Raw genomic sequence first — 144179 nt, 5'->3', positions numbered from 1 at the left:
AAAATGAATACATGAAATGTTCTAACGTTACATTCATCCCCTATTTAAATGAAACAGGCCGCTTGGAATTAGAGCCCGACCGATTGATTGGCCGGCCGATTAATCAGGCCGATTATAGCTTATCACCGATTAATCAACATCGGCCAATATGTAACTGATTTATTAACTTTTTTGCTGCGGAGATTCTGTCACTCGCTGCTCCTGTGTGTGCTGCCTGGAGAGTCAGAGGAACGGTAAAGTGTGTTGGCTTCACTTTCACTTCTGCTCAGACAATCACGTTATCACCCCCCCACACACATATATGCACACACACAACACCCCCCCCCCCCAATTCCTACACGGATGGATCGCTAATCCCCCGCTCCGAACCCCCCCACAACAACTTCGGACTCTCCTAATTCACTCTGCACATGCTAGGTTTAGTCCTTAGTCCACATGGGGAGTTGTAGTGCTGTGAGGCAGACACATCAAAATTTGTGAGAGAAAACATAATTATGTTGTAAGTAATAAATTCTGCTCTAATTATTTTGTGACTGCATAGCTTGCTTTGTAGTTGGACTCATTAAAAGTAGGTGCCACCTACATTTTAAAGAATGATTTACCAAACAATTTTGGCATAAAAACTACCACATTTACAACCCGTGGTTCCCCACAGGTCGCATACTAGTCTAACATAAGACTATTATACAACATTTGAAATTTGTGTAAATTATCTTTGTGAGATAAACAAAGATTTATGCAACTGTTAATCCACCTGTTCACAATTATCTAATATGAGATTATTATATCCTGTGTAGATCAATGTTCTTATTTCATATATTGGCCAATATATCAGTTATCGGCCGTTATCGGATATCGGCTGTCGCTGTATATTGGATGTCGGCTTTTTTTACCCCCCAATATCGGTATCAGTATCGGCCCCAAAAAATCCCATATCAGTCGGGCTCTACTTGGAATTATTTTATTATTCTAGCTGTAGAAGTGTCATAAAAGTTGCTGTGTGTATATACCTGTGTCCTTTTTTTCAGGACTACTTCTACTGTCAGGATCTGGCAAGATCGGGTTTTAATTTACTGTATGTTTTAGGTGATGTTACAGGGTGTAATAATATACAAAAACAAAAAAACAGAATTGAATTTTTGTAGGATTTTACTGAATAAGGCAACTTATCATTTATACATGTGCATTACGGATCAGATCTACAAAAGCACAAAACTTTTATTAACGGGCAGAATATTGTTTTAATTGCACTTAATTTTCTTTAGACATTGCAGTTTGTTCATATTTGTTTAGGTTACTCATATTTTAATTCAGGGTTCTCACTAGGATTTTTTCACAGCAAAGGGGCACCATGTATGCGGCATGCACCAGTACATGGCGTGAGTTTGTAGGGGGGTCCAGGGGCATCCTCCCCCCGGAAAATTTCGAAATTTATAACTCTCTGGGGCAAATTTTGAGGAATGAAGCCAAGTTTTTCTCTTTGTTACAACAATGATTAAAAGCAAAAACCGTTTTTTTTTTTCAATTTGTGAATGGTAATTATTGATGGGAATTACTCCATACGGGATAGTCGGAGTGGCACTCACACTACATGCACGCATAGGCTAAATTTTAGATATAATTTTCCACGGGTGATCGGTCCGTTTAAATAATAACAGATTTAACAGATTTAAAGTCCAGTCATTACACAGACTTCTGTGAAAGACCGCTGTCACAGATAGGAGAAAGAGTGTATGGGAGCCCGCAGGCGCGGCCCAGAAGTGTGCGGCGGAGGCACGATAAAGATGAAATCGATTTCGCGATTTCCCTTTTTTAAAAATCGTCCTAATTAAAAAATCCGATTTCAATTTAAAATCGATTAAGTGTGCAGCCCCAAACAAAGGAATATATTTTTTCAAATTCAAATCTCGTTATCATTACGCTGGACGATCACACACACAAAAAAAACACCGCTACGCTGGTTGAAAGACAGCGTAGCTGGTCAAATCACAGCGTTGGGGGCCCCGACGTTCAACAACGGTAGCGAGAACCCTGTAATTGTTAAAGGATAGTTTGTTAATGTAAATATTTTCATAATTTAATAATAATAATGATTGATTAGATTTATATAGCAGTTTTCTATGAATGCATACTCAAAGCGCGTACAATGGATCCATTATTCAGTCACACATTCACACTCTGGTGGTGGTAAACTACATTTGTAGCCAGAGCTGCCCTGGGGCAGGCTGACGGAAGCGTGGCTGCCAATCCCCGCCTACAGCCCCTCTGACCACCACCGAACATTCATATGCATTCATACACCACTGTGAGTAGCGGCACTGTAGGCAAGGAGGGTGAAGTGTCTTGCCCAAGGACACAACAGCACATGTCTGGGACAGAGCGGGATTTGAACTGCCAACCCTTCGGTTATTGGACAATTCGTGTATCATTCGTTCATTCGTTTTTCAATTTAAAACCAAAAAACAAAAAACAAAAAAAACGACTTGTTTTTTTGTTTTTCATTTTCAACACCAGAATGAAAAACAGATAATGGTTTGTTTTTCCATTTCCCGATTTTGTGCTCAAATGAAAAATGGAAAAAACGGATAACGATCGTTTCATCCGATTTTGCTGTTTTCAATAAAGTTGTCTGACCCAGAAGTAGTCGTTACAAGGGAAAAAATAAAAAAACGGAATCATGGCCGGACTGGAGGAATATTTGCTATAGTTAAGCAGCTGTTTGATATGTACAGAAGCGTATTGCATTCACAAAAAAATTAATTCGGCTCTGTTTTTGAATTTAATTTTTTTCAGAAGACAGTATCTCATTAATTTGGAAAAACAGAGCCAGTTTTTAAAAACTAATTTTATACTGTATTATGAAAAAATAAAAATTCGGCTCTGATTTTCTTAGTCAATGGGCCAGTAGTGGCTGATCCAGGCAGGAGCTCCATTTAAGGAACCCGTTCCGTTTAAGGATGTCGGAACCAGTTCCCTTTGAGGATCATGGAACTAGTTTTGTTTACAGAACTCAGAACCAAGCTGTGCTCCTCACTTCGCGCACATATCAAGCCCTCCAAGCGCACCAGTCTGCTCCGTCAAGCAGCTACCAGTAGCTTATATCGACAGTGACGTCAATCGATTGATGCTACCCTGTCAAAACATGCTACCTTACGTTTCGACACACCTATTTGAAAATGAAATAATGCTTCTACTGTAGAAAAACACCATTATTTACTTACTCGTATGAATATGGGTAGAGAAAGCTCATTTCGATAGGCTTGTAACTTCTATTAAATAAAGCTCCTACTATATAAACACCATTATTTACGTATTCATGTGAATATGGGTAAAGGTAGTTCATTTAGACACTTATAACTTCTATTAAATAAGGCTTCTACTACAGGTAACACACCTCACCTTCGTGATACTCGACACATTGAACATGGGACAACAGAAGAAACATTACATTCAAATCAAGTCAACTTTATTTGATATATACACAATATACACTATTTTGATCTTGTGAGGGAAATTTGGTCTCCATATTTATCCCATCCGTGATGGCTTCATGTAGGGCTGCACGATTAATCGATTTTAAATCGAAATCGGATTTTTTAATTAGGACGATTCTTAAAAAAGGGAAATCGTAAAATCGATTTCATCTCTCTCGTGCCTGCGGGCCGTGCGCTTGTGGGCTACCGTAGGCTCCTCCTCCTGTCAGTGACAGCGGTCTGTCACAGAACTCCGTGCAATGGCCGGACTTTAAATGTGTTCATGAGCCCGCAGTACTTATAGCAATGTAAGCCGTGGCTTCACGCACGGATCCCGCAACTGAAATAGAACTGCATGCGGATCACTCATCTTCCATTGTCCCGGATCCGTACCGTACTGTCTTCTTCCGATCCGGGTCCGGGTCTCGGGGTCATCAGCCTCAGCAGAGGAGCCCACACAGCCCTGTGCCCACACACATCCACCCGCTCCAGGATAGAATCCCTCCAGCGTGTCCTGGGTCAGTCTATTCCACGCACGGATCCCTCAGTTTAAACAGAACCGCATGTGGATCACTTATATTAACCTGGTCCACGCATGCACGACTGATGCCTGTCACTGACTTACATTGGTATCACTTCTGTGGGCCCAGATACCCAGGAAAAAATAAATAAATAAATAAAATTAAAAAAAAACAAACCAACAACACACATATATATATATTAAAAAAAAAATTTAAATAATTAATTTAGTCCTCTTACTTGCTAAGTTTTTCATTCACAAATGTAAGTTCTGTAACACAAAACCAAATATTATTTATTTTTTGAAAGATGTTGAACTTTATTTAAAGCTGTTAGATAAATCTGGAAACAAAAAGGCTATAAAAAACATAAGTATTTGCTCTGATTTGGACATTTTCTTATAGTGTATTCCCCCTGGCAAACTTATGTTATTTTCTTGTTGCATACATTGTTTGTATACTCTATTTCATTCAATAAAGATTTAATTAAGAAAAAATAAACTTCTGTGGGTTCATCACGTGATACCATCACAGATTTGAGGTCAGAGCAGTGCCTTGCATTGTGGGCTGCTCACGAAAACGACATGCTGACTTCTGTTGTCTTTTGTAGTTTTACCCAAAAATCTAAATCAAAATCGAAAATCGAGTTTTTAGAGGAAAAAATAGTGATTTTTTTTTTTTGCCAAAATCGTGCAGCCCTAGCTTCATGTTTCTTTCCACAGACCTCCCACCTGTAGGAGGGCACATGCTGCTTCCCATCCAGCCTTTCAGACCTCTGCAGGATGTGTCTGGATGCTTGTGATGTCTCCATTGTTGAGAAACCCTTCTGCAAACTGCAAAATGGCATTTTAGGCATTCAGTTACATATGACTAGCTAACATAAAGGGAAAAAAATGTTTACTACAAACAGTCTGAATTAAAATCTTTACCTTTAACTCCTAAATCCCACAGCTACTGGCATCTTGCTGCTTGTTGTGGTGAACAGTTTTTAAGTCCATTTATCTCCTTGGACTTCATGGCCCACCATCCTCAAGACATTCCTAAATACTGTTTAAAAAGCATAACAAGCATACGAAATACACAATATACTTGTCTGGATCAACAAATAGCAGTGTCCTCTGTGACATGGTGACAATCTATAAATGTTTACTGTATTCATGTTATTCCATCACACTATGACATATTTGTGTAGCAAACCCTTTTATGAAATTTGACTTCTGTTGTATCAGGTCAACTAACAAAAAATACATAAATAAATAAATAAATAAAATTTAAAATAATAAATAAATAAATAAATAAATCTATCAGAAATAGGTCTGAGGAAAATAGAAGATCCAGTGAGCACCTACATTTACAGGACAAATCCATCTTTTTAACACTGGAAATTTCATCTGAAGAATGGGTTTCATATCAAATTATTGTTAATTCTGGTTACTGGTGTTAGGTGATATGGCTAGATAAAAACAAACAAATAGATTGCTTTTCTAAGAGGCTGAAATCTTCTGGAAAACAAACTTCCAGCAACCACAGCACAGAGCTGATGAATGGATTCCTGTTAAAAAAATTAAGTGTGTAACACTAAACTGTACTCCAGGGAACATTAAACAAATGCATTGAGAACAATATAATTTTACATCCAGCATTTGCCTGCTGTTTTTCAGCAAGGATATGAATGTATGCATCAATTACCTGTATTGCAAAAACAAATGCACGCCCCCCCAAAAAAAAAAAAAAATCAGTAATAGGGAAAAAAACACATTGTGGTTTGGTAATACTTTGTTTGAATTGTCACTTGCGTCATCATCCATCCAGTGATCTGGCTTCTGTTGGGGACTGGATCATCTTTGTGTTCCCATAGAAGAGCTGTCCTTCTGCACTGAACATTCATAAAGTACATATAAACAAAAAGACATTTTACCAGTGACGTGCAGTGGGGTTCATGGCTGGGGAGGCACTGACTCTTTCAGAGCCAGATCTACAAATATATGGTGGCCTGAGAAACTGGAATAGAGAGAGTGAGCAAAAGGAATGGCCTGGGTATATGGGCTCTGCATCAAGTCAGCATAGGTAGACTGGCAGGAACTCAACAGGAAACCTTCAAAAAGAGCCATTTCAAACTAAAAATAAAAAAAGTTTGTGGTATTACCTTTATTTGTACATGAAATCCATCCATTCCCAGCTCAGAAATGTAATCCTCCATTTTTGATGAGGTGAATTAAAGTGTATAAAAAAGAACGAAGACGATTATAAGCGCATGAATCTGTGGACTCACAGGCACCATCTATCATGAGGCAGGGGTACTGTTTGCCTCCCCTAGTGACTTTTTCACTGCGGTTTTATGATTAATCTGCGAGCCTAAACACATTACAGAAATACATTCCATACGTTATGCAGATTATGGAAGGATAGAGCATATAATTAGAGTGTTTGAAAGCATTTTAACTGCGATATACAGAGGGACAGCGACACAGTATTTTCATCCGGTACCAGCAGAGTTCATGAGGGGAGGAGACAGTTCTCCTGGAGGCACAGCACAGCGCTGCCTCCTCCCTGTATTTGAACGGAGCATGCGGAAATTCTGCTATTCTAATTGACAAAAAAAATAATAATAATAATAACAATGTTGGATTCGAACGGAAAATGAGTTTATAGGACATACCAGCGGACAACTATCAACATTTATTATATTTTATAGCCAAGTTTTTTTCCTTTTCAAGATTGACAAGGGAGGCTCTGCCTCCCCTGCCTCCTCTGACTGCTCGTCACTGCATTTTACCAAAACATAGATATATTTGAATACACCTTTGCCTACTCACCTTTTAGTCTAAACCTGTCAGCATATCTCCTTCAGCTTAATTTTTGAGATTTATTTGACCTCTCTGGGTATTTCCTCCCAGACAGGTCATGTAGATTCTCCTTGCACCTCTGTTCCATACCTATAAGCCTTCACGAATGGAAAAACTGGAAAACACACAACAAAACACATTTTTTTGTAAAAGCCACATTCAGACACTTTTATACACGTACACCCACACAAGTTAGAGATTTGCATATGATAAATGACAAATAAGACAGACTGGGGAACTAGGTATGTAGGTATTTGTGCAGTAAGGCATTTCTTTGGTTTTCTAAACCTAGCCTACTTGTCCTCAGCGTGTATGGAATCATAACATAATTAACACAAGTGTGGGTAGTTAGGGGAATTGTTAACATAGATTTAGTCAGTTAAATAGTAGGCTACCATTGTTGTCGTTCGTTGAACTAACTTTAACAATAATCTAAACGCCATTATCACACCGAGGTGACCCACGTACTTAACGCTAATATCATACAATGAGAACTTCCTTTCGCTATTATCATCTCATCTCACTTCAATATTCTACGTCTATCCTTCGTGCACATGTAATTGCTTACAGGAATTGTTAACATAGATTTGGTCCACGACTGAATGCAGTAGAAGGTCCTTCCTGCCTGCTGCCATTAGACTTTTTAATATCGCTGTGCAATAAATTATTGTATGCTGTGCATTCTTAGGTGTTTGGGTTATTGTATTATTTACATTACTTGTATTGTACATATATATGTATATATATATATATATATATATATATATATATATATATATATATACACACACATACATATATATATGTATATGTAAATATATATATATATATATATATACATATATATATATATATATATATATATATATATATATATATATATATATATATATATATCTTTTATTCTGTTTACTTCTTTGTTCCATTGTTGGTTGTTTGTGGGATGTTCATCGGGATGGGTCAGTGTGTTTTTCTTGTACTGCTGCTGTAGTAACGAAATAATTTCCTGCAAAGGATCAATAAAGTATCTATCTCTATCTGTCTAGATTTAGTCAGGTAAATGGTAGGCTACCATTAATGGCGTCTGTTGAACTAATTTAAACAATAATCTAAACGCCATTAATACCTACCTGACCCATGGACTTAACGCTAATATCATACAATGAGAACTTCCTTATGCTATTATCATCTCACGTTAATATTCTACGCAGGGCTGCACGATTAATCGATTTTAAATCGAATCGGATTTTTTAATTAGGACGATTTTTAAAAAAGGGAAATCGTAAAATCGATTTCATCTCTCTCGTGCCTGCGGGCCGCGTGCTTGCGGGCTACCGTAGGCTCCTCCTCCTATCAGTCACAGCGGTCTGTCACAGAAGTCCGTGCAATGACCGGACTTTAAATGTGTTTATGAGCCCGCAGTACTTATAGCAATGTAAGCTGTGGCTTCACGCACGGATCCCGCAACTGAAATATGACTGCATGCGGATCACTCTTCTTACGTTGTCCCGGATCCGTACCGTACTGTCTTCTTCCGAACCGGGTCCGGGTCCGGGTCTCGGGGTCATCAGCCTCAGCTGAGGAGCCCAGACAGCCCTGTGCCCACACACATCCACCAGCTCCACAGATAGAATCCCTCCAGTGTGTCCTGGGTCAGTCTGTTCCATGTACGGATCCCCCAGTTTAAATAGAACCGCATGTGGATCACTCATATTAACGTGGTCCACGCACACACACTCGCACGCACGACTGATGCCTGTCACTGACTTACATTTGTATCTCTTCTGTGGGCCAGATACCCAGAGAAAAAAAAAAAAAAAAAAAAAAAAAAAAAAAATATATATATATATATATATATATATATATATATATATATATATATATAATAATAATTAATTTAGTCCTCTTACTTGCTAAGTTTTTCATTCACAAATGTAAGTTCTGTAACACAAAACCAAATATTTATTTTTTTAAAGATGTTGAACTTTATTTAAAGCTGTTAGATAAATCTGGAAACAAAAAGGCTATAAAAAACATAAGTATTTGCTCTGATTTGGACATTGTATTATAGTGTATTCCCCTGGCAAACTTATGTTATTTTCTTGTTGTATACATTGTATACTCTACTTCATTCAATAAAGATTTAATTAAGAAAAAAACTTCTGTGGGTTCATCACGTGATACCATCACAGATTTGAGGTAGGGAGCAGTGCCTTGCATTGTTGGCTGCTCACAAAAACGACATGCTGACTTCTGTTGTCTTTTGTAATTTTACCCAAAAATTGAAATAAAAATCGAAAATCGAGTTTTAGAGGAAAAAATTGGGATTTTTTTTTTTTGCCAAAATCGTGCAGCCCTAATTCTACGTCTATCTTTCGTGCACATGCACGTAATTGCTTCCATGCTTACTGCTCAAAAGGCACTATAAAAGAAATATACTTACAAAATATGACTCACTTCTGCCTCGGGGAGCACAAATCGATGGGCATTTAAACTGTGAAAAGCTTAGGGGTCAGTTGCGTTAGGGAGCTCAACTCGACAGGTAGACAGGACACCGGCCATGATTCTGTTTGTTTATTTTTTCCCTTGTAACGACTACTTCCGGGCCAGACAACTGAACTATATTGAAAATAGCAAAGTCGGATGAAACGGTCATTATCCGTTTTTTCCATTTTTCATTTGAGCACAAAATCGGGAAATGGAAAAATGAACCATTATCCGTTTTTCATTCTGGTGTTGAAAATGAAAAACAAAAAAACAAATCTTTTTTGTTTTTTCATTTTTGGTTTTAAATTGAAAAACGAATGAATGAATGATACACGGATTTTGGACAACCCGACCTGCTCTACCATCTGAGCCATGGCCAGATGGACTCATTGTTACTATGCCATTATTTTACTTGAGATCACAACTGTGCTGTATATGGACCCTGAACTAAAACAAGTTTGACACACATTTGACTCTTAATAACTTCAGTATAATTTTTGCACAAATTCATACTGTGGACCAGATTGAAACCTTTGGCGGGCCAGTTTTGGCCCACGGGCGGCATGTTTGACACCCCTGCTATAGTGCGTCTGTGGACAGGTCCGTCCATCTCCACATCCACAGGCTTGGTGTGGATCAGTGCCTTTCAATTAGGGGTGGGAATCTTTTACTATCTCATGATTCGATTCGATTTTGATTTTTGGGGCTATGATTCGATGCAAATTGATTTTCAATTCAAAACTATTTTTGATTCAAAACGATTTTTGATTCAAAACAATTTTATTCATAATGATTTCTGCTTCACTCTATAGGTGTGCAAAGGATCCTCATGATCTACTCCAGGCTGCTTTGCAAGACGGACTGACAAATGCAGACATTAAAATGTCTTTTTCCACGTACAAAACAGAGCCAGACTGCCGGCAGATTTGTTTTATTTTTAAAATCAAGTTTGGGACATTTTAAATCGATTCTCAATCATAGTAAATAAGAATCGCGATTTTTATATGATTCAATTTTTTGGCACCCACCTACTTTCAATGCTGTAATATCCCATATATCACTGAAAGGTGCAAAGTCTTTTCGTCCAGTGGGATTTGGAACTTCTCCGATTGCACGAACAGTGACAGACTTACAGTCATCAAAACCCAGACATTTTTGCTAATTTATAAATCCTGCCTGGATGCTCTAGACAAGACGTGAAAAGAGGACATGTCTGGGCAAAAGAGGATGTTTGGTCACCCTAGTCTATCAGTCATCAGATTTATATGTGGTAGAGCCTGATGGCAGTGGGGGTGAAGGATCTTCTGCGTCTTGCATCTTAATGAGGTGAGTCGCCCACTGCAGTTGGTTTTCTGGTTTGTCCGAATAGGATGAAGATGATCTGGATTTTCTAAGAAGCCCTTCACCTTATTCAGTGTATATCTCTTCACCACAGTCTAGCTCAGTGAGTCTAGCTTTTCTCCAGACACAGAACCAGGCCCTTTCATCAGTTTGTCCAGCTGTTTTACATCCTTTTGTTTAATACTGCCTCCTCAGCAGACAGTAGCATAGACCAATGTACTGACTGCAACCAACAGATAAAACATATGTAGCACCTACTTTAGGGCAGATGTCAATAAATTGGCTGATGACGGTGTTTAAGGTTTCTGAAATCTATCACTATTTATTTCGTTCTAGCAGTGTAGGAGGCAGTTTTTGTGACTCTAGTCACAAAAGGCTTCAGTCATATGACTGTACTCCCCTTTCTGTCCATCCCTGATACATGCCATAATAGTCATGTCATGAGAATATTTTTTGATGTGACAGGACTCAGAGTTCTGCTTGAAGTCCACTGTGTACAATGTGAAATGCAAGGGGGGCAAAACAGCCTGAGTGTTGGCCATTAGTCAGTCTGGCAAATTGTGGTCTTCCTGTAAGTAATCTCATTTGGAAAAGGATGGAGTGCCCTCTCTGGGTTGGAAAAGCATGGCTGCCCCAAGTGGAGGAGTTTAAGTATCTCAGGGTCTTGTTCATGAGTGAGGAAAGGATGGAACGTGAGATTGACAGTTAGATCGGGTAGCATCAGCAGTAATGTGGACAATGTACTGGTCTGTTGTGGTACAGAAGGAACTGAGCCAAAAGAAAAAGCTCTCCATTTACAGGTCGAGCTACATTCCTACCCTCATCAATGGTCATGAGCTTTGTGTAGTGATCGACAAAAGACAAGATCGCAGATACAAGCGTTGGAAATGGGTTTTCTCTGCAGGGTGGCTGGGTTCTCCCTTAAAGTAGGGTGAGATGTTCAGCCATACAGGAGAGGCTCAGAGTGGAGCCACTGCTTTGCCACATCGAGAGAAGCCAGCTGAGGTGGTTCAAGCATCTGGTCAGGATGCCTCCTGGAGACCTCCCTGGTGAGGTGTTCTGGGCATGTCCAACCTTTTGTTATGATTTGGCGCTATATAAATAAAATTTGATTGATTGAAAATAATTGACTATTAAAGTGCGTAGGACATCAATAGATTTCAGTGATCAAACCTTGTTTTCTTTTCAGCCAGGGGAAAAAAAGATAATGTTTTTACTGGCTGGAAGGTTGTACAGAATTCATAGGAATTACACCTCACACTGGAAAACCACATTACATCCCCCTTAGACTCTTGTGTGCAGTTAAGAGAATTAGTCTACAACTTTCTTTGAATCATTGTAGTGCATGATCTAGTTGATGAGTCACCAGTGGCATTTCTGTTTGTACTTTTACAGCTCTTAGTTTTGATGTGCTGCCCAGACATCACATCTCGTGTGAACACAATGAGTGAGTTGACACCTAAAATATGACGTGACAAGTTCTGTCTGAATGGGCTGTTACTCCTCCACTCTATCTCTCAGAGTGTGATGCTCTGTGTGAAGGGAAGTAATTTCCATTTCCTCTGGCTTTTAGTGTTTCTCCTAAGCTTTATGTAAGCCTTGCATGTTCTTCAGTTAAATGTGACCAACTTAGTAAGTTAGAGACTCACTGACACTGCTTTGTTTTGGTTTATTCTGAGAGTTAACAATTAGAAATTCTGCCAGCAAATGGTGCTCAGAATGGGCAATATTCAGCAGAAAATAACAGTCAGATGGCATTTAATGAGTTTGAATGATGTTGAATGACTTTAGAATTGACAACAACTTGTGAACCAAATCATAGTATAGTGGACAGTAATTGTTTGCCCCCGGGGGGGTGGGGGGCAAATGTCCTGCCCCCTCAAATTAAAGTTTCCAGAGGTAGGGAAAAGCTGCACAACAGCGGGAGGCTTAGAGGAACTAGTAAAGCGTCTGTAAGTTTCACTTTCACTCTGTGCTTGTACTCATAATGAGGTCCGGTTGTGATGCGTGAGTCTGGGTTTTTTTTTCAACCCGCGGGGCTTTGTGGAATTATTTGACCTGAACCAACCCGCTCCACAAATAAACTGACATTCTTTTGACCTACCCACCCCGACCTGACCCACGAGTAACCTGCTTCACATCACTAACGTACAGCACCGAATGCACCCCTATATTGTACCTGGATGGACCTGTCCGTACACACACTACAGCAGTGGAAAATGTAAGTTTGTAATTTGTCCCACAGTATGAATTTGGAAAGTGCAAAGATTATGCTAAAGTTATTAAGAGTCAAACGTGTCATAGTTGTTTTAGTTCGGGTTCCACATTCAGCCCAATTGTGATCTCAAGTAAAATAATAGCATAATAACCTATACATAATGACTCCAAATTTAAATCAAAATTTCATTGTAAAATGTCCATATCGGATCAGCAAAATTTTCATAGCAAAACTAATCCCAAAAAAATCGGATCGGATTGGAAGCAAAAAATCCAGATCAGGACATCACTATTAGTAATAGCGACAAACATCTAAAAGTAGGGATGAGTACCGAAACACAATACTAAGCCCCCAGGGCTAAATGAGTAAAGACTTTTTATTTATTATATTAATAGCTTCATAGATCAGAGCAGGTGAAATTAGAAATCTGTCAAAAATAAAGAAAATGTCTTGCAGTCTGTGTGACTGTGACTGTTTAGAGTTTGTCATCACTGTTCAATTTAACCAGCAGAACTTCTCACAAAACTGCATAAAGTCACAATATTAAAATGCTTTCAGTTAAACTTCAACTCCAAGTGCCCATGCATGAAGATCTCACTGTGCATTGAGCCTGGTTCTCAGTAAGTGTGACAGTGAAGTCCTGGTTTATGTATCAACAACTCATGGACATTTCTGACATTGTTCAGTTCATTTTTCTCTTCTACGTTACTCTTTGATCTGGTTAATCCTCTTTATCATGTTATGTATAATGTAAATATAGTTGGATTGCTGATGTTGTGATACTGCTAGTGAGTGCTAAGAAATGCTTTATTCTCTTCATGGTTCCAAACTTGCAAGGCACATGTGACATCCTGTTGTCATAACTGCACAGAGTTTCAATCCAGATTGCATCACACAATCACCATGACAGTCACCTGCACTGTAAGGGATATACACATTTTCTAAGACACAAAAACACATTCTATACACAATGAGTTCTAATCCAGTTTAACATTGTAGTACTGGAATCATGCCCACTACAGAAAGTGGGGCAGAGTTAAGTGTGGGGATTGCCCAACCAGATGGAGTCACTTTGTTGGATGATAGTGCAGTCTGTGTGTGCTAGAGAGAGAGATTCCCCATTTGTCAGACAGTGCCTGGGTTGCCTACTGACCTAACAGGATAGAGGGCGAGCCCATGTGAAGAACAGTCTGTCACAATAACTAATGGCATCTAAGCATCAGTGGAAACCAGGCTGAATAAACCAAATGATAGGGAAATGTGCTGCTGTGGGTAAATAGTATTCATACATGCAGGTGATGAGATGAGGATATTTTTAGAAAAGGGAGAGTAGTGCTGATCCTGCTGTTTGAGTAGCTGGTTTAAATGAGCTCCAGTACACTTCAGTGTAGGAACTGAGGGAGAATGATTAATAACTCATTGACTGTTAATATTAACAACTGTTTTGATAATGAATAATTTGTTTGAGTATCTTCTTGTAATTTAATTCAATCTATTCTGGGTCACTGGCAATCGATAAATTCAATTGGGTATGAATTGAACCAATAGTTTTGCTGCTAAAGTGTTGACGGGTGACGGTAAATCACTGCTGCTACCGCAGAAGTCATTCCCACTTTACTCCAGGTAAACACAGACAAGAGAGTGCAAAATATTTAAGGATGTGATGATATGAACATTTCACATCACGGTTATTGTGACCAAAATTATCATTATTATCGCGATATTGTTGAAATGTGCTAAAAATGTTCAAAAAGTACTTACACACTGAAATAATGTAACCAAGTTGTATTTTGAAAAAACAAGTAAAATAGCACGTATAATGTACTTTCTGTTGGCAGAAATATTAAAATATTAACATGTAAACATCAAACATACAAATGTGCATTAAAGATGGCACCTTAACGCCATAAGACATAAGTGCACTAGGGGTGGGAATTGATAGGATTTTATCAATATCAATGCCATTGTCGATTCTGCTTACCAATCCAATTCCTTATCAATCCTCCTGTCGATTCCTGAGTGGTTGTTTGAGTGGGAAAAAAAGTAGTTGGACAGGTCATAGTGGAGCTTGTTTGACCATTTTCCATCTCAAATCATTCATAATATCACGCATATACACCATTGTACACACATAAACAGAAAGTGAAACACAATCATTGTCCCGAGTATCTATATTGAGACGGTTTTTCTGTTGGGTGAGGATCTGAAGCAGTGGGAGCCGAGGAGGGGTTAACACGAGCGTGGACTGGGTCCGTGCATGTTCTGGGGGGGGTAAACAAATGTCCTGCCCCCTCAAATTAAAGCGTCAATAGGTTTCACTTGAACTTTATGGTCGGTGCATACTCATTATGAGGTATGTACGGTAGTGATGAGCAAGTTGGGTTTTTTCAATCCGCGGGGCCTTTGTGGAATTATTTGGCCAGACCCAACCCACCCCACAAATAAACTGACATTCTTTTGACCCATCTCAGCCCTACTCATGAGTAACCCACTGACGTACGGCACGGAATGCACCCCCGTATAATACCTGGACCTGTCCATAGACGCGCTACAGCAATGGAAAACATACGCCCCGTGGGCCAAAACCAGCCTGCCAAAGGTTTGAAATTGTCCCACAGTGTGAATTTGGAAAGTGCAAAAGTTATACTAAAGTTATTAAGAGTCAAAGGTGTCATACTTGTTTTAGTTCAGGTTCCACATTCAGCTCAATTGTGATCTCAAGTAAAATAATAGCATAATAACCTATAAATGATGACTCCAAATTTAAATCAAAATTTCATTGTAAAAAGTCTGTATCAGATTGGTATCAGCAAAACATCCTAAAAAAATATTGGATCGGAAGCAAAAAAAAATCCAGATTGGGACATCACTTGTATGAGCAAACAGACTCAAGAAAGAAGGGAATATATATATGCACTTAACATGTTTAACAAACACCTTCAACAGTTTCAACAAAACAACTTGAAACAACTGTTCTGTCTTGGTTTTTTTGTACTCAAATTTCCCATCCAGAGGACCGACGTGCTGTTTAGCATTTTCCATCATTATCAGGTGGTTCTAACTCTACTTGGACAAACTGCCCGAAATGCATTAGGAGAGACTTTCGGAGTTTTTCTGCACTGCAGATTCATTAATTGCGTTAAAATTTTTAATCAGATGAATCATCGTGATGGACTAAATCGCATTAACGTGTTCATTTTGACAGCCCTAATATTTGTATACATATGGAATTTAAAGTATTGATAATTAATGTCTTTCAACTGAGATTAATGAAGTATTCTGGTTCTGTTGGTCACACATTATTGTAAGGGATTGGTATGTATTGAGATCTGATGTTGCTTTTGTCTCTTCTGTGTCATATGCAGAGAATTTGTCCACATAGAATAATAATGTTATGCCCATAATAAAAACACACATCACACAATCCCAGTTTATTATTGCTTTACTACCCAGCCCTAGATTGCAGTCAAATCTCTCTGATTTGTTTTGAAACAGTTCTTTTTCATGTATGAATGAATGAAAGTAAAGCTTTCTTATGGTCATACTTATCATTTTGATGATCAGATCATGCAGCTAATCCTTATGTGCTTAGAAAACCTAACAAATTGTATCTATGTAATAGCAGAGCATCCCCATGTGTTGTGGTACTCGGGTCTCAGTTTGTAACATTCAGAGGTACACCGAGAAAATGTTGATGTTGTGAGGAGCATACAGTGATCCCAGATGAAACATTTTGTCTCAGTACACAGTGTACCAACACTCTCATGCAGGATTTGCAGTAAGCTTTTTGGATCATCATGAGAACACACAGAAGCATCCAAATAAATCTTCATAAAATTATTGCACAAATGCTGACTATTGCATTCAGACTTATCCAAGATTTTCGATTTGTCAGGAGCTAGAAAGCAGCTTTTACCACAGGAGCCTTTGCTTGCTTTTGCAGTCTTGGCACATTGTGTAGCTTTAGATAAGATTACAGAGCTACATGACTACAATGTGGCGGTGGATAATGAGAGTAAGGAGCTTCAGAGATACTGGTTCCAGAAGAGAACCAGTGAGCACATGTTTTACAGATTGTGTTTAAAGATACATGCTGTTAGCTTTGAGGCTGGCTATGTTCCAAAATCTTATCATCATAAAAATGTTCATATCAGTTGATATCAGTAATTATCAAACTAAGGTCCAGATTACTAGAGCAGTGCCAATTGGTGAAGGTGCGTTCTAAAAAAAGTACCTAAAGGAATGGCCACTTTTGTGGGTGACTGACTAAAGACTGGCAAAATTATGAACATAGAGGCAGCCAGTTCATATCAATAATGACCTGCGCTACCAAGACCAGCAGAAATTGGCTCAGAGCCACATTATGCAGACACACCTGATGAAGGTGTGGGGAAAACAGCCCAGCTTGTTACTGTAATATGTAAGTTTCACACATGTTTCTGTCTGTAAACAGAAACACAGAACAAGGAGAGGCAGCAGAGGGAGGGGTTTTCTGCAGTAGAACTCAATTTGTGGATGAATGTTACCTATTCTAAAATAGTGTTCTAAAATACTGGTTTTATAAATATAAATAAATTGTGATGTCTAACCTGTTCAAAAAGTTATATTTAGATCACTATTGCAAGATAAATATACTATAGGAAGAAAAAGGCATATACCGCAGAGAAAGTAAAAGATGGCACAGTGCATGGCACAAAGGAGATGAATGGAGAAGCGACATTTGTAACTGCCATAGCACTCAATTCTATTCTGTGACTTCCGTAATTCGTAACACCCTGTGATCAAACCCGAGTGGTAGATACATTTATTCTATATGGTGGGGTGGGCAGTTGTTTTTAATATCAGTAGTACAGAGGAAATATTGTGGGTTGTCTGCATCTGCTAGAGCAGGGGTTCCCAAACTTTTAAACTCATGACGCCCAAAGTAACGGTGCCAGAGACTAGTGACCCCGACTATCCCCCAAAATGACTGAAACATTAAAAAAAATGTGCACACGGGCCTGCACACTGAAGTGATGTTTACTGTGGCACTGTTAAGTAATGTGTCACCTGTAAATGGTACTGTGGCATATTTGCTGCATTGCATTGTTGGTACTGGACATTTTACTCAGTGTGTTCTATTTTATGTGCAGGGGTTCAAGGGGGGTTTTGTGTTAATGTTTATTTAGGTTAATGTGTCTGTTTTACAACATTTATTGGCCTTTTTATGTAAATTTAAATTTTTATTAATGTGACAACATTAGTTAAACCTGCAGGCCAAACAATGCCTTACTATTTGTTAATGTCATGTTGTAGTTCATGTGCTATTGTCCTAAACTTTGCACCTACAAAGTAAAGGTATTTCTGGTGGGCCTTATGACTAATAGAGCAAATTTCTTACCTCCAATCTACAATAGCTAATATGCCATTGTTAATATGTCATAATCGCCTCAGGGGTCACATCAGGAGGATTCTGAAAATTCAGGGTTCTCGCTAGCGTCATTGAACGTCAGGGCCCCCAGTCCTGTCCCTGGGGGGCCCCGATGCTGAGATTTGACCCACGACACTGTCTTTCAACCAGCGTAGCGGTGTTTTTTTGTGTGTATTCTGCCCCTGCTTGTGTGTATAGTGGCTAGCTCGGCAGATAGATAACAGTTTTCTCAAGAAAAGCTGGACACCGAAAACTTCTCTCCAAAGCTTCTACTCAAGACTTCCCCGTAAAACTGCAACATACATACAAAAGATGTTTCAGTTATGTTCTTTGTTACAGCATGTTAACATAGCATTATACATTCAAATGAATGAGAAAAGATCGCTAGCTCGATGCTAACATAAATGGGAAAATCCATAAGACATGCTAACGATTAGCATCTTCAGATTGACTTAAGATTTACAACGTCTTTTAATCTAACAACAAAAGTTTACATCAGAGACAGGTTTTACTATTCATTACCACAACAACTGAACATAAAATACTCACAGGCAAACGTTCTTTCTGGCCATACAAACAGAATGAGAGAAACGTGTCTGCTACTTCTTTCCCATGTCTGAACTGGCTACGGTAACACCGAAAGTACAAAACACACACCAGTGCAACTTATTCCGACCACCGGAGGGCCCCCTTTGCTTGCTTTTAACAACAGAACATCACAGTGTGTGTGTGATCGTCCAGCGTAATTATGAGATTTGAATTTGAAAAAATATATTCCTTTGTCTTGGCGCAAAGCACTGCAGACAGGAAATGAGAACAATATAATCAACAGCCCTTTGTGTGCCTTGGTATTGTCTGACGCCTGCCCAGCAACATCACTTGCCTTACGCTCATTGGCTGACAATGAGACTTCAGTCAGTTTATCGTATTTAAATGGACTGATCACCTATGGAAAATTATATCTAAAATTTAGCCTGTGCGTGCGTGTAGTGTGAGTGCCGCTCCGATTATCCCTAATTTCGTGCAAGTGAATATTTTTCTACGATCATGTCTGCGTCGACACGTGGGAGCAACGCCAACTGCAAGGGTAATATTGCATCGTTTTTTGGCTTCATTCCTCAAAATTTTCCCCTCAAAATGCAGAAAATAGTGTTTCAGAGAGTTATACATTTCATTACATTTTCTGGGGGAGGATGCCCCCGGACCCCCCTACAAAACTTGCGTCATGTACTGCGGCGCGCGCTGCATACATGGTGCCCCTACGCTGTGAAAAAGATCCTAGTGAGAACCCTGAAGTTCTTTTGCGACCCCCTGTTGGCAACTTGTGACTCCCCGTACTTTAGGAACCCCTGTGCTAGAGAACCAGAAAAAATACTTGATATTGTTTGACTGCCATTGAGCTGAAGATTTATTATTTATTTATATATAGAGATTTATTTTGGCTTCCTCTGTTTGAATATTGAGTCTTCTGGTGAATTGGTAAAAATATATTTGTGGACCAGGGACAATGCAGGTGAAAATGTGGACTTTATGGTTTTTCTGTTCATATCAGGCCTTCCTCTGTGATTCTAAAAAAATTAACACAAGCACAGAAAATTCTCTCCCATCTACCACCTGCTCTCTGCTCTCAGCAGCACCTCCTCTGTGCATAACTGTCATGGTCATACCAGGCGCTAATGTGTAAAGACATGCTTTTCTTCCCTGTTGAATAATGGTACAATCAGCAGTAAAGTTACAGTTGCAGACCTTAGTAAAGCATGTTGTGTGACTCATTTAAGTACTCTCTTGTCCAAAATTTGCACTTTGAAATTGGAAACCCCCCCAATTGTTTATGAAATTGGGTCAGGCACAAAACCACCCCTTTCCAGCTCCAATTTGCACAGCTCCCCTTGAGTAAATCCTGACAGCAGTGTCAAATCTTAGATTAAAGAGTGCAACAACTTAAATATTCTGATAATGAAACGACAAGATGAAAAAGACAAGATGCAAAAACACACCTGTATTCTTTGTGGTTGTTGTTTTTTTTTTCTATCTCATCAGGCGATAGGCCATGAGCTATTGTGAAGGCGCTGTGTCCATCGCCGTCTTCACCATCATCTTTGTCATTGTCTTCATTGTCATCATTTTGTCATTGCTGTTGTCTTTGTCAGCAATTTCTTCAAACATCTATTCTGACAAAACTATTGGTCAGATTCATTTCAAAATGTATATGTAGCGTCCTTGGGACATTGTCTACAAAGCTTGTTCACAGTTTTGAGATTTAATTTTTTTGTTTGTTTTTACAAATTTTTGAAATATAAAAAATTTGCCTTTACTTATAATGGGTCATACTTTGATGGTTTATAACATGGACATGGTTAGAGATATCAACATAGATATCACATGAGCACTGATAATAAGTCATATATGGACTTTAATTTAATTTGTTGAGTTCTCCTCCAGTGAAAGCACCACCTACTTCTATTGGGAGATTGATCTCCTGCATCAAGACCACAGGACTCTAACATAGTGGCAGCACCTAATAACCTTGCAAATTCAACTTGGTATTGATTATTGATGGAACATACTGGTGAGATACAGGGCCATTGGTCCTATTTTGTTTTCATTGTTTTCATTTAATGTTATGACTAATGCACCTGGGGTGATACACACTGCAGACAAAAAGAACCTTCTGCTTATTACTGCTTGTTATTACATTTTCATAAAGTTTTGTGATTGTGTGAGCGTGTTTGTGTCACAAAACATAACCACTAAGAAAACAAGGTTTTTTAATATTCAATTTTTTTCTTTACTTCATTTTCTTTTACTTTATCTCATTGATAATCTGAAAATGTGTGTGCCCAGTGGTAGCTGCAATAGGCTTCAGCATCACTGTGAGAGCAGAGCAATGTAGGTATTCTAGATGGGTCTGGTGGAGGTGTCTAAAATGCATTTTGTTGATGCCCACATCCACAGTTACTTCTCTAGTGTGCAGTTACTTCTGCTTGTTTCTCCGGAGACATTTTGACACATATGAAAGGTGTAGCCTCTCTCCAGTGTCAAATACTACAACAGTCATTTTCTTTGCCACTTACGCAAGTCATTTTTTTCAACACATATACAGGTGAGGAAGCCACACCACTGACTTGAATAAGGCCTAGGAAAAAAAATGTTGTGTTTCCGGTTTCAGCCCTGAAAAAATTAGGGTAGGTAGGTAGGGATTCTCTTTTTTTTTTTTTTTTTTTACACTTTGGCCCAAACTCTAGTGATCCAACTAATACAATGCAGTAGAACATAGTAAAACTGAAATGCATGGAGACACATCACTCAGTAAGACAAGTGGAGTCACATAGTGAAATGGGTGACAGAAAATATCTAAAACACGGCCTGCAGGTAATGAAATTTCTTTGTAGAACGGTACGTAAGCCAAATTTACACAAGTTACAGTGAAAGGAGCTATTATTTACGGATCAAAAGTCATTTTCACCTTGGACTAGTCCATGTTGTCACAAAGTGATTGTCTGCTTTTACATAACAATCATTGCAGCATTTAGAACAATGATGTAGTTTTTATCTTCATTTTCGATTGTTTCGACAATTTTTAATCAGTTTACAGTACCTAATGACATAGATTAAGACCATATCGTAAGCCACACTTGGCCACTATTCCCCACACGTACCTCCTCTAACAATGGAATGCGCCACAGTCACATGACCTTTGTGTGCTGGGGGGGGGTGATAAAGAGGTGATACTCTTTGAGCTATTTTGCCCGCCCAGTTGAGCTATAATTTGTCAATGGAACAGATTTTACGTTATGCACAGGTGTTGGGTCACACATGTTACTTTGTGAACCTACGATGTCCCGTCCTTCAAAGAATGTTAATCAAATTACCGCGCATGTCGCACGCCAGCAAACAACACTTTGAAACCCCTAGTGCAGTGGTTCTTAACCTTGTTGGAGGTACTGAACCCCACCAGTTTCATATGCGCATTCACCGAACCCTTCTTTATTAAAAAATAAAATATGATTTTTTTCCAAATTCAAGACACAGGTATATGTTTTACTGGTGCACAAAATGAACCGTGCATTAACATCACTGTGTTCAAAGAACAAAACCAATACAGTGCATGAACTCACAACAAATTACATACCTTTTCACAAAGACATGACCTTTTTTAATACTACCACACTGAAATGGTTTTAATTTTTGTATTCCAATAATGAACTTACTGTATTTATGCTATTTATCATTTTTAACATTTTAACACACACCCATCACCTAATTTCCATCAGGCTACAATAATAATGAATATTTACTGCAAATCAGTGTGACTTCTGCTGTTGCCTTTGAGAGACCAGTTCAGAAATGCGTGGCTTCACCTTGGTAAGTGCCACTCTCTTGCCATTTTCACAGCAAAGTCTGTTCCTTTTCTTCGTTTTTATGTCCAGCATCCTTATTACGGCACTAGCTCGGCTTTAGCGTAATACGATTTCTCCATCCGCGACGGTGCGTCGGTCGTCACATGATTGTAACTGACCAGTGCGGTGACCGAAAAATGTAAACAAACGCTACACATGGCTGCCTCTGTGGTTAACAGGAAGGAGCAAAAGTCATAACAACAATGTGGAAAATACTCAAATAATTCATCGTCAGACGAGTGGAAGAGATTATAAACACTTCCGGATGTGTTGTAGTGCTATAAGAAACAACAATACATCACGTATATTGGATGTCAATCAGAGAAAGAGTCTCCGAAGCCGTTTGTTTACATACACGGACCTAGCCCGACACACACACCCGACTAATGAGTCGAGTGTGTGTCTTGACCTCCGCCGAACCCCTGAGACTGACTCACCGAACCCAGGTTAAGAACCACTGCCCTAGTGTGAAACCCCCAAAGCCTGGCGCGACTTGGATCTGTTCCAATCCTATTAATTAAACCCAGATGTCATCGTTGAACCTTAGGCTTGGTGGATGTCTTTATTTAACCTTTTCTATTACACTAGGAGTAAGCAGAGCATGTTAGAAAACCTATTCTACAACGTTTCATCACTCTGGTGTCAGATCGCAAAATTTATGTCCCCTGCCAGCGGCCCACCCCAAAAAAAAAGGCTAGGGTCGGCAGGTTTTTCTAGGGTCGGTCGGGAAACCGGAAGCACAACATTTTTTTTCCTAGGCCTAAGTTGTCTTCCATTGAGTGGTAAAACCACCGTTGCTATGGTTGCTATGGTAAACTACAGTTTATGTTATAGTGTTAGGGGAGGCGTACTAATTATAGTTACTGTGCATCATGCACTCAGTCAAATTCAGTCAATCAAATTTTGGTTATACAACATCAAATCATAACAAAACAACACTTTAACAAATGACACTTTACATTTAGAGCTGGTCAAGACCAAACTCACAGCAGTCGCTGTGTCCAGAATTTTTTTTTACATTTACATTACACTTATATTTACATTTATGCATTTGACAGATGCTTTTTTCCCAAAGCGACTTACCGGGGAAAACCAAAATAAAAGAGTAAAATACAAGAATTGATTCAAGACATAAAGCAGCTGCACAATTAAAAACAGTGTTGTACAGAAGAATAAAAAAGCAAAATGATAGACTAAAATACAAGAATAGATTAAGAAGACATAAAAACAGCTGTACAATTAAAAACAGTGAAATAAAAATACCAAGTAAAATAACAGAACAAACATAATAATGCATTTAAAATGGAATGTTTGAAGGTGCTAGGACAGGAGGTGCTCTCTGAAGAGCTGGGTCTTCAAGAGCTTCTTGAAGACAGGCAGGGACGCCCCTGTTCTAGTAGTGTTTGATAGATCGTTCCACCGATGTGGAACAACCCATGAAGAGAGCCTGGATTGTCTTGCACAAGGTTTTGGAACTGCCAGACAACATTCCCTAGATGATGTAGTGGTCGTGGGGCAACATATATTTTTGTCAGTGCACTTAAGTAAGTAGGAGCAGACCCATGGAGAACTTTGTTGGCTAACATTAATGATTTGAATTTGATGCAGGCAACTATGGTTAGCCAGTGTTACTCACTGAGCAAGGGGGTGATGTGCCCTTTTAGGCTGATTGAAGACCAGACGCGCTGCCGCATTCTGGGCCATCTGTAGTGGTTTGACAATACAGGCTGGGAGACCTGTTAGAAGGGCATTGCAGTAATCAAGGCGAGAGATAACCATGGTCTGTACCAGGAGCTGGGTGGCCTGTTGGGTTAGGTATAGCCTGATCTTTCTTAAATTGAACAGAGTAAAATGACATGATCAGGTGACAGAGGCAGCATGATCTGTAAAGGTCAACTGATCATCAATCATGACTCCCAACTTTCTAGCTACTTTGGTAGGAGCCAGAGATAAGGAGTCAATTTTGATGGAGATGTTGTGCTGTATGGTTGGCTTAGCTGGAAAGACCAGCTGTTCAGTTTTGGACAGGTTTAGCTGAAGGTGATGGGCTTTCATCCATGCAGATATGTCAGAGAAACAATCTGAGATTCACACTGAGACTGGAGTCATCAGGTGGGAATGCCAGATCGAGCTGGGTATCATCAGCATAGCAGTGAAATAAGAAACCATGTGAGTGAATGATCTGACCCAGTGAGGTGATGTATATGGCAAAAAGGAGGGGCCCCAGCACAGAGCCTTGGGGGACCCCTGTGGTGAGGCAGTGTACTGCAGATGTATGTCCTAACCAGGACACTTGGAATGACCGACCAGTGAGGTAAGATTGAAGTCAGGAGTGTGTATTGCCTGTGATGCCCATGTTTAAGAGTATGGATAATAGGATGGTGTGATTGACGGTGTCAAATGCTGCTGATAAGTTGAGTAAAATGAGGACGGAGGATTTGGCTGCTGCTCTAGCTTCTTTCAAGGCTTCTGTCACAGACAACAGAGCCGTTTTAGTAGAGTGGCCGATTTTAAAGCCAGATTGGTTGATGTCAAGGAGGTTATTACAGGAGAGGAATTCTGTGACTTGTTTGAAAACCGCCCTTTCAATGGTCTTTGAAAGGAATGGGAAGAGTGAGACTGGCTGATAATACTCCAATTGAGTGGTGGTGAGGGAAGGTTTTTTGAGCAGTGGTGTTACCTGCACTTGTTTTGAATGCTGTAGGAAATGTTCCTGATGTCAGTGAAGCATTAATCACATATGTGATCGGTGCTGTGACAGTAGGGGCTACAGATTGTAAGAGGTTGGATAGAATAAGGTGTGGCAGGCATGTCGTAGGACAGCTAGAGGAAAGGAGTTTAGACACCTTGTTCTCTGTGAGAGGGGTAAATGAAGGGAATGATGTAGTTGGGCTTTTGCTTGTTGAGTTCGTGGTACCCATAATCAGGGGAGAGGGAAGAGTGTATGTAGTGGGACTGCTACTGCTTTTAACTCAAAACTGATGAAAATAGTTTACCTACAGTTTATTTGATTTACTTTACACCAACTTTGAATACTTTCATTTTGGCCAGTCTCAGTTATCTGGTAATCCGTTCCACCCCTTAACTCAAAATACATTGAGATAATGTCTAGCATATCCAAAACATATTTCTAAGCTATGAGTAATGTGCTTTGAACCTATGTGTAACTTATATCAAAATGATCTCCAATGCATATTGTTGTATGTAGACATATTTGATTTGATGTGTTCTGGATGACCTTACTTTAACTTCTTCCAGACATGTAGCAAAGCATTTCAGCACCTACGATCTGGACAGCGACTGGACTTTATTGTGGAATAGGAGATAATAACTGTATCACCTATATCACCATAATCTTCACATTTTGAATTACATTTAGAAAACTAATGAACTAAGAAAAATTAAATTTAAATTAAAGACTCATTAATTTTCCAAAGTCACAGGGAGCCACAGCAGAGGGATGAAAGAACCACGTGACTTGACGTGCCTGGTAGGCTATATAAAACAGGAGGAACCCGTCAGTGCTCCTCAAGATGCCGTGGTGAGTAGAGAGATGGAGGATCCGACTCAAGAATACCAACTAGCTGTCCTCCAACATTTTACTTTTAATTGGCTATGACACCTAGCAGTGGCATATCTGAAGCTCGCTGGTAACTCGGATTTTAACTTGCAACTCAAAGCAAAAATCAACCAAGTGACGGCTCTTAATTTAGAAAACTTGTAAGTTGGTGCAACTGTAAGTCAAGGTACCACTGTAATCTTGATTACATTGTCATTCTTGTCTCCATTTACATGTATCAAGATTTTTTCTTTTTTTGGGGGGGGTGATTAACAGACATAATGTTTAATAATTATTTTCACATAATATCTAGTACTTTGTTTGATGCTCTTTTAATGACCTCTGATGGCTCTTCCTCTTCACTGGGCTTATATATGATATTGATCATATATTACTAGCGTGTTGACCCGTGGGGATCCATGGGTTCTAGATGTGGTAGTTTTTATGCTGTTGTGTATTTGTGTACTGCATTTGTCCAGCAGTCACAGCTAAAGCGTTCTGGTTATAGCAACTCAACTGTAAGGCTATTGTATTCCAAAACTACTAATATCTCCCAAAATATTGGTCCTATCAACTTGCTGTTTTTGCTACTGTCTTCCTTGACCAAAAATACGTAATTATGCCAAACTGCAGCAGTCAGCTCTTTTCGGATTTTGTGCGAATCCCTGGACACACACACACACACACACACACACACACACACACACTTGGCTGTCACTGTAGATATGTTCAGAGGACATTACACAACCTGTTTCAAGTATCTAAAGGCGGCCTTACACTGTGTGAGTTTAGAGACGATTTCTCACTCGTGCGACTATTTCTGGGATCGGGCCCGATGTGCCTCTAATCGTGTGTCGTGTTTCGTGCAGTGTACATGGGGTAAAGAGAAGCGATTAGCACCTCACGACCACCTCACGACCAGCAATCGTGTGTTCGCAAGGAAAACGGAGCTGTTTGAAATCCTGCTCGCTCCTCGTGAGTGTATTGCACTGTCAAAGCAGTGGCACGAGCCGATGTGCCTCAAATTCTCACACTGTGCATGCGCAAACACAGACGGGTACAGTAGCATACAAGCTAACAGTAGCTGGCTATTGGCCTAGTGCAGTTTAGCTGTTGCAGCTTACCTCTTGTTCTCTTTGCTGTAGGATGACAGCCCATACTGTCCACGTCTGGACAACCAATGCCTGCACCAAGCACATCGTTGTCTTTTCTTCTTTTGTGATTCCCCGCAGATAATGGCACATATTACCAAAGCAGCTCTTTGATTTTTGTTTAGCACTACCATTTCGTGGCTCATGCCAATACACAATCGTCAATGCACTTTTACGGATTCCTTGGTATTTTAACGTTGTATTTCCGGATACAACACTCAAACGTGTCGTGCGTCCTGTGGTGTATGGTCCTACAGTGTGAGCAGTCAGGTCGCATACGAGCGTCGGTCCGTGCAGTGTGAGAACATGAATCGTGAGCCTGACTGTACGACTGATTCGCACAGTTTGAGATGGAGCTGCGTGCAACGATCGAAATAATCGCACAGTGTATGGCCGCCTTAACTAAGCATGATTAAATACTTGACTTTTTGAAGTCCACCTCTAATTTTTAACTTGGAAAAGAGTTATGTGCAACTGTAAAGACTGATGATGTAAAGGGCTGGTTGAGATTCAGATGATTAAAGCTTCTGCATCGGCACACAGTCAGGTATGAAGTGGTCAGGGATTAGGTTTTTTGATTTTATTTCAAACTCCAGCAGGATTATGTACATATTTCTACTTATGTTGGTTCGAGATGATGTAAATCTTAAACAAAGGAAAAATAATAATTCAATCAACCGTGCAATTCCAAATCGCTCTTAGAATTGCCTTTATTGTCATTTGACAGCACAGAGTATATCAAACAAAATTGAGATCGATGATTAGGGACATCGGGCCACTGCTCCTAGCTGGTGCGCCACCACAGAACCCTTTTCTTCGAAATTTGCAGTGAAGAACAGTGAATAATGCAAAGCACAAATATAAGACATCATACAGTTTTCACACATTACATGTGGACACATGCTGGTACTTTTTCCATGGATTTGGTAGGATTTGGGGGATAGGGTGGAAAAACAGAGTTTGAGGGCAGACAGTTGGAGTGGGGAGTGGGGGAAATGTGTGTGTGTTGTGTATTTGTCCTTTGAAGATTGTGTGCAAAATAAGAGACACAGTAGGTCCATCTGTCCTTCAGTTGTTACCAGTTCTTATCAGTTCAATCCTACTGTTGTCCTGACCATGGAAGATGTTTTGACTGCAGGGGGAATAGATTAGAGATGAATCTTGCTACTTCCTCAGCTCCCAGGGGAAAACAATTTAGGCCATGGGGGGAAACTTGATTTCTGCTTTAATTTAGTATAACTTACATTTTGTTATACCTTGCCTCAGCATTTCTCACTTCCAAGCAGTGAAGTCTCTACACAGTTCATCTACTTCTCCTTAAGTCCCGCAGATTGACGGAGCCCTTCTACATTGACTCTCAGCCCTTCTGCAGTCTGGCCCGCGATGTGATCCAACTTCTTATACGAGTCTGCAGCCCGTCTGGCCAGGTCTCACACACTGTCCCCTGACTGCGTCACCACCCATTGTAATTCCTTCACATTATCACTCACTGCTCCGAAGTGCTTCTCAATTTCAACCAACAGCAGCGGGGTCTCTTTGCATGCTGCTGTCTTACCAATTTTGCGATAGATCAGGGCCATTCCAAGACCAATCAAAAGGTGTCCCGCTATCATAAATCCAAATAGGTAGATGTCTTCGATGTCCTCCACAGACAGAGCAGAGAGACAGACCATCCTCCACTTGTCCCAAGCGTCCTAGGTGTATCCGGCTGCAAATGTTCCGTCAGGGCAGGCAGGCTCCCTGGGGCCGTTCTTCCTGGGTGAAAAATGTCATGTCAATTGCACTGAGTGACCAGTTGATCAATTCCATATTTGCTGTTCAAGAGCTCAACAAGCAGGGGATCCAAAAGTTAAAGTAAGTCAGATGAGACACTGCAAGGCCAAAGCAGAGTGGGGGAGGCAGAAAGGCAGGACAGCTCAGCTCAGAAAACACGTCTGCTCTCTTCGAAGGTCAAGTCGGACAAGACTATGGAAGTTTACTCAAATAGCCAAAACATAAAGTGCAACTTACTCAAATGTGCATATACTGATTTGTCAATGGGTTAAAATCAAATCTCACACAGGCTGCATGCTCCATCAGACAAAGGAAAGACAGGAGCTGGGCTTGATCCATCCTCTTAAAGGGTTGGGTGTGGCTTGATAGGTGAGGCCAGGTCCTGTCCTTCCTCTATCAGGAAGTGCAGTTTTTGGTACATGGGTACATGTGTGGGTATGGGTACATGTGTGGGTATGTGTGTACATGTAGATGTGTGTTTGTGGACATGCATGTGGGTAGGTGGGTGTATGGGCATGGATGGAGGTGTTTGTGTGTGTGTGTGTGTGTGTGTGTGTGTGTGTGTGTGTGTGTGTGTGTGTGTGTGTGTGTGAATGGTCGAACATGTGGGATGGGTGGTGTGTATGTCTGAGAGTCAGTGGGTGTGTGTGCATATGCTTGTGTAGGTGAGTGGGGGACTGGGGGGTGTGTGGGGTTGGGCTTGGTGGGATGGGGAGGTGGGCCTCCGGGCCCCCAGGGTGCTTGGCTGTGGCATCGGGGTGTGCACTGGCCTGCAGCGGGTGGCGGTCTGGGCCAGCCTGGCCGCCCGGTGTGCTGGATGGGACCCCTGCCCGGGGAGACGGGTGGCTCCTGGGCTCGTGGGGCTCAGGGACCGGCGCCTTGCCTGCCCCTGATTGGCCGGCCCCCGGCGGGGGGGTGGCGGCTGGCGTCCCTGGCCCCCTGGGGCCTGTGCTCGGCTGCTGTGGGGCCTCTGGCGGGGGCCTCCCTCGACCATCTTCAGGGTGGGCACACTGTTGCCTCTCGGGGTGGGCGGGCTGGATCCCCCCTCTCTGTGGTGTCTGCTGGATGGCCGGGCCTTGGGGCCCTCTTGGTCAGCCCCTGATCCTTGGAGGGAGTGCGGTTGTGGTTGCATGTCTGTGTTCTTCACCTCAGTCTGTTTGCCTGGTTCACTCTGTCACAGCAGATTAATGTGAACAACTGATGTTGTGTGGATTTGTTACTGGCATTATTTGTTATAGGTATTATTTATGTGAACGTGGTATACGATATTTTGTTATGCTTTCTTATATTCTTCATTTCATAGGTCTTATGTATCTCATTGTTGTGTTTTGGGTTTTTTTTTTTGTAGTTTGGTTTGTTTTGGTTTTTTTCTCTCTCTTCTGCCCAGTTTACTCAGTTCTGGTTGTAGTTATTGTTACCATTATAATTGTCTCCATGGTTGTTGCTGTTTGTATTGTTGATACTTTGTTGTGAGGGTCTTCTCCACCTTCTTCTCTCTTGTTCTCTCCCCTTTTTCTACCCCCCACCCCCACCCCCCATGTCAGGTCCAGCATCAAAATGTGGTTCAACAAAACTCATAATAAACACAGTAAAATATCAAAGGGCGCTTCATATACTTTATGAAGTTACTCTTGGCAAAGCAAATTTGTTCAGCACCGGGAGGAACCAGACTACCATTCTGCTGTTAGGACGCTGGACAAGACAAGTAGAAAAAAAAAAATAATAGTGTGAGATACTCCCTGGTAAAATGTCCAAATAAAAGAGGATACACAAGCATAGGTGTCAGAAAAATGGGCAATGATGACTAGGAGTACAGTTGGTGTCGGCTGCTGCCTTATTGGTACAGACAGCTGCCTGTCAGCCAGCTGAGCCCATAAAAAAAAACAAAAAAACAAAAAAGGAAGTGCAGTTTTTAACAGTAACCTTTATTTCTGTAGATACTGACATGCAGAATGTTAATGTCTTTGTCACACCTGACCAAACTTTTAGTGGGTTTAACCAATGGTAGCTTATTTTATTTGCTTTCCAGATATCATGCCTTATAAATAGGATTGTGTCTGATAACACTTTTAGGCATTCACCTTACTTCATCACAGCCTGGGACATAAAAAGCAGTTTTAGCAAGATGTTCATTCGTATTGCTTGTACTTGTCCTATTAGAGAGTTGGGTATTATTTTCCCCAACTTGTAGTCAGCCTTTTCATCCCATCAGTTTCCCATAGTTGCCCTTGAACAGCTGCCCCACCTCATTACCTCTAATTTAGATTTAGGTTAATTTGACAACCTGAATGTTGTCTATATTCTTTTAGGTTTTTGCATCAGCTCAGAAATAGAAGTACCTGGGTCACTAATGAATGTTAATGCATCATGTGCAGAAAGCGAAAGTTTGTGTTCTATCTGACCATCAGTCTGAGAGGGGACACCTTTTAAGATTACAACAAAAAAAAGAGCAGCACCCATTCACTCTAACTCATGACTTTGGATTTGTGTCTATAACCTTTATAGTCAGGTGGCTTAATGCTATTATTCAAATTTACCGTTGGAGGTGGATAAAAGTATCATATTGTGCATGAGGCTTCATCAGACTAACAAATGAGAGATTTCAAAAACGTCTCCCAAAACATGTGGTCAGCAGCTAATAACAAATACTGCTTTTCAGGATTCTCAAGAATAACACTAATGACAATATGCAATTTGTTAGGCAATTGAATGAGCTGAATCTGATTTTAATTTGTGCAGTTGGTAATAAACATACCAAATTTTAACTGTGATATATGTCATGTCATGCAGCCTGATGACAGTTTTTGGTAGTTACGGAGCACACCTCCCCATGCCCCCCCCTTCACTGGTCTCCTTCACTGTACTGAAAACATATCAAAAATGTATTGAACTGAAGACTCCTATACTGAAAACATACCGAACCGAAATTTTTCTGTACCGTTACGTACAATTTTGGCCAAAATTAAAATCCAGATTTTTTCCTCTAAAAACTCAATTTTCAATTTTGATTCAGGCTGGTGGTGTCATTTTCATCTGCAGGCCATAATGCAACACACTGCTCCCACTCTCAAGTGTGATGAAGTTTGAGGTGGTTGTGCCACTCTCTTTGACTGATACCGCCTTCAGGCTGAGTTTGCAGTGAGGAATGGTTTGGTCTTCATTGGAAACTTTGACGCCGTACCAATTCCACACAACCAACTTGCTCTTGCTATTTTTAGCCACGAACTTCTCACTGTCCTTAGAACTTCTCACTGTCCTTTTTGTACTGGTGTGTGGAGACCAACATATCTACTTTTTCTGGCAAAAGCCGCTCCCCACTGACTTTTTTTTTTTGGACACCACTTCTTTACCCCCTGATGCTGGCTGTACCTGAGGAGCTGCCGGCTGCTGCAGGTGCAGTGCCAGCGCCTAGTGCGGGAGTCATAGCCTGTGCTTCTTTGAGGCTTTTGAATATTGTGCATTCCGCAGCCTTTAGGTGTATATTATGTTTGAGTAAGTGTTTCCTCTGATTTGAGGTGTTGCCATGGCTGGGTTTACATTTAGCATTGCAGATATTGTCGTGTCAGGCTGACACTCCTCCACTCACACGTGACACACGCAAAGTGAGGACGCTTTCAAGGGCCGAAATGTGGTACCGTTTGACGTTATGTGAATCAATACTTGGTAGTACCGACGGAATTCGGTCAGTGCCAACAAAAGTACAGAATTTGGTACCCATCCCTAGCTTTAAATATTATTAGCTGCTTGTCCGCCGGGAATAAAACCCATCTGATGATGATTAATTTATGTTAATCTGCATTCTTTATGTGAGAATGTTGGTCTTGATCATTACAAATTAATAGGTCTATATATCCCTCACAGTGCTGCATCTTTGCTTTCTTTGTGGGTAACTGATGCAATGCCCTCTGACCATTTAGTGGATTGCTTTTGGTAAGAATATAATGAAGACATGCTGATTCCGTTCCTTCTAATGTCCAACTCTGAGTTTGTTGACACAGACAAGAATGGGACTGCGTTTTAAGGCACCTCAGAAATTCTAAAGTCTCAGTTGTTTTGAAGGGCAAACCATTTGAGCATTTATACTGTGTAAATTCAGGGATCTCTACTCAGATGGCCAGAAAATGTTTACAGCAGTGAAGTTTTTCATTTTCTTGTGTCTGAATACTTTGCACTGCATCCGTCATTACACTACACTACATGAATGAAGATCCTTCCCATGTTGATATTGTAACTTTTAGCTAATTAAGGTTTCTTTAGCTTAACACATTTTCACACACCGCTTTGGAGGCATAGTCACATAATTTTACAGTGAACTGCTTTAATTTTGATTACGGGATGCATATGTTGATGCACTATGGCTGGAGTCATATTAATTGTTTTGGCAAGAGCTGTTGATGGGAGAGTCAGACTACTGTGTACAGTCTTCTTCACCACATCCCAAAGGGTCTCAATGGACTCTGTGGTGGTAAATCCATGTGTGAAAATGATGTCTTATGCTCCCTTACGATCCACGCTTTCAGAAGTACAGTGAGCCCGATGAATGATGCATTGCCATCTTGGAAAAGGCCTGTGCTATTAGTGAAGGAAAAAAATATAGTGTATTCAGGTTCAGGTTCCAAATCAAATCAAATTTTATTTCCATAGCACCAAATCATAACAAAACTTGTCTCATGTCACTTTACATATCGAGCCAGTCGAAACCAGACTCTAAGCCAATTTACAGAAACCCAACAGAATTTTCCAGGAGCAAACACTTGTGACTGGTGACAGTGGCGAGGAAAAACTTCGTTTTAATCGGCAGAAACCTCAAGCAGACCCTGACTCCTGGAGGATGGTTGTCTGCCTTGACCAGTTGGGGTGAAAGAGAGAGGGTAAAGGGGGGGGGGGGGGGGGGGGGGGGGGGGGAGACTAGGGGAGAGTGGAAGTAGGGGGAGACACATGGATGCTATTGATGCACAGATAACTGAACTAGAACTGTCAAAAGTAGATCAGCTGGTGTTAGTATAGTTACTAAAAACCAGAACAAAGGTCCATGGCTGTTAATACTACTACTACATAACAAGTATTAACAGCGGATGTACTACTACTACTACAACAGTTAGTACAAATAATAGAAACCTCTACCATCTATGAAGCTATATGATAAACAGTATCACAACTATATGGGTAAGTGAGTGATGACGATGAAGGCAGGAGAGGGGCAGGACCACAGCAGCAGGTCCAGAATTGGTCCAAGGAAAACCTGTGATGATCCTAGGAAAACCTGTGAGGCGATAAAGCACAGAGACTGGGGAAGAAGTCAAGTCAGTAACATGTATTCACTGGGGTGTAAATGTGTCCATGTTTCTTTATTAGTACCCACAGCTAAATTGATTTAGCAGTACAGAAAAAAGGCATCCACTTGTACACAACAAACAAATAAATACTATACATTAAAATAATAAGTGTATAAACAGTGCCTGGTTAATTGCTTTTAGCAACACTGAGTTCTTATATTTAGAAGACTGTCTGCTAGACTGGTTCACCTGGTTGACTCAATGCACCGGGACGGGACACCCGCCCCATCGCAGGAGCCCTAGTAGTAGTAGTAGTAGTCTGCTAGAATACAGCTCTTGAACCATTTTTGTTTTATATTTTGGAATAGACAATCTCAGGATCAGACAATCTTACATTCAGGCAGTCACCTGACCTTGTTTTATTTTTTTGCCACATAAGGTTGCTGATCCTAGATCAGACCAACTGGAGCAACCCTAGACATTGCCCCAACAAGCTGGTATGGTAGGCAGTAGACATGCTATTATGTATTTAGATAAATATTGATGCCGATCAATATGTATAAAATATTGTGGCCAGATTTTTTTGTTCATAAGATTTTGTACATTGGTTTAATATTTCAGTAATGTCCTTTGTATTTTATTATATCATATCTGCACATACATTTTTATCCAACAAAAGACAAACCAATGTATTTTAATTTTTAGGTTCAAAATTCTTTGTCATTTCTTCAGCAGGCGTACATGTGTAATTGAACAATTGTTGGACTCATAGTACAGTGATGGTATATATGGACAATATGGTTAATGGCAAATGTTTGTTCATTCATTCATTTTCTGAACCTGCTTTATCCTCACTAGGGTCACGGGGGTCGCTTGGAGCTTAGCCCAGCTACTTAAGGGTGAAGGTGGGGTTCACCCTGGACACCCTGGCAAATGTTTGTATGACAGTAAATTGTCAACTCAAATTTAATTATTTTGGCAGCTCAAATTGGTGTACTTCAGTATGACTGTAGAACTTTGCCTTTCCAAACACAAACAGGTTCACATGATAGAAGCTGAAGCTACTACATTACTATTACTACATGTGCAATTTGAGATAATTTTTTAGTTATAACATTACATTAACATTATATAATAACAACATTATGTTACCTCCATACCTTGAAATCTTACTGCAAGCAAACCTTATGTTTTTGAAGCAGCAAGTTGTAGAAACAAATCAATATTTCTTTGGAAGGAACGCTAGTCTCCATCTGATCATGGAAAGTTTCATTGCTACTATGCATTGATTTGCTGAGGCTGCCAGTTCCCAGTGTACTACAAATTTAGTTTAGTCAGCATACATTTGTTTCTCTTGTTTGTGTTTATCTGTTGTCATACATTTTTAGATTTACAGTTTGAAAGGCTCAGTGTGTGCAAGAAGTGGCAGCTGGTGAATTAATTTTTTGGTGGAGGGCAGTATAGAAGTCAGTTTTCGGATGCACTATAATAACCACATATCACCACAAGGATACGCCAAAGCACATGTACCACTATTTTAAAATAGTAATTTAAACAAAAATAAAAAATACACAGTATGTGTTTTCAGTCATGTGTTTTATATGTAAATTTCACCAGTCTATCCATAAAATATGCAAATTTTTTGTATTACCTAGCTATCCCCTGATATATATTAATATATAGTGGATATTCAGCATTTTGTCTTGGTCATTTGAAAAATAGCCCACAATCAGAAAAAGTGCGTCCACCCCTGGTTTAGATGATCTTGTGTGTCATTAGCTAGATAGATCTGTTCATTACTTTCTTAACACAAAGGTAACGTTCTTTGACATACAACATAACAACATACCTCATTCAATCATTTAATATAGTTTTGTTTGAACACTGAACTTGCAGAATTACTTCAGACAGAGTTTTGAAGTCAGGAGCTTTTTTCAGAGAAGTGATCAAAATCTGGTAAGACTGAGGGTTCTGCGCTAGATCTCAGCTGTTCCTAGGACAGTGTTCTGGACAGAGAATATCAGATGTTGTTCCTGGTATCTTCTGGAGCTACCCACCAAACTTGGGGGTTTCTGCCCCAGTGCCAAATTACTACTGGCACCACTGTTGCCTTCACACCCCACATTTTCAGTAGCTTTTCCTTCAGCCCAGAAGTATGACTATGTGCCATACTCCTTCTATTTGTTAATAATGCATCTAACTGAACTCCAGGGTAGGAATGTAGTGATGTCATGGTGTTACGATTAATTGTGATTTTAAACGTTTCGATAATTAATTGCCAAGGATGCCAAAAACTGTCTCATGAAGTACAGTAGATTAAGAGCAGAATCAAAGACACGCCAATATGTGCTTCTCATACGGGACCAAAGCAACGTTACGCAAGCGCTGCACTCAACATTCCACGATTGAAATTGGCAGAAAAGGAACAAGCTGACCGTCTGTCTCTATCTGCTTTTCAGGAACACAATCTATATCCAACTAGAAATCAGGTAAAATGCAAGCTCACTTTAGTTTCCATAGAGTTTGCATTTGCTACTGTCATCTATGCAGCTTCAGGCTACCATTGTGCAACCCATTCTCAACAATCTGGCTGCGTAGCTTTGGTAGAGTAAGGCCATTCTTGTCCAGCAGTTCAGACTGTCATACAAGCTTAGGGAGGTTTAACTTGTGAATTGATGAAGTAAACATGCTCTGTTTGATCACAAGGCAAACTGCATAAAATAGTCTCATACACCGGTAGAGACTACAGCTGACATTGGAACAGGTAATTACAGTTTGAATTCAAACTTTTTACTTCATGCTCGAACAAATGTTCAAAGTTCAAATAAAAAGTGACAGCCCTACTAAGTACTGTTGTGAAATGAATTTGTGCCAAATAATTGTAGTAATTGTGAAACCGTGATTCTGACAATAATCGTAACACCAAAATATCTAATTCTTACATCTCTACTCCAGGGAATGATCAGTGATGTGGAAATTTTCTGCTATCCATCTCTTCCTACTGTTTTCAATAACCTCATCTTTGAGAAATTAGGAGTACTCTTTTGGTGTAATTTTAGCCAGGAATACTGAATGAGCAGTTACTGGCCATTCCAGACATACAGTGCTATGCAAAATTATGTTCATTATTTTAATAAAGTTCTAATGACCACACATGCATTTCTCAGTCTCTTTATGAAGATGCAGTTTGGATATATGGGACGCATGTTCAGCATGAAATAAAGAGGTTCAGGGGAAAAACAGCTTGTATAAACCAAAGTGGTTGTATTTAATATGAATTCCCTTTGCAATTGAGATGCCTTTAACACTTTTGTTCAGATAATATGAGATTTATTGCATTTCTTGATGTTTTATACCTGCTCTTGTCCTGGTGACAGGGGTCACAGTAAATCAACATTAATCTTTACAACAGATTTAGTTCAGTTTTTGTGTCTTTTTATGGCTGTGCATGTAATTCTGTATTGTCTTGTATCTGAAGAAAAGAGTATGAGAAATAAATATGCATGTCTTTTAGCCCTGCAAAAACAATAAAACTAAAGGTGGCATATGACGTTTGCACATTACTGTAGATGTCTTTATACTCGACACATTCACTACATTCAAGTGATCTCTGTTTCACTAGCTGTGAGACTATAAGCATCAGTTGGCTGCACATGTGTTGAATTAATCACTTTTACATTATACAGTATATTTTTTAATCCCTCAGTCGAGGGGTATTGCAATCATTTTGATGTCTGTCTGTCCATCCATCTGTTTTTCAGTCTGTCCATTCAATGACTTAATTGCATTATCTGAAGAATGCATTGACATATCTGCACCAAATTTATACTGTGGATTAGGGCTGCGCAATTAATCAATTTTAAATCAAAATTGGATTTTTTAATTAGGATGATTTTTAAAAGGAAATCGTCAAATCGTCGTCGATTTCATCTCTCTCGCACCTCCAGGCCACATGCCTGCGGGCTACCATAGACTCCTCCTCCTGTCTGTGAGAGGGATCTAGAAGTCCATGTAATGACCACGGACGTTAAATCTGTGATGGGTCCACAGTAGTGATACCACGGTAGGCCGTGGTTTTATGCACAGATCCCCCAATTCAAATATAACTGCATGAGGATCGTTCATCTTACATTGTCCTGCATGGATTCGTACTGTACCATCTTCTTCCAGTCCAGAAAAGTTTCAGCGGAGTAGCCCAGACAGCCCTCAGGGGCCAGCCCAGAGATATAATCCCTCCAGCATGTCCTGGGTCAGTCTCTTCCATGCACGGATCCCCCAATTTAAATATAACCACATGGGGATCACTAATGTTACGTGGCCCATGCACGCACGCATGACTGATGCCTGTCACTGACTTACATTGGTATCGCTTCTGTTGGCCCATCACATGATGCCATCACAGATTTGAGGTAAAGAGCAGTGCCTTGCAATGACATGCTTTTAATATATGGCTTTTGCTTTGCATGGTAGAGTTTCAACTGGAGCTTGTAGATGTAGTGATGAACTGTATTAACTGACAATGGTTTTCTTATATGTTCCTGAGCCTACAAGGTAATATCCTTTATAGAATGATGTCTGTTTTTAATGCAGTGGAGGGAGGGAGGGATTCAGTATTGGTTTTCAGCCTGGCCTCTTTTGTGGAGAGATTTCTCTGAATCGTTTGATGATACCATGGACTGTAAATGATGAAAGTCCTAAATCCCTTGCAATTGTACATTGAAAAACATTGTTCTCATTATTTAGTATCATGACAGTTACTCTGATCCATAGGCATATATTCAGTAACACTTTTTAAGAGGCTGTTAGTGCAGGGATGTCAAACTCATTTTAGTACAGCCCAATTTGAATTCAAGTGGGCTGGACCAGTAAGATAATAGCACAATACTCTATAAATAATGATAACTCCATTTTTTTTGCTTTGTTTTAGTGCAAAAAAGTTAAATTATAAAAATGTTTACTTCCACAGCCTATCATCTCACAATAAAATGTGAATAACCTGAATAACCATGAACAACCTGAAATTTCTGAAGAAAAATCAGTGAATTTTAACAATTTTATGCCTCAGTTTATTATTTACATATGTGCATTACAACTTAAATTTGAATTTCAGATCACAGTGGATCTACAAATACACAAAACATTTGTTTTAGGCATATTGTTAAAATTTTGGAAATTGAAGTTTGGAATTAAAATGACTTTGACACGATGGACTGTTTATATCTTCAGTGTAATTTTTGCACTTTGCATATTTATCCCATTGGCCAGATTGGAACCTTCAGCGGGTATGTTTGACACCCCAAGTCAGAAAGCAGTGTTTCAAGTCAAGCCTATTACTTTTAATGTAACAGAATGATTCCCAATCTCTTTAATTCAGAGTGACATATTGCTTATTAGTTACACTGGTATCGGGTATCAGCAAATACTGAAAGCTTGGCAATCAGTATTGTTATATGAGCTGAAATAGTCACACCAGTGCATTCCTTCAACAAATGACAAAGCACTCAATAGTATTTCAGCAATTTGACTGGCACCAGTAAATTACTGTTCAGTACACAATCCTAGTGCCAACGCAGGGAAAAAGCTGGTTGTATTGATTAGTGCTTCTTCCTAAAATGATTTACCTGTGTCCTAGATGCACAGCAGGCTTACCTGTGCTTCCTGAACACAGCGAAGTGCTGTTCTGCGGTGACCACTAACCTTACTCTAATGTGATTCATTTGATGCAGAAATACTGCAAAAATAAATAACCTTAACAAGTAGTCTTCAGCGAACAGTTAAGGACAAATCTGACAGAAGATAGGTGTTAAAGATATGATTCATGCTTCTTTCACAGTCAGCTGGTCATTTTGGTCCCCACCTCCGTCACACATCCCACCACTGAGCTGTTCCTTTCTATCTGTCTGTCTATTGTAGGCTTCATGGCAAGGCATACAGAAATGCAGGATTTAATTTCTTCATAAAATACGGCAGCAGTGAAGCTTTGTGCAGAAAGGAAGGAGTAGTGAGATGAAGCGAGAGAGATAGGCACAAGCGGGTTAAGCCTACGCTCTTCTCAACCCTGCTCTAAATGCTGAGTTGAATCATACCAGTCAGTGGGCGAAAAGAAAGAGAAAAAATCCTCTCCACGTGGATTCTGACGTACATCTCTAGTCAACTGAGGGTCATACAGATGAGATTATAGGAGAAATGAGAAGTCAAGGAGGAATAGATAGAGCGTTGTTGTTAGCCTTCAGAAATGCTGACTTCCGGTCTCATGGTCTCTATAGAATATTAATGGAACTTTTTTTTCCTTATACAGTTAGTGAATTTGGATGAGATTCTCACCACTTTCTCACAGACATCAGTCAGACACACTTGTATTAAGAAATTAACAAAAACAGTTACTGTGTAGGTATTTAAACCAGTTTGATACATTACAACCTGCTGAACCAAGCTTTGTCATTATGACAGGTCCAGTCAAATGTTGAAGTATCCTACATCAGCAACCTGTGCTGACGGTATCATCGGAGTTCATGTGCGGGCCCTAAGAAAGACAAGTTTGGGCCCCTCCACACTACACCATACATCCATAAGCACAAAAATGATTCACTCTGAATTACGACACTAATTCAAGAAAAGCTATAGATATCAATGTATTATATTTTAAGAAATGTACACTAGATGACGCCAAACCTAAATGATAAAGATTGGAATAGATATTAACTGACTTTGGTGCAGGAGACTGGGGTTTGTATCCTGGTCAGGATGTTCCCAATTTCCGATGGGCTCACCACCTGTCAGAAGGGCCACAATGGGCTGGTGCACTGCAGCTTGTGCAGTGGGAGGAAGTGGAAGTGGACAGATCCTAGCTTCAGCTGCTTCCCCTGTCACCCAGTTTCAGATAAGCAGTAGAAGATGACATGACATGAATTTTGTATTTTGTTTTATTTTTAAAATAAACAGTAAAATAAGGTGGAAACAACAACAACAACAATTAAAATAATACAGTGCACTCAGATTAAACTAAAATATTATCTATGACAAAAAATATAAAAAAGTTTACAAGCTAGAAGATTTAAGCAGTTAACATGCAAATAAAATACATATAATTACAATTTCCAATTCCAATTTTTTTTCTATCTGCCTAGCTTGTACTCCCTTATTTTTTCATTCATTCATTCATTCATCATTCATTATCCTCCACTTTATCCGGGGCCGGGTCACGGGGGTAACAGTCTAAGCAGGGATGCCCAGACTTCCCTCTCCCCAGACACCTCCTCCAGCTCTTCCGGGGGGACCCCGAGGCGTTCCCAGGCCAGCCGAGAGACATAGTCTCTCCAGCATGTCCTAGGTCTTCCCCAAGGTCACCTCCTGGCGGGACATGCCCGGAACACCTCCCCAGGGAGGCGTCCAGGAGACATCCGAAACAGATGCCCGAGCCACCTCAGCTGGCCCCTCTCGATGTGGAGGAGCAGCGGCTCTACTCTGAGCTCCTCCCTGGTGACTGAGCTCCTCACCCTATCCCTAAGGGTGCGCCTAGCCACCTTACGGAGGAAGCTCATTTCGACCGCTTGTATCCGGGATCTTGTCCTTTCGGTCATGACCCAAAGCTCATGACCATAGGTGAGGGTAGGAACGTAGATTGACCGGTAAATCGAGAACTTTACCTCTCAGCTCAGCTCCTTCTTTACCATGACAGACCGGTACCAGGACCGCATCACTGCAGACGCTGCACCGATCCATCTGTCAATCTCACGCTCCATCCTTCCCTCACTCATGAACAAGACCCCGAGACACTTGAACTCCTCCACTTAGGGCAAGGGCTCCCCACCAACCCGGAGAGGGCAAACCACCTTTTTCCAGTTGAGAACCATGGCCTCGGATTTAGAGGGGCTGATCCTCATCCCGCTCGCTTCACACTTGGCTGCAAACCGCCCCAGGGCATGCTGAAGGTCCAGGTTCGATGAGGCCAGCAGGACAACGTCATCTGCAAAAAGCAGAGATGAAATCCTGTGGTCCCCAAACCGGACCCCCTCTGGCCCCTGGCTGCGCCTAGAAATTCTGTCCATAAAAATTATGAACAGAACCGGTGACAAAGGGCAGCCCTGCCGGAGTCCAACATGCACCTGGAACAGGTCTAGGTCTGACTTACTGCCTTTACAATCTCACACCGGCAATGCGAACCAGGTTCCTGCTTTGGTCATATAAGGACCGGACTGCCCTTAACAGAGGGTCCCGGACCCCATACTCCCGAAGCACCCCCCACAGGATATCACGAGGGACATGGTCGAACGCCTTCTCCAAATCCACAAAACACATGTGGACTGGTTGGGCGAACTCCCATGAACCCTCGAGCACCCTATGGAGGGTATAGAGCTGGTCCAGTGTTCCGCGACCAGGACGAAAACCGCATTGTTTCTCCTGGATCCGAAGTTTGACTATCGGTCGGATCCTACTCTCCAGTGCCCTGGAATAGAATTTCCCCGGGAGGCCTAAGAGTGTGATCCCCGTGTAGTGTGAGCACATCCTCTGGTCCCCCTTCTTAAAAAGGGGGACCACCACCCCAGTCTGCCAGTCCAGAGGTACTGTCTCCGACTGCCACGCGATGTTACAGAGACGTGTCAGCCAAGACAGTCCCTGCACATCATTTAGTTTTTCCCCTTCATATTTGAGCCATTATCTTAAGACCCAGTCCCTACAATCACCAAAATTGATGCCAAGTTCGTCCAGCTTGTTTAAAATGAGTGTTGACAAACTGTGGCCAGTTCTCTCAAGGGCAAGTAGGAATCCTAAAAAGTCAAATCAAATTTTATTTATTTAGTGCCAAATCATAACAAAAGTTATCTCATGACACTTGACATTTAGAGGTGGTCAAGACCAGACTCTTGATAAGTGCTTCTTTATTTCTGGAGGCCGTGTCATGCTGACAATTCTTACAACCACAGACATCTGTTCTTGGTGGCTAATGTTTGGGGTGCAGTCTAAAATGATTGAAAAGTATTTTGACTGTTTAATTTCACTCACAATAGTGCTGAGAATTTTTCCAGATGCATCCAGTTAGTTCATTCTGTTTAGTCTTTCTCAAGTATGTTGTCCCCAGCAGTAATATGTCTTACATGCTCCTTCAGTACAGGATCAAACATGGCAAGAAGCTCTACCTCTTTCAAAAAACTGTCATTGTTTGAGGTATTCAGTATGTCCACTGAGACTCTTAGTCCAAGCTTCCTCTCCTCCAACAACTGAATAATTGCAATTAGATGTGTAAGCACCTCTCTCCATCTATTCTGCTCTACTTGTAAGAGAACCATCTCTGTCTCATCAAGTGTTCTTTCCACTGTCAATCTAACTTCAAAATCCTTCCATAGCATCACATTTTTTCTGTGGTCTGGGCTTGTCTCATGTGATTTTAATGTAGATACAATGTTGACCCAATCATTATGGCCCTCTGTCGTGAGTCTTGAGGATTTTTTTTTTTAGAAATGAGTATAATAACCAGGTGTGCTTGATTCTTTCTCTATTAGCAAGTTTCCTAAATGTATAATGGTAATGGAAACTTCTAGGTAAATGGGATTTGGGAAACTCAGAGTCTCAGAACAAGTGGATCTGGCTCAGCCTGAGTGGCTTTTCCTGAGCTTGAAGGTTGCTGTTCATTTGAAGTCCTCATTGTAGCTGTTAAAGAAAGTATGTAGATAAATTTACAGCACAATGTACAGTTTAAATTGAGACACAATTTGTAGGGAAAAAAAAAATAAAATAAAATAAAAAAAAAAAAAAAAAAAAATATATATATATATATATATACATATATATATATATATATATATATATATATATATATATATGTGTGTGTGTGTGTGTGTGTATACACACTTTAAATAATTGTTAAGTAGGTGTTTATTAAAATTCATTTAATTTTCAAAATGTAATAGAATTTACAAACATCATTTTATTGTTTTGTCACTGCCTTTTCTCAAACTGACAACCGTTCTGGTCCAGACACTGCTGACAACTCGAAGCAATGGAATTGCACACATCACAAAATATTTCCCGTGGTATTTGTGTCCATTCAAGTTCAGTGGCTGCTCTCAATTCAGCCACTGTTACAGGTCTCATAGCGCAGACTTTGTCTTTTAGGTATCCCCATACAAAAAAAGTCTAGTGGTGTGAGGTCTGGTGAATGTGAAGGGTATTCAGCAAAACCCCGCTGTCCAATCCTCTTCACCATTAGTAGGGGATGCTGTGAGAACTGATAAAAATATTAGTGCAAAAATAATCGAAATTAATATGGACAACAACTTTATGATGAAACTACCAATTGCAGCCAGCTTTCACGTAAACAAAGAATTTAGGAAGTTTTGTCATACCAGGTATTCATGTGGCGAGCATTTCACTTCCAGTGCCAAAATACGTCTTAATGACATCAAATTTAAAAATACAATTAAACAGAAGTATTGTGGAGTTGATGTAAAAAATATACATTTTGGAAGCTGTTCCAGAATAAAGCTGTCCATTCTAGTATAAGATGTTATATATAGTGTAAATAATCAGTAAATTTATGACTGCCATAGATAAAATGTTGTATGATGAGTATGTGACCAACATTAACCACAAAATTTTAAAAAGTAACTGCTCCACTTAAAGTTAAAGTCCCACTGGTTGTCATACTCATACATGTAAGTTTGTGAAATTTGTCCTCCTATCTATTCTACCCTAACGTATTTACTGGACTGACAAAAATGCATTTGTGCAAAAATGCAAAAAAGTGGTATTTACAACGACTCAGGACGTCTTTGCCACAATGCATTAAATTGTAGCCGGCCACTAAAAAGACAGTGTGCAAACACTCCACCGAGACTAACAAGTTTACCATTAAGCATTTGTTGTCATTACATGTTCATGGTAAAATGTATTTTACAGTACCTTGAGACTGCTGCTTCTTTTCTTCTCGCTCGCAAAAGAAAAAATTCTGATTGATCACTTCATCTTGGGTTTCCAAAAATGGCGGGCATGCCTCAATACTAACATGCTCAAGACCCAACAAATTGACTGCCGAATTCGTTGCCAACTCTTTTAAGAATTGATTTGGATCGACTTAATTGATTCGTTGTTGCAGCACTACTTAACACTGATTGAAAAATGTAGTACCTTTTCTATAACTGCTGCATTTCACAGCCTTTGTAGCTAATGTCCTTGCCTCAGTTGCAATGGACTTAGTTCACTGAAGTTAAGAACTGTGACTGAAAGCTCTAAAATATTTGTAAGCATATCGTATTAAGTTGTCAGTGCTTGGGTTAAAATATTCACCAACCCTCCTTTAGTGACATACTAAAGGTAACAAGCCACAAGCTCCTAGTTATGGCTGTTGGTTCACTTGGATAATTCTCCTGCTTTCATCCCAGAAATGTACAGTAGATGCACCGAGAACCAACTGGGGCGCTTGGATGTGACAAGTAAGAGCAAAATCTACAAATTTAGACTCAGAGCATTTTTCAAAGAAAGTGTGCATAATGCTGCGGTACAAGGTAGGCACCTTGAGTCCCTTCATGTGAGGTAGATCTAGACTAACAAGTGAAAGCACTTAGCAAGCATGGCTTCTCCTTGAATTCTGCTCACTTTATATATAGCATCAGCATTTCCAATGTTGCATGGACTCTATGTTCAGTCTTAGTGACAGTTGCAGTCAGTTTATGAGAGTAGAGGGAGAGGATTCACTCAGCAACAGCTGTCATCAGCAGGTTACACTGACTTTAGAGGAAAGACAAAGTATCATCTTTCTTTAATCTCACACAGAAGAGAATAGGTAGATAATAGGTAGGGCTTGTCTGCTGTTGTTGCCTCTAGTTCTTGTTATTAACCACTGTTGCTGATGTCAGCATTTTCGTTTGTCTTTGGTACATTTGGTGTATTTGTTCTGGTCCTGGTCTTGATACCAGTGGTGGCTGGTGAAATTATTTTTTGATGGGGTGCAGTATGCAAGTTAGTTTTTGGATGCACTATAACAGGGGTCACCAATCATGGTCCTCGAGGGCCGGTATCCTGCATGTTTTAGATGTTTCCCCCTTCCAGCACACCTGACGGTCATTATCAGGCCTCTGCAGAGCTTGATGATAGGCTTATCATTTGAATCAGGTGTGTTGGAAGAGGGATACATTTAAAACATGCAGGATTCCGGCCCTCGAGGACCAGGATTGGTGACCCCTGCACTATAACCACATATCACCACTAGGATACACCAAAGCACATGCATCACTATTTTAATAATGAATGAATGAATGAATGATTTAAATTAAAATAAAAATGCACAGTATGTGTTTTCAGTTATTTATTTTTTATATGTAAATTTCACCCGTCTATCCTTCAAACATGCAAATTTTTCCATGACTCTATTGTTAAAGTCAGGCATGCCCCTGACAAGTGTCTTTTCCACTGATAGTATGAACAATGCATTTTCACCAGGGGCCAAGGTAGTGTGGGTAGATCGCATGGCATTGGCTAAATAGCACTGTTAATACCACTCCTGTCAGGATTCTAACCCTGATCTCCTGCATTGCAGTCAGCCTTGTTACCCACTAGGCTATACAACCACTACAGAATGCACCAGTATTATTACTAGTAATATTACTGAGCTATCCGCTGATGTATATATCAGTATAAAGTGGATGTACATCATTTTGTTTTGATCATTTTAAAAGTAGTTCACAAGCCAAAAAAGTGTGAGCACCCCTAGTTTAGATGAACTTGTGTGACATTGCATTTCTGAGGAAGGTCTTGATTCTTTTAGGGATGTGACGTTTACTCCTGTGGACGATCCTTAAGGCTCTCTTGTTTCTTGCATTGGAGGGGATCTGCTGCACACATGCCATTTGTAACAAGACTGTATGGTAAAAGGAGGCACAGATTTTTGCACCCAAGGGAAACACATCCCTTGACTGGCCCACTAAATGACCAAAAACATTACTCAGGGGCTGTATCATGCTCATTTATTTAAATATTCATGTTTTTGTAAAATTATTTTATATGATTCCTATCATCCAGACAGGTGGGGTGGCACCCTAGCACCCTCTATTGGTGAGTCACCACTGCTTGATACACTGATGACATGGTCTTACTACTGCAACACTACATGCTGGTGCTACAGATTTTGTCAATGATTGTGTGAAGATTGTAAAATGATTATGGGGCTACAGGAAAAATCAGACTTCACCAAAATCATCCCATTCACTGCTTTCTCATTGTAATGAATTTCTCATCAGTCTGGTCAGTACCTGCCAAGCATATTGCATCTTAAAAGAATTTCCTTGTCATAAATTGGCTTTGCTGTTGTCCAGACCTTTGAGCAATGGAAAATCCCTGGTGCATCATAATGACACAAAAAATATGACAAAGAACCCCCAAGGAAGTTGAGCAATTAGAGACCTATTTTATACAAGAATGGGACAATATTACTCTTCAAAAACCCGAGGAACTGGTCTCCACACTTCCCAGATATTTATGGATGGTTGTGAAGAGAAGATAGAACTGGCCCTGTCTCAACCTATGCCATCAAATCTTTGACGGGACTTTTCACCAGGGCCAAAATAATTTCTGGAATCTCGAAAAATGTCTCAATCATTGAATGTGGTATTAATGTACTACAGCATATTCAAAACTATAGTAATGCAAAGTGAAAATTACCTATGAATGGTATTAGTATAGATCCAGGACTGAAGAATAGCTTTCTTCAGATGAAGTTGCCTCAAACTAGCTGAGTTATGTGTGAAAATACTGTGTGTAGTTTGCATGTTTGTATGTAGGTAATACAACAGTGACTCATTTGCAGACAGACAGAATATCAGTGGAGTACACTTTTTAACAGCTACCTTAGAAAGTGCCATAGGTCAGATTGAGAATCAGTGTGCTGCATTATCTGCGTCAACTGCCTCTGCTGCTTTTAGAAGGTGTTTTCCATTACACTGAGTAAATATGAATGCTTTTAAAGGACACTATACAGTCTGTCTCTGTGTGTGTGCCCTGTCTCCCTTTTCCTTTTCTTTCATTCTGTCTCTGCCTTGCTCTGCTAAAAAGACATTACCAAAAAGGGAAATCATGTCTCCATGGAAACCATAGCAGTGAGTTAACAGGAAAAAAATGGAAAACACTCAAAGCATTTCCTGTGTCTTAGTACCATAGTGTAAATGCATTTTATATACATTTTGGTGTATTTTGGAGTATAATATTAGAATAAGGTAAAGCTTATTACATACACAGAATACATACAAGTAATGTTGCCTAATTTGTTTGTTTATGATCTTAATGTTGTTAGGCTGCAATGAAGTCCATTTACAGTTTATTAGGCCTTAAACACCAAAGGAGTTTGTGCAACACAATTTCCTACCGATACTGTAAAATAGTGACGTGAGCTCAGCTTGTGCTCAGCTGCAGTGGTAAATGATAGCGATGGGCCATCAGTTATGTGGTATTGATATATTGATACTCACACACTACTCATTTGTGGATTGATTACGCTAATAAAGTATCCATATTAATTAATGAATGTGAAATAAAAGCGCCTGTGCCACATCTGAATCATATAAGGTAACTTACTTCAAGGTTTTGCAATGCTTAAACAAAACATGACTGAAAAACAGATGCAGCTGTTAATGAGTACAGAACTAACATGGTTCGACTCAGACTTCAAACCCTGTTTCATCCCCTCTGTCACATCAGAAAAGCTGTGATTGTAAAAAAGTCACCATCTAATCCGTTTACATTGCATTGTATTGGTTACACATCTCGGACGCGGAACCAGGAAAACTACATCTCCATAGGTTCATAGCGGAAGTAACGTTTCATTGTGATTCTTTTCAGGATTCTGATTGGTTAATGGTACTCGGTCGTCCCCCTACACTGCCATCTACAGGCCTGGCATGCTCTTGATGGTATAGATATATGGGCATAAACGCAGAGTTTTCCGAAAACGATCACGTCTGCACAAGGTTTTTTTTTTATGAAAATGGAGAGGGGAAAATCTCCGTTTTCAAAAATACCCGGATACGTATAAATCTGGAAATTGTTTCTGCCACATTACTTTGTTTAAAATGGTGGTGTTGCTTTTATATGCTCATTTGACTTCTCGATAAGGTCCATGAAACAGTAAAAGTGTTCTTTCTGTACCAGTTCTTAAATCTGTAAGACTAGATCTAGTCTTGAGTGCTGAATGTAAAGAAAAGTATTCTCGGTTCTTATCTACAATTTACACAAAGTGCAGATACCTCTCATGGCCATAAGGTACCATCTTTAATGCACATTTGTATGTTTGATGTTTACATGTTAATATTTAAATTTTTCTGCCAACAGAAAGTACATTGTGTGTGTCATTTTATTATTTTTTTCAAAATAAAACTTGGTTAAATAATTTCAGTGTGTGTATAAGCACTTTTAGAACATTTTGAGCACATGTCAGCATCGTAGAGTACAACTCTGATTGAAACAGTTCATCTTGTTGTCCAGATGCATGCCAAAATATTATGTCAGTACCACCTTGTTGTTCACACCCCGGGAATGGTGACTGGTTGAGGATAGGGGTTGTACTTAGACTGTCGGGGAGGTCTTTATTAGGGATGCACCGATGCCAATACCAGTATCGGATATCGGTCCGATACTGACCGCATGTACTTCTCCTCATACTTGTAAAAATGCTCCGATACACACACACTGATGTCACTTTATGGGAGTGTGATGTTCACAGTTAAGGAACCGAGGAGGTAGAGGATCTGTCCAAAGAGCAACTGTGTGAGTTAATGAAAAACTACTGACATATGTATGACAACTACCCAGGGCTGGGCTGATTTCTGTCCTACTTATAATACTATGGGGGTATGGAGCGGTGCAGACTGTGCTGCCAGCAGAAGTGAAAACAAAACTTAAAGTTCATTTATCTTTTCTCTACCTCCTGAAGCTTCACTTTTAAACTTCACCAGCAAAAAATGCAGCAACATTAGTATCCACATTAGTGTTACCTCTGTCGTTTCCATGTTTATTATTACTGACTTTCTTCTTCTTCTTCTCAAAAAACTTTCTTCTTCTTCGTCGTGGTATTCAGCCAGTATGGTTAATTAAGAGTGGAGCCCCCAGGTGGATTGATTCAGAAACGCTCATTCCAACACATTAAATGTCAGTAGCAGCACTTTGTTCCAGTCAGACTAATGACAACGACAATAAAGCACATTTACAAAAGTTACTAAGAACTGTAATGGTATTATTAAGTACTCATATCGGCACACGGTATCGGCAAGTAATCAAATGTAAGTACTTGTATTTGTACTCGGCCTGAAAAAAAGTGGTTTTGGTGCATCCCTAGTCTTTAGTGTTGGGCTGTTTATGACTCCAGTCACTGATGGCTTTGGTAATGTCCCTCCACTCCTCTTCCTGTTCATTCATGCCACAATAGCAGTGTCACTGTAGTATTTTTGGATGTGACAGGACTCAAAAGTTGTTCTTCAAGTGTGCTCTGTATGGTATGAAGAAGAAGGGAGCCAAAGCAGTCCCCTGTGGAGCCCCAGTTCAGCTCATTCCTGTCCCATTGACGCAGTTCCTCTGCCTACAGTTTTGTTAGGGAGCCTGTGATGTACTAAACAATCTCTTCCCTTGTGTGCTTGTCTCTAAATATTAAATGCACAAAAAATCAAAGAGCATAGTCTTCACCTAACCACCAAACTCACCCAGAGAGCTGGCTCAGTGTAGCATGTAGAGGAGCATCATTCACTCTAGTGTGTTGTTTGTATGTAAACTACAGGGGATCCAGTGCATGTTCAACATGGGGTCCAGTAGGTGTAGAATGTTGCACTAGGGCCTTCATGATATGTGATGTAAGGGCCACTAGTCTGTACTTGTTTAGCTCAGGTGGACACCTTACTTTGCATACTTCTGTTATACATGATGTTTTCCATGGATCTGGGAGAGAGAGAGCCCTTAAGCAGCCTCGAATACACATCATCTAGACCAGCTGGGTCCCAGGACATAGTTTTCTGCCTGCATCACATTATAACAGTTAATGTTTCCACCAGGCACACAGAGAGGATGCACCGAGTATAATTTTTTATGGACCCACTTAATGGTCATGTGAAGTAGTCCAGAGCAGATGAGACAGACAAGAAGTCAAAAACATGAAAAGCGTAGAGGATCCAGCCATTTTCAAAATAAAGTTCCACATGAAGAATCCCAAAATATAAAATTCCAATATCAGTAACAAGTAGAGAGTACAGTAGTGTCAAAATACTGACAAAAAGAATTATGTGGATCAAAATATTTTAGGTTATGGGTAGGCATGGGCATATAGTAATACCAGAAATTCCATCTGTCCGTCCATCTGCCTGCTCGTCCGAGATATTAGTCCAACCATTTTCTCGAAGACTAGTCACCTCATTCTTTTCAAATTTGACACACATTTTCTTTACCAGTAAGACAAGTAATGGCTGAATTTCTTGAAGATGGTTCAACCAATTTGGCAGACAAAATACGATCAGATTGAAAGTTAAGACTTGGGCAGAATATTGTCTTAGTTTGACTGAACTATGCAAAAAGGACAGCAATTAAGTTTAATCTAGTTTACAATTATCTTTAATTTAAAATTCAAAATTTTGAGGTAGAGTGAGCAGGAGGGGCAAAGTCGTATGGCAGGGCTGGGAGTATTTGTAAGCTCTGCTCACTTTTTCAGTTGTTCTCTGTCTGTTTTCAGCAGCAGGAATATTGTTTGGAATAATTACTGTGTCAGACGGTGTTAGTCTTTGGTTAAATTGCTACACGTATGTATCACTGCCTATAGTGTTTGACAGACATTGCTGTTGGTGGTAATGGGGACATGGGGTTCACCTTCTGAAGGCTTTATAAGTGGTCCTGGACACTGGTTTCCAGCTAACAGGAGGCAGATGGTGATTATTAGAGCGTGGCTTTATAGAATTTTTCAGTGCGGCTTTGTTACAATTTTTTACCCAGTGGTAGAGAGATGGGAAAATAAATGTTGCAGCTGCAGCATGTCACAGATCCAGAGTTTTTGAACTTGGCTTGCATAATAATTTCAATGATTGTTCACTTAGTTCTGCTTTGTATCAATTGATCAATCGATTGATCAATCTACAAATTTTATTTATATAGCGCCACATCATAACAAAGTTATTTCATGACACTTTACATTTAGAGCTGGTCTAAACCAGACTCTGAATAAACCGAATAAACTGAGATCACTGAGGTCTGACAAAAATAATTTATATCAGTGTGATTTAAAGTGTCCATAAGTAGCACGTAGACAAGAAGGGCTACAACTGCCCCTGTCCTACCTGCCCTTGCCATCTATTTTCTCTAATACAGTAGCCTAACTTGGTGGTAGCAGGAGGTAGCAGGTAGCCTCGGTCTGGTGGTGAATGGCCTGGGCTCAGCCTGAGTGAGTAATGATACAGTATCATCTGAGGGATCACAGTATGCGTCTTAAGCTCGAGTCCTTTCTCTTTGTGCACTAAAACTATCTAGAGTCCTTGAGTCTTTTAAATGTATTGTGATATTATTCACTCTAGTGGGTGAAACATCCAAATCCCATACAATCTTTATTTTAGGAACATTGTTTTTAAACATTGTGAGAATTATCTAATGCATTTGTCAACAAACTGGCAATCATCAGCCCAGCTTTGCTCCTCAAGGACCAGAACTTTCCTTGATGCTTCTTGTGGCCCCAATCGTGATGGCAATTACCTTCTTCAAATCACATTTCTTTATTTTAACTCATTAACATTCCTAAATTAAGATTGACTCCATATTGAATATAAAATATAAAACTAAGGAGGTTTGGTAGCAGTCCTAGCATTTGGCGAGTTTTTTCTGAGCTAAACCAAAACAGGAAAGAATGCTCTACAGAAACAGAAGTACCTCAAAGAAGCTTAGACCTGCATGCGGAGGACTGATTGCGCACCAAAATCTGATTCATTAAAACAGCTCCTTAATGTCGTACTCAAAAGAGAGCCACTGTTCTGTAAGACACGAAAATAATATCTTACATTAGTGTGTGTGTGCATGTGTGTGTGTGCATACATGTATGTGCACTGGTATAGAAGCGAATGCCCACTGGGCTGTACTAAATGATCCTGTCTGCCTCCAGTACTGGTAACCACCCTCAGAAAGTGACTCAAAGGCTTTTTGTTCACCAGCTTCCATTTAGCCTAAAATAACTTGATCCCAGCCCTATTTTCATTTCTCCTTCCGCCTACACACAGCATCAACCCAGCCTGCTTGGCACATATGGCTCTTTGAAAACTGCAGCAGGAGATGGTGGTAAGAGGGGTGGGAGGGTGTTATCAATCTCTTATCGTTAAAAAAAAATATCTGTTCTACATAATCTTTGAATTGACTTTGCTTCAATCTGTGCCGTCAACTGCAATCATCTGCCACTCTTCATAGAACTGCTTCTCAGTGTTAAAATGGACATTCGAATGTAGTTGAAAGATGCAATCTGTCACTGTCTCATTTATGTTCATTTTATACTGGTTGATTGATTTCTACTGTTATGAAATGTGATTATGTTTCATTCTTTTTATAGTTATTATTTTTTTAGTCATCATGACACAGTCCCTCACCAGCTTTCCACCCACCAGTGCTGCCAAGTGTGTTCTGTGGAACTGAGTCTCTGTTGCAGACAACTGAACACTGCTCTCTATGGGTAACACTGTGATAAGTGGTTTTGATTGACGTGTGTTTTTAGAATTTTATGTCACAGAAGTGTGAACCATACAGGATTCAAGGTGGAAATACAGTAGTTTGGGCCAGTTGTAGTCATTTTTGTGTAGCAAAATCTATGACAAAATCAAGTAAGATCTACTCTGGGTAGGTGGTAACGTGATGTGCATTATTCTAAAAATGTTTTGTTAGGTGAGATGAAAAGATTAATGTCCTTTGTTTAAACCAACCAGTAATGTCCAGGGCTTGATATTAGCTCCAAAAATGAGCCAATCCTCATAGACCTCTGAGATAAAGGTAAAATTTCCATCTGTACTACAGAAATTAACATTATTACAGCCTGGTACAAAAATACTTTTGGTCTAAATAGCTATTTCCAAGTTCATCACAACTGCATGGTAAGTGAATTATAATATAACTCACCTATTAAATTCAGGTGAGTTTTACCACTGTTCTGCTTCTTTAGATAGAGGCAGATTCAGATTTTTTTTTATTCCAATGAGAGAAGTGAATATGAACATAGGCTGTTCAAAGTAAACATTGACCCTTTTCAAAAGTATTGTTTGTATCCTTTGAACATTTTGACATAAAAATTTAAATTTTAAGACACAGAACATGAAAAAAAAAAATCTTTGAAGCCTGTCTGTCTCAAAAATACACTATGACATCTGGAAACACAAATCTGTGCAGAAAAATACCAGTGAAATGCTGGTGTCCTGTGCTGTCGCCACATAACAAGAGACAGGAAGCATCAATTACTACTATCAGAGTAGGATATAGTGTCACATCTTTCAATAGAGAACATTAACAGTAATAAAGGGTATGGCTACTTTGAGTAGAGCTTCTGTTTATTGAATGAAATATTGGACAGAAATGTACAGAAATTTGGATTCAGAAGAATCAAGCTTCGTAGTGATGCTGATACATTCTTCTCTACATTTCTTTTGCAATACATCAATTATCTTAATCCTATTTGCATGAGTCAGATTTTATGTATTAGGAACATGTGCAGCTTATTTCAGTCCCTGTCATTTGGATCCTTGTCTAGTAATGTCTGACTACACATAATTTGAAGTGAATCACTTCCTCCTTTGATTTAATACAATTTTTTTTTTTTTTTTACCACAGTCCAGTGTTGTGAGTGTAAAGCTTCTGCAGTGAGACATACTAATTCTGGGCTTTCTACACTGTAAAATGTAACGTGTTGTTTTCAATCCAATCCAACTTTATTTGTAAAGCACTTTAAAACAACTGCAGTGGACCAAAGTGCTGTACAGAAGAATAATTAAAACCAAAATAGAACAATAACATACAGAATAGATTTAAAGACATAGAAACTTTACAAAAAAGAAAAAAGTGCTATACAGAAGAATAAATAAAACCCAAATAAAATAATTAAATACAAGAATAGATTAAAAAGCCATACAATTAAAAACAACAAAATAAATAAATAAATAAAATAGATAAATAAGAACAAAAAACCACTACCAAATAAAAACAATAAAATAAAGATAGTACCTTCAAACATCTCACATAGTTTCAAAAGCCAAGGAGAAAAGATGGGTTTTACGAAGGGATTTAAAAACAGACAGGGAGGAGGCCTGTCTGATATGGAGAGGCAGATCGTTCCATAGTTTAGGAGCTGCTGCAGCAAAACTAAACTAAATATGAGTGAAAGGGTTGCAACCCTTTCACTCATAAAAAATATGAGTGAAAGGGTTGCATTAAATTTTTATGTCAAATGAACAAACATAGCTTGTTCTCCTAACATACACGATGTTGTCTCAATGAAATATCCCTTGTTGAGTGTATCTCTGTCTTTGTGTTTTGGACGCAGATTTATTAGTTAGTTGAGCTTGGGGTAGTAAAAATTTTATTCAGCTGAATTAAAAATTTAAAAGTGTAGGCACCAGTTTGGTTGACTGGCTGGAGCTGGACTCAAACTAGGGATCCTCTTACTGTGAGATCACTGTACTTACTCCTGTACTGACCACTACACCACCATGTCTATCATCTACCTTTATTTGTAGGTGTGTGATTAGGTTATGTTTTCATCAGGGTTTGTCTGTCTGTCTGTTGGTTTGTCTGTTAGCAAGATAACTCATAAAGTTATGGACTGATTTGGATGAAATTTTCAGGAAATGATACTGGCACAAGGAACAAATGATTAAATTTTGGTGGTGATCGGGGTGAGGCTGATCTGCCTTGATGGAGGTCCTCGCTCTCTGAGTGCTTTTCTAGTTTTATTTTATTTTCTGATTTCTTTATGAATATCTACTTCACTTAATCATTTAAAAACAAACACATAATTGAAATTATTATTATTATTATTATTATTATTATTATTACAGTTAAGTTCCAAATCTTTTTGCTTCCATAATTTCAAACAATGGAAGTAGATACAGTTGAGGCACTTTTGTAAAAAATAAATGTGACTAATATCTGCTCATTTAGACACCCTTAATACATTTGACAAATGTACATCATATTTCTTAATGAAGTCATGTCAAATAAATGTGAAAAGATGATAAAGTACTTTGTAACTTGTTATCAGCATCTCACTCTATCAGTAGAGCTGTCATGCTGTGTGAAGCAGTTGTGTCACTGGCTAAGTAGGACAGAGAACCACACAACCAGACATACACACATCTATCAAACAACTACACCACAAATGTGAATATGTAAGTACACACACACAGGCATGCATGCACCATACACACCAGCACTTCGGCCCTGCATGGCTGTTCATCTGTAATAAAAGTGCCTTGCGAGCAGTCTGATCCCTGGAGCCTTTTCCCACAGTAGTCTGAGATGTGAACTTGCTGTTATATAAGGTCGAAGAGGAGCCACTTCTCATGGTGCTGTTACCTGCTCTAATGTACAAACTCAGAATGGATGCATTTACCAACACTGTGTAAAAATGTAAGAGACAGTCACCTAAGTAAAGAAAGACATTCACACTTATTCCTTCAGACCAAATCTGCTTGAAAGAAATTGCTTTCCTTGTTTGTAGTTCCCTTTGTAGTTATGGCTTTGTCGTATGTAACACTTTTGAGGGTGAAATGTATTATTTGTTACCAATCGAGCAAGTTTCGCTAAATGATACCAGACAGTGATAGTAAATGGTAGACACATACAAAGTCATGCATTAAAGCTTCAGTAGTCATTATTTTTGTCAGACATCCTCTGTCGGTGAAAAATTGTGACATTCAGACTAGGAAAATTTTACTTACTTTTGTGCTATAATGAAATTACACCACACTAATATATGTCACCATGGACTTTGTGAATTTGAAGTCTTGTCCATTGAAATGTAGATGTCTGAATGCAGTGTTGGTGTTATGTTCTTGAAAGTCTGACACAGGCAGCAGAAGTAATGCACCTGTAAATAACTCAAAACCCCAGAAGTGTAAAGAGTGCAGTGCAGAGTTTTTTCCTACATGACGCAACATATACCTACCAATCTGACAAGATGTCCTGGACAAATGGAAAATCTTCCTAGGTGACATCTTTGTTTGTTTTTTTTTGATAGGGTGTAAGACAGTTATCACTGTCATCAACATATATTTCATTGTGATTCTATTCTGAAATATTTTAAAATCTATTATCTTCAACATAATTAAAGTAATGAAAATATGATCTTGGATTTTTTCTGTGACATGCTCTGAGTGTTTAACTTTAGTCATGCGGTGCATATGTGCATATATGCTTTTTTTCTAAAAGGTAATAACCGATGTGGTGGATCTGTAATGCAACGCAATAAATATTCTGTAAACACAGATACAAAAGACACAAAGCAGATATTAGACTCTGTATTTAAGCTTTAGTGTGTAAGATTTAGGATTCTGACACAAATGGAATATAATATTCCTTAGAATGAGATGTTTGTATCTACAGAGAGCATGGGTTGCCTCCACAAAGTCCACTATGTTGTGTCACCATGACCCTATGTACCCAGATTTACGGTGCAGTGCTGTCTTATTATGTTTAAGTGTTTTCTACAGTTAATGTTGTTTTAACTAAAAAGCCCAAAATTTTCAAGACAAATATTGGCTCTAATGAGGGTCATGTTTTTAGCAGCCTGTAGGGGAGGATAGGTTGAACCCAGAGTATAACAATCCACAACTTCAAAACCAGATGTAACGAAAGATTACACACTGAACGTTTCTATACTTATATCTAGATCTAGATCTATGTGACAAAAACATCTGAAATTCTTATTAATGCATACTCTTTATGATTAAAATTTTTTATACACATCCACTTCTGTCACTACAAGATCACAACAAGGTGGAGGAAACAAACTTTTAGGCAAGAAACTTTAAAGAAATGCCAGGGAATCAGTTATTACAACATACGTGTGGCAGGAAATTGTAGTGCTCAGATATGTTCCGCCATTGGTGGAACATGACCGGGCCCTTTAAACCCAATAAAGCTTGTAATTACATCGCTTTACAACATACACATGCCCACAAAAGCAGGTCTTACAAGCGTTACTACATTTTTGACACACAGCTCAAAGAATTTGATAGTAAGGGTTCAGCACCATGGACAGCAAACATGTCATTTTGACATCTATCCAACGGACACATCATTCTGACTCTCACTTTAACGAAACACTTCAACTACTGACAGCACAGTAGGCTACTGTATCAATAGCTAGAACGTTTTGTAAAGTTGGTACAGTGGCCCACAAGTACGATCACAAATTGAGTAAAAAGTAGTAGATCTACTCACCGCTATTTAAAGGGCACACAGCGAGCCTTGCACTCCGCGAACTTGTCCACAATGTGCCGTATGTCCATTGTCTTGGCTCACTCATTCTCAATGGACAAAATTGCTAGTTGGTTTTTGTTGCGCTTTAATTTTGAGAATGAGCCTGCTACTTTTTTATTCAGTGTCCAATACTTCCCTTTGCAGCGCAGGTGAGGAGGGGGGGCTACTGGTCAAGCACCAGGACTGTCCCCTGGTCTTACGAACTGGTTAACAAAATCCATACTCAATAAGGATATTCATATTAAGGGGTATAATGTTCACAGGACTGATCATCTTAGAAGGAGTGGGGGTATTGCAATATGTGTAAAAAACAAAAATGTTTTGTGTAAAGTTTTTACTCTCCAAATCAGTGAGCAAGCAAGCAATTTGAATTTCTTGCTTTGGATCTTGAGGTTTCTAAATCCTTGCATGTAACTGTTGTTGGCTGTTATAGGACACTCTTCATCTGAAAACGATACTCTGTCCAATTTAATACAACTCATAACTGATCTTGACTATAAGGAGATAATAGTTTTGAGAGATTTAAACTAGAACTGTGTGCACTCAGAATCAGATGACTGCAAAGCTCAGTTTGATTCTTTAAATCTGTTTCAGATTGTAGATGGTCCCACTTGACTAAATATGAAAGATCCCCAAAGGTCTGTAATTGATTTAATTTTAACTAATATGCCTCATAAATATACAACTGTTATATTTGCAAATGATATAAGTGATCACTGTCTTATTGCAGTGAAATACAAAACTTCCTAAAACCAAACTTCCATTATAGTCAAATGTGATATGAAACACTTCTCAGAACAAGAATTCCTTCATGATCTTTTTTATTTTGAATGGGATAAAATCTGTTTCATTTATTTTTTATTTTTTAATTTATTTATGATGGTTTTATTGGTCTTATAAATAAACCTGCTCCTCTTAAACGCTATAGTCAAATAATCCGTGGTTCATGCCCCAGTTAGCAGATATGCTTCATGAGTGTAATCTGATTTGGGCAAAAGCCAGGCAATAAAAGGAAGAGTCAGATTGGCTGTGTTTCAGGCAACTCTGAAACTCTTGCAACGTTACAATTAGAAAAGCTAAATCTGAGCATTTCCTCATTCAAACTACCAAAAATCTCAACAACCCATCTAAATTCTGGAAGACCGTTGCATCTTTGAGTGACAGTAATACTATTGCTGAGTTGCCTCTAAAAGTGTTGGGCAAATTACTTTAAAAAAAAGTAATTAGTTATAGTTACTAGTTACTTTCCCCAAAAAGTAATTCAATTAGTTATTGAATTACTCCTTCATAAATGTAATTAGTTACCAGGGAAAGTAATTATTGGGTTACTTTTTTGAAAAACTTTGAAATTTGTAAAAGGATTTGGATTTTTGAGTGGGTTTCCGGGCCAGTTGTATAGCTTAATATTTATTCGACTTCAAACGACAACTGGCAGACATACTGTAGGCCCTAATAAATAAATAAGTAAATAAATAAATGAATGAATGAACAAATATACTGCCTCTCCTTCTTATCCTTTGGGAAATTTCAGTTGAAAAAGACAAGTGATCTCACTTTTGCCATCTTGAGGCGACTTCTCTCAGACAGTATTTGTCCTGTCTTAGAGAATACTCTTTCAGATGGAACTGATGTTGCCACTAAACAGAGCTTCATAACCATGACTTTGGTAAGACTAGGGTACACCAGGGCCCATCTTTTCCACCACATAAGTCGACCTGCATTTTTAGGAAGAAGAGGCTCCTCCAGATAGTCCTGCATCTCCATTTTTTCAGTCTCATTTTTTTCACACTACAGTAAATGTGGCTCCAGTCCAGTCAGTCGGACTCAGGCAGGGCTCACTAATAACTCCTTTCAAAGTTAGCTGCACACATAGATGCATTCAAGTGAATAGGGTCTGCTGCGGACAACTCAAACTCTGAGATGTCATTAGTCGTTCGTGTGAAGGCAGCGTTGACAACTCTGACTCATGGGACACACAGGTGACACATGAAGGCAGCGTGGGCAATTTGAATATGAGAACGGCTCACAAACGAATGGCTTGCAACTGTGAATCGGTCCTATCATTCACTTAAAAGAGCTGTCCAAAAGACTCAACTTATTTGCGAACGTCACAACTCTAGTGCCTGGCTGAGCGAGCCAGGTCGGATAGTAGCTGTTAGATATCAGTGCAGAATACCACACCACATTTCACTGTAGGTAACAGCAACGGCATTGTAATGTTTCAAATAGTAATGAATTAGATTACCCATTACAGGAAAACAATAACAGCGTTAGTAATGCCGTTATTTTTAACACTGATTGCACTGATTGTCAAGGACTCACAGCAAATTACTGATAAGATAGAAAGGCTAAAATGTTTTAATGGACACTTCATATCTGCAGGTGATTTGTTCAATTCTCAAAATTTCAGTCATGGAAAGAGTCAGATGCTCAACTGTCTGAGATTCCAACTTTCAGTTTTACTCCTTTTAATGTCTCTGAGGTGCACAAAGCTCTCAGACTTTTAGACACTTCTAAATCAACTGGTCCTGATAAATTAGAGCCTTTTTTTAATATGTTTAGCAGCAGACTTTATAGCATCTCCTTTAACATACATTTTCAATCTGTCTATTTTAACCAATGAAATTCCAAGAACAGACTAAGAAGAGACTTGTTGCTGCCACTTTTATGTCTGTGCTTGATTATGAAGACATTATTCATATGAATGTGTCTTCTCAGTGTTTAAATGACCTTGATACTGTTTATCATGGTGCTCTGAGGGTTCTTACAGGCCTCAGAGCCCGGACTCATCATTATCTTTCATACACTCGATTTGGATGGACAGATCTTTTTACACGCAGACTGAAACACTGGTCTTCTTTTATCTATAAATGTATTTTAAGTCTGCTTCCATTATATTTAATGGTCTACATCTGTTGGAATGACTTAAATAATTATAGTCTCCAGTCCCAGGATCTGTTATCTCAGTCAGGACAGAACTGGGAAAGAAAGCTTTAAAATAAAAAAGCCTGAAACAACCTACAGAAGGAGATAGAACTAAAGGAATGGTGATGTTTTATATGTATCTTCTTATCTAGTGTTTTAAGTATGGTTTTATGCTGACTTTTATTGTGTTTTATGTATAATTTTTATGTATATTTTTAGTGTGGATGTATGCCTGTGATTTCTATTTTGTGTAACTTTTGCTGCTGCTGCTGCTGTCTTGACCAGGAGCTTTTTTCCTTTTTTCCTTGTTAAATAAAGGTTATAATAATGTTGGACCTCTTTGTTTGACATGGTACTAATTGAACTGTTTGTTGTTTAACTTGTTGCCTTGTATTAATAGTTTGCCTTATTGCTCTTCTCCTTCCAGGCTTCCAGAGTCTGCAGCACTCCTCTCAGGGAAAGTCTTTTGCAGCCTCTCAGACACAGACCACTCTGTCCATCACCTATCTTTCCCCTATCATGAAAGGCTTGTCCAGTAGTCGGAGCCACCATCATGTGGTCTCCTATGAGCCATCATATGATCCACTGGGTCACCATGTTGACCGCAAACCATATTTGATTAGCCAAATGGACATGCCAGTGCCCATTCCCATGCCACACCCAGCTGAGCTGCCCTACTACAATGCTCAGCGTACCTCATATGCTTCTGACAGCAACAGCATCGTCCCATATGGAACGTTCCCACGGAGGTGCCACTCCACCTCCTCATCCCACCATCCTGAGGTAAAGGATGAGTGTATGGCCATGGTACCGTATGTAGGAGGAGGGGGAGGTGGAGGAGGAGGAGGAGGGGGTGGTGGAGGAGGAGGAGGCTATGGAGGTAAAACGCCCACCCGGGTACCAGCAAACTTTGCGGACCCGTTTGAGCGTCAGTCATCATTTTCCAGGGATGGCTACCATACACTTCAGTACAAACGAGGAGTGCTTGCCCACAGTGGGGGGATGGGGCCCAACAACAACAACAACGACAGCCCAGGGAGGATTCGCCATTTGGTCCATTCAGTCCAGAAACTTTTCACCAAGTCACATTCATTGGAAGGCCCACATCACACACAGTCCTCCAAGGGGGCCAGTAATGGGAGCGTTAATGGTGGTGGTGGTGGTGGAGCAGGTGGTGGTGGTGGTTCAAGGGCAAGCCCAGAGGGTGAAACTCCACCAGTGGGAGTGCGCCACAGGAAGCGCAGCAAGAGCCGTGAGCGCTGTCGATCAGCGGAGCCCAAGCACCGAAGCCACCACCACCACCACCACCAGCTCCACGGATCAGCATCTGCACCGGGCTCTGGGTATTGGAGCTCTGATGACAACCTGGAACGGGAGCTGTGTCTCTACCACCCCCACCACCACCAACCTCCACCCTCACCTTCACCTTCCATTTCCCCCTCACCCATCGCCATGACAATGGGCCGATACCCTGGCAATAATCCAGACAAGTTCCCCCAGACTCCACTTCCCTCCTCACAGTCCCAACAGTACTTTATGATGGACCCTTACAGCACACTTAATGAACACATACACACCCACACACACCATGGCTACACACACCACCATACTGCACTCAAACCTTCCCGGAGCAACAACGATGTGAAGTACGCAGCGTCGTCGGCATGTGTGCCAGTTAGTGGTAGCAGCAATAACAGCGCTGGTGGAGGAGGTGGCCCCTTGCTGCCACTGAATCTTGTGGATGGGCCCCTTGTGAAGAAAGGGGCATGGTCATCAAGCCTTACGGTGAGCAGGGCCCGAGAGGTCTACACCAACAACAGCAGCCACAACCAACCACGAGCCAGCGCAGGATCCGGTAACCTAAACCTAGATAGAGCTCTAGTCAAATCTAAGGCCAGTCAGCAGCAGGAGCGCTCTTGCCATTTCTTACAGGTAAATAATTCCTCCTCGATTCCCATCCAGTCCAATTGATTCACCCTCCCCCTCCCCCCCCCCCCCTTTTTTCCACTACTTAATTTTCTCACCAATGTTTCCTCTGAGCCAGTGGTGTCCAGTCCAAGACTGTACAAGACTGCAGGTTTTCAGTGACTCTAGACACTAAAAATCTGAGATGGGTAATACAAAGATCTTGGCGTCATCCCCTGCTATGGCTCAGAGTTAGAAAGGTTGCAAAGATCAGGCCAATCTTTTTAGGCTGGTCAGACAATGTCCGTTTAATGGGTAACTCCACCAAAGAGAACCACAAGACATGCTGGAGCATTATAGTGGTCACTATGTCATACTAGGCTTGTTAAGAATCTTAATCTTGATATTGCTTCTCACACTGCTTTTTATTTTTTGACTAATTTTGCCATATTTTTCTATTTACATGATTCTGTTGGGTTTCTGTAAATTGACTTAGAGTCTGGTTTTGACCAACTCTATATATAAAATGTCAAGAGATAACTTTTTTGTGATCTGGCGCTATATAAATAAAATTTGATTGATTGAGTGATTTAATTGGTTTTCCCCTGTAAGTCGCTTTGGAAAAAAGCGTCTGCCAAATGCGTAAACATAAACATAAACATAAACATAAACACATGATGGAAGGAAGTTTTATGTGATACATTTATTGTGGAAGCTAACAACAAAAGTGTTGGGTTTAAGTTGTTTTAGGTTCAGAATATGGCCCATGTTATTAATTTGTAACTGTCATATAGTATAGCCACACAATAAATACATAAAACATACACAAACATAAAACAGGCATGTGAACCTGTGTATAGAATGCTACAGACAACTTACACTAATGTTTCCATACTCTGGGGAAGTTGTGTTTGGAAAGTGATGGATTGTATAAAGAGATGAATATTGGCACATCATTAATTTATTCATAAATTTTCCACCCGCTCGTCCATTTTCTGAAGTCTTCTGGAGGGTCATGTGTCTGCTGGAGCCTATCCCAGCCACCAATGGGTGACACTCAGATGTGTCATTGTGTAAAAATGAAGCCAAAATTCAGGGGCTACAATTCAGGATCATGTTAGGTCATCAGAGAATTTAATTACCCCTTTTTAAAAAACAAAACAAAACAAACAAACAAAACAAACAAAAAACAATTCCAATTTTTGTGGAATCTGCAGGCTTGTCAGGCAATGAAGTAAATTTACAAAGGAAATGAAATAAAACCGATAAAATATTGTGTTATGTTCCTACTCTTTTGGGGTTGTAACATCAAATATTTTATTTAAACAAACCTAAGTCAGTCCAATGAAATGTGCCTAAAAAATAAGAAATAATGATCGGGAAAGGTTTATTGGATTTGTAAATCAAGTTTTTAATTTGGCCAAATTCTCAGAATAAAATGGAGGGGAAGGGATTTAGGACTTGTACTGCAGCAAACCCACCGGGGGAGATCAGGATATTTTGACTTCACTTTAGAAAGTCTATCATGGTGTCCATATTACATGAGAAAAGCTTAAAAACAACTGGAGACGCTCTTGGGTTGTACACAGTATGGATTCGCTGTCCTTCTAAGAAAATTTGAGATAAAAATAAAATTTACCCCTCCAGATTTATAGTTGAGCACGGCAGAGTTCTTAGTGTTGGTATTGGTCAGTGTCACAAACATTTCAGAATCTGCCATAGACAACCAAAAAATTAATTCTAGTCCATCTCATGTGATGTTTTTACCCACCATAAAACACTAAACAAAATTAAGGACAAAAACAGTTGCCAAAGATCAGTTGTTGTCGCCTTAACCAACAAGCTTGTTACCAACACAAACCATCACTCTCCAAGCTGCGGGGTGATACCGTGTAGTCTGATCCTGACATACAGTCATACACTTTGTTCACTGTGGCCATAATCATGTAAAATAGACAAAAAGAATTCATTGGTTGTAACTTAAAAAAATATGCTGTATTTGTATTTGATTTGCGCATTGACTGCACAATTATTTATTTACATTAGATAATGGCTGAGATTCTAGCAAACTAAAACACATTTATCCTCTCAGTTAATAATGCATTCTATAGTCCAACTGTCTGGGCCAAAGTCTAAAGGTATTTAAAGCTCAGCACTTTTGCTGTTGTAAGGAAGGCTGAATGACACCTGCAGATGTACATGACATTGTCATGGCTGGATATCACTGGCTGAGGCTGTGGACACACTAGAAATGCTATGATGACAGCTTTAGGGAGGATTTACCCATTGACCATTGCATACCTTTAAACTGTTGATCTAGTAAAATGACATAAAGTACAGAGTGAGGTGTAGTGTGCAGTAACTCTCAAACAACTATTTAAAATTTTAGCTATTAAAGTATAGTGAAAACTGTTATAGAGATTGAACAACATTATGGAGACAGACCTTGAGATTTGTATAATTATCATAAAATAGTTATCTGAGTGAAATGCTTGCTGTCATACTTTTTTTTCTTTGTTTAACTGTCTTCTAGGTTACAAAATATATATGCTTTAAAATTGTTACCTAAAAATAATTAAATAGTACAGTTGCGGCTGGGGCAACACAAGACTGGGTACAACAGAATATACAGGATGCAGAGCCAAAGTTTTGCTCTTTCAGTCAACATGTGTTGACATGTCATAAGTCTTTGCTTTAATTTTTTTGACCAAAGTATTTCAACAATTTAGTACTTACTTATTTGGTCACAAAAACAACATAACAAAATAACAGAACACTTCTCTAAAATTGCTTATCAGATTCAACCTTACATTATATATATATATATATATATATATATATATATATATATATATATATATATATATATATATATATATATATATATATATATATATAGCTTATTAGCTAAGCTATATATTGTTACTATAGTCTTTGTGTAAAACACTGAGGTAGAAAAAACAGAGGTGTTAGAGGCTGAACAGGGCTAAAATGACTTACCTGTGTTATGTAAAGCAGGTCTGTTGTATGCTTTATATTCAGTATGGAGTCCTGAAAGTGTAAGTGTAAGAAAGTAAAAGTCGATTTGCCAGAAGACGCGAATGTGTCCAGAGTGTGTGACCAGGAGGTGAACAAATTCACATAGAAATTAAGAATATACAATTAAAAATTACTTCAATAAATGTTAACAGGACACACTACACACCACAGAATGAGAATAGTAATTATTTAAACATATGTTTTACTTCAGAAATATTTGTATTAAAATCTATATGAGTGATTACTATTAATAATTAGTAAATAATATAATATCACATAAGATCATGTAGTACTTTCACAACAAGTACAAGTACATTCTCTGAACTTTTATTTGATGAATGGTTATTACAGTTGTAATATTTTCATGAAATTTCCTTTTTGAAAGTTGTAATGTAGATGATGTAAAATCCAATAAAAGGATGTGTTTCTTATTTGTGCTGTTAAGTACTACAATTCAATCTATATTTGGAGTCACTGCATCATATGGCATGAAAGAAATGTTAATTAGTACATAAAAATATTCATCTAAAATACACTTAAATATGATAAGAAGAAATGTGCCTTATTTACTCTATGGAGTAATATCTAAAAGGGACTTGGAGTCAGTGGGTCACAGGACAATGAAACTTGGAAAAACTACAATTATCTTCTAATCCGATAGCTCCAAATAAATGAATTAAATAAGACCATCTCGTTTCATTAAAAAAAATTTTTAAATTGTTCTTTTATGTGTACTTGAATTTTTATGCTTAAAAAAAAGAAAAGGAAAAAAAAAAGTTTTTTCAAAGTATGCATGTGAATGTGACCCAGTAACTCCACATTTATGTTAAATTTTATTGTCTATTTAGGAGAGGCAGTGCACAATACATATATTGTACCACAATATAGTGTTAGCTCTTAGTAATGACTAAGAGCTAATTTTCATGTGTAGTCCCAGGAAAAATATTACATGGGGTAAATAAGATGCACCTGTTTGATTCTATTGACACTGTTTAACTCCTGCTCCTGATATGAGCATGTGTGTAAGATCTCTGGATTGTGAGGTGCTGTCTCGTAATTATGAAAACAGGGGTCCTATTTTTCCATTAATGAATGCAAAGTGCCGCTTTACCTTTGTACATTAGTGTATTTCAGTGAATGTTCAAGCACTGTAGAATCACCCTCTACTAAGATATCGAAACTCACCTGTTCAAACGAGAAAAGATCAGTCTTATTAATCCTTTGGGTGAATTCAGTTGGCTTTTAGCTAAAAAAAAAATAGGTAAATTAAGATATCACTGTCAATAGATCATAAATGAAAAGTGTGAAGTGCTGTTGTAGTGTGTCTACAGCCAGGGAGGGAACATTGCTCCTTGCCACAAATGTACTACTGTAAACTCCCCAGATTCCACTGCCACCTCCTCTTTAACACCACTCCTTCTCCCTTGCTTTTCCCCCACTCACCCAACTGACTCCCACAGCTCTCATTCACCTAACCTCCTGCTCCACTCATCCACCTCTACCTCCTTTACTTCCTTTTGGTTTGGAGAGCCTCCCTCTTCCTTCTACTCTTCCTCCTCTTTCCTCCTTTTGAGTTAAAGAGAGAAGTAAGTGCAGAGCCAGTAGCAGCCTTACTCTCTGAATGCTAGGTAATGACATGAACTCATGAAGAGTAACATCCGTGCCTGTTTGTAGATCTCATCTTTAATTTAATAATACTTTCCTTCCTGCCTTTCTACCAGTTTCCTTGCTCTTTCTTGGTGTTGTCTTTCTGGTGTAGTGGCATGCTGTGCTGTGCTGTGCTGTGCTGTGCCGTGTGGAACTAGGTGTTGGGAGGGTTTTTAGAAATGTTGTTGTTTTGTTTATTTTTTCCCCTCTTTTTTTAATAAACAAAATGAAATTTTCAGCTAAAAATTAAGATTGAAATTCTATGATTGAGGTCAGTTTCAGCTTGCATTACCTAGAGCAAACAAAACTCTAGTAGAAGCTGTCATCAGAAGCCATATAACACTGAATAGAAGAGCAGTACTAATAATGAAAAAATCCTATGCTTGGGTCTGAATTCTTCATTAATTCAACTCCACAGGTCCATCTTCAACCCTATTTCTGAGTAATGACACCAGAAAGGTGGTTTTGAGCGCTGGCCCTTTAAATGCACATGAGCCACTTCAGGCCCCACCCCCTCCAGGTTATTGGCTGTGCTGCTCTGTCCTGTTCAACCAACAACTGAACATTATGGGTAATCGGCTAGAAATTTGGACATATTTTCAGTATGGACTACAACCACTGCTGCTGGCAAACAGTTATGGTGTACTCTGGGAAATGTTCGTCAGAAGTCTTGACCTTGCATGTGCAAATGTGTTAACGTAACTGGTTATAGACGTAACAAATTGAGCAGTAATTAAAACAGGTTGTAGAAATCCACTCAATTTCTGCAATAATGAATATAAAGATAGCTTTGCAGAAGCTGGAGGGTTCAAATTCATACTTTTTGAACTAACTAGAGTCCAAATACACAAATAAATGTAATGTACCAAAGCCTAGTAAAAGTGGATTTAGCAAAATATGACCATTTTAAATGATTATTTGATTAGGCAAAAAAAAAAAAAAAAAAAAAAAAAAAGGGAAAAAGACATGTTTGAAAAAAACAACTTGTCCTTCACTTCAGAACCAGCTGAAACAACTACCACAAAAAGTATAAAAATAAAGGACATACAAATTAAGTTTTGATTCTGCAAAAATGTAATCAAATTTTTTTTTTAATTGGTTCAAGTTAATTAATCAATTAATTGTTTCGCTCTAAATTATAATAAAACCTGCAGTCTTGCTATAGGAGTTTAACTATATGAATTAAATGACAGGATGAAAAAGAATCTTAAAAATTAGTTTTGGTTAAATGGAGTATTGTGTGAGCCATATCACGTTTTAAATTTAACATGACTAGTACTGCCTAGGGACCTCATGGGAGGGTGAGATGTCTGTTGTGCTTTGTGTTTTTTTACACCATTGTCTAAGGCCAGTTCAAGTCTTTTAGCTAGAAAAACTGAAATAAAAGCATTTGCCTCAGCTTATGGGCACTGTCTTTACCCATTTGTATTTTCTCACAACTGAAGACAGTCATGTAACTCATTTCTCAGTTACTTCCAATCATCAGCTCCTGAAAAATCAACATATGATACCTTTATACCACTTAACCAATTGCACATATATTGATAAGGGATAAAAACAGCCCATATCCAATAAAAAAAGATTCATTAGGAAATAAGCTTTGGCCAATCTAAAGTCTAAATGGATTTTAAGATGTCTTTATCTTTAAATGTCTTTATAAAAATAATTTTGTTTTATATACAGTACATTTATTCACACTAGCACTCCTCATTGAAAAGGTCACTCTGTTACATTGTAATGTTGTGCATTGTAACGATAACAGTGCACTTTAAGTTTGTTCCAAAATTACTTAACATTGTAAGCAACATGGTCAAGTGAGAGCAGTGCCGGATGTAGGTAGAAGCTAAATAAGCTACAGTTTAGGGCCTCATGATCTGCAGGGGCCTCAAAAAAATCCAGATTATTTTTTTTTAACTCAGTGTCTTGTCTTAAAATTTAAATTTTGCAAATTAATCATGTATGATTGTGTGGACTAGATAGCTGAATCATAGGTGATATTTAGTATCAGTGTTCTTCATGTAAGTAGCCCATAGATAATTCATGGAATTATGCTGGATATAATTATGTTTAACCTCATGGTGAACTGGGGCGCTTCAATGATTATGTCTAACTGAATTATCCTGGAAAAGAACAAATTCCACACAAATATCTGTATCAAATTATCTTTCAAGACAAGATTAATTTAGGAAGATAATGATTTAAGTTGTAATTTAGAGGATTCTCTTATATAATTTTTGTGATTTTACAACACAATCTTTAATATTGAATATTTTTAATAAAAATTAAAAGTCAGTATATTTAAAATGTTTCATATAATTAAAGGCATACATATTTTAAAGCTTTCCAAGACCAGCGGGTGTTATTTAAAAGGGGTGGGGGCCTTAGGGCTTTATATAGCTTAGGGCCTCATCAAGTCTAAATCCAGCCTTGAGTGAGAGTCTGCTTGCCACAGTATTTTCAGTTAATTGTAAGACTGGGGCAGAGCAAAATAGAATGTGGCAGTTTGCCATAGTCATGATAATTAATGGGAAACACTGGGTTCACATGGATGCCATACAGGCCATTGACAAACATGGGCAAATTCTATCGAAGTGGTAGCTGTACATTCATAGGCTGTTCTAGCACCTGCTGCGGCTTTTGTGTATAAATTCGTGTGGTGCTTGGTAATGTTTGAATATGAGTGTGTGTGGGGTTAGGATTTGTAATGCTGATACTTTACACATATATAACATAGATGTTAGATAATCAACTGTACTGTAAGCTTTTACATAATTGCTTTTATTTACTTCTACTGATGAAAGGACTGGACCTTTTTTTTTAATTCTATGATCTGTTCTCATATTATGTGATTGTTGATGCTTTTGCATTTAACACATACTCTGCCTGGCCAAAAAAAGGCAATGGCTACTGCCACAGCATTGTAGCACGAAATATTGGTTTATGTATTGCCACAGAGCCAATCAAATGTTAGCATTTGTATTGTGACAATAAGCAGTGAGACATTTTGTTGCCCCAGACCAAATCACGGTTACTGTTACATGAAGGGACTCCTATTTTGTGGGGGCATTTTGCCCTGGGGCGGGGTTACATCTGATGTGTTGTGTTTGATATGTGTTCTTGCGTCAGCGCGGTGTCATAATCCGGTTAACCCCTAACCCTAACATTAACACGTAGAACGTAACCCCGGCCCCAGGCGAAATGCCCCCGAAAATAGGAGTGCCATTACATGAACTCATTAGCCTCTTGTTGCCACAGTACTGTGGTGATATACTGTATACGCCCCATACACACGACGACAAAATTATGTCAACCCACAAAAATTATATGTGGTTTCGGCATTTTGTCCACATGACACTGGCATTGTCGGTGCCCTGACATGGAGAACAGGTCCCAGAGCGGAAAAATCTCACAAACCCACCATCGTGTTGCCGTATGGATAGGCAAAGCACCACTTTTTAGAAACAATAACAGCAACAACACTGGCGGATTACAGAGTTGTGTTTGTGCTGCAGGCGCTGCTAAGTTTATTAGCACTACTACAACAAACCTGCCATCGTCTTCTTGTTGTGTTTATGTTTGTACTCAGCACACTGAAGAAGAAGGACCTCGTGTGCATGCTAGAGATGTAACGATTAGAGATTTTGGTGCTCTGATTATTGTCAGAGAAATAATTGTGGTTTCACGATTACTACAATTATTCTGTGCAAATTCATTTCACAACAGTACTTATTAGGGCTGTCACTTTTTATTCAAACTGTGAGTATTCGTGTGAGCATAAGGTAAAAAGTTCAAATTTGAACTGTAATCACCTGTTCCAATGTCAGCTGTAGTCTCTACCGGTGCATGAGACTATTTTATGCAATTTGCCTTGTGATCAAACAGAGCATGTTTAATTCATCAATTCACAAGTTAACCCTCCCTTAGCTTGTATGACAGTCTGAGCTGCTGGAGAAGAATGGCCTTAAGGCGGCCATACACTGTGCGATTTAAGAGACGATTTCTCACTCGTGCGACTATTTCTGGGATCTGGCCCGATGTGCCTCTAATCGTGTGTTGTGCTTCGTGCAGTGTACATGGGGTAAGGAGAAGCGATTAACACCTCACGACCACCTCACAACCAGCAATCGTGTGTTCGCAAGGAAAACAGAGCTGTTTGAAATCCTGCTCGCTCCTTGTGAGGGTATCACACTGTCAAAGCAGTGCCACAAGCCGATGTGCCTCAAATTTTCACACTGTGCATGCACGAATACAATAATAGCCAGCTACTGTAAGCTAATTCTAAGCTTACAGTAGCTGGCTATTGGCCTAGTGCAATTTAGCCTTTGCAGCTTCTCTCTAGTTCCCTTCGCTGTAGGATTGACAGCCCATACTGTCTACGTCTGGCCAACCAATTCCTGTACCAAACACGTTGTCGTCTTTTCTTCTTTTCTGATTCCCCGCAGATAATGGCACATATTGCCAAAGCAGCTTGTTGGTTTTTGTTTAGCACTACCATTTCATGACTCACACCAATACACCAGATTCCTTGGTATTTTAATGTTGTATTTCTGGATACAACACTCGAACGTGTCATGCGTCCTCTGGTGTATGGTCCTACAGTGTTAGCAGTCAGGTCGCATACGAGCATTGGTCCATACAGTGTGAGAACATGAATCGTGAGCCTGACTTTACGATTGATTCACGCAGTTTAAGATGGAGCTGCGTGCAACGATCAAAATAATTGCACAGTGTATGGCCGCCTTTACTCTACCAAAGCTATGCAGCCAGATTGTTGTGAATGGGTTGTGCAATGGTAGCCTGAAGCTGAGTAGATGACGGTAGCAAATGCAAACTCTATGAAAACTAAAGTGAGCTTGCATTTTACCCGATTCCTAACTGGATATAGATTGTGTTCCTGAAAAGCAGATAGAGACAGACGGTCAGCTTGTTCCTTCTCTTCATTTTCACTCACGGACTGTTGAATGCAGTGCTTGTGTAACGTTGCTTTGATTCCATGCGGGAAGCGCATAATGGTGGGTCTTTGGTTCTGCTCTAAATCTACTGTACTTTATGAGGTAGTGTTTGGCAGCCTTGATGAGTAATTAACCGTGACGTTTAAAATCGTAATTAGTCGTAATACCATGACATTGTTAGAACATGCTCACTGCATTCTTCTGTGATTTTAGTGTGTCCTGTCGGTGTTCGTGTACAGTGCCACATATAGGTGTGGCATGCATATTACACCATTTTAACCCAGTTTTCCTGTTTCCACCTGGACGCAGATATTTATTGAAACAATATGTGTATGTATGCAGAACTTTTAGAATCCACAAAAGATCTGGTAACTGGTGCCCTAGCCTTTTTCCTTAACCCGATAGGCACATGGCATGTGCAGTGCTTATTGCCACAGTACTGTGGCAGCAGGGTGACAGGTTACCAGTCTACACATGATATAATGAGGCCCCTGACTGGCTCTGTGGTAATAGACAAATGAGAAAGTTAGTCCCACAGTACTGTGGCAATAGCCACTTGGCCAAAAAAAAGTTGCACATGCAATATTTCACTGCACCACATTTGGTTTTGATTACAGGAGACATTCACTCTGACATCTTTTTTGCCACATAATGCTTATATAGTGTCACAATAAAATTAATAATATTTTTTCCATCTATAGTTGCATGAATTTTTGATTATTGATGCTGTAGAATCAGACCACTGCATCAAATCTTCATCACATCCCAAATTAAAGTCTGGACTTTACAGAGGCTAATCCATGTGTGTAAATGATGTCTCAGTCTCCCTGAACCATTCGGTCATAAGCCTGATGATTCTGATGAATCCTGGCATTGTCCAATGGCACTGACTGGCATTGACGTTAAAGACATGAGAGACTACTTACTGAATCAGTTAGAGTTCAATAACCACTACAGTACTTACCCATGGAAGGATCTGCACTATTTACTTAGTTAAATCCAGTGAATATGTCCTGTAATCAAAGGTGGTTCAGTGAAATATTGCATGTGTGACTTTTTTTCTGGCCGGGCAGTGTATTTGCCACCTACATGATTTTACTTGAAACCAAGGCAGAAGTGGTACCATCTTAACCTTGTGTATCAACTTGTTCAAGGCTTTTTAGTGATTGTGTTTATAAGGTGTTCTAATAATTATTACTGAAGAAAATAATATTTAACTTTAAAACTGTATGGTAATCATTTTTCGTATTACTTTATCACACAAAGTAAAAAAGGAAATTCTATGTCAACTTTACTGCGATTTTAGATTTATTGATGAGCTTATTATCTTATTTCTTTATGTAGGTGCAAGAACACCTACAGTTTGATAAGCAGAAACATTTGTTGGAAAACTTAAAAAAAGAGATCAGACTATAGGTATCCCACAACAAGTTTGAAACCCTCCTTTCATCACCAGTAAAGTAAGCCAGAGCCATCACATCTGCGTAATGCTGTATCTGTAGTCACAAGTATCAAAAAGTAGTGTTTTTTTGTTTTAACAAAGGCTCGATTAGAATTTTTTCCAGAGTTGGAGGTGGCACAAATTTTGACAGAGGTGGCCAATGTGTAATTCTCTTTGCCAAAAAAACATGAATCTATGTATATATTACTGTATATCTGTCAGGCACTAGTTTTAATTAGCCGTTTGCTATTTGTCAATCCTCTTGCTCTTTATCTGTGCGACAGACGCAATGATAATGACGCTGTTCCTCTGACCATTTCACATCAAATTTATTAGCAAAATCATAGCAGAACAATCAGCAGTGTACAGGTCACTTTTAATCATTAACTTGTGTTCATATTTGGGTTCCAGGTTGCTTGAACAGTGGTACATGACACAAATAGGACAGATAGATGAACTACACACTAAACATCAAACTGTGCACTTTGCAAAACTGATTGCTCATGTTTCTACCTGAATATGCAAAGATTTGTTGCACCATGTCAGTGAGTGCAATACCCACTTTCCTGTGTAGTTCTCTGGTGAACACTGGCTAGGATTTCCATGTGTGTCTTGCTGCTCGATGTTTGGAGAAAAAATTGTCAACTTTTAAGTTGCTTTAATATGAAGCATGCTTTTTTTATTTGTCTTCCCCCTGTAATGTTAGAAGCCTGTACTGTCTTTAACAATTTGGCCCTGGAACACATTTAGTACTAGGGTTTTTGGTACCCATCCCTATTTGTAACAGAAAATATTATGTCTCCATTGCCATTGGCAATGTATTTTCATCTTCAAATTAATATCTACAGCACCTCAACAGCACAGCTGCTGACTGTACTGTCACCTGTTCTCTCTAAAGCTGCAGTCTTAAGCCATCAAAACAGACATCCGTTGCCATGGAAACAATGTACAGGCAGCAATGTAAGATACACACTGGATGCTGTGGAAACACTGTATACACACTGAGTCACTGGGAAATATTGGTGCATTTATTTGCTGCTCAAAGAGGTAGAGCATTGATTACATTTTTTAAACCTCAAATATCCATCAACCTCAGTTACACTGACATCATTGTGCGCCTAGAAACCAGTGTTCGTCAGCTTTTATAGTAGCTTTTGTTGGAGCTGCAGTGGAAGCTAGGCCTGTGCGTGGGTGAGAACACTGCTGATGCTGCTGCAGCTGGTCCTTTCCCCACGTTCTCTTTTTATAGCCAAACTGCTCATTTGTGTCTCTTTGACGTCTCTCACACACAAATGTTTAACCGAGCAGATCTGTTCAGCCTTTTCCCTCTTTGATTCATATATAATTAGTCAGAGCCGCTATGGAGTTCTCCTGCTGTCTATCTTTGTTGTTTATCAGATTCTTGTTCTCTGGCCTCTGGTCTGAACATCGTACTCTGACACACTGTGCTGAAATCTGTCCAGCTGTCACTACCATGCTATGAAAGTGTGGCTAATTAAAAATAATGAGCTGCACTTTATCATATGTATACCACCTATACATTAGAAGCTACGTTCTGAGATCATACAGCTTCATCACAAACCCATAAACACATATTATGAAAATAAAGTCATAGATCTGTATTGTGTGACGATCGTTTGAAGTAAACATCACTGTCTGAATTACAGTTTGCTTGTGATGGCTTTTTGTTGTTATCATTAGACTAGAAACTTTTTTTACATAATTATGGACTGAAATTATTACAATATTGTGACAATATCTAGATTTAATGAACAACACCTCCGGGTTTTCGTGTACACACAGCTACAGTGTGTCCATTAATTACCTAGATTGTGGTAGCCAATTTTCCCCCAGGGTCAGTGTTTGATAATGAATCAGTAACATTTTCGCACTTGCTTAACTCTAAAACATCTGTATAAATCAGACTCTGCACATCAGAGTTCAGGAGCAAGATTCCTGACAGGCTAGTGGTAATCCTTCACCATCATTTCTTCAGCGGCAGCAAAACAACATGTTACATAAACTCTGCAACTTAATACAGACTGAAGATAAACACTGTGTGTAGATGGCTGCTTAAGTATTGCTATGAAGAGACTTAAATAGACTCACTAGCCTTGTGTTATGTACTAGCAGCAGTAATGTTACAAACTCACAGGGGTCTTTGACATAGGTTGGAGTAATGACCTCTGTAAAGTAATTTTAAGTACACCAGTAAATAGGCCCTAGAAATGAACGACTACCTCAACTGTTATAGGCCCCGAGATGCAAAAAATAAATCCCCTTAAGGACATAAAAATGCAAAGAAAAAATGTTTTCCTTTAGAGCTGGCTGGCTGGCTGGCTGGATGGAGACGGACGAAATGACAGGCTGATGGCATCTGATTTTTACCCTCGGCCACACTGGCCACAGGATATTGTCATCAGTTGGTCGTCTGTCTGTATGTCTGTCCATCCGTCTGTCCTAAAACTTTGGCATGCACTGATAAGTCAGGCCACTAGGGGCAGGCCCCCAAAGACTTGGCCAGAGTCGGCCATATACACTCCGCAGATATCTGCGCATACTTGGACTGCACTCAATGTGGACCCAAATTGAATGTAATGGTGCACAGCATGGTTTGGAAAAAAAGGGATGAATGAAAATGCCTCTGTGAACCATCAGTTGGAATCACTCAGAAAAATAAACACTGGACTCTCAACTTCCTGTCCAGCTTCACTGTGGCTTGACAGTGGAGACACGATAGAGTGGAAGAATGGGTGAGAGAAATGGAACTAAACAACAATAACTTTCACTAATATTTAGGTCGAGCCTGTGAAAATTACCCTGGTGTTAATGCGAATGTTAATAAGGGTGCCATCTGTTGGAGGGGGTACCAAATTACAGACAAAAAGCCAAAAAAAAAAGAAAAAAGATGAATAAAAATATCTGTATAATAAACTTGGTACACACCTTTTACACTTCCTTGACATGTTTTCTCTTAAGTAAATCATAACCAAGCCTCAATATTGCAAATCTTTATTACACTTCTGTCATTCACATTTATTTCTTATTCACTATTAAAAGACATGACTTCAACTCACATGATCTCATAAACATGCTAAGTATCTAAACAGTTTAAATTATTTCTCATTGTATATTTATTCCACTAAGACTTATTTCTCTTCCACTTATGGTTCATTTAAATGTATTCTTTTCCACTGTATGTACTGTTTTAGAGAAATCTTGGATTCCTTTATACATCTATTGCACAAACCAATTCCAGTATTAATTCAGTCTCAAACATTTTACATATTGCAAATCAACGTATCAGTCACAGTCAATATTTTGAAGATTTTCATAAGTTAGGCTGAGGGTTTTCAAGTACATGCACGTTATGTTTAAAATATACACTTATGCTCCTAATATACATATGTATACTTATATGTCAGTGCAGATTAATCAATCTATCAAGAGCACAGTGCATGTTTTCCTGACTGAGCCTGTTTCATCTTAGTTATACATGCAAATGCGTTCACAAAATGCTTGAATTTCTTGAATCATTTTCTTTATTTAGCTTTAATTTTGTAATAGTGCTGACTTTTGACTTGTTGCATCTTGCACTCATCTTGTTTTTTTTTTGTTTGTTTTTTTTTTGTTTTTTTTTTTTGTTTTTTTGGCTTGTTTTTATGTTATTGTTGTTATTCACTATTGATTCACCAAGGGATTGTCTTTTCAATATGTTGTTTTTCAGTGATTTAGGTTGAAAGACCCAGTTGGTAGGAAAAAAAAGAAAAAGCTCAATGAAATAATGTGCATCATTATTTCATTGAGCTTTTTCTTTTTTTCACTTTAATGAATGTATCCTTTTTGTTTTATGATACATTTCTTTACCAATTAGGTATAATTCATGAGCATATACTGGATGGATTTTTTCTTTCTTACATTCATATAGTATATTTAAGCCTGCGCACACACACATGTACAGTGCGGAGAGCTTCAGTGAACTGAGCTGACTCCTGAGAACCAGATGTATGAATTTGCCAGAGAGAAATTTCAGACCTACCTTAGCCTTGCACACACTGCTAATTAGTGAACAGACTGTACCACAGAGCTGTTTGTGTGCTATATATGTGTGCATAAATATATTAGAGGGTGATGGGAATTGACAGCTGTGAGACATCATTTTGTATTTGCAGTCTTTGGATGCTTCATGTAGTTGAGCATTGTTTTGTAATGTTGTGCTGCATGTGTGCTTGCTGTGTGTAGATTGCATGTATCAGAGGGATGATGTTGTGAGCCAGTTTGGTGGCTGGGACTTGAACAGCAGCAGATTTAGTCATTTTGCACTGTTTCTCTATGTTCTCCCACTGACTGGCAGGTACCTCAGGATGAGTGGAGTGGCTTCTGCCCCCTGGCCAAGGAGGACGACATCCCCTGCCGAAGGATGAGGAGTGGCAGCTACGTCAAAGCCATGGCTGAGGATGACAGTGGAGACTCGGATGGAAGTCCCAAACCCTCCCCCAAAATCCAGGCACGGCGGGCCAGCTACCTAAAAGCCACACAGCCCTCACTGACTGAGATGACCACTCTGCAGTAAGATCAAAATGTCTCTTTTGTACTTGACAGCATTGTACTGTTTTTTTTTTAATTATAAATTACAGCTGCATGACAGGACAATACTGTGTGAAGCTAAAAAAAAAATATTGTTTGATATTGTTCTCAATGGATTATATTTGCACAAATCACTCTGTTTACCAAGGATGGATAATACTGGCTAAATATACTATCCAATTATGTGTAATTTTATAACACAGTAGTGATCATCATGAGAGGGAATTGCATAGTAAATTAAAGTATGAAATAATTTAAAATAGACATAACATACTTCATTACAATGAAAAGCACAGTTTGTAGCATTTCTGTATTAAAATAACTACAGTAAAAATGGCTATATTTATGTTGTATACTTTCTTGACTTACATTATATCAAATTCATTCATGTTGGTGTATTTTATTTGGTTGCTTGTGAATGGTGTCACAACCCTTTAAACTAACATTAATCCACTACACTACAATTGATTTCACTATAATAAAATGACATGAATCTGTGCTACTAAACATAATATATATGTGTGTGTGTGTGTGTGTGTGTGGTCTTAGGAGGATATATATATATATATATATATATATATATATATATATAATCGTATCTAATTTTTTAGAAAGTTGATTTTTGCTTTTTAAAATATTTTCACAATTTGAAAAGCAAACTAGTCTTTGTTACATTTATTTGTGTATTTGGACCCTAACAGTTCATAAAGTTTGAATTTGAACCCTCCAGGTGCTGCAAAGCTATCTTTATAGTCATTCCGGCAAAAATCGAGTGGATTTCTACGACCCGTTTCAATTCCTTCTTAATTTCTTACATCTATAACTAGTTACATCACGACATCTGCACATATTAGGTCAAGACTTTCGACGAACATTTCTCTGAGTACGCCATAGTTGTCAGCAGCAGCAGCAGTTGTAGTCCATGCTGAAAATAAGTCCAAAGTTCTGATTACCTAAAATGTTCCGTTGTTGGTTGTATTAACGAACACAAGTGGCTGAATGGGACAGAGCGCACAGTCAACAACCTGGAGGCGGTGGGGTGTGAAGTGGCTCCTTTTCATTTAAAGGGCCAGCGCTCAAAACGACCTGTCATTACTCAGAAGTCGGCATTGAAGATGGGCCTGTGGAATTTAATTATTGAAGAATTCAGACCCAAGCTTTTACTGTTTAGACCATGGGGAAATGTTTTAAAAATGCATGATTCCATTTAAAAAAAGCAAAATGTCACTCCTTTAAACCAAGACCAAGTGATGACAAACACCAATTTGTATTGAGATGAAGTTACAGTTGCTAGTTGATAGCTCCAAACATCTAAATTAGATGTTAGATGTTAGCCAAATTATTGGTTACACTGGTTGTGACACTGTGAACACTGTTAATAGTTTGCTTCTTTAACAAAAATGTTCCAAAATCATTCCACATCTCACCCAAACCTATTTATAAATATTAGCTATACATATTAGACATCTTTGTGGGTATGTATGTTTCATGAGGCTAAATTTGATACACCCTGGTCTTCTTGGTCTTCTTTTAAGGGGACTTGATCTCATTGGGGACTGTTGTATATTTGCTACAGCCAGACACTGCCGAAGTTAGTTTAGGTTTAATAATTGAATATTTTAAAATTGGTTTAGGTTGCATAAATTGAGATAAACCTGTGTCTAACTATGGCTTTGGTTTCACTTTCATGTGCAGGATTTCAACAGAGCATTCTCCCAAGCTGCAAATTAGGAGCCACAGTTACCTGCGTGCGGTGAGTGAGGTTTCAATCAATAGAAGCCTGGACACCCTGGACCCCAAAACCCTCCTCGACCCCAAATCGCTGCTGTCCTCCCCCCAATACCGATCACGCAATGAAAGCTACATGAGGGCTATGAGCACCATCAGTCAGGTTGGTTGCCAACACTGCTGCCATGATATATACAGTATGCCCCACTAAGGCTTTTTTGCCACTTATACACTAAGCTATAATGCAAGACATGGGCATCGTTGATGGTGTTTGCAATAATTTTCATGCTGTCCTTTAAATTAGAATTCATGGGTAGTTGTTTGTCTTTCAATATAAAATATATTGTAGCTTATTTTGGCATGGATCCAGTTGATGTCATCATGTCTATGCATGTGGTGATGTCAGCATATCAATTGCCTCAATATATGTACCAAGTTTGAAATAAATTGAAACTAAATTGATGTTTTTTTATAGACATTCGAAATTTCGCCCCTTTATAAATAAATGGGAGAAGAAATAAGATTTTAAAATTCAGAAAAATTTTGAACTTTGACCTACTTTTCCCAAAATGTAACCACATCTATTCTGGGTGACTGGCAATCCATGAACCCGATTTGGTATGAATTCAACCAATAGTTTTGCTGCTACAGACATTTGGGGGGAAAAAAAAAATAAATAAAAAAAAAATACATATATATATATATATATATATATATATATATATATATATATATATATATATATATATATATATATATATATATATACATGTATATTCCTGAGGGTTCTGTGCAGGATCTTAGCTGATCTTAGGACTGTGTATGTTCAATCTTCAGCCCTTGGTATTTCTCAAGCTTCTCGTGTTGTTTCTTTCTGATGATACTATCACTCAGGATTGATACATCTATCACTATCGATTTTTTCTGATGTTTATCGACCATTGGCCATCATCATTTTGTCAGTCTGGATCTGGAAGTCCCACAGGATCTTGGCTATTTGTTCTCGATCACCTTCGGGGGTATCTCCCATCTTGACCCTGGGACCTGCCCACTACCTTGTTATGCTGTTCCATGTATGCCTTTCCTGGCAGCATCTTACACCCTGCTGTGATGTGCCGCACTATCTCAGAGGTTTCTCTGCACTGCCTGCCTCTGGGGTCTTATCTGGTGTGGTGGTCCCTCGTCTCTATTGCTCTTGTGTTCAGGGCCTGTTCTTGTGCTGCCATGAGTAGTACCCCTGTGCTGCCTTTCAGTCCAGCCGCTAGTATGTTTTCTCGATATCAGCCAGTTCCTCAATTTGGCGGTGGTACATGCCATGCAGGGGCTTGTCCTTCTGTGTTAGCCCATCAGGCTACTCACCCTTACCTGGCTTCTGTCTGTTCTGCCTGAGGCATTCACCTAACAATTGGTCACTGGGGCCTATCTTTTTGATATATTGAAGATGGTCCCATCTTCAGTATATCAATATATCATTGAAATGGAGCCTTGCAGTTTCTTCCTGGACAGTAGCTCTGATGCTCACCAGTCCTCGTCCTCCCTTCTTTCGCTTTGTGTACAGTCTCAGGATGCTGGACCTCCATGTATGGTAAGGAGGTTCCTTGTCTTGATATCACTGGCTTTAATCTCTTCCAGCAGCCAGGATATTCTGCCAGTGCAGTATCTGATTGCTGGCAGGGCGCAGGTGTTAGAGGTCTGGATCTTATTCTTGTCATTCAGCTGACTTTTCAGGACCTGCCTTACCCTCTGTAGATATTTGGCTGTGGCTGACGTCCAAGCTGCCTCCTCATAATTACCATTTATCTGCGGAATCCACAGGTATTTGTAACTGTCCTGCACATCCGCAAAGTTCCTTTCCGGTAGATCAACCCCTTCAGTTGTGACCACCTTCCCTCCTCTAGATACCATCCGCCCACATTTATCTAGTCCAAATGATGTCTCAATATCTTTGCTGTAGATCTGAGTGAGGTGAATCAGGGAGTCGATGTCACTCTATTTCTTGGCGTACAGAATCTTTGTACCTCTATCTGTGATGGCAACTTCTTGGGGATATTTTTTTTGATATTTCTCCCACATTATCTGCATATATCCTCTTTGTGGTTGTATATATCCAACTCCTCATTCACCCCAGTGAGTGCTGTAATAACCTAAACAGAAAAAGTCAGAATTGCAAGCATTCCAACAAAGTCTGCTTTATTTATAGTAACTTGGAAAAACTTTTATGGTTTTACAGAATTCACTGGGATTGGTATTGGTTGGATTTGCATTAATTGATACAATAACACCATCAAAATTTCCTGGTGGCGCTTGTAGATTATTAGTTCATTATTGGTTGTAAAGTTAGTAAAACACAGTATACTAACCATCAGAATTGTCTCTCTGGATCATCCCGCTGCCCATGATCAAAATATGAGTACAGTTAAATCAGATCTTGAAGGGTAAATTACTATATGTTTAACAAAGCTTTTAGTAAACATGAAGCAGTTGTACATGGCTCCTCCCTGAATATTACTGCATGCACTAATTTTCTCCCAACAGGCAACTGTGTCACATTTACCACCTTGTTTCTCCTACCTTTTCCTTACCCTCAACCTCTGAATTGTGAATTGGTCCCTGCTAACCAATAACACACTGAAATAGCTCCTGACCAGCATGATTTTACTGAAAAACTCCATAAAACAACTTATGTCTTGCAGTTAAGATACGCTGCATTTACACTGACCAAATCAGACTTAAGTTTATATTCTCAAATTATTTAATCAGACTATAACTTTTCTGTTCTGCCAGAAATTGTAGAGAAGTTGTTGTACAGTTTTAGAAAAATGTCACTCAACTCCAGGATGTGAATCAAGCAATTTATTCTTACAAGAAGGAGCAGAGTTGCATCACATACAGCAATGATCAACAAATCTAAGACCAAAAGACTGCTTCCTTTGGTCTCATTCTTATACTTGTCAACCAAAACAAGTTAGATGAGCAGTGTGAATGGACAGCTATGCCTGCTCTCTTTATTTTATAGGTTCAGTGTTCCCAAAACAAGTTATGATAGCTGACATTCACATGCAAAAATAAATGAACACTTTGTCTCAATGAAGGCTTTTATCCAGGGACCTTGGTACCTTTAAGTATCTTTAAGAGAACACATATCTCTAAATAGAGTAAAAGGTTAAAATCATTTTTCCAACATCCCATTTTTTATTATTAAGGTGATCAAAAGGCTCATTATTATAAGTCTTTAGCCAAATAAGGAATGTAAGGCTTAAATCAGCCAAAGAGCAGGTTTGTTCTGCTCCCTCCATATTTCTGTCTCTCAAAAGGGTCCATCTCTCATGGGACCTAATGTTACTCCCCATGTGGGTCAAACATTTGTAGCAGGAGCAAAATGATCAGACCCACATTTTCCAACTGATCACCTTGTCAAAAGTTTATACCATTCTTGTTACGCTGACTCAAAATTCCTTCTAGATTAGACCTGTCTCTGATGAATGAGGTGTTTCGATCCTGACTGGAATGTTACATGTGGTCATTAGTGTAATATTTTGGTCTGTGTAAACACATGCAGTGACAGAGGTTAAAGACATAAAATGTTTGATTAAATGCTGTATTTGTGTCTGTATGTTCACAACCTTCTGGATGTATTTTCCACTACCTCCCCACCCTTTTTATGTTCTTCTCATGCCTTTATCAGTCATTGTTTTTTCTGTCTGACTTGCTCTTTTCTAATGGTCTTTTCTCTGCTCCTCCAGCTCAGTGAGGTGGAGGTCAATGGGCAGATTGAGCAGGTCTGTGAGCAGGTCTACAGTGAGATGCAGTCCCAGGCCATGGAAGCTGCCATGGATAGCATGGACACCATGGACACCTTGCCCATGCCGGGATGCTTTCGTATGCGGAGCCACAGCTACGTGAGAGCTATTGACCAGGGTTGTGCTGGGGAGGAGGAAGGGGAGGGCGGGAGGCCGCTGCTCCTCCTGCCATCTTCCCCCCCACGAACCTCTGCCACCACTGTCAGGACCATCCAGAGCAGCACAGGTAAGCTACTGCAAGCCACGGTCCCATGTAAGCATGAGTCTATAGATAATCTAGTTCTATATAGCTTACAGCAGGTGCAGTTGGTAAAACAGATTCACTCCGCTGCATCTCTACCGCTAACAGAGTGAGAGATGTACTAAATGTTGTGGACATGGATGTAGGGCAGTGACAAAGCAGTAATCATTATCACAATATAATGATTCTTAGTTTTAAGGTTTTGTTTAGTTTCACCTTTGTTTTGAAGTATCATGCCCTTAACATGTGAGTTGAAGAAACCGTCTACTTTCTTCAACTCACTCAGGATAAAAAAAGCCTTTAAAATGTAAAGAAATAATGATTTATTGTGTTGATTATCAAATATAATTGATAAGGTAATTTTTAAAATTATTTTTACCATATTGTCTAACTCTACATAACTCTAACTCTGCAGAATGTTTTGTATGTTGTATTTTTTTTTTATTTTATTTAACCTTTATTTAACCAGATAAATGTCACACTACTTGAATGCTGAATAGGAATTATGGATTACTGCCAAATGTCACCCAAAAAACTATCAAGCACTACAGCTTTAAACACAAGAAATGGATCCTCATGAAACTGTTTGAGTTGATGACTCTAACAACGTTACACTCAACTATCTCCTTTACAAAATATAGTGCACATATATTTTATAATGTATGTGGAAGCAATGTCTTATATGAATGTAAGAGAAAAAAATGTAAGCCACTGATTCAAAGTTAGCTTTTAAACTCTTAGATTTTTTTTTAAATGGTTGTTTTCTTCCATTTAATCGTGACAGTTAAATGTTTATTACATATGGGTGCCTCTGTGAAACTGGGTTCATTCTGGTGCCTGGCACTTTGCCAGCTTTTTTAGACCCAATAATTAAAGAGAAATTTAGACATATTTTCCCCCAGGATGTACTAATGACGACCTCAGATAAATGCAAAAAACATATATATACTCTTGCTCTGAGCATCCATAATTAATGAATTTTTGATAAAATATTGGGGTCAAAAGTAGGACCAAAATTGGGACTGGAAAAGCTACCGAGGTGTCAGTGCATTTGATCTGGAAAACATGGCTTGAAATGGTCTTATATGCCGCTATAAATAAAGGCACTGTGTTAAATTTGATGATCCTAGTGGTTTTTCTAAACCAAACATGCAGGTTTTTCATGAATCGGTGGTCTCATTCCAGGTTTTGCATGTAACCCATCGCGTCCACTCACATTACATGCAGAACCTGCCCATTTAGACACAAATAAATTGTGAGTGATTTTGCAACAACAGCCATTTTTGTGAAACACTCTGCCTTGCATAATTAGTTCGATTCCCAAAATGTACCTGAGAGTACACTGAGAGAATAAAAAAATATTCAAAAAAATAGTAGTGTGTCCTTCGTGTCCTTTTCAGCTTACTGGCCGACAGGCCGTAAGCTATTGTCGTCATGCGGCGTCCGTCGTCGTCTGTCGTCGTCTGTTACAAAAATTTCAATCATCTTCTTCTCCAAAACTACAATTCCGATTGACTTCGAACTTGGTATACAGCTTCTTTATGATGATGTCAACAAAAGTTAGTGAAATTATTTGGATCCGGATCTGATTCTGGATTTGGTGCGACTTTGAAAAATTTCCCCATTATAAGAGATAGGAAGTGGATTGATGCAATAACTCAGTAAATATAAATGATATCACGAGTAAATTTCTACAGTACAGCCCTGATGGGGAGATGACCAAAACATAATGGCCACATGCTGATCAGGATCTTCTTCTGGATCCGGGAACTTATGGAAAATTTAACATGGGCTCTTATGGGGAAAAAATTTCAATCGTCTTTTTCTCTGAAACTACAGTTCTGATTGACTTCAAACTTGGTATACAGCCTCTGTATGATGATGTCAACACAAGGTATTGAAATAATTTCGATCTGGATCTGATTCTGGATTTGGTATGACTTTGAAAAATTTTCCCATTATAACAGATAGGAAGTAGATTGATACAATAAATCAGTAAGTATCAATGATATCATGTTTGAATTGGAATTTTTTTACAGATCTGATTGGAATATGACCAAAACATGGGCTATTTCTGTAATATAATAAATACACATAACTGGGTGATAATAAATGGCATCTGGATACATGTCCCAAAGCTTTTAATTTGGCCAGTAAGCTACAGGGCCCTTGGTCCTATTTTTACCGTGTTACATGCAGATTTTTGTGTAAAAAATAATATAAAACAATATAAAAATGTGTTTAATTTGAAAAATAGTTTCTCTTTTATCTCAGTAAATATTTATTTTTAAAATAGACCCAAAGTGCTTCCAAACTTGCTTCATAACATTAGTCTACACCTGGTTTGAATCTTTAGACCCCATATCCTGTTTTTAGGGACCAGTTTCATAGAAGCACCCATATATAAGCAGATAACTGCTTACTGGTCAGATCCCTTTAGGGAAAGAGCAAGTCTTTTTGGGCAAGGGAAGAGCAAGAATTTCTAGATATTGCCATTGGAGTATAATGTCTCCCTTATATCTATATTATAAAAGCCAAGTGGCCTCTGTGTGCGTGTCTGGGGATTCATACAAAATCCAGAAAGAGCTGACTGCTGCAGTTTGGCATACTTATGTATTTTTGGTTAGGGAAGAGACTAGCGAAAATGGCAAGTTGATAGGACCAATATTTTGGGAGATATTAGTAATTTTGGAATATAATAGCCTTACAATCACGTTGATATACCCAGAATGCTTTGGCTGTGACTGCTGGACAAATGCAGTACAGCATGCACAAATACACGACAGCATAAAAACTACCACATCCAGAACCTGTGGATCCCCAGGGGTCAACACACTAGTCATCATATAACATAAGAATGTCCACTATCAAATTATTTCATCGAATTTTGAAAGCTGATTTTGGTTCCTGAGTCAAAGCTGAAGAAAAGTTATTTGTGGTTTTAAATTATTTGAAAATGACATGATAAAAAAAGACATTAAGTCAAGATATTTTGACTTAAACAAAAGTCAAACTGCTTACAAAATGTGCAAAATGAATAAATTTCACTATTGCAGTTGTGGTATTTACTGTATGGTTTTACTGCCCAGCCCTACCCATTGCAACAGGATGTAGATACACAAATACAAACAGGGCAAAGAATGATCAAAAGCTTTAAGTGGTGGTTGGAGTTGGCCTCTGACCTCTGCTTTGTAACACCACTCTTACAGACAGAAACCTTGTGGAAACCAAAAAGCCTGTTTTCATATGTAGTATTGAGATAAACACATTCCAGGGTAGATGCCACAAGGGACACGGAGACTACTCTTTGGTATTAAGTATTGTCTTTATATTTCAAGTGACCTACATTTACTGCTTCTCTGGGGATCCCTCTAGTTAAGCAAGGATGTGTATATACATACACACAAATGTGAATTTATTATTCAGTCATGCACACTCTAAGCCAGTCTTGTGCAGTGACACAGTACAGTAGGCACACAGCTCCGTTTCCAGTTGACTGGAGATAAAGCTGATAAATAATGCTTTGATGTCCACTGAACTGAATTATCCACTCAGGCCTATTGTACAACTGCATTACCATCACAGGACTTTAATGACATCACTTGGCATTTTAAAACTGTTAACTCATCTACAGTATGGTACTGTATAGAAAAGTCTAAGTACACACCAGTGAGCCTCAAATGACAGAAGATTTCGTGTGGCATTTGTTATTTCTTTGGATTTCTGGTTGCTACCCAATGAAAATATCATTAACAAAGTCAGACAGGGAGCTGAAGTATTGCCCACCTTGCAGCATGTAGCCTGTCGGGAAATCACATTGTTAGGGGCCAAGCAGTAAGGCAACCAGGAGACAGGATTAAAGAGTAAGATGTGGGTTTTTATTTACCCAAAAATGGTTACAAATTATAATTTTAACACTTAAGTATATAAAAGAGGACAACAAAACAGAACTGTACTCAAAATAATAGCAACTAAGACTGAGAACATGAACTGATGAGCTAAACAAGCTGACAAAACTGACCTAACACAATGAGAAAAAGGGAAACATATATAGTGTCTTGGCCAAACCATCTAACACAGAAGGGGAAAACAAAATGGGCACTAACTATAACTAAATACAGCTAAAGCTTTGTTAAAGCTAAATCGCCCCCATGGCATCACAGCACATGGCATGGTCTGATAAAGGTGGCTGCAGTATTTAGTCCAGCTCCATCCCCGGCCACACCTTTTGCCACATCAGGACAGGGCATGCCACCACACCCAGTAACTCAAACCAAAGAACAAAGAATTAATAAAACATAACACAAGCAAATAATTTAATGGTCACCTTATAATGTTCATATACAGTATGTGCACTCTATTTAACCAATGTAATAAATAAATACAAATTTACTGGACTGTGTATGTTTAAATACATCTAAAAAGACCATGTTATTGTTATTCCAAAGTTATGGAAATAATGCAATATGAAAAAATAATGCGGTAGAGTGTTTACTATTACCAATGTGTGGCTTTAGCCATCACACACATCCAATGCATGCAACATCTAGAGGTGACCACACACTGTTTCCTTGAGCAGAAATAAAGTATAGTATTATATAGTGAAGTGGGTGTGTGTATATATATATATATATATATATATATATATATATATATATATATATATATATACACACACACACACACACAGGGTGCGGAAGCAAAATTTACAGTGAACATTTAGTTGTTTTTTCTCAGCGGGCACTACGTCAATTGCTTTGAAACCAAACATATATTGATGTCATAATCATACCTAACACTATTATCCATACCTTTTCAGAAACTTTTGCCCATATGAGTAATCAGGAAAGCAAACTTTAAAGAGTGTGATTTGCTGAATGCACTCGTCACACCAAGGGAGATTTCAAAAATAGTTGGAGTGTCCATGAAGACTGTTTATAATGGAAAGAAGAGAATGACTATGAGCAAAACTATTACGAGAAAGTCTGGAAGATACTATTAAAGAAGAATGGGAGAAGTTGTCACCCGAATATTTGAGAAACACTTGCGCAAGTTTCAGGAAGCGTGTGAAGGCAGTTACTGAGAAAGAAGGAGGACACATAGAATAAAAACATTTTCTATTATGTCAATTTTCTTGTGGCAAATAAATTCTCATGACTTTCAATAAACTAATTGGTCATACACTGTCTTTCAATCCCTGCCTCAAAATATTGTAAATTTTGCTTCCCCACCCAGCATATATATATATATATATATATATATATATATATATATATATATATATATATATATATATATATATATATATATACATACATATAAAAGACTGTGGAAAAAGTACCAAGGGTGTAGGTTTGCATATGGATATCAGGAGCATGTCCCTGTTTCTTTAACTCAGCAATTTTTACATCATCTTATCTTTCAGAGATTGAAGCCTTTTGGACAACTATACATATAACATATACTCATAGAACTTGACTTATCTCCAGTGTTAGCATGTCACCTGAATATACTGCACTCCACACATAAGTCATAAGTCCTTGTCATCACATGTACTTTATTTGTATCAAGAGATTTTTTGGCTATAGAATATTTCTCACCATCCAGTCATTTATTGACATTTTGGTGTGGTTACATCTTTTACATTGGTTTTGGTCCCTTTTGTTGTTTTCATTGTGTTATTGTTTCAACCATCTGGGTTGAAATCAGTCTTGATGGTATAATGGCAGGCAAAGAAGCAAAATAAATAATTAGTAATTCTCTTCCATTGGATTCAAACAAAGGCTACTGATTTTGTGAAAAAGTCATTCTGCAGTTTTTGTGGACAATATTCCTTACGGTTATAAGGGAAATGCACTCATTACTCAAGTGAAACATACAAACTTAAAATAGATAGCAGCCTTTTGTGATTATATAATTGCAAAGGCTGATATTGCAATTTTGATTGCAGTTTGACTAATTGTAGTTAGAAAACTGAAAATTGTAGTTCAATAAAATAATGAAAAATTTATAGTTTGAATTTATAGTTTGCTGCTTCCTACCCCTGTTATGCAACCACGTGGTTAAATAACTGTTAAATAGAAATGAAATAAAATGCTCTTAAATACAGCAGTATAAGACACGTTTGAAATCGTCAGTTGAGGATGTTTGATTTTTTTGTGTAGTTGCTTGTTAGGTATGTAGTACATAGTAGGCAGTATTTTGAAGATGTTTAGGCAGCAGTGGTGCCTTGACACAAAACTTCTGATATTAAGATGGAACAGCACTTAAACAGACCCATAACAACTTTTGTTTGTATAATACCTCAACAGAGGAATAGGATTGATTTCCTTCCCCTTATTTTGGGAGTGAGATCACTTGCAAAAATTCTTGATTTTACGAATTCATCCTTTCTAAATTACTGTCTTTGTTGCTTGTGAAAAGCACACTGTGTTTAAATGTTGGCAGTTTTCGATGCATCCACGTCAGCTGGTCTGTCAGTCCCTTTTATGTTTAAAAGGAAATATTCCAGGGATATTTTGACATTTTGCCTTAAAAATTGTAACAAAGAAGAAAAATCTATGGTAATAGAATGGAAGAATAGTTGAAAATGATCTATCTATCCATCTATCTATCTGTGATGATACTAGTACAGGCACAGAATCCAAATGCAGTACTCAGAGGCGGAAAATAAAGTTCAAGGGATTTATTAGTCACTGAATATACAAACAAATGGGTAATGATAATGAGTGACACAATCTTGAGGATAATGGATGGAGAAATCCTCTTCGGATACGTCCTCCGGGCTGAGGACGTGAACCCCTTGCTCCGTTCGGTTACCGGAGCCGTTTTCCCGACTAGGGAAAAGCAGAGGGAGGTCAGGGACGGAAACAGGTCATGCACGGGCAAGCTATCAGACAGGCAACAGGACATAAGGGTTAGACAAACTCACATACCAAAAAGTCAGGCAAGGCGGTCAGAACCAGGTAAGCAGATGAGGCAGACAAAACCGACAGGGAGCAGGCAGAAGACAAAAACCGGGATGGCAAAACAGGTCAAAAACAGGAAATCAGACAAGATCAGAACGCTGGTAAGTAACTACAAGAGATTACAAACTGGCGTCTGAACAGGGGAAAGGACAGGACTTAAATACACAAAAGGGAGGGAAGACAACGAGACACAGGTGGAACAAATCAGGGCGGAGTCAGGTAATCAGGGGAAAGGTGAACCTGATCAGGAAAGGGAAGTAAAGACGACAGACAAGACACATGAGGAAAAATTAACAAAATAAAACAGGAAGTGACAAACAACATGAACGACAGACAAAACCAGACTAACGTCTGGTTGCAGGCTTGACACTATCTATCTATCTATCTATCTATCTATCTATCTATCTATCTATCTATCTATCTATCTATCTATCTATCTATCTATCTATCTATCTATCTATCAAAACTATTTGCTTTGGTTTGAATTTAGGATGAAAGACTATTGTTTTGGATGGAACAGACCCTCTCACAGCATCAGTTATATCTTAGGAAAACTTCTCCACCACTAGGTTTTGCACTCACGGCCAAATATCTTAAAGTACCAGAGTAACGTATTTCTGAAATATCACAGCCGACTTTAGATACACAAGCTGAGGAGATTGACAAAACTGCTATTCGTTAGGAATTTAAAAGCCAATTTTATTAAAGTCTGTTGCACTAATAATTTTTTTTGCCGGTCTCACAGTATATAGTAATACATAATGTTACTTTACTGCCCTTGCATTGAGTTTCTCCCTTCGCATGCTAGACAGCAAGCTAACACGTGTGATGTAGGCTTCGATCATGACAAGATGTTTCCTTTACCTCATTTACTGAATTCCGGCACTGCTTTTAGAATGTATAAAAAGACAAAGGACGTCCAAGGTGACAACTGCTGAGACAAAATTAGAAGCTTCTGCACAAATCCGCTTCTTCATTACATTCCCGTCACAGTATTCACAGCACATGCACTGCACACCCGTTGTGCTAAAAAACACTATTTATATTTTGCCACAAGAGGGCACCAATTAACTACAAATGAACACAATAATACTAAAACTTCACTTAACTCAAATGTACAGGCAGAATAGTTACTGTTATGTTTTTAAACTTTCTAACATAATGAAATTAACTATCTTCCATTCAAAGAACACTGTATTTCCAAATGTTGACCTCCAGTAAGAGGTAAGCACCATTTAATAAAGACCGACCCACTGGTACTGGTCAGGGGAAAACAATGTTGGATAAACTCTTGATGTCTGCTGTATAATGTACATGTTAATGAAGTATAATGTTCACTTCTACCATTTTAACTTAGTAAATTCAACAATGTTACCTCACTGTTCTAGAGGGCTTTAAATTTTTTGAAAGTTACTGGAAGTGCTCAACAAGTATTAATTGCTTAATGTAATAACTGTGACAGGGCAATTGGATGAGGATTCAAATGAGACTTTGTACTAAAATATGACAAATTCCATTTAGAGATGAAATTAGAAGTAAAATCTTGACCATAGACTGTAATATAATTAGAAGATAGAGATAGTGTAATATTGTCCCTTGCTTCATGGATTGCTGGTCGGAAGTTAGGAGTCTGAATTTTAACTGTTCCTATATTAGCTTTTTTGGAGCTACATGTGATCATATTTATACAAAACAGGGTCAGAGCTGTATGGGTGAGCTAATGCTAAATACTAGCTTACTGACATGATTGACCACTGAATTTCATCATTCATCAAGTCTTTTGAAAGTATTGTTGGTGTAGGTTATTATCCACAACTACAGTTGACCTGTCATAGTTTTAGAAAAAGTCAGTATATGGGAGCCAGGGCATTTTGAAGCAAGCATGTAGTGGTTCTCAGCAGACTACAAAAATATGACTGAAGTAAATATGCTGTGAGACTAATGATTTGAAGACATTTAAGCAGAAACATTCATGTACAAAAAATCTCCATTATCCACAGATTAAAAAAAAAAAGAAAAAAAAAAAAGAAAAAGATTTGCAGCAACAAGCTGCTTTTTTGCATTAAAAGAAAAACACAACTTTTTTTTTTTTTTTTCAAAAATTATAACTCAGCTTTAGCCTCAGCTTCTTCACAAGATTTTCCGCATGCGGCTTGAAAGTGAGGGAGTCAACATTCAAGACACCCTGGTATTTATACATGTGAACCACCTCTATTTCATTTCCATCGAGAGGGGACACTGAGGGGATCATTTGTGGAACTTTCCTTGAATTGATTAAACAACGTAATTTTAGTCTCATTTGCCTTGAAAACAAATTTCAGGTGAATTATTGTGTGCTCGACAGCATCGAAGGCTTTCTGCTGGGATTCAATGGCCTGAACAAGAGGTGATCCACAGCTGTAAATAACTGTCATCAACATAGAAGTGTAAATTAGCGTCTGACACATGTACACCCAGTTCATTAATATAAGTAATAAATAATAAATAAGAGGGGGCCTAATACTGAACCCTGTGGCACCCCCTTGTGGATAGTAACAAATTCAGAACACAGACCATTATATTTAACTAGCGCGTTGACCTGCGGGGATCCATGGGTTCTAGGTGTGGTAGTTTTTATGCTGTTGTGTATTCATGTATGCTGTACTGCATTTGTCCAGCAGTAACCGCCAAAGCGTTCTGAGTATAACATCATTATTGTAAGGCTATTGTGCTCCAAAATTACTAAAATATCCCAAAATATTGGTCCTATCAACTTACCATTTTTGCTAGTCTGTTCCTTGACCAAAAATGCATAAGTACGCCAAACTGCAGCAGTCAGCTCTGTACAGATTTTGTGTGAGTACCCAAACACCAATACTTGCATGCACACACGCACACAGAGGCCACTTGCCTTTTATAATAAAGATGCACTGAGTCCTATCTCTGAGATAATTTGCAAACCAAGTGACTGTATGCTCTGAGAATCCTGACTGAATGAGTCTAAATTTTAAAATATCATGGTCAACAATATGAAATGCTGTTGACAGATCGATAAAAAAGTGATGCACAAAGCTGTTTCCTATCAAGGGCAACAATAATGTCATTCATCACTTTCATTGCGGCAGTGATGGTTCTATGTTTTTTTTTCTGAGGTCTGGTTGGTATTCTGATAAGATGATATTTGAATGTAAAAACTCTTAACTTGCTCACTCACAAGAGCTTCAAGAATTTTGGCCAACACTGATAGATTAGATATTAGTCTATAATTAGTTAAAACTGTAGGGTCATCCTCTTTTAGTAAAGGGAGAACAAAAGCTGATTTCCATACAGAGGGAATTACATTTTTTACACTGTGAGATTAGAAAGAATTATAAGAGGCTCAGCTACAAAATCAGCTGCCAGTTTTAAAAAGTAAGGATCTCTTAAATCAGGTCCAGAAGATTTTCTATGATCTAAAGCTATAAGAGCTTCATGGACTTCCTGAAAATGAAAAGGCTCACCAGTATATGTTGTTGACCATAACAAAAGTATGGAGACTTGCTAGAGTGATCCTGGAGCATAATGATCAGCAGCTACATATCTGTGGATGCATTGGCAGAGCAGCTGACTCTGAGCTGGTGCAGTTCAGGCCTGTTGAGCTGCTGGCACTTAGACAAGGTCAGGAAGTGTTGCTTTTCCAGATGTACAAACTTCAAGGTCAGGCATCATACTGAGAGACTCACAAGTTGGAGAGAGGAAATTTTTTTTTTCTTTTTTTTTTTTTGTATTTTATTATTAACCCATAATGACCTAGTACTACTTTTGATTGTCCTGAACATCCAAATGGGTCAAATCTGATGACCGTGAAAAGATGACAAACTGCATTTTACACCAATTATTTACATAGATTTATAGGATTAGTGGATTAACAGTTATTAAATACATTAGATCAGCAGATCCTTTTGGTCGATGGTGTGTGTTTGGGTCTTTATGGGTTAACTGGATGAGCTTCTCACCAGAATAAATTTGGTGATTCTGTGGTGGATTGGAATCAGGAGGAAGTTTAAATATGCTGCCAAAGGCTAATAGGGGATGAGCAGCAGTGAAAAGTAATACTTCAAATATCCAAGCTTAAAGAAGTTAGTGGGTGGGAGGAAGCTCTGATGCATCTGATGATTATTGCATCTAAATCAGAGAGCAGGTCCTACCAGCATGGCTTAAAAAGGTGGTAGGTGGGTGGTGGTGTGTGGAAGTATTATTGTTTGCAAGCTCTAAGACTGCATGTCTAACTGCATGTGTCAATCTGGCTCATGTCATATTTATTTTTATAAACTGTCAGTCAGGAGATTTGTATTACCACTGCATGACGTGTCCTTGTGTGTGTGTGTGTGTGTGTGTGTGTGTGTGTGAGAGAGAGAGAGAGAGAGAGAGAGAGAGAGAGAAAGATGACTATTACTCACCAATGGATGCACAAGTTTTTTTGAGTGCAGATCTAGAGCTTGGAATGAACTGCTCTTGGGTTGCTTTTGCAATATTTGCTGGGTCATTATTCAGCGGAAAGTGCTGTCCTATCAGTTTTGCAGCATTTGGCTGAATCTGTGCAGAGAGGATAGCCCTTTATACTTTCATCTTTTAAATTCATCCTGTTACTTCTATCAGCAGTCACATCATCAGTGAACACCAGTGACCCAGTTCCACCTGCAGCCATACAACATACAGCCATACATCAACAGATGACATGTAATGCTGTGGATCATGAGTTGTTCCTTTCCTTCTTGTTACTTTTCTCTAACCATGATTCTGGTACTTTAATCTTGGTTATACATGTCCAGAGAATCGTATTCCTCAGCTCAGCAGGCTTTTTTAAATGATTTCTGGCAAACTGATATCTGACCTTCCTGTTCGTGTCTGTTAAAAGCAGTTTGTAAACTCTCTGGGCCAGATCTGCTAAGGTCCCAATGTAAGTGTACTAATTTGCATGCGCAATCTAGAATTTTGTGTGTGGGGTTGAACTGCAGTTTGCGGGTGATTTGCAAAGATTGCTTGACTCATTCATTCATTTATTTTTCATTTTAGAGGTGGGGGGCCATGGGGGTTGTTGGATTGAATGACTGTCAGGCGCACATCAGTTTGTCCTACTGTAGCCTTATGTTGGTGCGTGTTTTTAATCACAATCAGATCAAGTGGAAAAGAGTCACGTTAAGTGTGTGTGTGTTGGGGGGGGGTTTCCTCAGTTATTTTATTTATTTTATTAATTTATTAATTTATTTATTTTCTTCCGTTAATCCAAAAATGTTCACATGAGGGTGAAAAAGGCATTCTCTGCGTCTTGTTTTATTGTTTCGCTGTCTCCTTTTGCAACAATTACCAAATAACCATGTCATATGTGTGCAATTACACATACAAAGCGTTGCACCTCCCTCTGAGACATTTTAAATATAGATGCAATTTCTATGAGCAAAATTGCTTTCAAGTTTGATAAATCACTTTGCATGTGCTAAATTAATATATTTACATTTTCTCCTCCCAGCCCACGCACAATTTTGTGTAAACGTACTAACTGGATGCAGACGCACTATTTTGCACCTTTGAAAGATGCAACCCGTAGTGCACACTGTTAGTAAATCAGTTTGCACATTTTTTTGCGTGTGCAATAAGTTTGCACGCGTTTTTTTATAGACGCAAACCTTTAGTAGATCTGGCCCTCTGAGTTTACGTTCATGAAGACGTCTCTCACTTCTAGACTTTGATAGTGACATGACTATCTCCTCAAGTGTGTTTTTCACTTGGGTAGATGTTGTAAATGGGTTTGTCTTTACTAACAAAAGCATTCTATGATCATCCACTGTAGAAGTCTTCTGTGGTCTTCCAGCTTTTTTGTGTTGCTGAGCTCACTAGTGGAGTCTTCATTTTAAAAACATTCCCAGGTGTTGATTTGGCCATTTGCTTTTTTCACTGAATGGGACACTTCATGTGCATTTACACCTCTTGCACCTCATATTTCAAATTCCAGTGAACAGCTACCAAATGCAAACTCAACATTTGGAATGAAATCCTAACCTTTTATCTACTTACTCTGGTGAAGAATAATCAGGAAAGAGGGCACAAATGTCCCTGAAGCTGCTTGTCAGTTAGTTGTCCAGTTACTTTAGAGCCTCTGAAAATTAAAGGTCCCGTATTATGCAAATCTCACTTTGTGACAGTTTTCTTACCGTAGTGTGTGTTGCAGTAGCCTCATTATGAGGTTCGAATTTGAAAACTGTCTGTTTCCTCCCTGCCTTGCTACACCACATGTTGTTAAAATGCCTGCTCAAACGGCCGAGTTTGAGTTGGGTCCGCTTATGACGACATAAGCGGATTTAACTCCTCCCCCTGACTGTGCCCCCACCCTGGCAAAGTACCTCTTGGACAACAAACATGGCGAAGGCGAGACACGCAAGTTGTGGTGTTGTTGGCTGCACACACCAACACGATAGTTTATTTTTGCTCCCCACTTCCGAGCCTCTCTGTAAAAAGTGGCTGGATTCTATCTGTGATGGTCATGTACCAAACAACATTCCCAAACGCTTGTATGTGTGTGCCCGGCATTTCACGGACGAGTGTTTTTTTAACATGGGCCCATACAGCTCCGGCTTAGCACAAATACTCCGAATCAAGAAGGACGCAGTACCAACGCTTCGTGACCCAAGTACAAGTGTGGGAGATGTAAGTTCTTCTCATTTGTTTGTATCTTTACTGCATAACCCTACATTACGGATAAGCTGGTGGTTGTTGATGTGTGCGTCTAACGTTAGCATGGCAGCTAACATAGCTCGGTTACTGCTGCTAACGTTTGCGTCCCCGTTAACATGCAAGAGCTGATAATATGAAGAGACATTCAACAGAACTACTCTGAACACGGGCCTTTTGTGGTTGGCATCAGTAGAGTTAGCATCAAGCTTGTTAGTAGCTGCCTGCATTAGTGGCGGCAGGCGTCTTTCCGTGTCAGGTCCACGAACCCGACACAACACCGCCGTTTTCCGTCGGGGCTCAGTCACGCCTCAAGGCAAAGAAAGCCAGTGTTTGGAAAGACGTTCTGTCTGAGACATGTGTATGATGGCTTCACCGTCAACATTAGCGCGTAGTACCGCTAGCGTAAGCCGCGTCCTCTCCCAGAGAGGGGAGGGGGAGTGGGCGTGGACAGATGCATTCATTTGCATACCCGGAAGCAGGCCCAGAAACAGACTGTTCTGAGGAGGGCTGGTGAGAGTGACTTTTTCGACCGCTGAAACTCTGAAAAAAGGATGATTTTGGGGCGAACAAACTTAAATACTATGTTTTTGGGCTTCTGAGACCTATATGACGTGACTGAAAAATAGCATAATACGGGACCTTTAAGGGACTATGTTCAAAATGGTTGTTAAAACCCTTGAATTAAAGTTGAAAGTCGACACTCTAAGTCCATCTTGCTTGCTTCGGTTCGCTTTGGCTGTGGTGGTGTACAGGAGCCAAACTACAAAATTAGTGTAAACATACATATCTACTTGACTGTATTTGAATCTCCTGAATACACACATCTATTAAATAATACTCTATTGAAGGCTAGGTGGCAGTATTGGAGTGGAGTGGCAGTATTACTGTGAAGGTGCATGTATCATTCCTTCAAGGTGTGTTGAGTATCTGTTTCATTTTAATTTTGTGTCCATCAGAAAAAACAACAGAATGGTGTCTGTTTGTTTTCATGTTTCTTTTTCTCCCCATGTCAGCACTGGAAGCACTGCTGCTTGGCATGTGCCATGTAAACCAATCAGATGGTGCTGTGGGAGGGACGATGCTCGGAGCTGGGACAGCCGGCTGCATCAGAGCCAAAATAACCGAGTTTTCACTTTGATCCATCATATCGGCCATCAGACACTTTAAAAACTATTGACGATAATGGTCAAAATGACGAATATTGAAGCCGATAATCGGCCAGGCCAATAATCGGCTGCCCGCTATAAATATTGCTGGCACCATGCCGATTTGGCTATCTCCAGAGCTTTTCTCTGTGTGCTTTTGTTGTGAGCCAGTTACCTCATGCCTGAAAAATAGCCCACTAAGCAAGCCAATGTTGAAATGATGTCTTTTCGACGTCTTGGTCTGATGTCGAAAAGACGGTGCAGAATGAAAGCTTTTACGACGTCTTTTTGGGATGTCTTCTGGACATCCAGTTTTGACATCGACAGGACATCTGTGTAAGTTTACAATATGGTTTAAAAATAGTCAGTGTAGACGTCCTCTCGATCTCTTATATGGCCCAAGTTTGATTTATATGTACAAAATTGTTTAAAATGTTAACCAAATTAATTGTCTCAATTTTTGTGTATGAAAATGTTTAATAAAGCATTCAAAATACATTTTAATAATGATACCACAGTATCACAGTGCAAGACCATTATTAAAATGTATTTTGAATGCTGTAGTAAACATTTTCATACATAATTAAGTCATTTAATTTGGTCAACATTTTAAATAATTTTGTGTATATAAATGATGTTCAGATTTGGTCCATACAAGATGTCCTCCACACTGACTATTTTTTAAACATATTTTAACCTTACACAGACATGCTGTAATCACAATAGTCATAGAGCTTGAGATTTGCATTATTCCTTTAAAAGAAGAACATTCTTTAGAAATGTTACTGAAATACAAGTAGAGTATATATTCAGTGACAGTAGACAATACTGAAGAATACTGGAAAAATTAGGATCAGTCTATGATTTGTAATAAACAGAAACATTAGTCGATTTGTCATGTTGAAAAAAAGAATTTATTTCAGGGTAACAGTAACAGTAGAAGGAACTCGAGACCGATCTCAGGTGTTACATGTGCCAGTCAACTCTTGAGGGAACATGGTTGAGGTGCTCTCCAGCAGGTCGATGGACAGCAACCTCGGTTCCCTGCTTAAAGCTTTTGAGCAGAGCACCTGGAAGAGTTGGGAGACAAATGTATTGTATTTAGTTTCGACACTAGGCTATTTGGTCTATGCTGTAGCTTTAATAAAAATCAGTGCTGTTATGTAGCTTAAAAAAAAAAAACCAAAACATAGAATGACATCAGGTCATTATAAACTATTTATGTATTCATATCTTAATACCTTGTTAACCGAGCCCCAAGGCAGCTGCTCTGCTTCCCAGTACACATAAAACTTACCTTTACATTCAGACAAACTAATGTGGCTGCTACAATTAATCTGAGACCAACATTTGTCCTCTAAAAGAAATTATCTGTTATCCACTAGGGTCCCTAATATGCTCATTTCAGGGGCTTTTAAAATGATATTGGATCAGAGTGGGGCACTGTTGAAACTTCTGATCAATAAAAAACTCCATAACTATCACATATGAGCTGTCAGTGCACTCCCCCATTTGGTGCCTTTTCCTGCTTTGCTCTGAAATGCTCGGGTTCACACACGCCAATATGACACCTCTATGTCCTGTAGAGCAAGTATCCACCATTTTAAACATATTTATAAATCTGAAAAGCATATTAGGTCCCCATTAAGCTGTGCTCCTCCCCCCTCCACAGTGCTACAGCAGTAATACAGCACTACGGTAGTAATTAAGTCATCTAGCCTGATTTACCACTTGTGGGCTAAACATAAGGCTTACAACGATCAAAGGCAGTACTATCCCATAATATGTAATATAACGACCTCCAGAATATTACCTGATACCAGTTGAGTTGAGCTGTTAGTTGAAACTCCTACAGAAATAACAGACCTTGTAGTTATTGCCTCAGAAGAGCCATAATAGATATTAAAATTGTCATGTACAGTACGAGTGACATTTTGTAATATCTAAACATAGAATTTGTTCATAGCTTTTAGTATTTCACTTGGAAAATGTAAAAGCACATTCAACATACATAGAATTCAACCCTGTAAGGTAGAGATCTACTCAGACAATTTAGCTAGGCTATATGACATGAACTCATTAGGCACTTTTCCACCAAAATACCAGGAACTTTTATTACCAGGAATTTATTTACCTGGGTAAAAGAATTCCTGATAATCTCTGTGCTTTGCATTTCCACTGCGCCACAAAGTTCTGGGTAATTTATTCAAATCAGGCTGATGATGTATGGGAGAGCGGTAAAAGAAACTGCACTACACAACCAGTCCAGTAGGTGGTGGTAAGAGGAAGTAGGTAAAGGCCCAAAAAGGCAATAAAATGGATAAGTTTATATTATATACTTTCCACACGAACCTTGAAGCGGAACACACACAATATGTACCTATTTTATTGATCTGAAACAGTTTTATAACGTTCTTCAGCACATCTGTCATGTTCAACCTCTGACAGAAAATAAATCATATTTAAATCAAAAATAACCGTCTGATGTCTTCACAACTACCTTATGAAGAACAGAAAATTTAAGCTTGACAAAAATAGTGATTTGATGTATATTGTGATACATATCGATATTGTCTGATATGAAAAAAAATGATCATGATATCATTTTTTTCTATATCACTCAGCCCTAAATCCAGGTTAAACCCTAGAGTTAAAGAGATTTACTCGAATGCCTGCATTTAATTCTACTAAAAATTTAAACAAAGAACAAAAGGTGCAAAAAACAAGGTGCCTTGAGATTAAAAGGTGAATAAACATCTGTGAAAGGTTTGGGTTTCTGGCCAAGTGTTTGGACAAGCTTGTCCAGGACAGCCAGCACAGCTGGTCATATCATTTGTTTGTTCGGTGGTCGGATCCACTGCAACAGCTGAGGCCCTTTAGTTTCTTATAATCCTGCTTAAGTTTCTCATGCTTTTCTCATAGTTGCTGTGTCTTACATTTAGCTCCGCCAGCTTGTTGGCTAATTTTACCTAAACTCGATCGTTTTGTGTCATCGATTCAAAGTCCCTCTGAATTTTCTCCTCCGCAAATATGCTCAAAAGAGCCTGGACCTCGTCATCTGTCCACTTGTAGCTTCTCTTTTGGTCTATTTTCCAAATTATCAAAAGACGCAGCTTGTGGAAATGAAATAAACAAAACAAAGTTTGCTGCCGCACAGTGGCTTAATGGCGGGTGAATGGCACATGAAGTCCACCAGTCAGCGTTCTCCAGCACACAGCCCCACCCCTCAGGAATTCTGGGTAATCTGAAAAGTACTACCTCCCTACCAGGAACTTTTTCAGGGAAAGTTTGGGGGCGAGGGAAAGATTTTTACCCGGGTAATTTAGATGGAAACACACCAGGAATTTTCACAGTTCTGGTTAATGCTCAAAGTTCCTTTGTGGAAAATGGCCTATCATTAAAGAAGTAAGGTGGACGTTACAAAAGACTGTAATGCAAACATTAAATAAAAGGTCATTCACATAAGCTAAATATAGCTACTTACCTTCAACTCGACGTTCACTCTAATCTTCCTCCTGCTCTCAGCTCTGCTCTCACTAAACCAACAGCCTCTAAATTGAAATTGCGCAGGTTTGCGCTTGTGCACAACACCCAGACACCTATTGCTATGCCCGTGTCCAGAGCGACTGGCACCTAGACACACACACAAGCACACACACTATGTGTCTGCATGTGCCTCCTTTCTCCAGCGCCACTCACACTGGTGTATGAATGCGTATGAATGTTTGGTGGTGGTCGGAGGCGCGAATTGGCAGCCATGCTTCTGTCAGTCTGCCCCAGGCCAACTGTGGCTACATATGTAGTTTACCACCACCAGAGGTAGAATGTGAGAGCAAATGAATAATGGATCAATCATGTAAAGCACTTTGGGTCTCTAGAAAGCGCTATATAAAACCCAATCCATTATTATTATTATTATGTGTGTGTGTCATGACAGAGGCTGATTTAATTTCATATAAGAGAAGATGGTGTGAGCAGAAATTGATTCAAATTTTGAACATCATATTAACATCCACAGGAGGTTGTGGTGTAATGTTCAGATGCCAACCTATTTCGGACATCGTGTAGACGTACAGATATGCTCCTGGACTAACCGACGCAATATGGATGTGATCTGGCGTTCTAGTGGATGTTGGATGTTTAGTGGGTGGCACCTGTGATGCAGTACTCACACACACCAGACGTAGACCTGTCATGCTGGTGTTATGGGATTATGAGATGTCATGAGATAATCAAGGGTTCCCTAGAAGGGGTCAGGATAGGTTCAGAGGCCCTTCATATGAAGGAAAACATTGATGGTGTGAATCGGTGCTGGTCATGGGCTAAGTGTGAGATGCTTTGTGTTCTCCGATACGGCGGCTGCTTTTCTTGATAACAAAATGTGCTCTGCAATTAGATAACGAGTTATAGGTGGTGTAGAATGTTCTATAAGATGTGAGTGCGTGAGTGCAGTAAGACAAGGGGTTTGAAGTTAGATAACTGAAGGACTGTATCAGTGGAGGTCAGTGATATAATTTTGACAGTACACCTGCATTTAAAGATTTAAACAGCAGATGGGTAAAATAAACAGATAGCCTATTTTAACTCCTCATGATGCCACTAGATCACCCTGTCAGCCCGTATTTTACTAATACTAGCCTGTCAATGCTTTGTAACTTCCTCCATTATTTATAGTAGCGTACTGTAATTTATATTTAGTTCATTCATTCATTATAGTCGACTTATTCAACTTACATAAATCCCCCAGAGCGTCCATATTTTTAAACATATTCCAGTGCTGCTGATGCAGCAAAAACAAAGAGATGTGTTGCCCTGACCCTGTCCTAAAGCATCTTCAATATTCTGCTGAAACACTTGAGTTGTGACAGGCTCTCTGTGTGGAGAGCAGCAGACAGGGAATTGAAATGTGCAGACTAAAAGACCACTCCTGCAGGATTATCCCTGTGTTTTATGATTAGCTCTCAGGCACTCTTATAGCCAACACACCTAGTTTGTCTCAGACATATTACAGATAAACATATGAGGGAAGATGTTGACAGTGGTGAGTGGTGATGAAGATAATTATGAGAAGTAATACCAATACTAATTCTAAAAGATGGATGGACATATCTTATCAAAATGACAGCAGACTAACACTTGACTAATCACAGACTTGATGATGAATTGATTTTGTTCTTTTCCTCTGCAAATAGGAAAAATTACACATACAGGGACAATTTGAGTTGAACTGAAATGCTGAATCAACAGCAGTGAGCTAGAGCATATGCAATGAGGACTTAAATGTAAAGTTTGTAACATTTTCCTTAAAAACACAATAGGAAGTTATCCAGTAATGGTAATCCAATACTAGTTCTTCTCAACCAACACGTCTCACCCCTTGTCCTTATGTAATTCACAGAGTTTTCGGGCAGTTAAGTGTGTATTTATGTGTAATTTTGCAACACAACCACTGTGGCAGAATGAAGAAGTAATGTTTTATTTTTCTACTACATGGCTTTTTGTCTCACTGTCAGCTGCTGCTCTCTTAATGCAGTCACGTACTCATTTCAGTCCCAAGATTTTGGTTTCTATATAGCCTATTACCTTATTTCTGACAGTGGTGCAGATGTGGATTTGTGTGTAACTCATATTTAAATTAACATGACATGGTTGAGTTTTCCCAGTTTAAATTATATAACGGCTTAAAGTTATGCATACTTAAGGGTGTGGTTGCTGTGAGTGTCAGCTATTAGTGAGTTTCACCCCTTGCTCCTCACCAGCTCAGCTATCTTCTCCAAATGTGGGTACTTTTGCCTCCAGAAAATCAACATGATGGTGGTGAAAATGCCACACTGATGGAACTTGCACAAAATGAGGTCTGGAATTGTCTCTGTGACAACAGACTTCAAGGAAAAGATGTCAAATTGATTGCTGCATATGTCTCTAAATTTGTAACACATGCCGTCACATTAATGGTGCCAGTGGGAGATGTCACAGAAGCATTCCCCTTTTTTATGTACAGTCTATGGGTGCATTAAGATGAGTTAGCCATGAAAGAGCTGTGTAGTACACCTACATGTGGCTGTGTACTGTGAAACATTTCTCACATGGTTCACAAAAATCTGGCAGTGAATCATATTTTAACTGGAAGATTGCTATCAAAAGAAGTGTTTTGTGTGTGTGTGTGTGTGTGTGTGTGTGTGTGTGTGTGTGTGTGTGTAATTAAACACCATTAAAACTAATTCCTATTTTCTGCTAAATTATATTGTTCACAGTGGATATTGATGGGTTGTAAAGAGCACAACAACTCATACATGGCCAGTGTTTTGTGGTTTGTGATTCATGTGGTTTGTGAATCATGTTTTAAGGGCAATTTAAGTTTAGACTGAGGCAAACCACCCACCCACACAGACAAAGACACACTCTAAAGAATAAAGTGATGCCTAAATTGGTCAAAGTACCATTTTTTTTCCCCATGAAACCCATTTTCTGAAAACCTGGGATATTTTGTAGAATATTTAAAAAAAAAAACTGAATCTGTCATTTATTTATTTATTTTTTGACAAATAGACAAAATTGCAAAGAACAAAGACATACATTTTATTTGGAGAAGATAAATAAATTTACATTTGAATGATTGCAGTACCATCATACTGCATTATTTGTCTTTTCCTTTTTATTCCGTTTTCTTATCATATTGGAACTAATTATTTAGGACACTAACTACTGCACTTTGATTGGTGAAATTGCTGTTTGTTCTTGCTCTTTACAAGCCCTGAGCTACTCAACACTTTGTGATGGTGCTGTGTGATGTCTGGTCATACATCCACCATTCATACATGTCAATAGAAGACAGATTTGAGAGACGTGTGAAACTCCCTGCAGGACAGTTCAGCACACACCATGAAACTATGAAGCCACACAGATGGAACTGATACAAAATGAGGTCTGGCACTGTCCTCATGAAATAACAACAGACTTCAGGGTAAAGATGTTGCCTTGATTGCAGCCTTTGTCTCTCTAAAGTTCCAATATATGACTTCACATCAGTGGTACCTTCACGCATATGCAGGTCAGTCATGGGGCGACTGATGCATCACCAGATCGTCACAAATAGCCAAAAGTGCCTACACTTGTAAGAGGTAGAAAAGTTGGTGTATGGATAGAGAGTAAATGCAAATACTATCAATGAAAATACAGTAGATTTAGGAAAAAATTATTATGTGTATGTGCAACAATAAACAAAAATCAATTACACATATAAAGTGGAGAAACAAATCAGTTAAACAAAGCCATGGAGGAATTTAAAACAGTGTTATTTGATCTAGACTAGCAGTTTGATTTGGTTCAGGAGGACAAAAAACTGTTATTTACATATGCATGTTTTGCAAGTTTTCTGAAAACTATAGATTATACAGATTTGAGACTCATTTGAATGGATATCTGCCAAACAAGTGGTTAATACTTGGAAGAAAGATAACCATCTACTCTGTGTGACGACCCCACACCCTTGGGCATTCGGGGTCTCTATCTCAGCTTATTGTTTTGCAGATGGAGCCATGCTGATGAGTGCCACCTGTGTCAGGTGTGGCTCGTCTATTTAAGCAGTGTAACCATGATGTTCAGTCTCTCACTCCCTCGCTTTCTGGTTTGGCCTGGCCTGGCCTCTCAGGTCTGCTCTGCTCTCTGGTCCACCTGGCCCTATCCTTTGTTTTTGTTCGTCTGGTTTTGGGTTTGTTTGCATTATTGTTGTCTGTAATTTAATAAATTGCTTTGAGCATCTCATCTGTCTCCATCTTTGTCACAGTCTAAGAGTTGGGCTGGGGGGGGGGCTCATCCTTCTGTTTGTTTAACATATATTTGTAGTTTCTGCCGTGTGGACGGAGACTGCGAGAATCTGTGAATGAATCAGGTGGTAGTGTCCATGTGATGTGGCACACCAGTAATGTTTTAATGTGCATTTGAATGACTGTACAGTCTGGTAGGATTTTGGAGATGAGAGAGGTGAGTCAGTGTTAATTTATTGAGTGTGAGTACAGAGGCTCAGGTGTAGCCTATGTGTTTTGTCTGTAATTGTTCAGGTGAATAATAATGTAAAGCACTTTGGGTGCCTATAGAAATCTAATCCATTATTATTAATGTTATTACACTGAGCTCTGTTTCACACCAGTGTGAGTCACCTCTGTCCTGTCCCTGTTGGTTCAGAGCCTCTTCCCCTTTGGAATACGCTGGGGGGTTCTTAGTGTGATGTTGAACGTGGGTAGAGCAGTTGTCTCAGGGGCACGTTTGACGCTGTGGAGTCACCGCTTGTCTGGTTGCTTCACCAAGTGTTAGGGAATTGGTGCATAAATACCCACCATGAGTAGGCACTTGATGACTGGGGGGGGGGGGTTTAGACAGTTTCTGGTAGGTAGGTAGAGGGACTGGCTGAGGTGGCGCTGCGGTGTGTTTTTGCTGATTAGCTCAGGTCTGTTTCAGGTGAGTTCTGGTGCATCAGATAGGTTGAACTGTGCCATGGTATCTGTTGTAGAAACTGCTCAACATTTGGATTTGAATGTGGGAGATAAAAGGCAGAAAGGTAACATGAGGCAGATTAATAAAGATAACCTTTTAGAGGTTGGGGTGTTTCAGTCTAAGCCTCAGGTCGGTTTGACTGTAGAGTCTGGCGGTGCTGAGGGACTTATTGTTACTGCCCCTGGAACTCAAACGTCAGGATTTGGAGGACCAAGACCAGCTGATGTTGTTCCTCCATGTTGTTTTAATGTGTCTACCAGTGGGGGCTCATTAATAGAAGGCACTAGAGCGCCAACCCACCTGTCTCACATGAAGAAGATAAAATCATTTAAAATAATTTTACAAAAACATTAATATTTAAATAAACGAGTTATACATGATACAGCCAGTGAGTACCGTGTATAATCCGCATTCAAGTGCAATTTAAAAAAGTTATTGGTACTTTAATGAGCAGTCAAGTCACGTGTTTCCTGTTTGGGGCGCCAGCCAAGAACTTCATAGACTCTTGTTATAAATGGCACATGCACAGTGGACCCTTCTCCAATACAAGAGGTAGAAGAGCCTCAGAGCACAAAAAATTGAGCCCAAGCACCACCCACAGCGGTAAACGTCACATTCCAAAAAAAATCAAGACCTTCCTCAGAAATGAAATGACCGAATAGGTCCATAAGTAATACTACTGAGTTGTGGGTAAACAACTGGATAGCTTAGTGGTTAACACAATGGACTTTGGTATGGGGAGGCGCAGGATTGGTTCTCGGTATGAGTGGTATCGGTGATATGTTTTAGCCCTTACGCTGATTTTCTATTTTTGTTAATACCATGCGATCTATGTGTATTACCTTGAGCCCTGGTCTAAATGCATTGTTCATACTATCAGTGGAAAAGACACTTATCAGGGACATGCCTGACTTTAACAATAGAGTCACAGAGAAAGGTGCATGTTTGAAGGATAGACAAGTGAAATTTACATATAAAAATACATGACTGAAAACATACTGTGTGTTTGAATTTAAATTTAAATTCATATTTTAAAATAGTGCAGCATGTACTTTGGTGTATCCTAGTGGTGATATGTGGTTATAGAGCAGCTGAAAACTCACTTAGATACTGCACCCCACCAAAAAAAATTTCACCAACTGTCACTGGTGTCTACTATTTTGCATTTGGTTCCTCAGTTTTGGGAGCGAGACCAGGACACGTTCTTTTCTCTCTTTGAGCACGTGGCCAAGAGCCATGACTGGTCTGACGCAGAGGGCACGTTGCTGCTCCCGTGCGTCCTGACAGGCGCAGGAGCCATATTCTGCTCTGTGCTGCTAAAAGTAAAGTTTACCTGTTGGTTAAAAAGGCAGAGTTAAAAGCACATGAGCTGGTGCCTGAGGCTAAAATGAAAGGTTGGTATGGCAAATCTGAAATTCATAAATTTAGTCCTGGTGATCAGGTTCTGGTTTTATTGCCATAGGTCAGGGGTCACCAATCCTGGTCCTTGAGGGCCAATATCCTGCATGTTTTAGATATTTCCCTCTTCCTGCACACCTGACAGTCGTTATCAGGCTTCTGCAGAGCTTGATGATAGGCTTATGGTTTGAATCAGGTGTGTTGGAAGAGGGATACATCTATAACAAGCAGGATACCGGCCCTCGAGGACCAGGATTGGTGACCCCTGCCATAGGTGAACTCTCCCTTCCAGGCTAAATTTCATGGGCTGTTTACAGTTTTACGACAGACCTCACATTTTAATTTTTTGCTGTCCACTGCAGAATGCAGAAGGAAACTCAGCCATGTCCTGTTAACCAGTTAGCCTGCTTAAACCATATTATCCCCATGGTTTAAAGTCTCTTGAAGCAGGGGGAGTGTACAACAGCAGGAGGTGAACCCTGCATGTGCCACTACTGCTGTTGAGTTGCGTTCACAGACTGGTCTACCTGATCTGGACACTGACAGTGTTCATTCACCAGATGTGAGCCTGTTGTGTGGCTGATTAAAAAGAATTCGGACATGGTGGATTATCTGAATCTTCTGCTTGACCACTTATCTAATGACTGTTCCCCTGAGCTGTCGGTCCTTGGGAATCATCTGTTTGGTGACGTTTCGATCCAAACTCATTCAGTGGAGCCTGACATGGAGGTGTATAGCTTAGGTACTGGTCACATTCGAGGATCTGAGAATGTTGTGGCAGATCCATTGTATCGAGTCCAACCATTGGATAACATACCCCCTCATCCTACATAACATGCTCTCCATGATCCTCTCCCTACTCTTAAACTGCTTCTGCAGGCACTGGGGTTGCTGGGTAACTGGGGTGAGTTTGTGGGCTGGAACTGGTTGTGAGGTTTGGGTGAGTATAAAGTCAAGTTGGATAAATGTTAACGTTTTTGTTAAATGTTATGAAAGTTGTCATCTGGTCAGAGTCGGCCCTTCTGAGGAGAGGCCCTTTTTTTTTGGACTGGGGTGTGACGACCCCACACCCTTTGGGCACTAGGGGTCTCTTTCTCAGCTTGGTATTCAGCAGGTGAAGCCTTGAATATTTGAGCGGTGTGACCATGATGTTCAGTTGCTCCCTCTCTGGTCTGGTCTCTCAGGTCTGGTCCACTTGGCTCTGCTCTTCTCAGCTGGCTCCATCCTTTTCGTTTATCTGGTTTTGGGTTTGTTTGTGTTATCCTTGTCTTTGATTTAATAAATAATTTTTTGAACACTTACCTCCTCATCTGTCTCCATCTTTGTCAAGGTCTAAAAGCCAGGCTGTCACACCTGTTTCTGTGAAAGTTTAATCATATTTTCATTATTATGGAATGTAGTTACTGCTTTGGTCATATTATACCATATCAACCACATTCTTGTGTAACATTTGTAAAACATGATTTTCATTGTTGTGTTTGGCCTGGTCTTGGTCATGATTCGGTCTCCCTTTGACCACATTAAACAATTTCCTTTTGAAGAAAAAATGTCCTAAATTGCTTTTAAATCATAAACTAACTGTTCTTCTTCATGGGTTGTGCCTATGTTCTTTTCAAAGGTGAATAATCTCCTGTATGTGAGAGTCGTCATAGTGTGGTTATATGTGGCTGTGCATTTGATTCTCTGCATTTGCTTTCTTCGCAGCAGGGCACTGATATTTAGAGCATATCTAGCAGCAGCTAACTGCATAGCTCACCCTGGTCTATTTTCCCCCTCTGGCTGGGTGTTTCTTTATGAACACACAAGCATGAATAAATGTCATTTCACATCTATATTTAGATTTTATGGGGCTGCTGGCTAAGCACCACATTTGTAGAACAATACAGATAAGAATAAGATGAAATTGTTCTGTTCCGGTGCTGCATGGCTAAGTAAGAAGGAAATGGATACGCGTGCTGTATATCAGATTGAAGCTTAGTTTAGTGAGTTGGGCTTCAGTTTCAGAGAAATGTTCAGTAGATGATGATCAAATGAAGCATTAACTCATCACTGTCACAAAGTAGATAATTTCTCCATTTTGGTGTATACACTGAAAACACAATACATGTGACTGCAGAAGGGGGAGGGAACGCTGAGATGAGATGCATGGAGAAGTCGCATTTGTAACCTGCCGTAAAATAGGATTCCAACGTGATTTCCAAATTGAAGCAAACATTTGAAAAGTTGCAAACATTAAAATCTTAATTATGTGCATTTCTACAAACTGGTTTGGAGGAAATAAACAAGGTTGCATTGTTTTGTCAGCAGGTGGCACTGTAGGCTATATTTCACATTGTTCCAATAAACACAGTAGAGGAAGCAGAGCATTCTGCTGTTTGTTAGAATGGCTGTGATGTCTTTATTCACTTGGAAGACAGGAATAATATAGGCTCCCCATCAGCCTCCTCTACCTGTTGTATTTGATATACTTACACCATTAATCAGAATGTATAAAATCTTAATATATAGATGCTACAAACAGCTGAGCAGTCAGTCAATCAGTGACATGAGTTAAATTTATTCAATAAAGTTCTTTCAATGTCCTCTGTGGGCAATTATTCTGCAAACATCATAAACCACCCGAAGCAAACAAAAATTCAGAATTGACTGATTAATTAGTGTTGTCATTTACCTAAATATTTTAAAGGGAACCGTTTCAAAATCTTGATCAAATATATGATTATGGAAATGTACTAAGAGTTGATTAAAAGCTCTGCTCTCAGATTAGAAATAGGCACAAAAGCTTTGTTTTTGCCGTTTTAACTTGACTTTTAGTTCCCTTTAGTCCTTTTAGTCTTCTGTAGTTTCTGTTTCTTTCAAAAAAAAATTATATTCCCCTATAATAACACTAGTTTGGTGTCAAAGTCACCTTTCAAATAGAGGGAGCAAATGTAAAATTCAGCTGATCATGATTTTTTTTTTTATTTTGTTTGTTTTTTAAGGACAGCTTTAAACAAAAAACCTTGAATTTTTTTTGGAATATAATTGGCCATCCATTCAATATGTTTTTATTGGAATATTATTCAGTGTTCCCTATGAAACTTCAATCTAATTACTTCAACCTTCAATAATTTATCAGTTATGTGCCTACTGTCTGTCCATTTGTCTTGTCTTTATATGGAGCTGACTAACTGAAGGTGCTACGCTGTTAATAGTTAAAATAACTAATCTATCAGTAACAACAGTCCGATTGTCTTAGTCTAGTTCAGTTCAGTCACTGTGAAATCAGCCTGAAGTGTCTGTTTAGAGGGAGTTTATCTTACTCACATTTGTGAATGAATTTACATTAGATGTGTGTGTGTGACTGTGTTTGCAGTAGTTGACATCGGACCTGTTGAACAGTAACATCAACATGTTCAACATGAAATAGTCAAAATACAGCACAAACTTTTACTCATAAATCTTAATCCCCTTCTTTCCTTTCTCTTTCCTTTTCTTTTTTGTTTGTAGTGTCATCTTGCATAACCACGTACAAAAAAACTCCTCCACCTGTGCCGCCTCGAACCTCTACCTGCTCATCAGCCTCCAAACCCTACATCTCCATCACAGCACAGAGCAGCACAGAGTCTGCACAGGTATTGCACAAAGCCTCACTCCACTATTTTAACCTGTACCCAATGTAGCAGCAGAATGTCTGGTTTCCTAATGCCTTCTTCCACTCTGGTGTTCACCTCCTTTGTCCAGCTCCTTTGGCTATAACCATGACAGGCACCACCATCAGACATGTAACCATAGCCTCTTGTCACTGCGTCTTGAACAGGGTCTCCCTTGACCCCCCTCTCAAATACCGTTTTTTCCCACTGAGTTTCAGGGCTGGGTCAGATCTAACCTTGAACCAGTTCTCTCCATTTCAGCCACTAAATAACCTCATTGGCAAAATAATATATATGTTATAAGAGGTGAGGACTGGAATAATTATCTACCCTAAGCTACTGCTAAATAGTGATCAGTCGGCCACATTGCTCCTTTCTTAATTCAGTTCAGATGAAATGACTGATCTGGCACAAGGTGCTCTGGTACGCTTTTGTTTTATATAGTGGTCACTACAGTGGACAGCTACTCAAAGCTGTTCTCTTGTATATTCATGGGTATTATTGTTTGATTTTCATATCAGCCAACACAGTGGACGCTTGTGCATCATGCCATTCACTGACACCTATTGGCCAGTTGTGGAAATGCTTTTTTTTTTTTTTAACTCATAATCAAGATGGCCGACAGGAAGTCAGAAATGCTGAAAATCCCAGGAATATCTTGCAGACACCCCTGAAAGTAGAAAAAATATGCAGCATCAAGTAACATCTAAGGAGTAATGTCACTGTTAAAAAATCCACATATTTATTTTATATCTGAAGAAATTTGCCATTAATCCCATGTCCACTAAATTGGACGCCGTGCATCACTGGCTGTCTTTCAGCTGTAATTCATACCATTCCTGTAACATCACTGTTCTGGATAAACCTGATATGCACTAATACGTTTTAGTGGTTTTTGTATATTATCTCCATAAAGTGAGTAACAACTAGTATTAAAATGTGTAAAAATATGAGAAAAGATCTGGTTAGCAGTATTAAAAAAATATTTCATAGTTTTCACACAGTATTTAATTTTCTGATATTGGTTTGTTAAATACATATTTATTTGCTTGGTGTCTGGCTGAGTGGGCATTTTTGTAACTCCATGAAAAAATATGTTCATAAAAAAATTCAATTGCATTGTTTTTTTCATGCCTAAAGAGGAATAAGAATACTCAGCAAAAAAAGTATTGATTAAGGTTCTCATACTTAATACATGAAAGGGTTAACAAGGTGCCTGTTATGGACAAACCCCGTCTGACACAGTACTCAAATCACAACTCACTGCTGAAGTTTTGATCAGACCATTTCTCCCAGTCATCTGTATCTACATCAGACTTCTCATGGAAAGAAGTGTTGTTCTATGTGAAAATAGTTACTTTCCACTGTCTTGACAGCCATGATGCCAGACTCCCTACTTTGGACCTTGCAGGCAGTGGGCTCAACCCCCCCCCCCCTCCTTTTCAGGACGCACTGAACCATGTTATATGGTTAAAAAAAAAACAGGCATACCTCCAGGCCTCGCTCCAGAGCCATGTCCTTGAATAAGCCATGGGTCTAGGGGTCTCTTTTTTTTTTCATACACAAAACCAGTGAATAATGTGGTTTCCTCACGAGTCCTTATTACCTGTTGAACTATGTTGTCAGACATTTTTTTATTGGGGAATCCTGGAGTACACTGGGGATGAATCAGCTGATTAATTATGTAACTTCAAAGTTTCCACATTATATCATATTTTTTAAAATTATTTCCGTTATATTTACTCTACGTAAAAGCGTCATTAATTAAAGATGCTGATTTTTCAGAAATGTTAAAAAAAAAAGACTCAATACTTAAAAATATGTTTATAGAAACATTGCAAGTGTCTGATCAGTACCACTTTACAGACATAAGGAAGTAATTTTGAATTTCCAGCTGTTTTTATTTCACACTTTCAGTTTATGCATAAAAAGAATGTAGAAAAGTCTGCACTTATAGAAGTTTTCAAAGCAGTAGTGAATGCAAATGTGCACATATTTATATACACTGGACTGTTGTTTTCACGCTATTTTAAAGTTATTTGCAAAATAAAAAAAACTGCTTTCATTTATTGTCATACAGAATTCAGAGAGCACTGGCTACTGCTCTGTTCTGTTTAAAGTACTGCTATAGTCTCTAGCAGTGGGAAATACACAACAACAATGGTGTTTCTGTTTGACAAAGGATCAGTTTATATTCAACTGATCCTTGTTAGTTTTCTCACACTGCCGAGCTGTACAACAGTTTTGTGCAGCTTGAGTTTTGATTTATTTCCTGTCACATCTGCTCATGTTATATACAGTATTCAGACAGTAGGAATACATGTGGCACACATGACAGGGGTGAGGGGGATGCTACAAAAACAGCACAACAGACACAGAAATATATAAATGAGTTCCAGGACAATAAACACAAAGATGGTTCATTGGTATGTTTTAGTGTCTTCTTATTTCTTTGTTTTGGATGGATACTCCTGTCTCAGCCATTACACACCTCAATTAAACAGAATTTTCAGTGACTAACATATTGGGACTTTTGTCAGTCATTCTTCAACTCAAATTCAGTGTTTTATGATGATACTCCATGATGTCATATTAACAACATGGTCAGTCATATTAACAACCATCTCTTCTTTTTTTTTTTTTCTAAAACCACTCAGGATGCATACATGGAAGAAGAGGGACCAAGAGGTGACATGACCATCCAATCAGGGCTGAGTAACTCCACAGAAAGCATTGACAGCATGAAGGCTTTGACAGCTGCTATAGAAGCTGCAAATGCACAGGTTGGTGGTTTTGTATCAAGCATGTAAAAGTTAGAATACATTCTAACTTTACCTGTGAAGTGACCGTGTGACTTTAACAGTTATTTTTGAATTATTATTATTGTTAATAATAATAATAGTGAGAAGAAGCCAAATAGTGAAGGTTTGATATAGGGTGGATCGTGTGACTCCTTTTTGAGCTGTCGTTCCAAATAAATTAACGCAAGTGGGAAGAATTCTTTCCCTTCCACAAAGCACTTTTCCATATTTTTTATCTGAAATTCATGATAACATATCGTTAGCCTCATAGCATAATTGCCTAAGTCAGTATTTCTGGCCAAATTGTGATGTCTGCATAACTTTACTCTCCTAACACTGCTGCTTCATTTGGCATCATTAGCTATGACCTGAAAAAATATGACATAGACAACTAGGCTATGAGGCTAATGATATGCATTTCTCAGTCTTTTTATTAACTGGAATACACAGCAAAAATGTAAACAATATTAAAACAAAAATTCATTTCAGAAAAAATCTGAATATTATAGAAGTTATATGGGATCATCTAAAGAGAGAAAAGGATAAAAGACTATGAAAACCTCTGGGACATTCTGAAGCTGTGTAGTATAACACAAGATTATTTAAGAAAGTATGCTGACAGTTGACCAGAGAGAGTTAAAAACTTACTGAATCCAAATGAAGTCACACTAAATACTGACTTTTGTCACACATGCCCATTTCAACCCTGCAAAAACAACAAAGCTAAAAGTTACCTGAGAATTTTGCATAGTACTGTATTTTAACCAAATTTTCTGAAATTCACCAAAATAAAAGGCAAATTTAAGTGTGTTTCACTCTTAAGTGTTCATGCAACTTTTAAGAGGAGGTTCCTCATCATCACACTGTAATTATCATCATTAGAACTATCAAGTTGGCAATTGAGAATGAAAGTTCTATTTCATAAAATAACTCCTATACCTATACTATCTACTATATACTGACTACTGTAATTCTAAACTATATTATAAATACTCATTGAGCCCTGAGATTAAGAAACTGATACTGACTTGAAGTATTTTCAGGTAAGTGATAGTTGTTGCCCCCTAACCTGACACAAACTACTGGTCTTAATCATAAAAAATTGTTTCAAACTCAGTTTGCTAACATGTCTTTCTGTTTTTCAAACATGATGGCATTTTTGTTGCTGTTTTACACATTGTATGGTGTTTCTGTGTCTTGTATTTATTCAAGTGACTTAGTGTAGTTTCCTTTTTGCACCACACATTCAGACACACACAATTATTGGCTAAATATGTTTTCATTGCTCTTATTCTGTCTTTTGTAGGTCCATGGGCCAGCCAGTCAGCATGTCAGCAACAGCACTATGACAGTCAACACCCCTACCCCCTCAGTTCTGAGCAGGGGAGTGGTTGTTGAAGACCACCGGGATGAATACAGGAAAGAGGCACTCAGGAAGGGCAAATGTCTCTCCATAGGCATCCAGGTTTGTTGTACAGCAGATCTACTTACAAAAATATAACTGGTATCCCATCCATTTTAACCAGTATTTCAAAGGAAACAATGTTATTCATAGGTATAATTCTACTATGATGCATTTGGTAACTGTGTTGCACCATGTGTGGTGGTTGTTTCATGTAGGTGGATGGACCAGAGGACGTTCCGAATCCAGAGGACCCATCCAAGTTTACTTCTGTAGGAGTGCAAGTAGAAGATGACAGAGGGTAAGACACTTATTTATGTACATTTGGAGTAATGGGAATACGTGTCATATTGTCAGTGATGTTATGTTTTATATGGTGTGGTTCCCTTCAGACTGTGATCTGAGCAGATCTGAGTCTGAGTCACTTCCTGCTGTCATGTAATTATTTCGCTCTCTGGTCACAAACAAACACCCACACACTCATCTGCGAAGGTTATCCTCTGCTGAAAACTCCCAATAACTGTGTCTGTGACTGAGGATGGGTCTCGCTGACTTCCAGTCTCTTTTAGTCTGATTCTTTTCTTGTCTGGCATGGTTATTGCAAAAAGTGTAAAAATGTATTCTCACAAACACTGCACTGACTCTATAAGCAACATTAAACACTTGAAAGCAGGGGTGTCAAGCTCATTTTAGTTCACGGGCTACATACAGGCTAATATGATCTCAAGTGGGCAGGACCAGTTAAATGATAACATAATAACCCATAAATAATGTCAGCTCCAAATGTTTATCTGCGTTTTAGAGTGAAAGATAGTCAAATTACATTAAGGAAAATGTTAACATCTGCAAACTACCCTTTAAAAAATGTAAATAACATGAATAACCAGAAATCTGTTAAGAAATATAGGTGCAATTTTAACACTATTATGCTCCAGTTTATAATTTATGTGTACATTAAAACTTATCGTCACTGTGGATCTACAAATACACAAAACATTTAGTAATAGGCAGAATATTGTTAAAATTACACTTATCTTAATACATTTCAGGTTGTTCAGTTTTTTTCAGGTTATTCACATTTTTGTGAAAGGATAGATTGTAAATGTAAACATTTACATGTAATTTTACTAGTTCTCTAACTTGTTACTTACTTGTGCTCTAAAACAAAGAGAAAAATTTGGAGTTGTCCTTATTTACAGGTTATTATGATAGTATTTTACTGGTCTGCCCCTCTTAAGATTGAATTAGGCTAAACGTGGCCCCTGAACTAAAATGAGTTTGACATCTTTGATAGTTAATATTTTCAGTGTAATTTTTGCATGTAACAAATTCATCCCACGGGCCGGATTGGACCCATTGACGAGCCAGTTTGGGCACATGGGCCTTATGTTTGACACACCTGATTTAAAACATAACTTTTTTTTATTTGTATTTTCTACTTTCAGTTTTTCATTTACAGTGAATTTCAGGGGGGGGGGGTTTGTGATGGAATGATCAAATGACTCAGTGAAATTTCAATGATTACTTGCATTTAGAAATGTAATCCATCAGGTTTCAAATATATCCTCCAAAAATCAAGTTCTGGTGTTTGCTGTTGACTTTGTTTCCCCTTGGTGGTCAGGTATCGCAGATTCCAGCGCTCCAACAGTGTGACAGCAGCTGTGCAGGTAAGACATCTACTCCTGCTGTTCATACTTTGAAATGCTTTCACTAAGATTAAAATCATTACCTACTTCTCTGAGATCTCTGAGGTTTTCAAGAAGCAAATGACGTCAAATACCTCTCAAAACCTGATTCTATAAAAATAGGAACAGTGTAACTCTGCACAGAATGGTCTAAAATAAGACTGTAAAATTTATTTTTAGATATAAAATGATTTTCAATAATTTTACATTTGAAACCTTCTTTCTATTGTAAAGGCAACTACAAAACTCATATCCATAAAAGCTGTTACATTTTCTTAAATACAATTAAAACTAAAATATGTAATTTGTTTAAACCTTTATTTAACTAACAAAGTACAAAGGGAGGATTTTCATTATTTTCAAAAATGAATTAAATTTTGTTTTGCAAACAATAAGCCAGTTCATACTTTTGTATCTGCAAAGCACAAAAAAATGGACAGAGAGATTTTTCCCAGTGTGTTGTATTGCCTGTCCTTTGTGTTTCACTTAAAACATTTTGGAACTGCAGACACTAATTATTGCACATTTTCAAATGGAATTGTTGTCCTGATCAATGGTATCTGCTGGTAATTGTGTGATACCTCTTCATATTTTCAGTAGGAAACAAATGTGTAACATTGTTGGAAATTGTACAGATGCTGGCATTGTCTTGAAATTATCACAGACTTCAGGGGAAAGATGTCGACTTGATTGCAGCAATTTCAATGTGCACCTTCATCTGTAGATGCTGTTTTTGCACATTTTGTATAAAATTGTCTGTTTTTTTCTTTTTTTTCATCTTGGCCCATAAAACCTGTATTTCTTCAGAAAAAAAGCTGAAATGTGGACTTGTCTGACCATAGCACACGTTTCCATAGTTTAGCTTTGGTCCAGTAAACTCAGTTTCCTTTCTGCACAAAACTGATATAGGTCTTCGTCCTTGTGTGACACAGTTTCTGGTTGCATTTCTGAATATGATAAGTGACAACTGTTCTCCAAGATCTTCTTGTGCCTATGTGTCCTGAAGGTGGGATATGTCACAAAACAGCAGTTTCCACCCTTGCACACTGGGTTTCCCATAAACTCCCTGAATGTATTCACTATATTATGTAATGTAGATGCTGAAAGGCCAAAATTCTTTACCATTTTTCAGTTGGGAAATATTCTTTTTGAACTGATTGCCAATTGTCTCATAGTTTGGCACCTTAACCTAGTCTTGAGCAACAACTCATCCATGCGAAGGATAATGCCCATCCACAAAGATTGATTTTTATAATGTGGCTAAAAATCTTTGTTTTACAAAATATGTTTCTTTACACTACAACTCAAAAGACAACAACACCTATACTTCTGTCCGTCCTCCAAATGTGTCAGCACTGACCACCATTAACTAGAGGTCATATACAAATGTGTCCACCTATACACCCATTTTTGATTATTTTTAGGTGCGTGGTTAGTATACAAATCATTAGGCATGTACAAATTGGAGTATGATGGTATTGTGTTATAACCCCACACAAGTACACACAAACAGTTTTTTTTCCTAAGTATTATAAGTAAGTATTATTTTTATGTAGTATAGAAATTGTTCAGAGATTTTTTTTTTCCTTCTCATTTTTCTGAACGATGCTTAATGATGCACTGTGTTAACTGTTAGTTTAGAGACAACTTTTTTCTTAGAGGTTAGACGTTCTTAGAAGTTTGTGATTGGCCTTCTGCATAACTGGTGGAACCCATTGCTTGGTAGCACCTTGTTTTATGAATGACATAAAAGCCTCAGCAGCTAGTCAGAGAATGTCAAACTTTAAATACAAATTCTCAGATCAAGAGAATAAGGTTCTTCAAAAACTTCCGTTATCTCAAGTTCCACAGGTCACTAGGTCTGTGTATCAACATTAGCTCTTGTTTGGCTTGCATGGTGTTCAGATTAAAAAAAAGAAGGTCAAACATAACACCAGGAAGTCTGGCTTGAGGGCCTGTCAGACCTGCTTTAACTTGTGTTTTTGACCCACATTTATCATGAATGATCACTTGTCTCACTTAATATTCAATCTAACCTGTATAGAGTATTTAGCCCCATGGATGTTTTACCCTTTGACTTTCAAAATGAATTTATGGTCAATAAAATGGCTTCGTGGAGATGAATGATTCAGTCTCTAACACTAAACAATCCTCCCATCCAGGCAGATCTAGACATGCCAGATTTGCTGGACACTCCCTTAGACTCCCCAGACACCGACATGGAACTCCTGTCATCTGGTGCCCTTTCTCGACAATATTCTCACGATGCCACCACCTCTACTGTCAGCATCCAGGGCTCAGGGAATCACTATCACGCCTGTGCCTCTGATGACTATGAGGATGTGGGCTTTGACCCGTCCATCCTACCCCCTCCAGACCCCTGGATAGACTCCGTCTCTGATGACCCACTTGATGTTGACTTCAATAGTGCGGCTATTCTGGAGGTATCTGCGGACCAATTCAATGATTTTGTTAAAAGTCAACTCAAGTCAAGATTAGGAACGCACAGTACACAGGTATATCATCAGCACAACATACACTCACCTTGCCTGATAAAATGATGTTATTGTTCTATTCTAACTGCCTCTGTCATTGATTATTTGAGTTGCAAACATTCTTCTAACATTTTCGGACCGATTATAAGATAAAATCACCACAAGTTTCATTAGACAAATATCATCATTACAGCAATTAGATGATAAAGACATTTTAAAAGCCCAATATTGTATTGATGACATTGTTATTCTACATATACAAGTAGTATGGATTTAATAACATACAATTTTTGAAAACATCAAATAAAATATTCCGTGATCTTATTTCAGGTGTTTAGCATGTCAGTTTATTATAATTTCAAAGACCTCAAATATATAAAATCTTTATGCCATAACAGCATTACCTGCTTCCAGTTTTACTAAAGTGAATTGACTGCTTCTACAAACCTGTCCTTTTATCAAAAATGTGATCATGTCTATTTGATTATATGATAGTAGGAACTATCAGGTACTGTTTTGAAGTGAGCTGATGACATACTGTACTGATGAGATCAAACCATGCATATCACAGACTGATTTATCCAGAATTATCACAGCAACAATATATATGTTTGTCAACTTGTTGCAACACAAGACATTTTTAAATAACCAATCACATCAAGAGGTACTATACCTGCAGTAGTAATGCTGTATGCTGGTACCAACAGCCAAAAAGAGTAGTCCACCACTAGTTTTAAGACTACAGCGTTTCCTTTGGTAATAGGTCATGCAGATAGATAGATTAGCAAAACTTTGATTGTTGAAGACTGTTGAGATTTCCTCCCATTTCAATCCTTGCTCACAAATACAGATAACAGCAACAGATATTTTTTTCATGTTTAGGCCTCACTCACGCTGAAATTCAAAACACAGATTTGATTTGTGTTTATTTACCATTTTGGAGAAAACATATTAATAATTTTAAAACTGTATAACTGTCATTGCATTTAAACATGGTCAGCAAAGTATTATATATTTATGGCTGAATATTGCTGAAGTGAAGTCACCAGTGCTGATGCTTGTGTGTTTTCAGGTTTATTTCTTCAGCACAAAATACCTGTGATATCTTGTATTATGTTAGGTTCTGTTCTGAACATTTGATTGGCAGGTTGTGCAGCGGTCAGTGTGTCAAAGAGATGGCCGCTGGTTTCTGAAGCTGCTGCAGGCTGAGACAGATCGCATGGAGGGCTGGTGTCGACAGATGGAGCTCGACCAGCGAGAGAATGACCTACCAGAAGACAGTATGTCTTTGTGTGTCTGTTACGGTTATCAAGACAATTTCAAGACGAATGTTATTATGAAGGAATGGCCTCACCTGAGCTGCTGTATTCTTAAAGACATACATCTTGTCTCTAAAAATGCTAAGTCAATATTTTTTTTCTAGGTGCGATTCTAGTTTCATATTTTTTATTTTGAATCTCTAGTAAGGGATCTAGTCGTCTACCTTCAAAACTTTCACCATTAGTAACATTTCAACAAATAAGAGGCTTTGAAGTCTGTCAGGTTGGACCTTTCAACAGGTCGATATGGCAGCTTACTCACCTGCTGAGTCGGACTTTTGGAATTTTATTTTACTTCATAGAGGATATTTTTTCTACAGCTCAGCTGTAGTTGTGGTTAATAGATTTCCCTAACAAAACCGTAAAATGACTTTATTACATAATGCTTGGTGAAGTTTACTGTCTTACTGAGTCAGTAAGCTAATACTTAGCTCACCACTTCCTCCTCAGTTGTTTTACCCAAATATGGTCACTTCTAACTCTAAAAAGTCAATATGGCAGTGGTTGAATTGCAAACTATTGACTTCAAATCAGTTCAGTTCAGAAACCAGTAGGGATGTCACATTGTGTATGTCCGCTAATTATTATCCAGACTACAGTATGGACAGACATACACGATATGGACAACAGTATTGGGTATATCACACCTACAGCTTAAAGGACCTCCCATTCCCATCCATCCACTCATTCGTGTATCCATCCTCTACTGCTCATCCAAGTCTGGGTCACAGGGGCAGAGAAGTCCAGGCTTCCCTAGACACCTCCTGTAGCACCTCTGGGGGGACACCAAGGCATTCCCAGGCCAGCCAAAACATGTAATCCCTCCATTCTGTCCTGGGTCTGCCCCAGGGGTCATGGCCAAGAGGCATCTTTACCAGATACCAAGCCACCTCAGCTGGCTTCTCAGTGTGGAGGAGCAGCCTCTCAACTTCCCATTCCTGAAATATATTTGCAATTTTAACACAATAAAAATGTCCTCGTTCATGAATAATCATCATGCAAAATGTTTTAAGGCTGATTTTTCTTTGAGTGAGACTTGTACAAATCAAGCAATTGCTCTTTTTTAATGATTATTTATGGCTTGAACAAGACAAATATTTCAGAAATCTAGAAGTAGAGGTACAGTGATAAAAGAAATTTCAACATTGAAAGAAATTAAATTCAAACAAATTCTGAAGCACCTGAAGTGTTTTGGGTGACAGTGTAAACGAAATTTACCTCAAAGACAAATTAAAATATTTAATGCCCTGATATTTATTCCAATATAACATTATGACATTTGTCATTATTGTTTTGTAGGCCAGTCCCCTGTTAGCAGTGAGATAGATATAAACACTGACTGGTTGACAGAGAAACACAATCACATCCACTAATTGTAGTTTAATCTGTATTGTTAGGTTTTGGTTGTTATTTGTGTTTATTTTTTTGTCTCATGTGTTGTCTTCATTACTTTTGATAAACAATATACAATAAAACTTAAATGCTAATATGATTCCAATTCCAAAAATGTAGGAATAATTAGTAAAAAAAAAAAAAAAAAAACAGAATGCAAAGATTTGCAAATCTCATAAACCCATGTTTTATTCACAATAGAAAGTACTAAATTTAGAATTCAATGGCAACATCACATTATCCCCACACTGGGAACTGATCAGTCTTTAAACAGATCTTGAATAATAAATAGTAGTTAATGTTCTGGTTCCAGTCTTCATCTATGACCATACCTTGAAATCTTACCCCCATTACACTGTTAAACACATAACCTGAGGGCTTTTCTCAGCAGATTTTTCATTGTGTATTGACGATCGTCATCATTTTTCTCAGGGGCAGAGTGATGCAGGTTTGGCTCTTTTCTTCTCTGTCCATAGTTCTCGGCAAGATGAGGAGTGCTGTGGGTAGTGCTCAGCTTTTGATGTCCCAGAAATTTCTGCAGTTCAGGGAGCTCTGTGAAGAAAATCTGGTGAGTGTGAAGCTTTTCTGACTTGATAAAAATATCACACACATACTGCATAACAATATCTAAGCCAGCATTTTTATGGCGATCCAAAGCATGATCCAGAATAAAGAGTATATTTTAATTTCTAAATAGGCCAAATTTAAAAGACATTCATACCTGTTCTGATAATAGAATTGTCAGTATTGACACTGAAATCACATCTCATGAATTCACATTTTTACACAAGTAAGATGAAATTAAGCGGTTTGGTCTGGATATATGAGTTTATTGATCTTCATGTTTCTGTTAATGATTGCAAAACTTTTACATTTACATTTTTGCCTTTATAGTAAATAAATATATTATTTTAACAGGCTGTTTACATGGGTAAAAGAAATTAATATTGAAGCTCTCCATATGCCAATTTTTTTTTAAAAATTATTATGTTTTTCCCTCCACTGGTTGTGGATTGTGTGAGCATATTCTCATTTCATTAATTTCATCTTCTTAAAAAGGCCTTGATATTTGCTTATATCTGAAAACTGTTGATCTTCAGTCATAATTAGGTCTGTTTCTTCCATCTGTTTCATCTCTATTTCCTGCTCCAGAACTCCAATGCCCACCCGCGTCCTGTGGCCTCTGACCTCGCTGGTTTTTGGGATATGCTCCAGCTCTCAATTGAGAACATTAGCCTCAAATTTGATGAGCTTCACCAGCTCAGAGCCAACAACTGGAGACCTCTGGAGCCTCTGGAGAGGAAGGTACACAAATACATGCTAACTGTTGATGGGACGGCAGTATCATCTGTGGCTGCTTTAATGTTGTGTCAGTTCTTTTCTTCATGAATTTACTAGTGTGCCTCATTACATGTCTCATTTGGCAAACAATGAACCTCATGCAGCAACATTCTCTTAAATGTCTTTTACATTTTCTCTTGTTATTTTTTTAAAAGAAAAAATAAGAGGAATCAACTCCAGATGTATCAAATGCTCTTACTGTCCAAATCTGCTCACATACAGGTGTGCTGGATGTTGAATATCACTTGTTCGTAAATGGGATGGGTGTGGCCAGTTAATGTATTTGATGCCCACTAAACACCATTAAAGAGCAGATGTTGTGCCATGTGCAACCAGATGACTTTGGGTCAGAAATTTCAGAGATGCCACCAATAAAGGGCAGTAAGAAAAAGACGGACTGTAGTAGCAGTGAGATCGAAACAAAGGAAACATGTCATCTTTCAAAGTTAGTACGAGTGTTACAGGAGAAGCAAAGACACACCTGTTGAAACACATATGTGAATGTCAGCAGAGGGATGACTAGTCACAGATATCAGAAGAAAGTGGTTTGATATAAAAATCATCTCTGATAGGTGCGCTGTAGTGTTGAAGGGTAAGATAACTAATAAAGGGGATCCAGTAAGTCCTGTCAGATTCTCTTGAAGAAGAAAAACTGTGGTACTCCAACTTGCAGTGAAAAAATTTATACATTTTTGAGTGTAGGCTATAGGCAAACAGAACAGCGTATATGGACTACATCTTCATCAGGATCTGAACAAAAATTGTTTGACTGCCTAATATTATACTCAGAATTTTAAAAAAAATTAATTTTTTCACTGCAAGATGGAGGGCCACCGTTTCTTTTCTTTTCCAAGAAAATCTGAAAGGACTTATTGGATTCCCCCCTATTTTATTTACTTAAGGGTTATCATGACAAAACAAATCTGAAGGATAACATATTAAAGTGAATTTTTACTGTATTTCCACTGTACCCCAAAGTTGTCCTTTTGTTTACTTCTTTATTTGAGTTTTTATTATTTCTAATACAAAGGTGCCCAGTCAGACGCTCCACTTGACAGCAAGGCTGTGGTACAACTGACGAATAAGATATTTTTCAACCACAAATTTAAAAATCAGTTATAGAAATTCCTCTGAAACATAAAATAATTTCAATTAGATTGAATTATGTGTTTTCATGCATTGCACAAATACATCCTGGGCAGTAATGTTTTTCTCTTATCCTGATAAGAGTGCTCTCAGCCACTCATAAAATTTTAGCTTACTTTGAGTAAGAAGAACAATAAAAAATGTTGTTTTTGACAATTTCACAAATTTATGGGTACTAACAAAATAAGAGAATATGTTGGATATGAAAAAAAGAGAAAATTTGGTCAGAAATGGTTTCTTGCATGAGGCCCAATGAATTTGATGGATTTAACTAAAGGGATATTTTATTGTTTTTTGAGAGAAGTCTCAATCAGCACACACAGCCCTATATCACTAACATGTAACCAGTATCTTTGTGGTTAACTAAAAGAAGTCAAATGTGATTCCTTTTGAATTTAATTGACTGAATTGTAATGTTTGGTTTTTTTGCAAATTAAGTCACTGTCCTGCTCAAAGGCTACCTGCAGCAGCTTTTAAGGTATAGCTTTATCTCGTTTTGTCATCAGTCTGAACAGGAATTTGTCTAGTACCAGTGACGGACTGACTACTTCACTGATGTGCTCTGGATAGTGCAATTTTAAAGTGCTTCATGCACACAGAGCTGCCTGAGAACCGCAAATGCTGACTTTTTTTTGAAGAAATTCATACTTTGCATCGTATATAGAAATAATAGAATTGTCAATGGTGACATATCGATATTTGAGGTGTTTCGGTTTATTCACATCATACATCTCTATCACCTCATGCTGTGAGTAAAAAAAAAAATCTTAACACTTCTCAAAAGGTGCTGCCAGTATTAGAAGTATGTAGGCAGAACAGTGGATTACATTTGCAAAGACACAAATTCAAGCTGTTTAGCTTGAAATGAAAGCTTCAAAAATGTTTTTAAGTTATAGATGAGCATCTTTATATGCATATGAAGGGAAGTCACAAATGATCACTTGACACATTTGGAGAAACACTTAGAACTGGACTCTTGAGGACAGATATCTTGGGACAGATGTCTATTCCAAGAGAAGACCTGAGTTAGAACCAGTCTCAGTGATCCATGGGAAACCATTGTCTACGCATTTGTTTAGGGTCTGGGCCTTTAGTTTCAGATGTGTCATATGTTACTCACTTTCAGCACTATCTGTTGTGTCTCTGCGTCATTGTAAAAACTGACTCTGATGGCTTCCTCATTTCCTCTCATTGTTGTCTTTTTTTTCTGTGCTTCTTTGTGTTGACAGTGAAGGCGTATGCAAACTGCCACGCATCAGTCAACATAACTGCAATGCCAACTACACCACAGGGCCTTGACTCCTCTGGGCCTCCATAGATCCATCATTTGTGTCTTTCACTCCATTCGTCCATGCTTCCGTCTGCCCTTTCTTCCTCCCTCTCCTTCCTTGTGGGCAGTTGCCTCACTGTGTGTACGTTTCTTCTTTTGTGTTAAATATTTTTTTGTTTCTATTTTGAAGGCAGTGGAAGAAAATTGTCAGGTTAAAGTCGTATTACTTTTCTTCAGTACTTTTACAGAAGATAAATTGTAGATCTATGAACAGTGAGCCACCATAAAACATTAAACAACACAGAAAAGGCATAAGGTATAAATCAAGAACCACATAAAGATAGGACATTAAAAGCATTTGAAAGTGTCAGCCAAAGACTTCAATGCAAAATAAATGCTATATTACAAAAAACATAAAAAGAATATATGTAATGTACTGTATAATTAAGTAACAGAGATGTCCACAGTCCTTTTTTGCAAGTCCAATTCTCAAGTCTTTGAGCTCATGTCAGAGCCAAGTCTCAAGTCTTTGGTTGCAAGTCCAGGTCAACTCTCAAATGTCTTATCATTATTTAGATATTTCTATGATCTGTTGAGTGCCATTTGGTCAGTTTAGAACACTTCATTGCATAATCTGAGGAATTCAAAGCATGAACCACTTTAAAAGGGGCCGTACATTATTTACCTTTTAAACATATTCTGCTCATACACATATATTCCCTGCATAGATGTATGTTTCATATATTATATACTGTCCTCATACACGTACAGTTGTGTGCAAAAATTTAGGCATCCCTTGAAAAAGAGCATAATTTGGCGATTTTTTTTTTTTTAAGATGTCACTACAGGATATGGAAGAGGGCGATATTATGAGCAACATTAATGCATTGTAACTTGTTATTTCATGAACTGAATGAAAATTTTAAAAAGTAAAGATGCAATTCTGGCATGTGCAAAATTCCCAGCACCCTACACACTCAGTGCTTAGATGCCCCAATGGTGGATGTTAAAGCATGTAAACATTAGCCATTTAATTCCTGTATTTGCTGATTTTGTGTAATCCATTCCTACCTCTACCTATTCAATGTTTCCTGTACAACTGGCGGCAACACAACCACCAAGCTTGATAGATTCACTTACATCTTTAGCAGATAGCCAGGTGTTCTTTTATACTTTTCATCAAATACTGCCCCTTTTTTGTCCTCTTTCCACATTCTAAAGAGACTGTCTTTTCAATTAAAAAAATATAAGATTATGCTGTTGTTTAAGAGGTGCTCACATTTCTGCCCATAACTGTATATAATCTCCTCTTTCATGTATACATTTCCTTTTTACATATAATGCATGTATTAGAGAATATATGTGAGAGTTAAAATGTATGAATGTGTGAGTGAAAATACATAAGTGTTAGGGGAAAAAAATTACAGATGCGAGAGTTAAAATTTATTTTAGAAAGATACAATTCTTATGTCATGTACGGCTCCTTGTTCTCCTTTATGTAATAGCCAACACTGATGAATTCTTTGGTGTGTGATCACTTTAAATAGTCTACTGCATGCAATATAAAAACACACAATGAAGGCATTTCTTAATAAGTTAAAAACTATATTAAAATGAACATATCCATGCTAAACATGAATTATCAGGACATATTGTTAAATTTTTGTTTTTTTCTCTTTGTTTTATACTGTAAAATAAACCACCCAGTGGGCTCTGAAAATTATGATAGAATATAAAAATACTCAGGAGAAACAAACACAGCCCCTTTTGAAATACCCATGCCTTGAAATATTTGCATTTCAACCAGTCAGTCCTCATAGAGAGCTAGCGCAAAAGCTTTTCCCTGCCCTCTGTCATTCTTTATATGTGACCAAGTGTGTCAAGCAATCACTTCATCTTTTCAAAATATTCAACAAATGACAGTCTAATCAAATGAATGTCCCTTTGCTACAAACATAATAATGTGGCTGATGCTGAGCTAAACATGTTTATTATCAGTCCATAGGTGCCAAAATAAACTTTTCACAATAAGTGACTCACCTATCAAGGTGTGTTTTCAGGTGCCAGATAAAATTGAATGTGATGGGATTTTCATTTTACAGTGGACTCAGATATTGTTCAAAAGTTCATAACATAGAAACTGCAGGATAATTGTGTGTTTTAAACAGCTGACTGTGGCAAGTACACTTCAGAAAATGCACAAGAGAAAAAATAGATTGAGTGTCAAAAAGCACCAAGCTTCCACATCCACGTCTCTGTGCAGCTTCACACATTTGATCAAATGGAATGTGTTATGTAAGAACTGAATAAGCTTCCGTTTTTATAGGCCTTAGAGACAGGACTTTACAGCACATCACTTTAGTCTTCAGCTCAGAGAGAAGTAGTTTTGAGAAGTCGAGACTGAGTCCAAAAAATGTATCATAATGCTTGTCTTTAAATTTGTAGGAGTGAGAGTCAAGCTGTGTTGTAAGTTCAGGTACTAAGAGCTGGATGAAATGTAAAAAAGGGGGAAAAAAAAGTGCTCAGCTTGTAAGCCTTTTACTTTAGTTTTAATGTATTTAGAGGAAATGATCAATTATTTGTATTTTGCATCTTCATATGCTGTCAGAACATTGAGACCTACTAAGATTTCAGTTTAGACAGATGGAATACTAACATGTAAAATAACACTCAGTTGCATACTGAAACAATCCCTCAGTGAATCAAACTGAATATCACATTCTAAATACAATTTAGAAATAGTGAAAATGATTTAAAAGGAAAGGAGGGGGAAAAAAACAGGACAGACATGTAAAAGACAAAAACAAAATTGAGTAACTCACTTGAAAATGAGGTTATAGAATAATGAAGTTTATAAACAAATTAAAAATGTAACTAGATAATGACAAAAATTAGGACTAAACAAAACATTTAATGTGACAAAACTTAAAGCATTCAGAATGTCAGATTTTATGGGTTAGTGCATATTTATTCATCATATTTATTTTGATTGACTATTGTAAGCTAAAATCACAATAAACTAAATGTGATGATTCTGAGTTCTTATTTAACAAGATGAAAAATCATAAAAAACATAACAAGACAAGTGGGGAAAAAGGAAAATGTTCATTATGTTCATTCACCTGCGTTAATTTTTTTCTGTGTATTCACATATTAATGTAGCATGAGGTTAGAAATGTCCAGCAAACACTGGCTTTTGAGTTGAATGGTTGGAAGACATTTCAGAACCTGAACTTTTTTATTTTCACTGTGATAAAGTAGATGAATTAGTGTTTCTACTTTTACCACAGATTCTTGTGTAAAACAGAATTTGTAGTTTCACATGTATTTAGACTTCAACTGGAGGAAACAATATGTGGACTTTTTCCACCTCTGGTTATGACACCTGACTTGGGAGAATCTGTCCAAGAGACTTATCTGTAAGCTCGCATTCTAAGCACAAAAACATCTTTTAACTAATTATTATGAAGTGGACTGTGTTACCAAAGAAGTTAAATAAAGAGAACAAAAAAAGAGTAGAGTATGATGAAGTAAACGGAAGTGTTGGAATATATGAAAACAGTTTACACAGTAAACATTTTTGAAAAGTTAGGACAGATCAGAATAGACACTTAGTGAAATTCCCACTGTCCCCTATTTATTGACTACCTGGAAGGTGAAAGTCTTCTGCTTTCATGTCTACTACTTTCACACATATACTCACACACCAAATGCAGTTCATTGTGTGTCTTTTTCCTGAAATGTTCTCCCCTTCCCCCTTACCGTCCTCTCCCACCAGGAGAGACGGCTCCCCCCTCCAGTGCCAAAAAAGCCACCAAAGGGCCCCACCATCACCCCCCTCTGGCCAGAGACCGTTCTTTGGAGAGCTCGGAGAAACAGCGGCAGGAGGCCAGGAAGCGTCTGATGGCTGCCAAACGAGCTGCCTCTGTACGACAAAACTCCGCTACAGAGAGTGCTGACAGCATTGAGATCTACATCCCTGAGGCTCAGACACGACTATGAGGACATGAACAAGGACACACACTGGGTTACCATGTACTACACACAAACACAGCTACACATACAGTCACGTTTCTGCACACCTCATTGTGTTTCTGAATTACAAGACCCACAGCATCGTTTTAGATAGATGCAAACTACTCGTTGTCTGAAGCTCTGTGAATGCAAGGATGGAGAATACACAGTTATAATGTGATGTCGAATTTCCACCTGAAACACAGATGATGATGGGGTAAAAAATTTGGACAGCTTTTTGAGATTAATCAGACTTTAGGTTAGGCTATAATTTCACTGGCTATTTTGGTCAAGTAAAACCAAAGGGTTAAATACAGTTGAAAGTCATAGGCAATAGAAATCAACACAACTGCAATGTGACCCACATGAAGTAATATGGCAAACAACATGATCATGATTTGTAATGTGATAATGTTGGCCGAATCCTGAAGGAAAAAGTTTTATTAGATAATTTTTTAGAATTTTAACACAAGCTGCACTTTCATACCCTCAGTGGAATGACACATGGAGTCTTATCTATTTAAACAAAGAAACAGATGAACTTTTTTACACAATTTCCATGACCATTTAAGTATAGATTACTCTCACTTGTTTGCCTTATGAAAGAATATGAGATTTCCAAGCTTTCAGGTGCACTGAATGCATATATGCACAAATTCTGTCTCTGGGAGAGTTGAAACATTTTTAAAGAAAAATACCACAAATACCAAGATCTGGATTTTGGAGATGTGCTTTTGTCAGCGGAATACAAAAAAATATATTTTAAATGTTTTCACTGAATAGCAGTGAATTTTGATGCCTGCACCACACTGAAAAACACTAGAGACAGAGTTATTAGAGCTTGACTTTTATCACTGTTGTACCACCTTTTCTTTTCTTTACACTTTTTAATTGTTTGTGAACTGATAATACTAACCGTTGCACTTTTACAAGTGGAAATTTTGCCATTTTTCTTTTACAAGGACTGGGTCGTGACTCTACATTTGTCAATCAATTTAAAACGAATTTTTGTCAATGCAAATGACTAAGATTTTCAAAACTTTTCAGCCTGATTTTGTCTGTGTTCCAACATTTGAGTGTGTTGCATGCATCAAAATATTTATAAAAATTGTAAGATTAATACAAATGTTAACATTAACAATTTGAACATATAATAAAAATGCAATAACAAACTGGTCAATGAAAACATAGATTTAATCTCTGAGATTTACTCATCAAATGGAAAATGTACTCTCGATCCATAAAGAGAGTGGCTCACCACATCACGTCCAAAGTTTACCATTGTTGGTGACAGGAATTTTATCATGGTTCCCTTATGAGATTGCTTCATTGCCTCACGCTAATATGAATAGTGGGCTCTGGTGTAACTTATAGCAGCCCTCAGCGCCTTTCTGTGAATTTGTGACACTATTCAATTCAGTTCATTTCAATTCAGTTTTATTTATGTAGCACTAATCACGTACTTCACAAATTCAGTTCAATCCTTAAAAAGACAATTCAAAGGGGACGTCCTACAAATCCTCTAGGAGCAAGCCCAAGGCGACAGTAATTGTTCCTTGTTTCTCAAAGAGAGCTTTCTTTATTGTGTTGGCCACACATAATGGCATATAAGGTACATGCCTTTGTGTGCTTTTGAAGGTGGCACTGCTGCGGTACAGTGTGGTCACAGTGTATTCTCATCTGACAGATTTGGAAGGTTGGTTGTGTGTCTGTGGGTCTTGTAAAAAACAGATGACAGATGATCTCCACACATTCCTAACCCTACTGTGTCACACTGGTTTACATGCACACATGCACATGAGCACTGACAGGTAGCTCTTTCAGGTCTTGTGGCTGTATGAACACTCACCAAACATCTGTTAGAGAAAAGAGTACCATGATCACTGTTATTTCATCTTCCTTTCTGCACTACATCATGGTTGTCAAAGGAGCACTGGAAATATATGGATGATCAGCTGGTGCACATACTTGCTTCCTCTTTAATAATGAGGGGAAATATGTGAACCAAAAATTTTATTATTTTACATCCTTCCTCTTTCCAGAGCTCATTCCTGGTGGTTGTGATTGTTTTTTTTTTTTTGTTTGTTTTTGTTTTTTTTTTACCTACCAGTTGCTGGAGTATGGGTTCACAGGATTTCTGCAAGGCATGCAAACAAGAGCAAATCAAGTCAAAGCACTTCTTTATTAAACAGTCAAAATAAGGATTTGGTTCAAACTGTCTGATAGCTTATTATTGCCCAGTTTATTGCAGCCAAATGCAGTTGTAAAGAAACAAACTTGTCCTTTAAACCTTACTGTTTAACAAATACTTCAACTCGATTATGAAAATGGGAGAAGAATACATGATTTTCTGCTCCCTTTACTTTTGCTGCACTGAACTGTCATATTTGATCACCTTAGAATTCACAGTGATTTGCTTTTACAGGGTAGATACACTTAAGCAATATTCAGTGGAAATAGATTTTTGTGGACGTTTTGTAAAGATGTATTATTCAAGACATAACCTTGTTATAGAAAAGACCAGCCAAACATATTTAATTGAAATCTCATGGAGTCTGGTCTGTAATTCCTAAAGTATTTTCTCATAATCCCACAATCTTTTTTTTTTTCAACCTTAAAGGAATTGTATTTAAAGGAGTCCTGATGTTTTTGGAATGGTGTTTGAAGTTATAATGATTATCTTGGCTTCAATTCTAATGACAAGAACCAGCACTTATTATAATAATAGTAATAATAACAATTAACCCTAACTGTTAGTGTTCTTCTATTAAGATGTCCAGGGAGCCCTTGCAGTTATTTCACAAAGATATATGAAGTAATTATGCTGTATATACAATTCAGATGTTCTTTTTTAACATATGCATAGTCATAGTCAGCTTTTCACACTTATTCCGACAGTGCGGCAGTACTGCATACTATAATGGCTTAAGAATGCATCTATTAATATATCTCAGACAGTAGTTTACATGTTTATATAGTGTTCATGTGACTGTTGGAGCAGGAACATTGTATTCAATTTTTTCAAAAACTGCCATGCATTTCTTTTCTTTTTTTTCATTTGTCTTGTGTATTAAAGTGACAGTAACAGAAATGATGGATTACTAAAACAAATATTGTGAAATGTTAAAATTTATATTCTGGCCCCGGTGCTAAATGGGCCCGGGGGCCAAATAATCAAACACCACAATATCAACAAGCTCAACATTAAATGCTTTCATAACAGTGCTAGAGATAAGAAATATAGAACACAAATTTCACCATGTATTACAGCAGCATAATGGTTGTCTTTCAAACTAATCTCACTAACTATGGTTCTCAAAAAGATGTTCCTCTGTGATGCATTTTTGTGATTTTTTTTTTTTTTTTTTTTAATCCAGATGACAGACCTGGGTTCGGGTCTCTGAGGGGTCGGTCTGCTCTCTGTTCTACTTGCTGACACAGAGCAACAAGTCTTTTACAGATTTGGGTGGATAGACAATGGAAAGTCTGTCAAGTACTGGCAGAGAAATGCACCGTTTGACTGTTAAGCACATAGTTGATCTGCCCAGTGTTTGTTAAGAATACATTTAACAAACTGAATGTATGCTAACAGCATGGATCCCACCCTGGAGATTAAAAGTGATGATAGATAGCATTTTGTTTTACTATAGATCCATTCATAAATTTAATCAGAAATGGTTTTAGCGCGATCTGATCTGTCATTCATGATTTCAGAGATTAGAGCAGGGGGAGTTCGAGATCTGCAGACTGTGGGCAAAATACAGCACTGTCAAAATACTAATGAAAAACTAATTAATTTTTACATTACTAAAAAACTCAGAATCTATATCAGTTAGTTCAAAACAATACTGTTGCTCTTCTAAATCATATATATAATACATAAATTATGGCACAAATTGGGGGGAAATATAGCAAAGCAAATAATTATGTTCCCGTTTGAACTGATTTATTTATTTATTTGGTTATTTGATGAAAACAATGCATATTAATGAACACTCAGTACACAAAAAACATTACTTTGTGTAAATATGCCGGATTTAGCTGGGAGCTGTTTTCCATTCGTAGTCCTCAACATTTAAAAACAGACTAAACATACAAATGACAATACACTGTATATAACACATTACTGTATAAAAATGTACATCATACAATACATTATTAATACAATAAACACAGTATAAAACTGCCAAGAGGAATAACTGGGAACTGTTGATCAGACATCACAGGTTTGATTAGATTTTAACATTTTTTATTTGTAGCTCTTTTTCAAATGTAGAAAAGGTGGAGATTTCTCAAATAGTCGGAAGATTATTCCTGCTCCTATTGCCAATAACTGTTACCCAAAAACTAACCAGAAAAAAGAGCAGATAAGAATACCGTTAATATACTGTATCATTAAGCAGTATTTATAAGAGTATTAGTCTTGCTAAAATCTTTCAGATACCCATTCCTAAGTGTAAATATGTTTTTTTTAAATAACCATAGTTCTTAAAAAAGTGAAAATATTGTCTATGGCATAGGCAGTCTATCCACATAGGCCCTATACAGATAGACATTTTAATACCTTACCGTACATTATGATGTACTGTATTCATTGACAACGTTAAAAGAGTATTAATATTAGTTCTTACTTACATATTAAAGAAATGTATTTGTAATGATCAAATGGGCTTTGCTGCTGGTCAGACAGTCACTTTAATGCTACTTGATAGCACGATAGTTTTCTTTCCTTCTGTCTGAGTGAAATGCACAATTCGAACCTTATTTTTCCATCTATCTTATTCGTCTGCCTGTTACTGTCATTGTAAAGGGGAACTCCACATATATCGAGTGGGCTTTCTTAGAGACATGCCACACATTTCTTAGTCTGTGGAAGGATTCTGTGGCTCTGCAGGAGCTACAAAACATAGTAACCATGAGGAAGTTATTAGTTTGGCTTTAAACAAAGACACTTTAAATTTAGAATGACCATGTACAGACTATAAAAGAAGTTTTCCATGAAGGAACAGTCAGAGAAAAATGAACAAAAGTTACATTTTGTAAATTGTGGCACAAACAAAGGATTCTTCTTGTTCTTTTCCTTTTTTAGGGGTTGAACATGTTTGAAAATTCACAAAAGACGTGCATTAAAACTGTTGAACATTATACATTTTATGTCTCTGGCAGGTACATGTTTCAGGTACAGATGTACAAAAACCTCGTGCTCTAGACTCCAGAGGAATTCTGCCAGTTTTTATGTGTATTTTTATGTATGTGTGGAATTCCACTTCCTCCTTTAATGCACAAGGATGGGCAATGAAAAAGCACACTAACCTTTATTCAAGTTTGTATTCATCCCCTTGTGAGTAGAGACATTCTCCCCCTGTGAACACACCACCAGTGAAAAGAGTGTCTGTTAGTGCTCATGAAAACGTTCCAGATCTGTCTCTCATCCACTGCCTCCTTTCAGCACTCACAAATGAACCATTACCGGATGTTTCTCTTTCTCGCTTCATGTTGTGATCTGTAAGAATGCCAATTATAAAACTTATACCAACATTTATCGTGACCTCTGATATAACTGCCATTCTTTTTTTCCAGAATAATCTGGAAAATAACAGTAGGACTAACAGGATACTAGAGATTATTCTATGATTATAATGACGATGTACTATTGATCAAATTATTCTGTATTTGTCTCTTTTGTAACTTTAGTTTAGTTTGGTTTAGATTAGTTGGATGTGTGTGGGTAAGGGCAGGTGAACTTTGTACAGGATCTGTTATCTGATTACCTCTGTGTTTAAATAATGATGACAGTGACAATGACAGTGAGCCATATTCAATATAAAATACTCCTCTAATCAAGAGGGGAGGGCCATACAGATGCTGAATGAACATGTATGTTGTTGTTTTGTTTTTTTACCCATCAACCCAATTATTTTCTAAGTGGGCCGGTAGCAAGCTTGCTGTCTGTGTTTGGGATGACCAGAGGAATAACAAGACAGATTGCAGACAGCTGAGGATATTGAACAGTCAATACTTAGTATTGTGTTTCAGGCTGCGAAGCAGGTCAAAGGAAAGCTTCTGTGGGAGTTCAGTCACCAGTCACCTGTTTTTTACACAATGTTCACTATATATTTGACAGATGAGTATTAAGGCCACACTGAGGTGAAGAGGTGAAGCATTAAAATTACAATTAATATTGTTAGGAGAATAAAGTCAAAATATTACAAGAATAAACTTATAATTTTGTCATTATTAAGTGGTGATTTTGAGAAAAAGATTTTATAATATTAATTCAACCATCATCTGAGCCCGCTTTATCCTCACTAGAGTCGTGGGGGATTTAATATTAGAAGTGTCAAAATTCATGACTTCACTCTCAAAATGTCAGATTTTTAAAAATCTTCAGTGTGGCCCAATACTCCGCTGTGGAATTCCTGACAATAATGCTGATATACCATCAGAAGCAGAAAAAGTCTACATGTTATATCACATGTTTCAGCAATATCTCCTGAGATAAGTTCATTTCTGACTGGGTAAAGGTAAAGGTTGCAAATTTTCTTCACACAATATGTAAAACAATGTCATATTTGAAAGATACTACAAAACAATGAATAACTGTAATTTTGTTGAGCATTCTCATCCCAAGGCATTTAGGTTGAACTTAAATTGACCTTTTGATGAAATCAGTTGTCAGCTCTGGACAGGGACCAGCCTGAAAGCCAACAGAACTCTTTAACAGTGGTGTGCTTGATACGACTTCTTGCTTTTTTTCCTCAGGAAGCAATGGGAAATGTAGTCTATATATCCAAGTATATTAATCAGGGTCTCCCAGATATGGTGGTCTGTTATTACTTAACTGTGTATGTGTGAGGGAGAGAGAGAAATTGTGTATGAAAGTGCCTATGTGGTTTACAATTTGTACTTTCATTTGTATATAATAACATTAATGGAAGATGCTGTGTGTGTGCGCGTGTGTGGGTGTGTGTGTGTGAGGTCTCTATAAAGTGCTTCCTGAGTTTCTTGGTTTTTCTGTCGGGCCTTTCTTCAGTACAGTCTAGTAGCCTCATAGAGTGACTCTGTACATGAAATCATACCTGCGACCGAGCTCTTATGTTTGTACAGAAAATGGTTTAGGGTATTTCATGACGCATGCAGACACAATATAAGTACTTATGAATCTATATCTAATTTGAAAACTTGTATTTGGTTTATTTATGCTCTTATTTATTAACTCTTTTTTTTCTATGGCATTCTGTTGAAGTGGTCTGTCATGCTCCTCTGATCTTATGTTGTATTGTAAAGAGATGATTATATGTCTTTACCTATTGATGAGCCCATATTAAAATTAACTACCAACACTCCATTTGTGACTTCTGGTACTTTTTTTGTAGTATTTTTCAGAAGTACCTGTAATTGCAAAACAAGATGTATTCTGTAAATTAAATCCATCTCAACTTTCTCAACATTTAAACACAACAAATAGTGGAAAAGTAATTAAAGTAACTGAATTGTTGGATAATAACTGGAATACCTTGCTACGCTTAAAGCCCTCACTCAACAACTGCATGAAGCCAGTCTTATTATATACAACTATTCCTTGTATTTGGTGAGTCAATTAAAGATGCATTTTTTAACAAATAGATATGGTTTTAGCTGATGTAAATGTATGATCACATTCACTTCAGCCTAGGCTGTAAGAGAGTCAGAGAATAAGCTCAGGTTTTATAATTTCATGGGTTTTCACTTTTAATCAAAGTTGACTACCATACACAAAGGACATGAAAACTGTGAATGCATACTTCAGTAAAAAGGTGTAAAATACAAAATAGTGATTTTTAATGTTCATTAATTATGTACTAAAGATATATAACTTAAATCATTGGTTATGAAGTTGTTTAGTTCTTTGTATTTATTTTTGTTTTTTTTTTCTTTTTTTTTTTACAAGAACTATGCAATGACTGCAGAACAGAAATATCACAAAGACGTGCGTCCTGCATCTGCATCCACATGGTGGCAGTAATGCACTGTGTATAAAAGCAGCCACGAAACCCAAGCCCATATTACTGCAGCAATACCCATACATCCCTGCAGATAGAGTAAGAGGCTCAAAGAAGCTCACGAAAGCAAGCCAAATAAGGACTTGTTTAGACCTAAGATATCTGACATTAAGTGTCCGGTTCATGTGCATTTTTTCGTACCTGTTATTAAAAATACTTCCCCAACTTTGACTCCAGTGATTACTGGTGATGAGATCTGTGTTCCTTTCTCAAGATGCAAATACATAAAAGCAACCTGAAATTTCTTGCAATTTTTACTTTATGCTTTTAATTTTGTATCCATTGCACACCTTCATAACATGAAGACATCAAGACTCCGACATAAGTGGAACAATAGCACATCAACAAACCCTTGGTGAATCCATCTGTGACTAAAAACAATGTACAACCCCAATTCTAAAAAAAAAGTTGGGACACTGTAAAATAAATGAAATGCAAAATCTAATGATTTGAAAACATCATGAACCCATATTTTATTCACAATGGTTGATTGAAAACATATCAAATGTTTAAACTGCCAAAATTGTACTATTTGACCAACCAAACTGAGGTAAGCACATCTGCAAGCGGCCCATTCCATATGCACTAATGCACCCCTGTACCACCACAGAAGGCTTTGTACTGGCTGCTGAAACATAGCTGGTTATAATGTAGTCTGAGGACAAATAAAACAAGCATCCAATATTGATTTTCTTCAAATAATTCTTTTGCTTATATTATGTACTGTAAATGATGAGACATTCTAAATCTTTGCAATTTTACATTTACATCATAGTAAAATTCTCCCACACGTTATTTTTGGCAGACTGCTGTGTCCATCTTTACATCTGAGAGACCTTGCCCCTCTAAGATATTGTTTTTATCATGTTACTGACCTGTTGCCAGTTAACCTAATTTCTTGTGAAATGTTCCATTGGTGCTTTCTTTCTACTGCCATTTACTTTTCTAGCCTTTTGTTGCCCCTGTCCCAAATGTTTGGAGATGTCTTGCTGCCATCAAATTAAAAATTATTATTATCTGTTCTTATACTGATCAATTTTTCAGTTTCAGTTTTGATGTGTTTTTTATCCTCTGTTGTGACTGAAATATAGGTTTATGAAATTTACAAAAAAAAAAAAAAAGCATCATAATGTTTTGGGATCATTTGCTGAAATTAAAAACTGATTTGCACATTGAAGTAACGTTAACATTCATTACTTCAAGTCCCTTGTTTTTGATTTGAAGTTATGATTGTTTAACAGTCTTCATGTTTTTTTAATGTGATATGAGCCTCATTCAGTAAATATCAAAAAGAAAGCTCTATGATATTCAGGCAAAATAACTGACCTCTACAATGTCCTCCTTGACATGTGGGAGCCCACTACTCTTCTAAAACAATTCCAAACTGCACTCTTCCACTTGTGTTACTTTATAAATCTGCACCTCAGACTTTTTCTAGACCAGAACTTCTTCTGATTCAACAGATGAGCAGACAATCAGCTCAGATGATTTGCTCCTGTAGGACGCTCAGAAATCTCTGTTAATCTTCTCCAATCCTCCCTGTAGCCGTCAATAGCCCCCGGGCAGAACTGGACTCTCTCCAGGTTCCTCACATTATATTAGCCCAGCTCTGGGAGCCACCAGATTGAAGCCCAAATCAATTAGAGCAACAGCAGACCAATTACCCCCGTCCACATCCTCCCTCCCACCACACACACACACACACACGCACACACACACACACACACATGCACACACAAACACACATACACACAAAAGTCCCAGCACTACACTCCCCACCCCTCCCGTTTTGACCCCTCCCTGTAGCATTCTGACAACTTCTGAGGATTACCAGACTTAGCTTCCGTAGTGCTGTGTTTATGCTTGTCATATTGAAGGGGAAAGGGACTGGGAGGGGTGTTTTGGTTTGTACATGATGGTGCTGTTTGTTTTGAGGCTAAAGAGATGGGAGCCTGGGTCTCTAGCACTCAGGGTGGGACATCAGGAGAATGAGTTCCCCTGACAACTATTTTCATATGGCTCACCATTTTAGCATATACTTCCTTGAATCAGAAAAAAAATATTTCAGATACCTGTAATGTAATTCTAAATAGGCCAAACACACACGTGAAAATGTCCTTAAGCTATCCACAACTTGCATTTGCCGTATCTACAATCAGAAATGTTAACATTTCAAGTGCAGTTATCCACAATGGATTACACATGTGTCCAATAAATATCCAATCTAAAGATAAAATGCTGAAATGTATTACAAAATAACTACCTATTTTATTGTAGCTTTCTAAAATGTGACTTTTTTTCTGTATTAAAGTATTGCAGATATCCATCACAACCACTCTTGAATTTAGAAGTAAATTGTGAAAGCCAAATAAAGATTGAATGTCAGAGTAACATCTTTTGTCTGAAGAAGAATAAGACCTTTTTGATATCTGAAATGATGGTATCCTCTTTAAGATTCTTCATCTTACAATGACCTTGACCATCAAAAACAAATTAGTTCCTCCTTTAGTGCAAGTGAACATATGAGGCAAATTTAAAGACGGAAGGGTCACAGTGTCTAGACCTTTGACTTTTGGATGCTAGAATCTTTCATCCTTGAGTCCAAGTGAACTTTTGAGACAAATCTGAGTCACATTCTCACAGAGATTATTAAGAGTCTGGTCTAGACCAGCTGTTAAGTGTCACGAGATAATTATTGTTATGATTTGATGCTATATAAATAAAATTTGATTGATTGTTTGATTGAGATGCAATGTGAACACAAAAGTCTAAGTAGAAACATTTAAAAATAAAACAAACATTGACCTATTTAGTTATACGACCTGATTTCATTATCTATTATAGTCATCAGCCATTATCAAAGAGTATTCACAGTTTCGGTGCTGTTCAATTAGCCAAACTGATTTATCAGTCTGTCTCTAGTAGATGTTTAAATGGAAAGATCATTTAATCTAAAACAGTAGAAATAAATGAAAAAAGCTTTTCTGAAAGTTTCTTATTATGGGGCATGGCTTTGTTTAACTGATGAAAATATGCCTTTTTTTTTTTTTTTTTTTTAAATTCTAGGTTCTTTTTCCAGTGTTAAATTGCAGTGTTTTTAAATATATAAAGGGGAAAAAGTATTTTATTAAAGTGAATATGTCTTTTTCCTCTGAGAGACAATAACTACTGATTAGTATTTTGACTTAATTTATATAACAATATATTGTTCAGTATGAATAAAGTTTTTACACCAGTTGCTGCAGAGCTTCAGGAGTTGGAATAAATCCACTGTTGCTTTAATCATGATTTAATTCTATGCATGTTATTGATAACAAATAGGCAACATGTTTATTATTGAAACAAAGTTTAGGTGGAGTTAAGATGATCTAGTTTTAGGCTTTAATGAGTAAAACAAATACAATGTGCATTAAATTCGCAGATCCATTTTTGTATTAATCAGGACAATATGACAATGTTAAGTCAAAATTTTAATGATTTTTTTTTTTCAGTATAGCCCATTCTTTTACTTATTGTTAACAAAGTGAGTTAACCATTTTTAATGCTGCACTTTAGTGCATTCAGTATATGACTGTATGTTTAGAAGTTTAATTGTGGTGCTGAATGTTTCTTTGAGTGTATTCCATTACTTTACTCTCTTGCCTTTTTTGTCTTATATTACTGTGTGTTTTGTAATTTTCATGTGTTTTTATAAAGTAGTTGTAAAGCTACTCAATTCTTGTTGAAAGCTTTTGTTTTGAAATGTTTGAAGTGGGGTTTTTTTCCTAAGGATT

At 38.4% G+C, this 144179-nt stretch overlaps 1 protein-coding gene across 1 annotated transcript; it reads left to right on the top strand.

The window, feature by feature from the left end:
* The first annotated feature begins 53667 nt into the window (after positions 1–53667).
* On the top strand, positions 53668–139712 carry LOC115436633 (disks large-associated protein 1-like). The gene is given in 16 exon segments (XM_030159531.1): positions 53668–53730; positions 62261–63765; positions 79172–79386; positions 81100–81295; positions 84876–85158; positions 113357–113481; positions 116157–116282; positions 117607–117765; positions 117921–118003; positions 119324–119369; positions 121550–121903; positions 123030–123162; positions 125070–125161; positions 125746–125898; positions 132129–132179; positions 132182–139712. Coding segments are annotated over 15 exon segments (3600 nt in total). The 5' UTR covers positions 53668–53730; positions 62261–62352; the 3' UTR covers positions 132353–139712.
* Positions 139713–144179: the final 4467 nt, after the last annotated feature.

Source organism: Sphaeramia orbicularis, chromosome 17 (genome assembly GCF_902148855.1).
Source record: "Sphaeramia orbicularis chromosome 17, fSphaOr1.1, whole genome shotgun sequence".
Classification (NCBI taxonomy): domain Eukaryota; kingdom Metazoa; phylum Chordata; class Actinopteri; order Kurtiformes; family Apogonidae; genus Sphaeramia; species Sphaeramia orbicularis.
Note: the sequence above shows the minus strand (reverse complement) of the source record. Positions and strands in the feature narration are given on the sequence as shown.